Genomic DNA, 144,179 nt, shown 5'->3' on the forward strand with positions numbered 1-144,179 from the left:
ACAATACCCTGAACTTCAATAATCATATTAAAACAGTGTTTACTGTGAGTTTCTCAGCACTGTGTGAAATCCATTCTTCTTGATTTGACACGTTCACTAAAATGACACTCATTCCGTTCCTCCGGTTCAGGGATTTACCAGGTAAAAAGGTGTGTCTCTTCTTGAGTCATGACAGCTTCTCTATTCATTCCATCTCAATGACCCTAATTTAGTTTCTATAGGATCTACAGTAAAGATCATTTCATTTAAAAATGTGGCAAATGGCAACTTAAAATTAGGCTATCTATAAACTAATCAGGCAGTATGAACCAAATAGGATCTCACCAGGACATACATTAGTTGTTTATGCTCTCAAATTATATATAATTAATTATATACAATTATATAGAATAGGATGGAAGACAGAATTTGTTACACTCTTAATGAAACTTAAAATGTGTATTTTGCTTTAAAAAGTAGTCCAGTTCACAAAAGAAAAAGGCTCTCACTTGGGAAAAGCCATAACAGAAAAAAAACACATTAGCACATACTGTTTTATACCTACAGTCTAAACTAAATAATTTAATTAAAAGCAGTATTTACTGTGAATCTCTCAGCACTTAGTGTGAATTCCATTCTTCTGTAATTTAATCGAGTTTATTACAGGGATCTTTTGGACTTTCCTTAAATTCAAGTCAACATTATACACACACACACACACACACACACACACACACACACTTTTGTAAAACAGTGTAAAACCGTCCAAGATGCTGTTCAAACCTCTGAGCTGGACCTAAATCTGCCTCAAGGGGGTGCCAGGTCATGAGAACATTTTTCAGATGACAATTACCATCCTTATCCCTTCACTCATTGTGCTAACTTGCATTAAAATAATGGAATAAATAAATGTTAAATTAAACTACTTATTTTGCCAGAGACTCCCAACTTTGGTTGTAATCAAACTCTGTCAGGAGTCGTTTTGATGTAGTAGACGACCCGGTCTTGACCCAGAGTTGAGGTGTTGCTTTTTCTCAGATTGAAACCTGATTTTGATTCATTTCAGATTGTCAGTTGCTCTGCTGAGTACACCAGATAAATAAGGGGAATCCCTTATGGACTTCTAGTACATTGATCCACTGCTATACAACATCATTGTGGAATAACATAGTTAAAAGAAATGTACATGACAAAAAGTGTAAACACCATATTCAGTATCTAAGCTGTTTTTTCCTTATGTTTGTTTTTATGTCACCATGCCAAGAAAAATACAACATTAGTGAAACTGTTGGCTATTTATTGTCCACAGTGCTGTGTGTTTAGCCTACTTTCTAGGTAAAATCATCACAGGGCCAAGAGTCACAATGCCGCAAACCATGGTATCTGAAACATTATTCAAAACGTTAGTACCATAGCAGTCTAATCCAAGTACAAGCTATACAACATTACAAGTGATGAAACAAAACAGACCTTGCTTACATGCTGTGACCCTTTAGCTATATGATCTAGAGCATACCTTCAGGGCTCAGGCGTCTCAGGCTAGTCTTGCTGTTCCATCTGGGAGAACTTTTGTAACAGGCACGTTCACAACACCTGCACACATCATCATTCCCGTCCACATTTTGCCATCTGAAGAGAGAAGCACATTAAAATCAGGTAACAAAAGCCATCTTGCTTTGCTTTACTCAACTTTGTCTTACATGCAAGAAGCATGTGCTGTAGTTTTCCATTTGCCAATAGATTTGATTACCAGGCCTGTAATCCATGGTTTCTCTGGTTGGCCATTCTCTCATTTTAAGTATTGTGGAGAAACAATGGCAAATTTGGGAATAGCCAGTCAGTGATCAACCTGGTTTACTTTTGACCCTTTGCTTGATTTTGGGAACTCTTTCCCCTTTCACCACAGATTTACAGATCTGGTCAGCATAGTGACACCCTTTCATTTTACTTAAATTACTTTCCCCCCCCCCCCTCTCTCTTCTCCATTTCTTCAAAGATAAGTCTGGTCTTCCGGGTTGCAACCTTTCTTCTCAGCAATACACCTTAATACACTGTCTATAACTGTACTGTTAGCAGCAAATAAATACTGTATATGCATGACAGTGAAAAGGGATTAAAGGTAGCTTTCCTTTTCTCACCTGTAAGTTACTGAATAGTAAAAAGCTCAGCCAGGGTTTAAACTATTCAAATGTTCACCCTAGATCTAAACTTTCTTTAGCTGCAAATATTTAAACAAACTTAACATTCTTTGTAAGAACTGTTAAATCTCAGATCCTATTAAAAAAATAAATAAATAAAAATCAAATCACATTGATGGGAGAAGTTCTACACAGTTTGTCTTTGGCTGTCTCTTGCATGCACCTCAACAGATTTCCATGCCTTGAACTCATTTTACAACAGCACTATATTATACTATATTATACATATTATACTATATTATACACTATATTACAGTAAGCACAGATCCTGTGCAGGCCCACGGCGCGCCCTCTAGAGGGCATCTGATGAAGCGCAGGCTCTGTGCAAACTGGCCTCTTGCCATAGGACAATAAAAATATCTAATATAAAGTACTCTGCAGTAACTAACAACATACCTGACTATGGATTTCATTGTTCTGATGGCGTAAACCTCAGCCATCTGACACTCTCTGACACACACCCATTCTAAGGTCATTGCACTGGCTTCCTGTATGCCATAGGATTGAATTAAAAATTCTGCTTCTGGTATATAAACTAAATGACCTTGCTCCAAAACATATTTCTGAGTTACTTATTGGTTTTGAGCCATCTAGGCCTCTCTAACCCTAACCCTCAAAATCAAAGTCTGGTGAAGCTGCTTTTGGTCATTTTGCTCCCAGTTGCTGGAATCGACTCCCAGATGACCTGAGATGTGCCCCCATCATACACATTTTTAAAAGGTGACTCAAAACCTTCCTGTTCTCTAGCGTATGAGTAGTTGTTGTTGTCCTTCCTTCTTCCAATGTGTGACTGTATATATGTTATTTCTGTTTTCCATGTTCAATTTTTGCTTTTATGTGAAGCACATTGAGTTTCCCTGTGTATGAAATATGCTATATAAATACATTTTTGCTTACTTCCTTACTTAGCTGTTTGAAAATGCTAAGAATTATTTACTGCTACAATTTGAACCAGGTCTATTTTCAGAATTTTAAAATACATATTTAAAAAAAAAAAATTGGCTTGCTTGCCAGATCTGTACAAATGTTTCCTTCTAAAATGGTGGGAGCCGTGTGTTTGCATGGTCTCAGTCACCAAATTAGATATTCACCAAAAAACAAAAATTTAAGTAATGTCAATGTAAAATAAGACAACCTTGAATTTACATAATTGCAGGCCTTGCTGACGGGGCTGCTCCTCCACAATTCAGATGTAGCCTTCAGCTGGCATGTGATAAAAACCTAAAAAAGGAACCAGAGAAATGTAATTATACAGCCTAGGACTTTTTTCCAGCGTTTTCCTTGATAATGCTCATGGCTCATGAGTGGCTCACCGAGTCCCTTGGATCCTGGTGGAACAAGAACGCATCGAGCTGCAGTTGAAGCACGTCAAGCCTTGTTTGGGATCGGAACAGAGAATTTGATCCTTCCTCTTTTGCATCAGTGAGGCACCTGACGAAGAAGATCAAATTCTCACACACGGTGAAGGGAGGCATTTCAGCTACATGCATTTGAAATATGCATTTTTTGTTATATTAAACCGTCTCTGAAAATCATGCAGTTTCTAACAGTTATCCTTCTTTGAGTGTACTATGTGAGCATTCAAGCAGGGAATGGGGACATAATGCCTGTTTGCCAACATAGAGATATAAGAGTGCAGCTCTTACTGTATATGTGACCATTTAAAAGTAAAAACTGTTTACAGGTGTTCATCAGATAAACTTAACTGCGAGACGTATTTCCTCTCCATAGCCAGGACCATTTCAACATAATGCAAAAAACAAATGACATTTGTCAGGTCTTGGATAATTCAGAGTGGTGTATTGTAACTCTGAGTCAGACTCAACCTTGTTTGCCAAATAGCTTATGACCTATCACACATGGTTCAAGAGACATATAAACAAAATATATGCTGTTTGTCCCACATTTGTTTGCATAACTAATTTATGTTGACGCATTTCATTCAGATCTTAATATTAACGTTACATTTACATTACATTTTGTCATTCAGCAGACGCTTTTGTCCGTTTTCAAACTCAGAAATATATTTGTATTATTTGTGTGTGTGTGTATAGAGCTACTCATACCCATGGTTTTCAATGAAGCGGTATCTGGGGACTGATGTAGCGTCAGGCTTCAGAGTGGCAACACAGCTGTCGATGAAGAGTTGTCTGGGTGCAGCATCAGACCCACTGTAGGAAGCCTCAAGGTGCAGGACGTCTCCCAGGTAGAAGACACTGGAGTCCAGCTCACTTCTCCAGTCATCTTCATATAGATATGGACATTACTATACACTCTTATCAAGAGGATCCATCAAAGACAGCTGGTAGCAAATGTCCACACCTACTGGTCATCAGCTTTAGGGAGAAACCAGCATGCTCGGTCGAATACTTTGTAGATGTATAGATGGTCAAGGCTGGCTGTTGAGCATTAGTGCTCACAAAGTGGGTCCTGTGCCAGTAAGTAATTGAGTTAGTGTTTATGCAATAATCATAATAAAACATTCAGCAAGGTATTTGCTCCTTAAAAAAGGTAAATATTTAAATTTGCATACCTTTTGTAGTGGCAGGAAACAGGAACTGCAGCGTTGGTCCACCTTGTAATGCCGTGGTAACTGTCAGCTGGTGAGAACATCAGCTTGTTGGCGTAGACCACAGAGTCATCAGACACCTAAAGATTCAATACAAAAGATTAAAAAACAACAACAAATTTGATGACTTTCTGAAAAGCACTCAACTTAAATGGCCACAGCTAAATCCCTCAACGTGCCACTAACAAACATCAACAACTTACAGTTAGATTTGAGCCGCAGTCATGCAGTCCAGCTTCAATGACATATTCGGTGTCACTAACAGCAGCAGCTTGGCACTGACTTTTCTCTGAATGCATGGCTTGCCCCAAATACAGCTGTCCAGGAGACACATGGTGTCCATTATTATACAGGTCAGCCTTTATCACTATGATCATTGTTGTGTCAGTGCATTGCACACGGATGGTGGAGGCGTCACTGGACGGTGGTCCGCTGACATGTTCGGCAGTAACATCAGGTCTCAATGCAGCAGATTTATATTCCCTTCCTTCAGGCCCGATCATGGGTCCGTCTTTCAAAGTTCGAATGGTATTTGCAACACCAAAGACAGATGAAAACAGCAGTGCCAGAAAGGCTGAGTGGTCCACGCTCACCATTGTACTGTTGTTTTTTCATAAGCACATCAGGAAAAGGATTTTGGAAATGAGACTGGTTTTCATACACAACAAAGCCTCCTACACTTCCTTTCCATCCAGCCAGCCCCAAAAGTAAGAAGATTAAGGACAGATTAAGAAATCAAAATGATACTGAATTACAAATCAGATGCAAAAGACACAACATCTCTCTTAATATAAGGGGCCAACACCTAAACAAAGCAATCCCCCAATAGCTCAAATCTTTTCCATTTCAGACCTATCAAGTCACATGGAGAGGACAGCTGGTTGTAATTACTCATCAAGTCTGATGTGATGGAATTAGAAAAAGCTGTGGACGGACTGAGCTACATCAGCACGATTGGTCCAAGCTCTATAAACAACACTGAATGGGCGAATCCCCAAAATTTGCACAGGTGGTCCTTTCCTTCTCAACCTCCCTACCACTCATGTACCAGTGAGTCACTTGGATGAGACAAGAAATTGGGACAGCTTCTGCACCCAAGCATTACACATCAACTGATGATCACCTCATGGCATCTAGATGTCATGAGCTTTTTTTTTTTTTTTTTTTTTTTTTTAATTCCTTATGTACTAAGACTGAAGTTTTCACCAACTTCAGGAAATTCTTTAATCCTACAGGTTTATATTTCAATCACTAGATTATAAAAGTTGTCCTATTTTACCTTATTGATGCCAAAATCATGTCATATCTGAGAAGCATGGTTTGACTGACTGACAGGCAATTATGTAATTTACTTTTTAGACATTAAACAAATATGCGTTCTGTTTGTCTAGAACAGTTTCCCTGGAACAGGGATGCAATTTCAGTTTTTCTTGCAATATTACAATTGTTTGACATTTCTCCCTTTCACTCCTAATGGAAGATTATGGTTTTCCTGTTTTGTGTCCCTTGTAACAAACCTGCAAGAAAATGTATGTGGGTCTAGAAAAGTGTGGAAAATGGATTTCCAGGTCTTGGAAAGTTATGGAATTGCACAAAGTGTAGAAATGTGACATTTCATGTAGTTATGCATTGTCAAGAATAATCATGTAGAGTGATATGGCCTAACTGAGCATCTTGGTCAGACACCAACCAAAATCTTCAGCCAAGAAATCAAGGTAGCTTAAGGGTGTAGATGCCTTTTGAGAGACCAGTAGAAATACTACTGGTGCCAGAGTGTGCCAAAATGTCAGTTTTACAAACATGCAGGACTCTTGTAACAAAACCAAACCCTGGCACTATTGCTTGATCAAGGCCTTTTAATACCAAACTCACCTTGATGAAATGCTCAAGTTGTTATTCACCTAAAGACAGTTTTGTCTTTCACTCATAAATGACTCATCTTGTGCAGTTATTTCAAAATACACTTCAGTCTGGGTTTGCATCCCTTTTGCTAAATCTCGTACCAGCAAGGTGCCCTCTTCAAATTGAAAGTCAAGAGATTCTCCATACACTTTGCATTTTACAGAGCATCCTGCACACTTCAGTAAGTTGGTGTCCAATGTTTAGTTTCATCTATAAACACAGCAAGGAAGCAACAAGCATAAAGTTTTAGGTTTTATTTTTTGGGGTTCTCTTTATCTGAAAGAGAAGATTCTGCAGCCGTTGTATTAGACAGTGTAGTCACATCCTCCTCAGCATTGTCCTCCACCTGAACAGGGGTGGAGTGGCGGACTTCACTGGGGGCTGCTGTGGGGCGAATGTCTGCCTTGTGTGACAGCATGTCAGGTGCTGCCATCGAGTTTAATGTAATGCCAAGAGTTGCATTACCAAGAGGTGTCACATCTTTATCTTCTGTGGCCCCACCTTCAATTGGTAGAAAAAAAAAAAAAAAAAGTTGTACATCCAAAATATTTTGTCTTAAATCAGTATGGCACATGATCACTTTTTACCCTTTAAATCTGTTCCACTCTTGCCCAAATCCATGTGGGAACGGTCTCCTTTATCCTGTTGAGAGCCATTGGCCAGAAGCATCTTGGTGGTCAAGTCCCCCAGTCTCTGTTCTGGTGTAGGCAGCAGTCCCTTCTCCAGATCTGAGGAGATGCCATTTAGCAGTGAGATCTCACTTACCAAGCCATTTACTGCATTGATGAAAGTTATATACCTTTCACAGCAAAAAGTCCTCTCTGCCTGAAATCTCCATCTTCATGTACTGAGTCAAGGGGGCCTGAAAGGGGATTCCAGTTAACAAAGCCAATATGCACAATTTGTTAATGTGATATTAGAGTTGAACTTATACCGGTCTTGAAGTTTATTCCACTTCTCCACTGGCTGCCATATAGTGCTGGTCTGCTGATTTTAGAGAGGAGGGGAGGGAGCTCTTCCACAGGTAAAGGCCCGCTTTTCTGCCTGGCAGGTAAGACCAGCATGGGACCCACACTTGCCTCCTGTTCCCATACTAAGAAACAAAGGCCCCACATAATATCAATAAAAAGATGTCCATATCACACACTTAACAAAAAACACATTCAGTATACCTTTGTCGGCCTTCAGTCCGCTCCTCCAGAGGGCTTCGGGTACCCCAGGCTTGCCAAAACCACGAGGACCAAGTGTGCCATAGCTACCAGGCATACTGTGGGTTTGTCCAACTTCATTTTGGCTTTGACAATATCCACACAAGTAGTCATTACCGTCAGCTGACCGCCATCTAAAATTGATTGCCATTTTCAGAGCATGAATACCTGCCCATTTACTGTTATAATGGAAAACTCAGTGCATTTAAATTAAGGGCAGGGGAACTTGCCTTCCATTTATGAAGGTGCATGCCTTATCTTGCGACTCTGCATCGTTGAGCGGTACAGCGTTGAGGTGACATGTGATGTAGAGCTGTGAAGAGGAATTGGTGTGTTTAAATAAAAGGCATAAGTCTTATTTTGACTTAACCATGAGCCAATTAAAATGGACCCCGCACCTCTCCCCTGTCCTCCTGATGGAACCTAAAGGCGTCGATGACCAGTTGGAGCTTGTCGTCCTGCGTCCTCGGTAAGAACTTCGAGTTTGAGCCTTGAAGCTGGGAGTCAACCAAGCACCTACGGGACATTTCAGAGAAGTCGGGTCATGGAATAGTATCGTCTGGCATTTAACCTTTAGGTCGCAGCTGACTCGTGTTCCAATTGCTTACCCATTATTTTCAATGAAAATGTATCTGGGAACAGTGTCTCTGTCTGGGGAGAGTGTAGCCACACAGCTGCTGACAAAGACTCGGAGCCCCATGTGATGACCAACCCTAACAGAGGCTTCAATGTTGATGGGCTGACCAAGATAAAACACGTTCGAGCTCCTCTCATACAGCCAGTCACCTGTACAACAAACAAAACAAGTTCAATTGGAAATAAGCAAGTTGGAGTTACAAACATCAAGTCTGAGCAAAACCCACTCGTCATGATGCTCAAGCCAAAGTCCAAGGTTTCCACTGCAGCTTGGGTAGAGGTGAAGGGGATCCAGGTAGGCGTGAGTGAAGAACTGGACAAACTGTACTTCCTAGAAGCCATAAAAAAAAAAAGGCATTTTAGTTAACAAGCTAATGCACAGGCATCTCGATGGCCATGCGTTAGATGCAGACGGACCTTCCGTAGTGACACTCGATTGGAATTACAGCCTCGTCCATTCGGATCACCCCGTCTGGAGAGGCCATAGGAGAGTAAATGAGGAGATTTGTATAGATCAGCGAGTCCTCAGTCATCTGTGGATAGTAAGAAGGATATTTACACCTGGACTCCATCACATACACAAGGTGCCTGTATTACAAGGAATTTACTGTTACCCAGTGTTTGGTGCCACAGTCCAGCAGTCCAACAATGATTCTGTACTCATCATGTGAAGTTGCTGTAGCTCTGCAGAAGTCAACATGCTCTACTCCAAGGCGCAGCTCGTCCCCATCAATAGGAGCTCCGACGTCAAACATATCAGCTTTGACAACAATTTCCATGGAGTCTGGATGGCACATCACACTGACAGTATTTACCCGGTCTTGTTTCTCAGTTGCAGCATTTTGTTGCTCATGATGAGCATTTTTGGAGTCCTGGCTTCCTGTAATCTGACGTCCTTTAAATAAAGCATGTTGTGTGTCATGTTTAGGGGGAAAAGCAAAAGACGACGTAATGCAGATTCCTAACAAAGAGAGTCCAACAAGAAGGTTAACTGAGGTCTCCATAGATCTCACTCTAAAAGCAAACACTTTCAGAAGGCGAAAGCTCTTCTCTGACCCACTTCATAACAGAACTGTCAGCTCAGTGGAGGCTTTTAGACCTCATGCAGCCAATCACAGCCTCACTGCAGCAGCACTGCACACCTGAACTCAATTGTCTACAAATCAGCTTACAATTACATTGATCTCTCTCTCTCTCTCTCTCTCTCTCTCTCTCTCTCTCTCACACACACACACACACACACACACACACACACACAGGGCCTGTTTTCTCAATCTTGTGTAAAAACTGGAAATCTTTTGTTGACAAAATCTGTCTAATATGCAGTTTAATGTTTTTTTTCACAGGATATAAAAAAAGCTTTCCACACATACTCGTTTATATATTAAGATAAGATTGAACTTTATTGGCTGCTTACATGGAAATTTATATCCAGTGTTAAAAACAATTGCTAGGACCACGTGGTTAAAAACAATACAGATGTGCAATCATGCAGTGAAAACATAAAGAGAGCATGCAAAAGTAGGCAACTGCCACACAGTTAACATAAAAGAATATATAACCTAAATGCAGTCACTTTTCTTTTTTGTCATGAAACCCTTAAAGTCGAGATGAAACGGCATTTTGAGAGTATCTAACTTCCGTATCGTGACGTATTTCTGAGTGAAACAGGAAAGACAGGCGGGACATAACGTTGGGAGGAATTTGATTTGAACGTTGAAAAGTGGGTGTGTCATAACACCCGAAGACACACCGAAGTACAATGCTGTTGCTAGCTAGCTAACTAATGAATCTTAGCCTCTTAGCTCTGTGCGCTAAAAGTTGAAGATTGATTGATGGGTGGATGTCATGATATTATTGGTTGAAATTAGTTACGGGCATGCTTACGTAAGCACACGGCATATTTTGTTTTACAGGAAGAAAACATGATTGAATTTTGATATAAGAATACAATGAAATTGATTTTTGGTATTTTTTTTGGCATATATTGTTAAATAGGTGCACAGTATGACCGGGGATGTGATCTAAAAGGGTTAAAAAGGCATTTTTCATTTCATCTCGTCTTTAAAGGGGAATTTCCCTCTTGCTTGGAGGTCAGAGTGCACAGCGGCCCTGCAGCTGCTAGGTGTTGCTGTCATGGCAGCTTGAACCTTGGCCTCCCAGTTGAGAGACGTTCTTCCTGCTCACTAAGCCGTCCAGAAACGAAAAGATACTCTCGCTATGACAGCATAGTCTCACACACGAGGTCATTTGTGAACAATTGTGCCGTGAGCATAAAGCATGTAATCCTGGATTGATTCACTCTCGCTGGCCCCTCCCTCAGTGCAAAACACATGAAGCATTATTTAAATTTTCCAAAATGACTGTCAAGCCCCAGTCCGTACTTCCCTCAGTGTGCAGAGTTGTTAAGTGAGTGTCCTCTTGTCTCCCTCTCTGTGTGCTTTCAGGTAGATGTTGTACACACAAGGGTTATTCGACTAATATTAAATGAAAGTGACAATCTTGATTCTTATGTGTCACTTGAAAACACTTACAAGCGATACAAGTGCTGACAGAACGTGGCAACTAAACATAGATTTGAAGTATTTTGGTGCTGTGACACTTTTTTATTTATATTAGTTGTAAATACTGGTGCAAAATCTTTAAGCATTGTGCCTAAAAGGTGAGTTTTACACATATAGCATTTACCTGATGCTTTATCCTTATTCTGAGTTTCCAAAATCAGTTATACAATCTCAGTGTGCACAGGACCATCCACCCACCTTTCGGTGTCAGTTGTGGCTTTGAAGCCGTCTTCCTGCTGAGATGGAGAACAATACATATAGAGACTGTCCACAAACTACACAGTCTCATAAGAGCGTGAAGGAAATAGGAGGGGTGCATAATGATTTAGGCTTCGGTATATCTTGGTACTTGTATGAATAGCTGAAAAGGCCATGAAGACAAGCTCGGCATGCATACTCGTTTTCATTCAGCTCATTGTGGGTAAGAGGGGATTTTCTATTTAGTTTTCCACTGCATTATAAAACTGTTTATATACATATTTGTATTGTAAAGTGATGAAAGTAATAGTAGTAATGGTAAATAAGTGATGTTCATGATCATGAATATTTGGCTGATTTCATAACCTGAGGATCTTGACATTTATTGAACACAGCAGCTCTTATCTAAATCAAAAGAAATACATATTGGGATTTTTTTTTTTTCCTATATAGTGTATGCGTTGTTTGTATGTTTGTATTTACTGGGAGACAATTACAAGAGTTTGCTTGTTTGGTTTTGCCGAGTTAAAGAGAAAGTCATCGTGTGTATTTATCCAGTCTGATGTTGATTCTTTCCCTCCAGCCCATGCAGAAGTGGTCTTCATTCGGCGGACAGAGAGCCAGTCACTGGAGCTCTCCTGTTCCGCTCAGCAGGCCGGCGGCACCCTGACGGGCCTCCACCTGTACCACCGCGGCACCCACAGCCAGCTCACCCTGCTGTCCGTGGCAGAGGGCGGCGAGCTCCGGGTCGACCTCCAGCACCGGGGCCGTCTGGAGGTCTCCGGAGGACTGGGCTCTCAGCGGGTCAACCTGACCGTGTCCCACTTACAGTACGCAGACACGGGGCTCTACGTCTGGGAGCTCACCTACAGAGCGGACAACAGCACCCACCACAGCGTCCTGGCCGACCGACAAGTGTTTCTGCTGGTGGAGGGTGCAGGTAGGTGGTGAGACGCCTTACAGCCCCAAACCAGACCCCTTCATTTTATACCTGAAATGTCCTTCATTTACATAAACATCAATTATCCATTCAAAATAACAGCTTTAAAAAAGTATGGTTAGTATCATGGGTTTTTAAGGGATTTATTCATGGGTTGATTCGTGGAGACACTAGTAATTAAGGGACTTTTCATGCCTTTGGTTTACAGGGTTATTAATGAGTTATGAATGGAAACTGAATTTTACATTAAATTCCAAAGTAAGGGGTCAAAAATTAAGGGGTGTTTAAGGTGGTTTTGATGGGGTCTCCTGCATTAATAACTCCCTTAATTCATTTTAAGTGGATTTTGCATGAATTAAGGGGTGAATTAATTTAAATGTACGTCTATTTTAAGGGATTACTGGTTCGTAGAGACTTAGAAACTACTACAGTTCAAACCAAGTACCTCTGTTGACTGAAACGCTGTTAAAGTAGCCTACGAATGTGCATGAATGCTTCAGAGCGTGACAGTTTTTGCATGTGTGTGTTGGTGTGTGTGTGTGTGTGTGTGTGTGTGTGTGTGTGTGTGTTGCTGGTGCAGGGAGGCCGTGCCGCTGCTCTCCTACATACCGCCCTCTGCTCTGTGCCATCTTCACTGCAATGGGGCTTCTTCTGCTGATACTCAGCTGGCTGGGCATAGACATATGTGTGAGTATTAACACTTTAGCCAATATATCACCAACATATCAAACATGTATATTTAACTCTTATATACGCACATTATTCAATGGTGTTAACAGAGCCAGCAGTGCAAGTCTTTCCTTTATTATTAATTGTTTATGTTTAGTTTGTTTCTTGTCCATTATAGCTGTTTATCATTTAAAAGAGGTGCTGTGCAAATATTATACACAATCACCATGACATAAAAAGTTGAAATTGTGAGTCCTTCACATAAACATACTGCAACTAAGGCTTCTAGTGTAAACACATAAACAGTAAATGTCAAGTATAGTGGGATGTTAACAGTCTATCAAGCGAGAAATGCAGAACACAAAATCACTTCTAAAAATACCCATGATGCACATTTGAACCACGCATGCTGCAGGTGAAGACGAAGCATCGTCACACACCACAACCTCCTGTTCCCATCTATGAGGAAATGGACAGGAAGCAGCAGAGCACCGGAACCCCCCAAAATAACCACGAGGCCCCTTCACACCTGGAGGAAGCCAACTTCCCTGTGTACGCCAACCCCAACATCAGGCAAACACAGGACAACTACTACGCCTGTCCCAGGCAGATCGCCCCGAGGGTCTGACGGGACTTCTGGCATCAAACTTACGGCGGGGTCACAGCAGTGAGCACCTAGAGGAAGTGACATCAGCGATAATGAAACTTATTTCTGTGTGAGAGGCCAGATGCAGACTAACACACAGCTCTGTCAGCTTTGTATTGACTTTAACAGTCTACTCCTATCCACTTTGAATGGAAGCAACATTGAGCGTCACAGAGTATAAATATCTAGGCATTTGGCTTGATGAAGAATTTACATTTAAATATCATATTAAAAATCATTTTTTTGTACAGATACAGATCCAGCTTCCCTTTGATTAGTAGAAAGAGTATAGAGTCTCAGATTATGATGATATAATCTATAAACATGCTGCTGCCCCTAGACTCAGTTTATCATTCTGCCCTCAGATTCATTACTGGAGATTACTATGAGGCGTGATAACCACTTGTATTTATTCATCTATAAAGCCCTTATTGGACATTTACCACTCTATGCTGGATTGGACCACAGGAGCCTACCAAACTCGCTCTAATAACCGTTTTATGCTTCAAGCCCCGCAAGTTTATTCTGAACTTGGAAAATCTGCCTTTAGTTTTTGTGCGCCGAACACATGGAATTATCTTCAACACATCCTCAAGATCGACACTCTTGCTAACTTTGGACAATTGAAGAATATGATCACAAACCGCTTCACTACAGTGTGCAACTGTTTTAACTGATTATTGTTCTCTTTTGATTCGTTTCACTCTGCTTATCTTCTTTTTAACTTGTATCTCGACATCAGTGCAAATGAGGGAAACCTCAATGATTCTCAAGGCTTAAATAAAGGTTTTGAATTGAATTTGTCTCGGACCCATAGTCCAGGCCTCCGCATGAAAAAAACAACATTTCAGTTAGGTGGAACTAAGATGGAGAAAAAACAGCAATAACCAATCGGCACCTTTGTAACAGCCAAGAAAAAAAACTGCAATTTTATTAATATTTGAAAGAAGCTCCATAGTTCATGAAAACATTTTTTTTTCGGTGCATGTCATTTAACAATCACATTCTATGAGGAGAAAGAGATATACAGAGAGAGAAAAATAAAACATTACAAGCCACTGACTTTTCATTAAATCTCAGTACAGACATTTTTCCTTAATATTTCAAAAAACAAAAAAGGCAAAAAAAAACAAAACAAAAAAAAAAAAGCAGCCCTAATCCCATTTTTTCCCCCACCCCGGCCCTCCCACATCCCAACAAAAATCTTTAACAACTGAAAAAGAGAGAGAGAACAAAATAAAAACACAGATACCCTTGAGGGCGACAGGCTAGAATCCCACAGTGCTAAAGAGTGAGACGCTCATTGGTTTTAGGAATACACAGCATGGCGATGTAGCGCTAGGTCAATCTGAATCAGGGGAAGGAAGTGGGAGGTGGAGGGCTGTCGGTGTGGGAAGGCCTCGGACCTCTCCACCCCGCCTCCACCCCCTCAAAAAAAAAGGAAAAAAGAAAAAAAAAAAAGAAAAATAACATTGGATCCCAAAAACCCCTGCAATAAACGAGCCACATAGAAGTAGGCCATAAAATCCCCCTCTTCCGCCCCCCCCTCCCCCCCCCCCCCAACACTTGTGCATAGATTCATGATCCTTTACAACCAGCTCATGTTTTAAAAACATCCTCCAAGTGTGAAAAACTTTCCGCAAAAGTCTGATTTTTCTATTATTTAATACCCGCCGTAGGAGAATGAGAGAGGAAAGAAAGAGTAATGCACAATGTTCCTGATTCAGTCAGGACGGGACCTCATTAAGAAAATACAATAAAGATTCAAACATACAGCATTTTGCATGTTATTCACTGTCTTTTTTCTAACAATCAAAATCATTGACCACTTTTTGTTTTTAAATGTAAAGCAATTTTAATATATAGATTTATATATAAAGCACTCCATTTTCATTTAAAGTCCATTATTTGGTTATTATGTAACTGCTACGGATTTAGAAACAAAAGGTATTTTCTCTTCTTCTGAAATCCATAACTTTCAGTGCTTAGAATTGTTTTTTTTTTTTAGTTTTTTTTTTTTTAGATCATCCTTTTTTACTCATCATAAAAATGTACATTAAAATGGCGTGGAGTTGGTACTCTGGAACCCTGGCCTTCCTGAGACAAGATCCACTTTTTCGTGTGTGTGCAAGATAGTGAGCAATTATGTCTTCTTTTACAAAGGAAAAAATATATATATAATCAACATAAAACATACAGGCTTCAGATAGTCCATGAAATCAACATTGACATAGAACGAAGAAGTCAAAGGTCAAACAGAACATGACAACACTGTTCGATCCCAGAGTTCTGAAAGTAGCACAATGAATCTTCATTCTGCAAAGTGTTGTGGTTTACTTTTTAAATGGAAGCATTTGTCCTTTTTGTTTTTCCAACATTCCCACGGTTAAATTCCTTTTTTTTTTTTTTTTTTGAACTCCAGAAAAAAACAAAGTGTTTGTAAACTGTCGGTGGCCTTGCAGGAAACAAATGACAACATGAGAGAACCGAACATAAGTGAAACAGAGCGAAAGCTAACAAACCAAAAAGGTAGGCACCTCTGAAGTGAGCCCTAGAAACCAAGGCTCCATCTGATGTCTTGTCCTTCACTCTCTCCGTTGCTCAGATTTGGGAGAGCTATAAGTCCCTCTACCCCAATCTATGGCCACAGGTCTGCAAAATACTTTTTTTGTTGCATTTTTTGTATATATATGATTTTTTTTTTCGCTTTTCTGATTTTTTTTTCTGTTTATAATCTGAAAAATGGTGCAATACTCAATTATAATCCATATTTTCTTGGATTATTCCACAATGAAAGCCACTAAGGTAGATAAACATATTACAGATTAAAAACACACTTATTTTAGTCCTTGAGTAAACATTTACACGTGAACTGTCCCCATCTCCCCTCAGTACTTGTATCATGTTGTTCGATTAGCTGGATGAGGGGTGAGGCCGACACTCAGTGCAACGCTAGAGGCTAGTAACAATAAACATCAGAATATATTTTTGACAAGCAAAAAGAAAAAAAACCAAAAACAAATCAATAACAACATAAAACTAATATACTGAATTGAAAAGAAACACAAAGCGGAGACTCATCCGCTGTAATCACAAGCTCACAATTGTTTGAACCTCACATACATTTTCTCACCTGGCACACTAACCATTCATCCATACAACATACAGTACAAGCAACCTTGTGCAAACACTCAAATACAACAGATGTCAATTTGCCTTTATATCGATCTTTGTTTTCAACAACACTCGTATTTCAAATTTAATTCACTCTGAACCGATGCTATCAAAAATCTCTGAAGTGTATGAATGAGACAAAAATCACTACAAAAAGTGTTCACATTACATTATTGGCGCTTCTTTTGATTCAAGTATTTGTTTTCATTATTTTGTATTACTCTGATATGTTTATGATCTTTTCTTCTGGGAAATATAACGTTGAGGAGGATACACAGGGTAAGGGCTGAAGCCGGGGCAAAGGGGGGGAGGGGGGGGCTTAGGCTAAGTGGAAAGAGAGAGATCTAGCCATATACACATATACACCCATTATGTACTCTTGATTGTATACATGTATATGAACTAGCATGTGCATATTCAACCCAGGCCTTTTTTTTTTTTTTTTTTTTTAAGAAAGATTTGTTATTTCAACTCTTTTCGGGGTCCCTGCCCCAGACCCTTGCCTGATCCATGATTGAGAAGCATATTTTGCTAGAACTCCAGTTGCCTTTGAGTCCATGTGATTTTAAAAAGGGAGAGCATCCGATTTCCAACACTAGCCAGGTAGATAGGAGCGGGGCGGAGTGGAGGCGAGGGGTGGGGGTTGGGGTGGGTGGGTGGGGGGAGGGCCTCTCAGTGCTGGTGCTGCGCCGAGAAATCCAGGGCACATCTGAGACTCGGCTGCCGTCCCGCTCGTCCGTCCTCCCACTCTGTACGACTCCCCACTTAAATCGCCAGTTCCTTGATTCAAGTCCAGTGTGGAGTAAATGCAGGGTTTTTTCAGGAACAAACAAACAAACAAAACAGGCAATAGTGATTGTTTTGTTGAATGACACGTGAGTCTAGAGCGACTCTGGAAGAGGGTGAATCCCCTATTGGTTTTAAGACTTGGTACCGAACTTGAGGTGTGTCCCTGTTTCTGCTGATACGGTGGGTCCCTGCTCGGACCCTGACCCCAAAGCCAGATTTGAGGAAATGACCTGTAATGTCGGCTGGCGCGCCCTTCAGGTTGGAGGTCAGAAATGAACACCGTGGATACAGCTTCCCCACACGCGGCCCAGAGAACGAGCCCAAATGGGGTGAGAAGGCGGCGGCTTGCAGAGAGAGAGAAGACAGGCAATCTCAGCCTTGGAGTGCACAGCTGAAACATACATTAGGACTTGTTTTTTTTTTTTGTTGTTTTTTTTGTAGTTTCTAGTTTTTGTGAAAACCTTCACGATAAAGAAAAAGATCATGTTTTTGGTTTTTAAAAAGATGTACCCGATGTGACCCATCAACAGTGCACAGAGACACATTCTGGGACAACCCCCTCCTGTGACCTGGTTCTCCACTCTTCTTTTAGTCCTCCCATTGGTGACAAGACCAGCACCGTTTTATCTGTCCTGCCCCTCTGCATAACCTCCCTATTCCTCCTATCTCCTACGGCCGGAGCTTGTGATGTACGCCACTGCAGCAATTAAGGAACTAAAGTCTCATTCCACTAAAGATAAATTAGGATATGGCAAGGTGGAAGTAGATATTTGTAGTTCAGTTGGCACAAGACAAGAAGAACTGCCTCCGTTTCCCAACCACTCGTGCTTCCAGCAGGTCATTTAGTGTCATCTAGTGGGAGATCGAACCCTTGAAGCTGTGCCTAACCTAGTGTTTCTCCTAGTAAGGTTAGCATTACAAAAAGGATATACGAGCGAGGCTCTTTCAGAGGGTCTCCTACGGGTTTTCCAGGGAAGCTGCCCAGTACTGATGATGGGGAGATAGTGGTAGGGAAGATTGGCAGATGTGAGGGGGGGGGCTGTGATTTTCTAGATGGCTGTGAACGCGCACCTCCTTGTCTTTGCATAGAAATGGAAGGCTGCGATCAGTTGAGGTGGTTCTAAGTGTAACTGAGTGCTCCCAGAGTTAAACATAAAGCACCAGTGTGAGTGAGGCCCGTCAAGACTAAAGGATGCGTGTGTGTGTTGTGAGACAACATGGAGTGGAGGATGAGTGGCGCAAGAGGGGCAGAGGAGGTTGGCTCACCATCCTGGAGACTTTTCACCGTTGATTATACAACCTTTCCCACCGTATCAGACTCTTCACCCCGCGCCCCTACGTCTGATTCTAACGACTGCGCGAGCCCACCCCAAATACAGACCCGACCCCCGTCCGCTGAGATCTGCAGTATTAGTATGGCCTTGCCTTTCCCCCAGAGCATGCCGCGTGGCTGAGGCGCACCTCAGCACCACACACCGGTTGTGCCTAGGGGGCGGTGGGAAGGGCAGGAGAGCAGCTGAACACTGCATGGAGACCAATATCAAAAAGCCATAAAATCATTATCAGAAAACAAGCATTAACTATATCATCATCATTATCAATGATAACAGCAACGATAACAGCAAAGTTGATGACAACAATAATAAAAAAAAAAAACATCAATAACACACTGGCAATTCCAGAAGTGAAACCAAGAAATAAACACATCAAACGCCTCCATCTCTGGCTAAAGTGATCCTTGCATGAGAGAGAGACACAGAGAGAGAAATCGAGAGTGGAAGTGGAGGTTGCTGAGGACAGACTCTGGCGCAGTAGTAGTAGTTTTAATACAGGTGGGCCAGTTCTGAAAGAGCTGCTCTTGGCCTGGAGGCCCAGGGGGAGTGGGAGGGAAGCCAGTCTGTGGGAGAGGGCTAGGGTGGGGTGAGAGCTGCTGCAGAGCCCGACACTCTGCAGCAGGCAGGCACTCAGTGGCCACACTATCATACAGGTTGGCAGGGCCTCCGATAGAGAGAAGACAGACAGAAAGAAAGAAAGAAAGAAAGAAAGAAAGAAAGAAAGAAAGAAAGAAAGAAAGAAAGACAGAAAGAAAGACAGAAAGAGAGAGAGAGAGATGGCGATCCTCCCTGCTGGATCGTTAGAACATAAACGCTTTTAGCATTTCCAGACACCAAGGCTAAAGATTTCAAAGTAATGCAATGTAACAGTGATATTTACTTTGATATAGTAAGAGGACAAGGACGAGTGCTTCGGGGTCTTTTCCCTGCCACACCCGCCATCAGAATTTAGTCAGTTCTTTGTTTTTCCCTTCACTTTGCTACCATGTTTGACATCCTTCCTGGTCCCACCGACTTGAGGGAAGAAGGATAAAAGAAAAAAGAAAAAAAAAAAAGAGAGAAATCTTCTTCACATCCATGTAAAGTTCAAAAATAAGTGTACAGAGAAGCCACCAAGCAGATTGCTTTTTTTGTCTTTGCTTTTTCAGTTTTGTTTTTTTTTGCCAGTGTTGCTTCTCCCGTCTTCTAATTTGTTGGCATTGAAGGTATAATGAGCTGCGACGCTCTTGCTAAGTGCTATGATAAACCACCAGCTTCAGAAACCAGTATCTTTGTTCCATACTTTTGTACCAATACAAACGTGGGCAAAAGAAAAAGACTGCCATCTGGTCTTCTGGGTAAAAAGGAAACAGACTCCTCATTTTGGTATGACGCCCCCTCCCCCAGCACTCACACGCGCGCACACACACACACACACACACACACACACACACACACACACACACACTCACACACTCACACACTGACACACACCTGTCCCTCCCTCTCCCCCAAGTGTGGAGAGCGGGCTGGCTGGGGAAGTGCTCGGTGTGTACGTCCTTGTGTCTTGGACAGAAGATCGTTTGAGACCGGCGTGCTTCTCTCCTCAGCTCACACACTCTTGGGGGAAGATGAAGGGTAGTAGTGGCAGTTTTGGGGGAGGAGGTGGGGCAGATATGGAGTTCTTGCAGTTTAATCATTCCATATAGTCTCCTCTCCTTCTGAGAGAGGTGCAGGGTCGGGTGCTTGGACGGTAGAGTCTGTGGCTTATATTGCACGTCACTTGAAATGGTGCTTGGGGAGGAGGGGGGCGGGGGGGTTCAGTATGAACTATACACCGGTGGGACACATTTACGACTTGAGGTTTTCCACAGAAATCAGTGAGAGGGTCCAGGACTGAGACCAGACTGCAAGTTGCCCGCAGATGAGTTGAGGTGCATTAAAAGTGTTTGTTTAACAGTTCCATAATAATAGCAGTGGTTAGTTTTGTCGGCCATCACATACATATACGTACATGCGACGACCCCAACCCCCCACCAGGTAAGATTGACACATTTGAATAAAATCATCTCTCAGCTTCGTTTGCAATGGTTCAAGAAGAAAAAAAATTAAAACACTACAAAAATAAATGGCTTGAACAAGGCGAACAGAGTTGCATCATTCCCTTTGAGCGTTGTGTGGGGGAACTGAATCTGCTTGCGAAATGCACTGAAGTTGTGAGCTGTGGTTGCTTATGTTAAGCCGCAGCAGCATGTACTCTCCACTCAGGTTTTCGCTGGCTCAGAAATGAGGGTGTGCAAGTGTCAGTATGCTTCTTCACCAAGTACAGAGTGAGTGAGGATAGCGGGGCAGGAAAGAGGTTAAGGCTAGTAATAGTGCTGAGAGAAACAAACGTTGACTCTGGACCGGCTGAAAGTTCTACAACCATTCTGATTGGCGGTGGGGGGTTTGCTTTGGGAATGATGCGTTTTCATGGATCTCTGAGGTGCAGAATGATTGCCTCAAAGGGCAGAGAGGGATGACGCAAGTTTAAAGATGGCAGCTCGTCATCGTGTCAATTCGACTAAAATACATGTTTCACACAGAAAGTTCTCAAAAGTTCATTTCTGTAAAAAGTTCTCTTTCCTTTGTTGAGTCAAAGAGTTTTCCTCCTGTGTTTCCAAAAGTAAAAGCTGAACACTGTGACCAAAGCCTCTTACCGAGATTCACAAAAGAAATGCAACTGAAATGTCATTTTTTTTTTAAAAGTAGAAGAGGTCGAGGAGGGTGAGCAGCCAGGACGTAGCCTTGTCCTCCTCTCGTCTCCTCCTTCACCGTTCCACCCACACTGATTATCTCCACATTGATTTGCTAGGTTTTTGCTCCTGTTTGTGTTCGTTTAGCCTGGGCTCCGCAGTCCTACATGGACTCCCCACTCAGTAGGTCCCCAGGCAGCAGCGTATTGATTGGGGTGGGACTCCCCATGACCCGTCCCTCCTCACTGCTCGGGGGGCCCCACAGGCTGGAATACTGCTGCACGCCGCCCCATAGCAGGTCTCCGCCCGTCTTGGCTCCGGGCGCTCCCAGACCGCCGCTGCTGCTGTTGCCACTGCCGTTGTTGTTGTTCCAGTGGGGTGAGTGACCGATGGGGTGAGAGGCTCCGGGCCCGGTCCCACCCATCCGTGACTGATTGCTGCCTGGATTGGCCTGCCAGCTGGTTGTTCCCCCTAGCGACTGGCCCTGTGCAAAGAAGCGGTTCACTTCCTCCTCCCCGGCAAACTCTGCCAGGATGGTGGTGTTCCCCAGCACGCACCTGCACAGACACCGAACAAGAGAGACAAACTGTTAATTCCACTCAAATTTCAGTGCATCTTCAGCTAAACCAAACTGCTTCTCTGAGACGTACATGTGCAGGGACTTCTGGGCCTTGGCGGCCTCATCCTTGGAGCTGTAGCGCACCACAGCGTTGCCCTGCGTCAGGTTGAGGTGGAATGTGATGAGGGGGCCGTGCTGCATGCACAGTGTCCGCAGAGTTGAACCATCAATCTGGGACACACACAAGCACACAGAAACACAGTGAGGCCACCAATAGAAATTTACCGCATTTGTAAATCTACAAATAAATGTCTTCGAAGGGAATAGAGCCTAAATGGTTAAAAGGTTAAGGGAGGGGGGTTGACTGGAGACTGGTACCTGTGGAGTGAGGTTCCTCAGTACCAGCCAGCTACTGGTCCTGGTGGAGCTGTCTGTACTCCATGTGGTACCTGCTGTATTAGAGAGAGAGCAAAGGAAAAGAGAGATGTTAAGATGAAGTTCATGCTTACCAAATGAGTGTAATACCAATTTCAGCTACAATAACTGAATGGGTGGCGTCAATTTCTTCTATATGGGAAACCGCCTCATGTCAGTTGACAAAGGAGAGGATATGTTCAACCACAACAGTATCTTCTTGAGGCGTCGTCTGCCTGCCTACTCTACACCTACAGAGTGCCTATGGCTGTCAGCTATATCAAAGCCTCTTGCTTTAACCATATGCATAACCATAAACCATACACACCAACACACTGTGCCTCCACAATCTGACCTTTAGACGACATATTCACCCCAGCATAAGAAATGTCTTGAAATTTGGCAATCTAGCCACGCTACATGTGCAGCCAGTGGTTTCTGTGTATCTGAACCATTTTCACTTTTCATGTCCACTCTCCTCACATAGACATACAGTAAAACAAGGTTCACTTATTTTGAATGCAAGTACGTATTGTAAAGATGATGTAAAATATCTGGCATATCCCTTCAAGGTTACCTGAGGAGTAGGAGCTGCTCCAGCCTTGGGCCAGGCCCAGGGAGTTTCCCCCCCAGGTTGAGGAGGGCTTGGTGTTGGTGAGGCCAGGCGGGGGGCGGGAGGGGGCTGTGTTGCTGCTCCGGGAGCCTTGGGGGACCTTCCACAGCTCGTGGGACAGAGAGCCCTGGCTGTGGGAGATGGGCCCTGGAGACCAGGTAGATTTCATGTCTGACAGTTTACCTGGATGGAAAAGGAGGAGGGAGAGGTTGGCCTGTAGAAGCAAGTGGCCGAAAGACACCTGCTCCCACAGGAAAGAGTCCTACAGAGCAAGATGCATGCTGAAGTGCCTATATTTGAGATATGGTTTATGGGTTCTTTTATCTTTGGTTTCCAGTGGAGAGTAAACAGCAAGGTCAGATGGGAAGATTCAACATTCTAAGAGCAATAATAAGCTATTAACATAAGCGAAACCATCAAACTCCAAAACCAAACGCCATCCCACACCCCCTTTGCAGCATGGTATGCTAAGAAGAAAAGCTTGTTTTGAATATTACAGTACAAATCTGTCTGTTGTTCCTGTGTTTAACCTAAGTTAAACCCAGGCAAGTCTCACACAGGTGTGTATGTGAGAGAGAAGAGAGAGGGAGAGAGACAGACCACAACAGACATTTAGGGCTGCACTAAAGTGGATCAGTGGGTTAGAGCTCAGTCCATGCCCAACAGTCACAATATAGCAAGGAGAAACAAGAATCTACAAACCCCTCCGTTTCACACTTCCCATGCTACACACAAGGATGAAGGAGATGCACTCACACCACCAGGGAGATATGCATTGCATGAAAGGCACGGTTGAAAGGGAGACAGCTAAATGAGGATCATACTTAATTAGATGCAGTGACTTGGATGGACAGGAGGGATGTGGTTGCCTAGTGAATGGTCCATGTTCTGGGAGTTAGAGCAGTAAGGAGAGGAGAGGGGAGAATGTTGTTTTGCAGTGGATGACCCACTGCAGCGGGGGGAGACAAGGTTGTGGGCTGCAAGGGGATAAACTATGTACCTGCATCGTCCGTCTCCGGGGACGAAAGACTGAACGAGCTAGTGTAGGCACTGACTGGCCAATCAGTGGAGGGAGGCAGAGCCTCGTTCTGAGATGAAGTGGGGGAGGAGCCTAAGCCGATGCCAGCAACACAAACAAATAGACAGAAACAAACAAATAAGGAAAAAAAGCAGAGAGAGAGAAAATGGAGTAAAGGAAAAGAAGCTCTACGAATGATGACAGTGAGCTCATTTAAAAAAAAAAAAAAGAAAAAGAGTGTTGAGTATAAACTGGGTAAGTGATAGAGGCAGTTTAGAGTAGGAAAACAAAGAACAAAAGAATAAGAAGCAGGCTCTCTCTGGTGCTGACAAAAACTACCCTACAGATTTTTTTCAAAACTTTGAAAAAAAAATATCCCCTCAATTTCTGCAGGTAAAAATGAGATGCTGGATTGCTTTGATTTTCTGGGTTTGAATATAGTGAATTGAATATAGTTTATCTGTGACATGCAACTTGATTTGTAGGCAAGGAATTCTTGTTAAGAAGACCATCCATAACACTTTTTCTGCTAATGAAAAATGACCTACCTGCCTACCTACCTACTTCCTGCAGTAGTCAGTGTGGTTTACATTTTTTCACTCAAATTAATTGTGCAGCCTTACTGCAAATATTTATATCTGATGAAAACCACATCCAATATGCTTTGACCCTGTTCTCACCTCCACTCCTGTCCCGGAGCAGGTAGCGGTTGACATCCTGGATGTTGGTGTTGATGGTGGGCCCACTGGGGACACTGCCTGGGGTCATGTTGGGGTCAGTCTCAGGGTCAATGTTCTGGAGGCCCTTCCAGGGCACGCCAGGGCAGAACTCTGGAAGTCAGAATTAAAATGTTGTCAAATTTTTTACTATCAGAACCTATAAGAAATTGACTAATTACTGCTATCATGATTGCATGGCTTGATATTAACAAGACTAAGTGTCTAACAGCCCTGCGACGTTGAATTTTGTGGAAGCGTCTCTGCAGGGAATCGAACTCTGGTCTCCCACTTGAGAGTCTGCAGTCTAACTCGCTGCGGGACACGTGACCCATAAAGTGATGAACAGAGCAACCGACCGACAATACCATCCATAGAGCCCCTGCTGTCGTGGGGCTTAAAATTATTCACTGATAATTTAACATCTGTAACTAAATGTTCCTAACCTGGAGGCCAGTTGATATTGGTCCCATTGGCCATCTTGTCACTGCTACTCTTGCCCTGGCCCCAGCTGTCTGGGGGCACCAGGGGGCTGGTAGGGGACTCTGAGCTGGACATCAGGTTGTAGGGGCTATACGAGTCCTCCAGCTGGGGGGGCTTACCTGGGGGGCCCAGGTTGGCACCTAGGAGAGAAGACACAAAACCAAAAACATTTAGTAAGGTTCACAAGAACCTATCAATGCAACAGACAAAGAAATAGTTTAAATTTTTTCCCCACTCAAGTCAACAACAAAAGCCATATTCTATGATGTGTTAATCATGCTTTTGTTTACTCACACGACTAATTTTTAGGATTGTCTATGTGTTCATTCTCAGTCTAATGTAAGAACTGAGAATAAGGTGTAATTGAGAAAAAGAAGATTGGCTTATTGTCGTTTAATCAAGGCAATGAGTAGCCATCACAATCACACGGTTTGCATCACATATGAAACACAATATGTGTTTGTTTGAGTGACTGTTGTCATCCTCATTTCCCAGGATTCCTTTTCCTTCCTCACCATGCTTGCCCAGGTTGGGCTCCAGAGGAGAGGAGCCTCCAGAGAGGCTGTCCATGGAGTTGGGGTGTGTCCACTGCGACAGGCGCGACTGGGGCTGGGGGGGCTCCTTCATGGACAGACCTCCCACCTCCATGCAGTTTACATTCATGTTTGGATTCAGTCCAGCTGAAGAGGTTCACAAAACAGATAGATGTTAGTACACCAGCCAACAAGGATAAGAGCAGTGTTGATAATTATGTCTCGTGTACTTTTTTTTAGCTCATAGTGACTTAACCAATAACAAGCCAGCGCTGTGTGGTTATGTATTTGCCATGGGTTGTAATGTTAATGGCACTCACAGAGAGGATAGGAGCTGTAGGCGTTGGGAGAAGACTGCGGCTCTTTGGTCTGCAGGTCAGGGAGGCCTGGAGCCTGGGGGTGGCCTGGAAAAGAGTCCAGGGCTGATTTGGCCGGGCCAGGATGCAGGCCCGTGTGGGAGGGGGGAGGCTGCTGTTGCTGCTGCTTCATCAGCAGGGCCTGGGCCAGCTGACGCTGGTGCTGTTGGATCTGCTGCTGCATGTTATTGATTGTACGTGCAACCTGGGAGGACAGGATATCACAACAGAGACACGGTTAGGATGTACAATATACACATAGGCATTTAAATCTAACAAGTGAAATTAGCATTGGCCTGGTCCATTCTTGCATCCACTTTATTTTCCCTTTCAAGCAACAAGTAGAAATACTACACCTCAGTAAGATTACGTGTCTCTCTGTGATCAGTGACTAAGAAGAAAGCAGGGTGGAAGACAGAAACTCTGGAGGTTAAAAGGGAAACTCACTTGCTGCTCTTGTTGTCGAATGGGGCCAGAAACATTGCGCTGCGCCTGCAACATCTGCTGCTGAATTTGTAAACGCTGGTACGCCTGTGGAAAAACACAAACATAAGTAAACACACTTAAGTCTAGCGGGTAGCTATGTGTCAGATATGAGCATGGTTTCAATGTGCAGATAGTATATCTGCATGTCCCTCTTCGTGAAGTATCCACTCCATAAAATAGATTAGGTAAACGATGCTGTACAACTACTGAAGATAGCTAAGATACTATGCAAATTTACAATTAAATTACAAATTTATGTGAATGCTTCCGGGGCCCTTGGTGGTCTGGGGACCCAGGTATGTGCCCTGCATGCCCACTCATAATCCAGAAATGTAAATCTGATGTATCTGATATATCTAACGACAGAGAAGACCGAATGAGACTCACCAGTTGCAGCTGGTAGAGTTGGTTCAGAAGGGTCATATGTTGAGGGTTTATTGGTGAGGTTAAAAGTGCAGGATTCAGACCAATGTTTTTTGCTGCAAACTGTAAGAGCTGTGCTTGAACCTGTGGGCCGAGAACAGAACACAATCAACACATAAAAAAACAAAACAAGTTTCATGAAAATGCTATAAAGGGGAGTGTGTGTTTACATGTTTGTTTGGTGTTTGGTTTGTCTATGTGCAAATGAGGTCAAACAATCTATTTTTGAAGTTAAAGTTTGAACAGCAAAAATAATCTGCCTCCTTTATTGATGTATAAAAAGTTGAAAGAAGCCTAAACGCATAAATAATAAATGAAAAACACATACTGGAGTTTTTTTTAAAAATCTGCATCTGAAATATTTATCATTGCATACATAAAAAATGCTTTCCCTACAAATCTGTTAGTATAGTAAGTGAGAAATGAGGCCACTTGTGTGCGCGCTTGTGTGTGTGTGTGTGTGTGTGTGTGTGCGTGTGTCTGTGTTTACCTGAGGGGAGAGAAACTGAGGCACTTGAGCACGTAGACTAGGCTGGGAGGAGCTGAGAGGTGGCACTGGTGGCTGAGGAGGCGGCTGCGGCTGCGGCTGCTGCATGGCCCGGGCTTGTGCTGCTCCACCACTGCCAAACATTCCACTCTGCATCTGGTGGACAGAGGATGAGTCAAGGGAGAGTCAGAGGACTACAGTTTCAATCAAAAACAAACAGACTTTGTTTTATTATCCGCTTCCCCTGTCAGTTTCTTGTTTATTTATACATCAACACCATATTCCACCGCCATGAGTCTGGCAACGCCACAGGGTGCCTGCAGGTCCTTAAAAGGTCTTAGTGTTCCAAGTTGGATTATCTAAATGCAAGGCCTTGAAATATCTTATATATCGTTAAATGTTGCCTTTGAGTCTCAGTTTCTGTTTCAGATGTGTTAAAAATGTTCCTTTTTCCACTCAGTGCACTACCTCTCTTGGGTAGAAATCTTCCTAGTAGCTATATTCTGATACTGTTACTGCTTTTTACCTCAGGTTTACTTTTGGGGTGAAACAGGTCTGTAATGTTATTTAAAGCTGCATAAGGCAAATTCAGATGTTGGCAGCCCCAAATGGCAGCGTGAGGTAACTGTCAATATCCAGAATCATGTAACATGACATCAGTAACTTGTGCACTCCCCGGAGCCAAGTTTACTGGCTGGTGAGGGTGGAGGAATTTTTACATAAAAATCTTGGCAAGTGCAGCTTGCTTTAAATTGGCATTAAAAAGTTGTTAGGTCTTAAAAAATGTCTTACATTTAACTTATAGCCACCCTGTAGCAGCTAAGGTACTCCAGAGACCATTCAAACCTCCGAGCTACAACTTCTTACACCTTGTGGTGCTATCCTACATTAACAGCCGTTTCATTTCACGTATATTGCGTGTGGATGTATGAATGACTGGCTCACCTTATCCATGAAGGGCAAGCGGGGGTCTGCCGAGGGGTCTTTGGAAAGGAGCGGAGGCCGGGGGCAGCTCATGGGCTTGTTGATGAGGCCGTTGTTATAGTCATGACCGGCCATGCCCATCCCCCGCTTGTCCAGCTCCGTCTTCTTCTCCAGCAGAGCACTCATGGCCTGGTCCAGGTTCATGTTGTTGCTCTTCAGAGCCTCCTCTGCTGGATCCCTCTGCAGAACAATCCGCAAAACAGTCAACACTAGGGATGCAGTGATTAACCGATGTCACTATTAACTGCAATTTTAAACGCCACGGTTTCCTAACCAGAAGCACTTTAGAAGCTATGGTTTCCATGTCTACGGTTCTATGCTCTTTGAATGCAGCCTTGAGGTTGCATGAGATTGCACCTGTCAAAAACGACTGACGAGAGAGAATCACGTTGTTTGTGTGCAGGCTACATTAGCTAACAGAAAGCATCAAAATCCCAGTCTTATATCCACCAAAAAAGCCGGGGCTGTCTGTGTGAGGCGTGAGAAGTCGTGCACTGACCGACGAATCAAAAAGGCAGTTCATGTATTATTATTTTTGTTTCAAAAGGCAACTGTAAATTCTAAAAAAGCAGCTACATACTTTTGTCAACTGTATTTAAATGTTTTCAATATACGCTACAATACGCTACCAAAACAAATGTAATAAAACCTTTAATTATAAAATTGCCATTTGATTTCCCCCATCTTTAGTGTTGTAAAAATAAATTACTACATAATAAGCGTAAAGCGTGACGTTTCCTCAGACTATAATCCTACCATCAAAAACTCATACCATTGCATCCCTAGTTAACAGTTAGCGCTTAGCAATGGTATAAAGAATTAGTTCACACGAGTGACGAGCGGCCTTATGGGCTCCACAGCAGCTGCTTGAACTCACAGGGAAGCCCATGTCTGTCAGCTGTTTGATGAGACGGTTCATGATCCAGGCATCTTCCTGCTTCCCTGGGATCTTCCCCTGCGAGTGGAGGAGATGATGAAAGAAAATTATTACCACACTTTTTTTATTGTGAAAATTTTATATCAAATTGTTAGTGCATTTTTTTGTAAGCAAACACCATCTAAGGGGCCATTCAGTAAGTAATTGCTAGGCCCTCCTACCTTCTGTGGGCCCTTCTTGGATGCATTGCCCCAGGAGTTACAGGAGGAGTTGCTCTCCTGGGACGCAGCGTTGTTCCACATGTCTCCCTCATCAGCGTCCCACTGGCCCCCGGACAGGCTCAGCTCTTCACCTCCACCTCCCCACCCGTCTTGCATAGGTTTGGGGGCTGGACAGACAGAACAGAAGAGACGATGTGGACCAAGACATGTCTAAGGAGGAATCCCATGATGTCCTTTTTGGTTTTGACAGTAACCTTGTGATTCAGGTAAAGGGGGCAGTCTTGGAGGAAAAATTGTGTGTGTGAGGATGGCCACCAGGGGTCAGTGTGGATTTTTGCATAATATTCTCAGTGCTCTTGCCTCCCTCATGTCCTTGACTTGACTCATCAGGAGATGATTATTGATCTTTCTCAGCAGTGGAACACAGATGAGGCTTTTTTATTTCTCAAAGGTGAACACAAACTAGGTAAACACTATCTGTGAAAACCATACAAGGTCATGCTACTCACCAGGTTTGCAAGGTGCAGATGCCATAGCTGGGTTGCCCCTGCTGTAGCCATCGGGGCCGTTGTCTCCCCAGCCCCCACAGCTCCCAGTAGGCTTGCCCCAGGCAGACGTCCCATTGTCCATGCTGACCGGAGCGGGTGCAGGTTCCCCCCAGGTGCCCTCCGATTTTGCATGGGAGCTGGGTACTTCTCCCCAACCTGGAGGAGACACAAAGACAGAGGCCCATCAGTGAAAGAACTAATCATACTGTATTGAACATACACCAACACAAATCAACTACAGCAAACTAGAATGTTGCTCTGACGCCTCACGCAAAAGCATAAGTTAATATTAACTACATGGTCTCATTTGACTCATAGAACAACTGCTATAGGACGCAATATGGAGAGAAAATGTACAATTATTTTAGTTCATACTGAGATTTGAACTGCAACTGCAACATCTGAGTTAAGATCGCTTAATTCTTTGTAACAAGGCTAAAACACAGATGCATTTAGGCAATTTTCAAAAGTTAATTTATAATTTATTGTAACTGGCTGAAGCACTCAACAACCGCTGAAAAAAATAGCTGTCAAATAATAAAAAAGTTAGGTGCAGTTTCACAAGCCATTATCAGGTTTGAGGCGTTTGGTAAAGTTGGTTGTGTTGCTTCGCGTTGTTGCTACAACTGTGTGACATTTTGTGCTTAGTACTGGAGTTTGCGATGCGTCTGCTCTCCTGAATGCAAAATACTGCCAAATGACTGATAATGAATTCTCTTTTGGGACCAAATCATCCTCATTTACTGAGGAGGAGGACGGAGTCCTTTCTTTCAGTTGGCGTCGACTTCTCTCCGCTCTTTGCTTAATGGCCATCCACTCAATCTGACTTGTAGTTAACGACTGGTAAGGAGGCATCAACATCAACTGTGCATGTGCTTAGTGCATGGACACTGCAGAGTGGGAGGATCAGTCTAACAAGTATGTTTAATTGGTAATGTGTGAAAGAGAATGATAAAGAAATTGCAGCCTTAGATATTGCACATGTTCAAGTCGTGATTCCAATTTCAATTTGATTAATCACACATCTATTTACTAATGGATTTACAAAAAGGTACCATCTTACCTTGCATTCCTTGAAACCTAATTTTCTCCTGCCATTTGTTGATATAAAATGATGTGCTTATCTAACTGAGCCTCTAATCAACGCCAAGACCCGCTTTTATCCTTCTGTTTTGGAGTGTGAATTGCCAGTCATGCAGGAAGGCAGAAACCTGGGCTTGGCTCAGCAGGGTGGTGGACAGAGGGAGAAGATGCCCATTTAAGATTTGGCCCAGCCTGGTGCCTCTTGGCATGGAAGACACAGTTCCATCTCTGGGCCTGTGGCAGTGCCAGGCCCAGCTTAGCTCTCTCTCCAGGGAGAGGTCAAGTCCTAAAGACAGCTCCAAAATCATAGTTAACACTTTCTAGCCTGACCTTCTAGCCTGAGCGTGCAGAGCACCACACTGATCCAGGGACGACATAATTGACACAACTTTACTCTGTCCTATTTGTGATTTTTTCCATTTCCTGTCCTGTGGTATTAAGAAGTAAGTGTAAGTGGTATTAAGGGGTCATCAATATTTGTTTTTAACTGTTTTAACTGTTTTTTAACTATAACTGCTGCAAACCAGCAGTTATAGAAGAAGCCGCTGTCGAATTTAACTGGGAATCAGATGAATGCAATGTGGGGTCAGCATGCAGTGTCAGGTGATGAACAGCAGGGGGCATCTGACCCCTCTCAGCTCCCTGGAACCTCCTCCACCTCCTCCCTCCAACTACTGACAGATGGTGGCTCCCCTATAATCACACACTTCCGATCCGGCTCAAACGGTTTGTGGTGAATCGCTATTTTCACGAGGCGCTTTGTAAACAGCATTCTTGGGCTTCCTTCGGGTACCCACGTGAGGTTGCCAGGGTTACCCGCACAGACGGGCCCAGTGTTGTGAAATGTGAGGAGCCGTACGGAGGGATGGGGCTGGCACTGCTTGACTCATTTGGTTATTCAATTAGATGTAAATCCAAGGAGGGCAAACAAGGTCAAGATTTTACCTTTAAGTGGATCAACAGCTTGGAGCTTAGCACTGCACTGCACTAACTACCTAAACAGCTTTCATGTTACCAAGTCATACAACTAATGCTTGACACTTTTCTCTTTCATAATAAGGGGGCAGAGAAAAAGAAAACCAAGAAGAAAAGAACAATATGCAATAAATATTTCAAATTTCTTTACCAAATTATCTTTTGCCTATTTTAAGTCAAATCATTACAATCTGAATGTAGACAATGTAATCTAGCTGTACACTGTGAGCAGAAACAGACTGTTACGACCAAAATAGCTCCTCAGGTTCAGGTTTAGGCTATGTAGTGCAATTTAACATTGCAATATCATTACACAATGCAGTTGTCTTACCTTGAGCCATCAGAGGAGCTCTGCTGTGAGGTGGCCCAGACTGGTGTTGCGGGACGGGGTCCATGGACCCACTGGTGGGGCCTGGGTTCTGGGGGTTGTGGCCGTGGCTCTGGAGGGGTGGAGGTGGTCCGTGGTAGGGGTGAGAGTGGGAGTGGGGATGGTTGTTGCTGGGGCCTGGGGGGTTATTGCCTCCCCCAGGGGTCACTTTACCCGGGGGCATTCCTGGGTTGTTCCTGTCCCACAGGTTGACTGCCTTACTGTAGGTACCAGGGTCTCCCCAAGCTGAGGTTCCATCATCTATCTCCATCTTGCGCCGGATTGAAGGTGGGGAAGGTTCCTCCCAGCCGGTGGGCTCTCCTGAGGACTCCTGCTTACTGCCACTCCAGCCTCCACCCTGCTTCGCCATGCTCGAGCCACTCCAAGAGCCCATGCTCCCTCCTCCACTACTGCCATTGGGCCCATCCTGGGACTTTCCCCCCCAACCTTGGGCAGGGCCACTGGGGCGCTGGCTAACTGGCTCTCCCCAGTTCCCACCTCCTCCAGTTCCAGATATCCCAGGTCCTGGAGCAGGCTTTCCCCAGCCTCGGGGGCTCTCCTTCCAGCCTCCTGGCTCTCCCTCCCAGCCAGGGTTGGTGGGACTGCTCTTCTTGCTATCTTCTGGTTCTCTCCAGTCTCCTCCGCTATTGCCTCCTCCACCATTGCCCCAGCCATGGGATGCTTTGGGTTGCTCTCCCCAGCCCTGGGGCTTTGCTTTATTGTGAGGCTCGTCCCAGCCAGCTGATTTCTCCTCTCCCCAGGACTGACCACCATTCTTGGGTATATTGGTGGTGGGGCCTCCTGGTGGGGGGTTTCCCCAGCCACCAGAACCACCGGGGGGCTTCTTGTTGCTGGGTGGCTCTCCCCAACCAGAGCTGGGCTGGTTGGTAGCAGCCATGCTTCCACCCCAGCCTGGGGCTCCCTGAGAACCAGGCCCATCATTTTTGCTCCCAGAGTCGGTCCTCTGAGAGGGGCCCATGTTAGTGTTGGGGGGCCCCTGGGGGTCGCTGGGGGTGGCGGGGCCAGAGCCCCAGGAGTCAGTGCCTACATCATTCTTGCGGTTGGTGTCGTCCATGTCCCAGGAAGTGTGCTGGCGGACGGGGGTCTGTCCCCAGCCAGTGTTACACAGCACCCTGGGGTCCAGGTCCTGGGCAGGCAGCAGTGGGGCTGGATCATCCCTGGAGGAGTGGTCTCTGTGATGGGGGCGTCCTTCCATGCTGTCGCTGCTCCCCTCACTGGCGGCAGTTGTGCTCACAGCTCTGCTCCAAGGACTAGCCTGCGGATCCTGGGGAGGAGAGCTGGGGGTGTCCCAGCCTCCCTGAGCCTCTCCAGTGTGCTGCTTCCCCCAGTCTCCACTGGACTGGTCGCCCCAGCCTCCAGAGCTTCCTGCCCCACCTCCTCCATGGCCCCAGCCCGAGTCCCAGCCAGGTGCCTCCTTGGATGAAGCTGCCTTTGAGTCTCCACTGGTGCCCCAGACGGAACTACCGTCTTCTCCATTGACCTGTGGGGCCCCTGGTGGGGGCTGGCCCATGGAGCCCAAGCCCACAGGCGCACTACCCCAGCCAGGCAAGCTGCGGATGGGGCTGGGGGGCTCCTGCTTGTTAGTGTGATTTGGTCCGTCAGTTTTAAGGTTCTGAGGTTCTGAACTGAAAGACACATTCGTGGACGGGGAGGGGTGTGGCTCTGAGGGGTCAGAGGCCATCATGCTACCCCAGGCGCTGCCAATCCCCGAGGGGTTGTTGTTAGTGTTGGCTCCAGTACTGGTGCTGGCCTGGGTTGGCGGTGGGCCGGGCGGGTTGCAGAGGTTGGGTGCGGGTTGAGGAGGGGAGTTGGGGTTGGCTCCCCCTGAGCTGCCTCCCCCTGTGCCAGCCCCATCATGCCCCAACACGGGCCAGGCAGACGGGTTGGCGTTAGGGTTCAGGTTCAAGTTAAAGTTGGTGGTGGAGGACACGGAGGAGGAGCCCCAGCCCCTGCTGCCTCCTCCCACTGGGCTGTCACTCTTCCCGTCGCTCCCCACTGAGGACTGAGGGGGGCAGTGGGCGGGTCCGGGCCCAGATCCCCAGCTGCGATTGGCTGCGACCTGGTTAGAGAGCATGCCGGCTGCAGTATGATTGGCAGGGCTGGGCCCAGTGTTGGCCTTGCTGCTAGGGTGGTTGGCAGGGAAGTGGCCTGTCTGGCTGTTGGCCCCCGTGGCCATACTCATTGTACTACTACTGCTGCTGCTGGCCGGAGCACCAGGGTCAGTGTCCAAAGGGCATCCTCCTGGAGGGGCCTGGCTCTGGCTGTAGGTGATGGAGGGCCAAGCCTCTGTGTCCTTCTGGTCTATGATCAGTTGATCCCAGCCACTGGGATTGGTAGAAGTTGCGGCACTAGTGGCACTCCGGTTGGCTGGCAGGTGTCCCCAGAGGGGATTATCATACTGGGCTCGCTGGCCACTCTGTGGGGGCAGTTCTGGACCAGATGAAAGAAAGAGGAGAGGACAGGAGAAGGAGCAAAAGGAAGAGAGAAGAGAGGTATAAGTTAGGTACGTCATCACACCCACGCACACTTGGTAAGGATGAAATACCATGGCAACATTTAAGGTGTCTAAATATAGGTAAATTCACAAGATGCTTTATTAATGGAAATAAATACCACCCACACTGAAAAACACTAAATCACAAAGAGAGGAGCAGAGAGGGCTTTAATGAGAAATACAGCATTTATCCACTCAGGTGCAGATACTATACATTTTTAATTTCTTATACCGTTTTCATGATTTTATTTTCAAATACACTATGGCTCAGGATAGGAATAATGTTCTTCATGATGTTTTGCAAATGCTGCACCATTAAAAGTTAAATTGAATTTGTTGAATGAATCTGAAGACTAAATAATCACAGGCAGAACAGTCACAACATTTGACCCCAATTCTCTAATTCAAATGAGGTAAACCTGCTGAGTGGAGGCTTTCCGATGGGTGTGTCAATTCAAATGCTGCAAACTGGCCTGATTGCAAGGATTTCAGTAGTTCTTTATTGAGGGGAACCAATCAAGACCAAGATACTGGAATTAGTTTGAACATAGCTGTAAAACAGGGATTTTTGAAAATGCAACTTCAAATTTAACCACTCAAAATCTAAATTTCAAGAATGTCTTCATTCAACATTTCTGATCATGCATGTAAATAGAGGAAAATTACAATTCCTATAATATGGGACCTTTAAATTGCACTGCAATTGCATCCAACAAAGGACCATTCAAAAAATTCTGACTAAACAATATAAGAAAATACCATATTAAACAGTATATGAAAAATACTATATTATATACAAAAAATTGTACCACATACAAAAAACAAACAACTATCTCCCAAATCATTAAATAATGCCTGCTTTTCCTCTTTTGGGTCTCTTCCTAACAGGGCACCCCTTGCAGCAATCTCATATGAGGGAGCCACATTAGAGGAAGCATTCAATGACAGGGCCCAGACAGCCAAATCACCCTTGACCGCTGACCTCCAGAGCCCTGCAGTCTTGACCCCTGGTTGACATGCAGCACAACTATTCTGCACGAGCCCCAGGCAGCCTGTCCCCTCGCCACAAAGTCAGCCTCCATCTGCCTGTGCAACTGCTCCAACTACTCAAAGTAAATACTTGGACTTATTTTTCTCAAATAAAAAGCCCCACAGAGTGAGTTGAGTGAGCTCCCTGGAGTCCCAGTGTGCATATGGAGTGAGTTGGTATAAAAGAAGCCCGGCTCCAGAGCTTGCTTGCTGCACTAATCACCCTGGCGCCACCTCAATTCCGCTTCTCTGCTGTTCCTGTTGCTGCAGCCTCTGTTGTTGTTTATGTGTGCCATCACATGCATGCTTAGTCTGTACGCACTGATTGTGTCACAGCCACACAGGGGAGTGACAGCATTTGTGTACACCCCCCCCTTTCTGCCGAGCTTACTTACAATGCTTGCAAAAGAGTGAGGCAGAGAGAGGAGGCAGTGAGAAAGAGGGGGGAAAAAAAAGAGGGCACTGTGTTTCTGACACACACACAGCGCCGTCGTTCTGTAGCGTCACTGTACTGAGAAGTGCAGGACCGCCATTTTCTCAGACCTGAACCGGAGCCAAAAAGGCTCCGAGCTACCGTCTGTATCTCCACCATCGCTGCTTCAATAGCACGCATGCCTCACTTGCTCACAATAAACACAAGAAAAGAACTCAACATTACACTGGCTGCAATGCACTGCCGTCAGAGCTCTAATGTTTTCTAGTGCTTATCTACGCAGTGTGTAAAAACAACAAACCACCAAAATAATGCAGGAGACAAGAGGGAGAGAAGCCTGTTAAAAACAGGGGGAGGGGGAATAGAAGAGGGAAGGAGGGGTGCAGCAGAGGGGTGAAATACCTGTGGAGAGGTGCCTCCCAACCATCCTGAAGAGCGCTAGGTTTTGTGCGACGCGGCGGCCATCCTTGTCTCAATATGTCTGCTCGGCTCGCCAAGCTTCTGAGGCTCATTTTTGAAATGCTGCCAAGAAGTTGCACAGCTCTTGCGCGGCATGAGACACCCCCCCCTCCCTTCCTTCCTCACCCCTCTTGCTCTCTCCCTCCCACCAACACTGCTTTGGCTGGGTCCCTCCTCTTCTATCTATTGCCTCCCTCTGGCTTTATTTATATCATGCTCTATTCCTATCCTGACGGAGAATATTCTCTCTCTGGAAAAGCACTGAGAGAAAGCTGGGTGGGGGAGGGGGGGGGGGGGAGAGAGAGAGTGAGAGAGAGAGAGTGAGAGAGAGAGAGAGAGAGAGAGAGAGAGAGAGAGAGAGAGAGAGAGAGAGAGAGAAAGAGCGAGAGAGAGAGAGAGAGAGAGAGAGAGAAGCAGTCGCGGTGGTGGGGGGTCTGGGTTAACAGCTGAAGGTTAAAGCCTGGACACTTTCATTATGCGCTCACGAGGGATGAGGTAAAACAAAACAAAAGGGAGACTCTTCTAAACCCCCCCCTCCTCGTTCAGCCTTTCAAAACTGTCACTAAATATTTAGCCAAGACCACTCCATCTGCAATTAGCACTGCCGCCCACAATGGAAAGGCTCTTGAATAGCAGTGGCAGGCGGGAGAGAGCGAGATAAACACACAAAAGCCTGCTGCACCCCCTCCAATGCTCTGGAATGGCAATTTTCTCACACATGCACGTGTTTATGTACAAACAGGCATAACCTCACACCACATACATGATGATATTCTTCTGTTTTTTTCTACCAATTTGTGACTACCCACCACAGATTCTAAGCAGCAGCTCCAACCTTTGGACAAAAAACTGCCACTTCATAGGGGTGCTTGCTGGGCACGGGGTACGCTTATGAAATGAGGCAGCTCACATGGATGTGGTCACAGTGTCAGCAGAGCAAAATCTCTTCCCAAACACTAGACTGGAGCTACAGGGGGGAGGGGGGAAAGGAGGGGACATAGAGAGAGACAAGCTAGAGAGACAGAAAAAAAGAGAGGAAGAGGCGCAGGAGACCAAAAAGAAGGCAGGGAGGGAGGGAGGAGGGTAGAAGGGGCTGGAACCTTGGCAAAAAAAGCAGCAGTTCCTGGGATGAAGGCGGGTATTGTTTACAAATGATCCCAACGCCCATGCAACAACACAATAAGTCAATGTCTTGTAGAGAACAGAGCCCCATTATGGCCGAGGCTCAGCCTACTGTGCCTCTCCACCGACTGGACCCAACATGCGGTGAGGTCACTCCGTGCCACTGCATGGCCACTCGCTCCTTTGTGCATAACTTGTCTTAAAGCCCTCATGCACACCCTTGCCTGATATCTTGCACGTGCATGCACACACACAGGCAAATAGAAACACACGCAGACACTACTTCCTGGAAGCTCAGATGAAGTAGCAAACCTTCCTGTCCTGCTGTGATGTTTGACCTATCCTCCAGCTCCGTAGCATTCTTTTATTTTGCACATGCATTTACTTCAATAAGGGGAAGGGTCGGTGAAAGTGTGGGGGCAGAAAATTAGAAGGGCTGGGTAAAGAGGGATCAAGAGGAAGGAGGCTAGACAGATAGAGCAGATAGAGAATGATAGACAGAGATGGATATCGAGAGATGGAAGGAGGAAGTAATCTAGAGGGGTAGTGTGGGCCTCAGCTGGGCTGATCCTGGCTTAATGAAGTCCCCCAGGGGCAGACGGACTGGATGGTACGGAGCTGACAACGCCTGCTGCCAGCCAGACGAACAAGCTCTCCGACACACACACACACACACACACACACACACACACACACACACACACACACACACACACACACCTCCCTGGTATGTACTACGCCCATGTTCAATTATGATTATAATGCCCACACCCCAATGTCTTTTGATTTGCTGCATTAAAAACAAACCATAACTGTATATGAGCAGCACGCAAAAGCAAGGGTCTCATCCTGACAGCCAAATAAATGGATGCAGTTCTCTAATGTGTTGTAGCAGAGGTTGTTGGGGGTCGTTGTTATAAGCACTATATCTATACACCATACATGTACTTGTTTATATTTTCATTGAAACTGACACAAACTATTATTACTATTACTATTATATTTTTGGTAATTTAACATTTTCTATAGCAGTAGTGGTACTGTTTTTTTGCTGTGGTAGCAAATCAATACACTCAATGGACAGATGAGCAGCACAACAGGACAGGATCCAACAATGTGGCCTTGTATTGTTTTGACTGAGATGGGACAGCTATGTTATACAGAGACAGCTGGTAGTGCTTTCAAGCCACATCAACCCTGTTGCTCTTGGTGTAACCTGCTCATCCACACAAAGTATACCAAAGAGTAAGGATGTGTATATATGCATGTGTTTACTGTTCTCAGGGCTTGTGACCAAAAACTCACTGATTCAGATACCCACACCACCTGGGAAAATCTGAGCAGTTTTTTTTGCTGATCACTAGATGTACTGTATTACATATGTGGTTGTCCATCATATCAATTGGTCATATGAGTCAACTAGTAGAATAATTGTTGGTTTTAAGTTGTTGTGTAGAAGTTAGCCAATGTACAACATTAGTGTAAGGTAGCAGGTTATAATGTATTTGTAAGTATTACAGAAGTTTAGGCATGGCAATTGAAATTAACTAAGAAGTTAAAGCTGGTTAGTTTTACATGTTGACTTATGAATGATTATGAGGGACTGCGTCCACTGGTATGATGTCTATTTACAACGGCTTTTGCCATGCAGTGTTTTATCTTAAGAATGATCTTTCATGCGGGCCATCAGCTAGCCTATAAAAAGGTTACAACCACAGGCATTTTCAAATATGCGCAGTTCAACAAGGACCTAATAAAAATCCAACAGTCACTTAGCTAGAAGGATCTGGATGTAGAACGTGTGTGTGTGGGATATTCAACCTGTGTGTTACAGAGATTAGAGGATCGGAGTGTGAGGCAGGGTCAGGGAGGACATGCAGAGTGAGAAGAATAAGAAAGTTAGAGAGACTAATGCAACACTCGGCTGTGTTTGCTGTGTGCCTGCCTAGTATGATGCAAATAATATCATTAATATTAACACTGGGCTGCTTCTAGCAACTGTTATGTTAGGAATATGCTAGAATGGTACAGATATTTTGTTGGCTGCATCTGCCACTTGTAGATATACAGCAACAGCACCTATACAGTAAATAGTAGGCTACTCATGCTAACTTCATGAGAGTGGTTGTACTGCAATATTGCAAGCAATTCCATTGCTTATGGATGCATTCATTCTGGCTGCTTTACTGTTCGTGTGATGACGTTATCAAACGGTATTCCAAGGGCACGGGACTAACGGAGGGACAAAACACATCTTTAAAGTGCACACATCCAAGACATCCTCCCATTATGTTTGCCAGGGAAGATCCTCTTTCTCCTTCTCCTCTCTTAAGGATAAACCAGGTCAAGGGCTTTCTCCGGCATGCCAGTCTTAAAATAGCTTGCTCTCTCACGCCTCTTCTGCATGAAAGGGCCTTGGGATATGGACTGTTAGCCAAGCAAAAGGCAACATTGGGAGGAGGCTATAATAATGGGGGGGATTGACAGATAGACATACATGCAGCCTGACTAATCCTAGCTGTCCTGAGGGTAACAAAGGTGTGTGTGCATATGTAGTGGGGGTAGTGTGTGCGTGTGCATGTTTGTTTGTGTTTGTGTGTGTGTGTGTGTGTGTGTGTGTGGGGGGGGGGGGTGCATGAGAGAGCAACGAGATGGGGGGCATAGAGCAAGAGAAACAAGACAGAAGAGAAAGTGCGAGTGCTGAACATTTGTGGTTAACGCAGAGCTGATGTTTAATCACATCGCAAGACGTCCCAGTCCTCTTTGAGGGGATTCCCAAGGCTCTTTTATAGCATCATCAGCAGACTTAAAGAGCACATCAAGTCTAGCCTGCACACATTCACTCTGTTCACCACTAGACAAGCTGTTAGCACATTAGCTGCACTGCTCTCTCACTCGACAAGGCCAGTTTACATTAAGCTGCTTTTTGTTGGTGCGGGGCCAAGTTGTAATTAGCAAGTGCAATGCCTACTGGTACATAAAACCTTGATGTGAAGTTTATATGGGTTTTAACTAGGAGAGTGTTACACAAACGCAAAAGGGAGAAGCCCTGAACCCTAAGTGTTGTAATCAACAGATAAAAGGGCTACAAACGAATTCTTTGATGAATTAAATCCATTCCGTGAAACTATAAAAGAATCCAAACCAGTCAGGTCAAAGAATGCCTGGGGCTGCTGAGTGCAGCACTGCCGTACGAAGCCAAAGAGCAGTTACTGTGCAAGTAGTGAATCTAGGAAGAAAAAAACAAACTGTATTGTTATTGAAAAAGTGGATTTCCATCTGTCATATAATTTAACAGCATTTATGGGGATCATTTTTATTGATTTGCCATCTTAACCCTCATCATGAACCTTGACCTTTAAAACACACAAGTAGTTAGCGTTGTTTGCCTTTGTAAAGCAGAGTAGTTTTGTGCGTATGGAGTGGGGGCAGGGGCACACACACGACTGCAGCTGCAGAGGCAGTGAATGTTTGTTACACACATGCACACATGCAAACATAAGCTAAACCTACGGAGGGATTGTGTGGTCTTGCGGCTCCACTTTACATGAGAGCCAGCATGTGACTGGGTAATGAAAGATGGGGTGAGGGGAGGTAGAGGCGGAGGATAAAGAGAGGAGGGAAAAGGGGGGAAATGAATGCAGGCAGTGTGCTTCTGCTGTTAGCTGCAAGTGAGAGCTGAAGGCAGTTGCGGGTGGGGGGGTGGGGGGGGGTGGGGGCAGCCTCAGCAGACAAGACTGCTGCTGGGGCGGGCGGCATTCCAGAGGCCCTCTGTTGGAGGCAGAGCCGAGCTTAGGCAGGGATCTGGTTGCAGGGAGAGAGCGAGGGAGGTGGGAGTACGTGTGGCACTCCGTATGTGTGTTAAATAACATCCTACATGACCATAGCCTGCTGCACGTGCCCCATATTCTACACTGCAGAAACCAATGGAGGGGGGCAGAGACAGACAGGTCTGTGAGGTTTATCAACAGAGTGATAAGAGGGTTGAGGAGAGGTGTGGAGGGGGGTAAAAGGGGATGAAAGGGGGGTGGGAGGGGGGGTCTTTTTTGGTGCATATGTTAGCTTACGTGTTGCCTTGGATCTTAAGTTAATGCATGGTGCGTCTGCATGTCATTCACTCTGGAGGGTCCCCCTGTCTGTCTGTCTTAATGTAATCATGCAGTTCAAAGAGACACAGAGAGCAAAGCAAAGCAGAGCGGAGCAGGCCTGCCAGAGAGGGGCGGAGAGAAGCAGCAGCTTTTACCGTAAGCCATGAGTCACTTCAGCCCACAGTACTGGACCTCTGCCATGCTCGCTCTCTCCCTCTTTCTCCCCTTCCCTCTCTCTATCCGTCTTTCTCTATCGATGCCAGGTCAGGCCCACTCCGGCGCCCAGCCAACTAGCTAGCTCCGTATCGCTCCTCCTCCCAGAACAGGAAATAGGACTGGACAGCAGAGCTCGATGAAGAGGAGGAGGAGAATGAGGAGGAGGAGGAGGAGGAGGAAAGAAGGACAGGATAGGATAAACATCTCATCGCCATGGAGATGGAGCTGCACTCAAACAGCATCAGAGGGGTTGGATGATGATGAGACAGACACTTCAGGAAAAATCTGTTTTCCTTCCCAGACAATGAAAACTACCAAGTGACCTAAACTGACTTTTCATCATCACAATCAAACTACACACAATATTTTATTATCAGAGATTAGCACCTTGCCTGAATCACTTGGAAATAAATCAGAACTTGGTTTAGTGTGCCATGCTGAGCCTCAGTAAAGTAGGCTAACTAGAAGGCTTAAGGAAAACACACACACACACACACACACACACACTGTAAGAGCCAGCTGTGTTTACTCTCCATCCTCCACCCCTCCATTCCTCCCACTCTGTTTCTAATCCCCAGCCAGGTAGAGGCAGAGTGAAAACAAACAACAGTCAGCAGCACCTGTGAGGCAAGAGCCTTCACACCGCTCTACAGGTACACTACACTGTTACACTCACAGTGGCAGACAGAGAGCTAAACTAAGCTTACACCAGGGAGATACAGAGAGACAGCCACTGTCTCATGAGAATGCCAACGCTAACAATATGGCACTACCAAAACGTGCAAGACGCAATCACTCTTGGCCACAATAGACGCAAGTCAAACAGCTGGGAACTGAGTAGAAAGCCCAAATTGTGCATTAAGCATCGCAACGTCCTGGGTTCGAATGCCGGGATTTGGTTAGGGTTCAATATGACTTATGGTGACAGTGGGCTGGGCATATTTTTCTTCACAACACCACATCACAGTGAAATGATAGTGGGCCTACAACTACATACAATTGTAGTTTTATCTTCTGTAAAATATATTGACATACTTTTCCACATTTTGTGCAATTACCCAAAACTTTGAAAGACCTGAAAATTAGCCATCTTCCACTCTTTCTAGACCTGTGTAGGAAGCCTGCACAGAGGAAGCGAATGACAGAGACTGACTCACTGACACACTCACAGAGTGTCGAGGCTGACCTGTATGCAGGCTGGCTGTGGAGGAAGAGGAGCAGGAGGGAGAGGAGTGTGTGGCTGCTGCTGCTGCGGGTTCAGTAGCGTTGGGACGTCCCGTGGTGGTGAGAGGCAGGGTCCCGGGGGGCAGAGGCTGGCCCCTCTTCAGCAGCTGCTTGTGCTCCTGCTGGCGGAAGCGTGGGGGCACCTCTCTGGGCGGGTAGCGCTGCTGGAGCTGAGGCTGGGGCGGCTGTGCTGTCTGTGGCTGGCCTCCGGGAGGGGCGCGCTTGCCATTGCCACTGCTGGGGGGTACAGACGGGATGGCACTGGGGTTGACGGGGGGAAGAGGAGGGGTGGGGCCGAGCTTGGCAGAGTCTGGCACTGTGGAAGGGGAAGGGGAAGGGGAGGGGGGTGGAGGGTGGCAGGTGAGAGGAGAACAGAAATGGGGGGGTGGGAGGGGATAGGGGCATTAGGCCAAAGCAGTGACGTTGAATGCACACAAAAAGACAATCAACAGTTACAGCTGAAGTGTTTGCTGAGAAGCTGCAGTGGCTGAGCATTTCTTCCATTTTTCTCCTTTTCAAAGTCACAGTCACTTTTGTATGAGGACCATGATTGTTAAATTCAGAGAGGCAAATGAGGTGATGCCTATAAATGCACCAGAGCCTAAAGTCTCTCTTGGCTGCCTGAAGCGTGATTCTAGGCAGTGGTCAGTCTAAACACTGGACTACTCTTTGGAGAACCAGAGAACTGTAATAATCTCTGGGTGGTACTGTTATAAACTCCTGCCATTTAAGATGGCCAAGACACACAACTCTCACAGTTAGAGAGCTGCCATGGTGCCTGGCCTCAGAGTACAAGTGCAGAGGAGGTCAAGTAGGAGATAATGGGTTTAGATCTGCCTGCTGCATTATTGGGGCCTATAGTCTCCATCAGGACAGCATTGTTAAGAGTCCCCAACCCCACCAACATAATCAATGCATGGTCTGTAGAGGGTTACGACCCCTGAAATTATCACCTCTCAATGCTCCACCAAAGTTAGTCTGTTAGCCATTAGCTGCTGCTATAGGTGCTGAAGCTAAGTACTCATGTCCCGCTGGCTTTGGTTACCCCTAGCAACAGACTGTGAGAGTTATTCTCTCTCTCTCTCTCTCTCTCGCTCTCTCTCTCTCTCTCTCACACACACACACACACACACACACACACACCTTGGCTCTGACCAGCCATTTCCCACGGTCTCTGCAGGGCTTAGGGTCTGTGTCCACTGAACATCTTTTTTCTAAGACTGCAGCTCAGCAGAGGCTTGGGAGAAGCACTAGTCATGGCTCCTATTGTTGCAGTACGAATACAGAAACCCCATTTGAAGCACAGGTTTGTTTTCAAACTAAAACATCTTAAGTACAATGTTTAATACCCAGCACACTTAAAAACAAGCTGCATTCAAATGTGGCTGTTTTGTAAACAACGCTAAATAGAAGCCAGAGCAGTAAAGAGTAAAGTCCCTGCTGGCTAACTTGGCAGGCTAATATATTCAGGTTGAATATGGAAGTGCTAGGGGTCACAGGTCACCACTAAGTCCAACAGGATGACCAGCTTGAGGTCACAGAGCCGCTGCTAGGTGAGATGCATTATGGGAGAAAGCACACTGGATAATCGCCTCGGTACATTGCATTACATAATAGACTTAGCATGTGGTAAACTAGAATGTAAACAGGACGTAAAACAAAAGTGTCTCTAACATACACATACAGGGAACTAGAACCACAGACCCAAACATCAGCTGATCGGACAGGATGTACATCGAGCCAAAATAGCATTTGAGGTCTTACTAGTAATAAAATATAGGGGAGGAAAGGACAGAAAAAAAACTGTAAAACCAGTGACCAAAAAAAAAAAAATAAAAATCTTTGTGTGACCTAAATGAGTTATAAAGAGCGGTGCTTCGGCATTGGCGGCCATCCCAAGCATGTGCAGTGAAGCGTTGAACAACTCGCACACATGCGTGCAGCCCAACACACACACACACACACACACAAACACAGAGTTATGTAATGCTGAGGCCCACACTGAGGGGAGTGGACAGGATGGTGTCGTGGAACATACAGTCACACGGCCACGCACACACTGACGGACATGTTCATGCACATAATATCACAACGAGTTCTTTCTGCTTCTCTTCCTTTTTCTGTGTCTGTGTGTGTGTCTATGTCTGTGTGTCTGTGTGTGTGTGGTGTGTGTGTGTGTGTGTGTGTGTGGGGGGGTCCTGTGTAATCCTGGCCCCCAGCAGTGCAGCCCCTCTATGGGCTGAAACCATTGACTGCACGGTCTGCTCCAGTTTCACCCAAGCCTGTCTGTGTCTATCTTTCTGCCTGCAGCACAGGAATCAGGGGGAAAGCTCTTGAGCTGGAGCTCGCCTCTCATCGGATTTCTCTACATCTGCTCCATTTCCTCTCCTTTCTTGCCCTTCATCCCTCCCCGCCTTCCTTTGCTCTCCTCTCCCTTTCTCCTTCATCCATCGCAGTCTCCCTATCATCCCCTGGTCATTATTACTGTATTAGGGGCGGCAGATGGACACAATAATTCCTGGCCAATTCTCCCTGCTGATTCCAAGAGGTGATTTCCTCTTAAAAAAAAAGAGGAGAGGATTTCGTGGCCGGGGCTCTATGTGTAATAATAGTTATGGAAGCGATCGTTATACAGTCGGGACTCTCTGTGTGTGACGTCGATTCTTCTGGAAGCTTGGGGGAAGGGGAAGCTGCCCGGCAGCTCTCTCAGCCAATCACAGGGGAGAGGGAGGGAGCGTGAAAGGGAGGGAGGGGGAGAAGGAGAGAGAGAGAGAGAGAGAGCGAGAGAGAGAGGAAGAGCCGAGGTACAGGAGGAAGGAGCGGGGAGGGTGAGTGATGAAGAGAATGGTGTGCGTGTGTGTGTGTGCATGTGTAAGACAGAGTCTCCACCCCCTTGCGCGCTCCACTGTGAGCACGAGTCTCGCTGCCTGAAACCAGCTTGGGCCAAAATCCTCTTACAATTAGAACACTATTTGCCTATAGTACGCTACACTGCCTTGAATTTTTCTTTTCAAGAGAATGACAATTATCCTGCAGTTTCAGCAACATCATTTTACACTGTGATTGACGCATTCAAGTAAAAGGTTCCCATAACAACAATGATGATGTTGAAATAAGCTTAAGTGTGATTGAGAGCCGTAATTTAGATCTGGCCTGGGAAGGGGGTAATTTTGCTGTTAATCATTGGAATTTGCTACAATCGCTGTTGCTTCTGTATCTATAGTGAAACCATGCACCAGCGTAACTGTAGTGAGGTGAGGATATGCGAGTATAAGAGAGACTGAGATGCCACTCAGCCTTTAATACAATCTTGATCTAACAAAACAAAAACAAGCAAACAAAAAAGCCCCAAGAAAATGCCTCTGGCACCAGCAAGGTGTGGTTTATTAAGCAGGAGTCTCACAACGCAGTGCTCTGAAGATAAAAGGTGCAATAGACAGAGGGAAAAGAGATCAGACTCACTCTCTATGACAGCCTATTTGCAAAAACACAGTCCTCAGCTGTGTGAGCGCACTGGAGAATTCCCAGTTCATCAAAGATGCACATCAAACCGTGGCCTTGGGGCTGTGTGTGCTTCACGCTGAGGAAGATATCCCATTTTCCACTTTAAAGGAGCTCTTAATTTTCTGATGGAAAAGATGATAGCATGCTGGCCTGACTGTTAAAGAACTGGGGGGGCGGTGGGGAGGTGTGTGTGTCTGGGGAGAGATCAGAGAGTTGAAGGTAGGTGGAAGAGGAGAGGGTGGAGAGCGTTGACAGCCAACAGCGCTCTCCCTCACTCTCCCTCTCAGGTGAAAGCTGAAAAACAGGCCACATGCCTTTGAAGCTGAAGGATCCTACTGTCTGCGAGTTCTACAAGTAGAGGTGCACAGATACCGACTGTTCAGGACCGATATGAGTACTTAGTACTTTATTAAGGAGACTGGCCGATACAAGTACCGATCCAAGTAATACTCAATTTGCAGTCATTCATGCTGCCTAGTGTTGGTCTACTGTAAAACAATTACAGCAACAAGTGCATCAATTGTGTTATGAATTGACCATTGACAATCCTCAAATAAAACAATAAATAGAAAATAGGCTACAATACATAGGCTAGAGCAGTGATTCTCAACCCTTTTCACATCAAGGACCCCAAATGTAGTCCACATTAGGGCCACGGGCCCCCATTTGATGAGATTTTGTCTCTCGGACTCAAATCTGAGAATATTTTTATTGTTAGATATGATTTTGTCCAGAATTCCAAGACTATCTGTATTGTAGATAGAGAGATAACAGTGAAACTATGATCAAAATAGTAATTCTTCTACATTCTCTAATTGTGCTAACTTCTTGTAAATGAAATAATGCTGAAGTTTAACAATTCATCAATTTGCTGGGGAGCCCCTGGAATCCCCTCAAGGACCAGTTGTGGTCCCTGGACCCCACATTGAGAACCCCTGGGCTAGAGGATATACTGTAGCTTTCTCTCAAAAACCTTCAGAATAGGTTAACAGATGAGGAACAGCACGGTATTAAAACAGGTATTTAGCCTGTACTATGACCATGAACTTCACAGATAGCAGCATTTCAGCATTTACATGTCAGGAGACATTTTCCTCCTACTGGAAAAGTTTAATATTGCGGCAAAGCGCATGTCATTAAAGTAACGATATCGGGACAGCTTCATTTGCCGATCAGAGTACAAGCACTTGGGAGATGGATCAGCACCGATCCCAATACTATCAGTGCACCGCTACCTACAGCGTTAATAATAGCACCATGCTGACTGTGCTTTCCATTCATCAAAGTGGGTCGTCTTGCTCTCGGGTGGAGTGCGCACATAGATACGCATACACACTTTCAGTTTGTGAGTGATTATAGGCTTTCCATAGCTGAGCCTTTAATCGGCCCAGTTAAGGCCTGAATGGAGCGTTTACAAACTACCTCAAGAACATCTCGCTGCTCTCAACAGGGCTGCTGTTGCTCAGCGTTTCGTGGGAAACACGCCTGACGGACAGGCCAGCTGGCTTCAGCCGCTGCTGCTCGATCCAATAATGGCCATGCTCAGTAGGGCTGTAGGACTGTCCGCATCCCTTAATAAGAACTGACAGTATAGTGACAAGTGCTGTATAAACCCTGTGATAGGATGAAGTACAGCTGAGAACTAAAACAAAACCTAATCTGGAGGATGCAGATCTAACTACCTGCACTGAATCACAACTCCAAAACAGAGATGCATCCTTTAAGGAATACACCGCTTTTGTTTTGCAAATAAGCGCCTTGATTTGCATACCATTGTGTGACAAGAACACTGCAGCCATTTTATTCATGTGCATCCAATATTTAGGAGTTCTCTATGATGCACGGCATCGCTTTAGCACACTGTATGTTGAGCGTATGGTACAGCTGGGTTTGCATCGTTGCCAAAGCAACATAGCGCACCAAATACCGATCACACAGGTGAAAATGCTACCTACATTAATAAGTTGATCTAAAAGCTTATTTGCAAGTATAATCCTTTATTTTGTCCTCCAATCAGGAAAACATTGGAAATTACTGTAGATCCTTATCAGATAGCTATCAAAGACGAGGTGGTGGAAAGAGGACTGTACCAAACAGGAGTGAGGAAAGGGGGCATGTCTTTGGGTTATCCACCCCACACCCCCCTCCTCTGGGCCCTCAGTGTGAGCAGTGGGCCTCAGAAGAGACAGAAGAGATTACAGGGCTTAATTAGGAGTGAATAAATATGACGCTGTAGTTAAGAGGGAAAACTCTCCCTGGCCGCATCACATTCAACACGCACAAAAAATGCTCTGTAAACGCACTTCATGTCTGACGGCACAGTGCAAAGGACACAAGGCTGTATAGGTCAAAACATTTATCAAATGGCAACTCAGTGTCTGAATGGTGTCGGACAATTACACACCTGAGTGGTATACTCTAAGTCGATACCAATCGCTCTCACCTCCCAACAATCGATCTTGTCTTTTCATAAGCATTTCTGGCCAAAGCTATTCTTAGCCTACAGGGGTGTAGCCATCAAAGGTGGCTGACAGAGTGGAGGTAAGCCTATATGTTTGCTGCTCTCAGAGGACAGGTGGAGGATACAGACAGACAGCTTCCCTGGACTCTCTCCCTGGCCTTTTGTGCCAACAGCTGCAGGCAGACCAGATTCCACTGTCTGTTATGATTTAGAGGAAATGATGTGTGAGAGAGAGAGAGAGCAAGAGAGAGAGAGAGAGAGAGAGAGAGTGTGGAGTGTCCGGTCTTGCTGACCCAGGCAGCACCCGCTAGGGCTGCAAAAATTATTGAAACCGCAATATTGGCTTGATACTGAAACTGCAAGAGGCTGCACTTTCTTTAGGGAAAGGTGTCACAGACAGCTTACTATACAAGACACCAGGTGATTAAAATCTTTTATTTTATTCCAACTAAGCAAATTCTAAGGGAGAACATCTCGTAATCTCTTCCTGACCTTTTTTTTTTTTTTTACAATAAAAAGGCTCATGACAGACTAACTCCCTAACTCCCTCACTTTTATGTGGCTCTAAAAGCTGGTTCTTTAGGTCAGATACTAGGTCTATTCAAAACAATGACATACGCCGTAGCCTGAAAAGAACTTCTGTCAAGTCCAAGTGCATCTGACAATAGTGTTAATGATAATTGAAATGGTGAAAGTGACTAATTGTGCAACAATGTGACATGTTTAATGAGGACAGGCTCATATGTACCATTTATAATTCTCCACAAGAGCAGAATCCAGCCGTTACCTCCCTCCCACTTCAAAATGTGGTTCATCATCATCATGTTCTTTGGGATAAGATATGTAGAAGAGGCGGTGACGGTGACAAGAGGCGCGTTGATATAAATTCCCTCCTGATCGCACCGCAATTTATGACTCTCCAACACAAAGCGCTGGGCGTAATTAAACCAATGCGAAACGGCAAATTAATCTGTTATGAAATTACAGCAGCGACACCAATTTAGAGTAACAACATTATCTTTTATGGCACTATGTAAATGCGCGCCTTGATGTGTATATATATGTTGCCCCCTCCCCACCACACCTTTGAGAGGGATAAAAATGCATAGCATGAACAGTATAACAATAGCTCATTAACCCTGAGACATTAACCCTTGCACAGCTTGTTGATGGCAGAAGTACTATATGCTGTGATACACCGTGCCTGTGACGGGGATGATGCTCATGATCTTTATGTTCATTTATGTTCTCTCTGGTCCTTTCTTCAGCTTCTACCTCAAGGCATCTATCCGTGCATCCATGGTTTCAGTGGTCATGTTCCATCTTTGGGCCGAGGTTGGAGTTGGGGTTGAGAAGGGTCAGTTAGTGGCACTAGGTGTTAACGTGTGTATAAGCTACAGCTTGGAGTGAACGATGGCATCATTATGCGCTAGTGGCCCTTACGTGCGTGTGTACATGGTAAGTTTAAATGTGTATGTGTATGCTTTTAGGTGTGCATATTTAAATTGTGTTTGCTCATGAACTTCAGAACACTCCCAGTGGGAGTTAGTGAGTCAGAGGGCTATAGTACCCATAAATAGTGTTCACCAATGTAGAACTATAGGAGCTGAATTATGTGTGTGTATATGCCATGTGTGCATACATACACACTTATATATATATACTGTATATGTATGCTGACTAATATATATGCACATGCGTGTGTTTGCGTGTCACGTCAGGGGACTGGCAGTGTGTGTGTGCACGTGTGTCACAGAAGTGGGCCAGTAGAAATATCCTTCAAAGGGCCCCTCAGCTGTGTTGGCAAACAGGAAACTGGAGCGCATTCTCACACTTTCACATGCCTCTCTCTGTTTCACTTACTCTCTCTTGTCCTTTTCCAGCTCTCTCACATCAACCAAAGGCACCATGTTCAAGTAGCCCAATCGGGACACTTTGCACACATGTACCCACCACAGTTCATTCTGCCTCTTCCCTTACAGCCCACCTCCTTCTGCTCCTTTTCCCTCTACTCCTTCCAGCCACAGGAGGTGGTGTAGTGTTACAATGGTACTCTGGGTCTTCCTGGAGCTCTCCTGCGTATGGATGACTGTTTACTTCAGCCTCCGCACTAGCCCTGTTCTCCTAATCAGCTCCCAGTCTACCCTGCATTAGCATCACAGACAATCTATGAGAGCATCTCATGGTTAAATACTAACAAGACTATTAGGGACATGGGCACAGTCCAGTATACAAGTGTGTACTTTAAAAACAATGAACAAGGTACAAAATGTCAAATGTGACGTGAGAGAGCAAAAATCAGAGTAAAATTAGGTTATACATGGAAAAAATAACACGCTAGAATGTGGAACGCTGTCGTTTTGAGGCGCAGCCGAGAAAATAATTGTGCATATCACGGCCTAGTTTGAAGATAGGGAGAAAAGGATATATAGGTCAATTTACGAATGGAGTGAAACAACACAAAGTGGATGAGAGAGACGGAGAGCATGCTAACGAAGCTAACCCAGATCACATTCATTAGTGCGGCAAGCTGTGAGGGGCTGAGGGTGACTCAGACTGGTGGAATAAAGGGGGTGGGGGCATCTAGGTGGCATTACGCTATCTCATTAACTCAGCCTTCAGGGAGAGAGGGGGAGGTTGAGGCGCTGACCCTTGACGATAGAGAGTTCACAGTTGCATGCACCCACAACAAGACAACGCAGAAGTCGACTTACTCCTTTTGACTGAGATAAACAAAATGAGCCACAAACCTGACACAGACACGCTTGCCTGAACACAGCATTGGGCACAAGAACGCAAAGACAATCACTTGTAATGACCTGTCCATCTTCTTGCTGCCATTAAAACTGCAGTAAGGCCGTGCTACCAAGGTCTACCAGAAGTTCTAATCAGATTTTCCCTCTGCCTATCCCTTCCAAGACGTAAGTCCTGCTCCCATCTGCCTCCTCATCTCGACAAGGCTGTCTTTTCAGGAGACCTGCTGCTGGCCTGACTGACTGTCCATCACTCTCTATCCACCTCTTTCTGGTCATTACGAGCTTTGGCACAGGGGCACAAAGAGAAGGGGGGGGGGTCTGCAGCTGCCAAAGACCAGGAGCTCAAAACCTGCCAGCTAAGCACACCCTTCTCTGCAGATGTCTCCTTTTATTGCACTTTTTTCATCTCCCTTCCTCATGCCTGTCACTTTTCTGTTGCGCAAAAACTCTCTTTCTGCCTCAGTTCACCTCTCAGGTTTTTTTTGTGGCTCTGTCACTCCCTTTTCTTCTCTCCTGAGATTCTTCTTCACCGCCCTAGCCTCCTAGGCTCGCCTGAGGAGCCCATGGGGAAGCCTGACGAGCAGCTGCACTGTCCCCATGCTCCTTATTAGTCTTCTACTGGCACCTGGCCTCCATTTTGGCTCAGGTAGTAGGGGCCACCTGGCCTGCCGCTGAATGTTTTCAGTCACCGTAATAAAAGCTAAGAATGCTTGATATGCAGCTAACACAGCAGTGAATAGCAGGCAAATTGTGGCTCACAGGCAAAAAAGAAATCCTGCACGAGCTTGGGCTTATTCAGTTATCCATCTAATTAGGAGGATATACAATTCAAAAACCCCACAAAATCAGTCTCCTTGATCAAGAAACTCATAGCAAGGTTCACTGCAGACAAATCTGGCTAAGTACAATTTTGCCTGTAAGGAGAAACCTCTATTTGTGTTGTGCATGTGCAGTATATTATAGCACAAAGCAAAGGACGATTTACCCTTGCAGGCAAAAACATACTTTATGAAGAAATTAACTTTGAGGCACCAAGCTATGTCTAGGGTGGTATGGAGTGCACATCTCTTAAAAAAAAAAAGTTGACTACAACTCACCTTTGGTTTTCTGTTCTGTGGCCTGAAAAAAGGAGGAAAAATACATTAACAACAGACTGAAGACTCGAAATGAATTATGCATTAAGCATATTTCCTGCATGTAAGTGAAAAATGTAAATGCTAAGCCATTGGAAGGCACGATGAACATCTGAGTCGTATTGGCTGGCGCGCAGGCTGCATGGCAGCTCTGGAGCAAGTAGCCAGGGCCACTGGAACAGAATGTTCAGGCCTGCTCTTGTTAGTCTATTGTAATGCTAAATGGTTCATGTTCATCGCTCGATGGGGTGAAAGGGTTCATGGGGCTTGTAGTTAGAGTGGGAGTAAAATAAGTGGCAAGGCCATATGTCAGAGTTTTCTCAGGCACACACATACTCATACTTTCGCCAACAAACACATGGAGGGTAAAGGAGACATGTAATACTGAAAGCAGTAGGTTAGCCTGTTAAGCCGACTGGATGGAAACAGATGACCAACTGACTGACAAAGTACAGAGGTGGTGTAGAGGTGGGGGGTTGGAGGGCAGAGATGGGCACTAGTGCTGCGTAAGCTGGGGCTGATCTCACCATGTTGCTTTCTATAAACCACTAAGCAGTGGCAATTAAAGCAACTTGCCAAGGTAAAAAGATGAGTGCGTGTCTCAGAGACAGAGGGCCAGCCGCAAGGCATTGCCACAAGCTCACCTTTTTCTGAGCAGCTTCCTTCTTTTTCTTCTCTTCTTGCTTTTTCTTTTTCTTTTCTTCCATCAAATGGTTCTCTTCTCGTATTCCTTGCTTCTTCTCACGGCTGAAATAAAAAAGAATAAGGAAGGCATATTTTTATTATCACAAAGACATGCAGAGGAGGAAGGAGCTGGGCTTCAGCAGGTGAACACCTGCAACAGTGATTTCTTTACATTCATTTAGCTGCAAGAAAATCAATGGTCCTGCTCTTAAAGAAAATCAATGCTGTCAATGCCAATGACAGACTTGCAAAGTTATGTTACCACTGTAACACACAAGATCACTTGACCAATACCGATTAGTCACCCAGACAGAGGAATAAGGGTTTGTTTTGCTTTTTTGCACTGAAACCTTAGGAGGCAGTTACTTACTTGACATACTGTAACACAAGATGTTTTATGTGTACATATGTGTGTGTGTATGTGTGTGTTTTAGTTCAGTGGGTCTTTGGGACTGGTTCTGGAAGCTATTAGGGAGGCCTTGCAGGTCTGGTGTAGCTGGGGCCAATGAGACGAGGCCCCCATTCACTAGTCTCCACACCCAATCAGGTCATACCCCACAGCTCCCAGCACAAACAGTGTGTGTGCAGACCACAGTAAAACAATACCTGTCAGTTTCAGGAACATGGATCTAAACTCTGTGCCCACCGTTCAGCCTGAATCCCATTTGTCTCTCATCGCCCTCAAAAAAAGAGAAGGCTTTACTGGTAAAATGTTCTTTCCTCTCTCTCCGGACCCCCCCTAGACAAAGTCTCTAAACTTGCCTCATTATGCCCAATCCAGAGAGGAGAAGTGTCTGCCACGGACACACACACACAAACACACACACACACACACACTAGTAAAAAACTACCTGACACTGCCCCATTGTTTCATATGCAAGTGAATCCAGTGGAGAGTTAGTCTATATTTAGCCTAGTCTTGGCATGTCTCTACACTTACAAAAAAAAAAAAAGCTAGCGGGCGCGTTTTTTAAGGACAGAGAGAAGAGAAACTAGCCTGGAAAAATACATAAATTGGAATTGGGTTGCTTAAACCTTAAATGTGAAACTGCACATAAAACCATCAGCTATTCCACCAGCCAAGCCTACGCTGCTGCAGGCGACAGTGGTGTGTGCCATTGCCTGGCAACAAGCACTCCCCGAGGCCCTGGTGAGCAGCCAGGTGGAGATAGACAGTGCCCCGAAGCACTGCACTGAAATCGGTTTGGTTGCAGAGGTTCAATAGGCCTAATGGAGTGCTTGGACAGAGGAGAGAAAAGCTGAACTCAGACAAGCATCGTACATTAAAGTGCCAATTAGAGCTTCCAATTAAGCATTAGAGTCGGGGCACTCTGTCCAACTGGGGGCATGTCCTGAGAGCATGGGATCTAGGACCGACTGGCTAGACTCTGCCTAAGTAGATGAAGCACTGCTGTCTCATATGCATATGTCTCTCTCTCTCTCTCTCCCCCTACTGAACACAAGGGCTGCCACAGAAAATAGCAAGGCAGTGGTAACGCATGTGTTGTCTTCAGGTGTAGTTACTGAGGCGTGGAGAAAGCAACACTGAACTGGAAACAAACAACTGACAACAAAATAATCAATCATGCTCAGATCATTCTAATACCAAAACAGCTAGCTAGTGCAACAGCTAAGGCTGGGTATTGCTTGATATTTTTTGGCACCGGGACTGATAGCAGCACCTTGAATTTAAATTTTTTTTTTTTTTTTTTTTTTTTTTTTTTAAAATGGTACTTTTTTTGATACCAATGTCGAACCAAATGTGATACTGTTAGGTTTTCCATCTAAAAAAAAAATATAATTTTAGTGTGAAATTTTTATTTGCTTACTTTTCACTGGAACAGTATACAATAAGCCCTCATGAACATATTTGTTCAAAATGCAATTTTACTATAAAAGAAAATAACACTTTGGTTTAATCAAATCTTTTTAATCAGATTCGATATAAACAATACTTTAAATTTACAACTATTTCAAGAATATCAAGCGTTAGTAAATTGTCTATGCATTTATGTAAAAAGCAATTTCTGGTGCTGTTATTTTCTTACAATCAAACACAGTACAGCTCACTCACCTCAAGTTAACATTGTGCACTATCTAGTGCTTCATTAGAGTTCAACAGTTGCCAGACAAATTTTCTTGTCACAAGTATTGCACCACGCACTGTCACCATCAGTTTTAAAAAAAAATATATAGCCAGACCTTGGAACATTTCTGTGACATTGTGTACTTACTGCGCTACCAGAGGCATTCAAAATTCACAGCCTATGATCACAGATTAGATCCAGTTTAAATTATTAGACAGAAGGCAGAGCCTATGCTGCCGCAGTGAAAAACTTTTCATGCGCTACCAGTGGCAATAGATCAATAAGCACCTCAGTCATGATGAAGCACCACCTAACATGTAATTACTAGGTTTGGAAAAAACCTATGATTTATTTACACATGGAAAGGCCAGCTATACCATTGCAGCCATAAGAACAATCTGTTAAACACCGTGGCATAGCCTATATGAATTTTCCTATTTATGCTTGCTGTGCACTTTTATATGAAGTGCTGTTGTTAGTAGAAAGTCTGGGTAAAATGTACTATAATTTCAGTCGATGATTGGATCGGTGGTCAGCCGATCACGCTTTTTTAATTTTACTTCCTCATTAAGATGCCCACAAAATGCCATGTGTCATTATCGAGTATGACGCATGACCCTGTGCACAACCATGAGGACGCAGATTGCGTGGGTAAAGGATGTCAGCACAGCATCACGTTACATATCGCCACTTGCTGCATGGCTAAAACCCGGTCAACACAACAAGATGAGTGATGCCAGCCAACAAGAGGACATGACGGTGACCTTTGCTCCTGTGTGTGGACCTACTTCACTTGCTTGGAGACAGTTTGGTTTTGAACATATTGATACTAAACAAGAGAAGGTGCTCTTCAAATCGCACCCTAAGTCAATTGCAGTGAAAGAAAGTTAAACTTTGATGACTCACAGCTTTGTGAGTCATCACAAAGCTGTGACCCAGAAAAATGTTTTTGAAAAGTTAATTGAATAAATTTAGCTTAATATTTAATCCAGCCGTTACCTTATTGCTGTTTCTTTTCAATATTTTGATGATTTGTAGATGTAGTCCAATCTCCCACGTTCTACGTCAATTCTAGTACCTTCCAGATCAATGCTGTGTGATTCATAAATTACAAATAAATTCTGCAGTAGACATGTTCCAAAAACTGACGGCAATGATGCCCCCCTCAGTAATTTATGGGAGTAATGAAGTCATAGATATATGCCATCCAGATTATTGATTAAAATGACTAACGTACAACATACTAAATTACATTACCAACTTTGTCCTGCAATACGAATCCTGTCCAGACAGGGCTTTAAGTGGGATTTATTATTTATTACTTTTAAGTTGACTCTGTAAATAGTCTTTGATTTATTATTAAATTTTACTTATTTTTTGGTTCTTGTTGACATACAAGTCAACAAGATGTCAATAAAATGTCAGAATATTTTTGAACTTAAAAGTCTGCTGCTTTCATTTGTCAAAGACAAATAGTAAGCCTCACTTTGAAAGCTGGAAAATTCAATATTCTCCATTACATTTTTTAAATGTTAACAAATGTTGTCAAAATGCCTGAAAATATCAGCATATTACTTTTAGCCCACTCCTACACTGGGCCTCCTCACGTATGATCTTGGGTTACCACAGACCAGTTAGGATCAGGGAGCTGAGCACCTGTCTTCAATGTGTGGAAGAGGGAAAAACTGTTAGCCTAAGCCAATGCTGCAGCACTCTAAGCCAGTTGGTTCCAAAGAGCAGCACTGGAAAGGACAGCTAAGCTATAAATAGAGTGTCTTTGTAATTGGACTATAGTCCAGGTTGTGGGCCTGAGATTAGGCGGTTGGAATTTGCTTCAAAACGAAGACACACCACCATACTCATACCCACCGATTCACATCATAAATATTTATTTTTTGACGCCAAGAGGTTGGGTATGAAGCCTGCTGGTGCAGCTGCCTTGCTAAAAATAGCCGGTGCTGCTCCTTTCAAAGGCATCAGTGGGGCTTGTGTCATGTAGGATCAGAGGATAAGAGAGATGCTCCAGTTAATGTGAGCTGCTGTCGGCCTCCGACCCGGTTGGGGAGAGTGAGTACAGAGCAAAGCGTCAAAATGATTTCAGTTTAAGAAACATTTGGTCCCTGAGCAGGGCAGAGAGAGCCTCTCTCGGCGAGGGCAGCCTTTTCATTTTCAAACATCTGCATGGCTTGGGCAGATGTGGATCCCTTGGACTCAGGTTAGAGTGCTGACTGGTGGCGACAGATACAGGGGGAGGCAAACATAGGCGCTCCTGCCCACTCTGATGCTGCAGTACCTCTCGTAATATGATGGAGATAAGTGGATGGGCTTTAGAGCACTGCCATACTAATTTAGGATAAAATTTAATCAAACCACGATTGAAATACACTGTCCCCCCCCCCCCCCCAATACACTAATGAGGATGTTTTGAAAATAAAGCCCATTTCTAGAAGCCCTTTAATCAAAAGTGGATAACATTTTCTACAGCAATTATTGCATATTAATTTCCATTTTATAAATAAATATATAGACCTGAACAGGCTACATCAATGTTGAGTTCTGATCGACTTCCATTCGCAGTAGCAGGCTAAGCTACGACAGGAGCAGCAGTTTGGAGCAGGGAAGCACAGCTCGCGTCAACATGAAGGACGTAGGTCAATGAGCTCAGCACTGTTGTGGAATTACACCCTCCTGTCAAAACAACAGGATTAGAGCTTGGTGTCCCTTTTAAAACCAGACACTCGCTCTGCTGACAAAGGAAGTCAAAGAAAAAAAATAATAATGCAATCGGAATGGGAAGACACCGGGGAGAGACCAAGGACAACGCGATGAAAGCAGGTGTAAAATAGCATGGCAGAAATGGAGCGGAGATGGAGGAGAAGGAGAGCCAACGAGTGCAAGGTGACTTGTCACAGCCATCCATTCTGCCGTGGACGTGTACATGCCTTGCTGCCCCACATTGGAAGGGAGGGAGATGAGGGGACTCATGCACAGCGATTGATGAGGCTAGGGGGATGGTTTGTGTGTTTGTGTGTGAGAGGGGGGGGAAGGGGCGCTAGACGGCAGTCACTGGGCACAGAGCCAGGAATGCCAGCGCTGCAAGACAAACAAGAGCACGGTGAGCCTTTGGGAGAACGCTCGCTAGCAAACGCAGCATCAGCCACCGCGGCCACGGCAGAATGTGCAGCCCCCTCTACTCTTCTGCGCAATCGGACGCTAGGACGGCACAGCTTCCTAAACCTCCTAAACATCTGACATGCCACAGGGTCCAGCAGGTATTCAAACACGCAGCCTCTAAAAGAAAAGACAAAACACCACACACACACACACACCTAAAAGACCAAAACAGTGACATGACTTCATAATTTGTGTGAAGGTTTAAAAATTGCTGGGTAAGCACTGACAAAGTCCTTGTGCTCTGCAAAGAGGATTTCACTCTCTAAAGTACTTGAAGCTATTCACATTGTTGTCATGTTAATGCTTTCTGACCTGGGCTAATGACAAGGAAAAGAGAGATTTCATATGCTGCACTCCTGGCACTCTGAACAGGCCTTAAAATAACTTGTATGGACACACTCCAAAAGCAATGCCTCCAGTCCCAATGTCTGTCGTCTGCTCTGCCAGTAATGGGAACACTTTCACGAGCCTGGTCGACAATTCATTGGTCCAATAGATCAAAGAACGTCCCTAACAAATGTCTTATTAGACTCCAATCATGTAGCACTCTCACGGTTTCCACATCTGTCTTCATAAAACAAAACATCGAGCAGTTGCGTGGAGTAATAGCCTGTACGTAAGAGAAAGATCACATAACTCTGAGCTAAATTAAGACTGATCGTGTTCAGCAGATTTTTATTACTGGAAAGGACGATTAGGAAAGTTTTCACAGTAGCATTTATATAAAAATACTGCCATAAGTCTGACACTCCATTATTGAGAATAAGATTTTGTTCAATACTAAAAATGATGGGCCTACTGCTAATAGCCTTGGTTATAGAAGTAGACTGTAGAAGATCTGGCAACTACCTGTCCAGCATTCAGAATCTCAACACAGGACAAATGCAGCTAGCATTCCTGCTAACTAGCATTCTCAAGGCAACTTAAAGATGAAAACTAATTTCTCTAACAGCCATAAACTTTATTTCACATAACGCTAACTCGGCATTTCCACTGTGGACTCCAGCTAAGCATCTGATCACTGACACCAAACAACTCGCCAAACCAAATGACACAATCTGGCACAAAGCCCCACAGCCTTGCAGTCCAGCACTGTGCAAAAAGCCGTCAAGAGTCTAAACTGAATGCGAGGCTATGACCTAAGCCGTATAGTAATCAGAGCATTTAGTGGCCTCTTTTTGTTATCAAGCCCCCTTTGGCGCCTCTCTGTGAATACACTGCCCCTTTCACAGGCTTGGGTGCTGACAGGGGCCCCTGACCCAGTGAGGAGAGAGAGACCCCCCCTCCCTGCTGCTGCTGCTGCTGCCGCTGCCGCCACCACCACCACCACCACCACCTCTTCATCCACTGCCAGGCCCAAACCCAAATTAGGGACTCTTAACATATTAGAAAAATCAGCGGACCTCAAGGCTTGCATCAGCCTGTCCTCTTCATGCATCAGGGTGCTGGCATCCTCAAGCATATCTGCATGCCACTCCTGAAGAGTGTGTGCCACTGTAGGATGTCAAGTGGCAGCAGGGGCAGAGTGATGACAGTTGTCTTTGGTGAAGGGAATACAGGAAGAGATCATTCATGGCTCATGCATCATCCCATGGTTTACACAACACCCTGATGCCCCAGCAGCAGGCAAACCCCTACACTAGCTAGTCACATTTCCTATGGATATAGTTTATAATAGGTCTATGTTAGGCGGTCAGTCTATAATTAACAGCCATTCCAACGTTAGGTGTAAGCAGGGAAACGTTGGCTCCAAAAAGGATAGAGCAGTCTCTAATCTCAGCATTATTAAAACATTCTGTATTTCCTGCGTACAAAGCTAGCTACTTCCAAACATTTTTGACAATATGAAGGCCATTAGCTACCAAACTGTTCAGTAAGTGCTGAAGCGCTGAGCATTCATTCAGCGGCGAAAACATAAATATCTATATGAAAGGTCACCAACTTATAAAAAATGCAGCTGGGATTGCAATCATGTCGGCAAGCTCAACTAACTGGACATAAGTACAGAAGGTAAACTCGGCTTGCTAATGCGTTTAGTGCCAGTCAGGTGATGCAGGCTAGCTCGCTAACGTTAGATCCAAGCTTTCACTGCAGTTTGGGGTATCTGCAAATGAACAGCAACACAATCCATGTCAACTCTCATCAATGCCAATGCAATAACAACCGCTCAACCAATGACCGCCTAATAAACAAATAAGATAACTCAACAAGCAATAGCATAGGGTGCATTTGAATAATTGGAACCGTGCAGCCACTAAGCTAGGTAGCTAACTATTCCAAATTACCATCGACTGTCAAGAAAATGTGCAGTAAATTATCCGCGCGAACAGACCCATATGCTTAACATAAAAAACACCAAGCATTTCCAATCTGCCACCGACAGTGGCAATAAAACGCACTGGCAGCGAGAGAACACTGACAAAACACTGTCAAAGTGGGTTGAACAACTGAAAATATTTTCAGTACCAGACTCTCGATATACGTATAAAAAGCCCAACTGCGATATTATCCTTGTAAATTCGGAATATTTTCGTCAGTGGAAAGCAAACGGGTCCAACATTATCGCGCTATGCACCATAGGGATTAGTAATTCCTACCATGAAGTGTTCAGTGGATTCTCGTTGACGGTGGTGCCACTGCAGCCATTTTGTAGTAACTGACCGGAGCAGCAGCACTAGACGCTTGAATCGGTGGTAACGGGGGCGGAGCTTCGTCGAGCCACGTGACCTTCAATAACAAACAAACTGGTCCCACTTCCCAACACTCCGCCCCGCCGTTTCCATGACAACAGCAGTCCCTCCATCTCTCCCTTCTCTCCCTTCTCTCCCCTCTGCCTCAGAAACTGCCAGTGCTCTTACACGCTAAATCAGGAGCTGCGCAGACTTCTGCCTTCCCTATGGCTTCCACACTTTTCATAGGGAAAGAAGAAGAAAGCAAACAAGTGCAAGTCGACAATTTGCGAGCGAAATGTGAATCATCCAATGGGGATCAATAAAGTATCACATTCATTGTTTCTGCAGTATGGAACCCGTACAGCATTTTCACCAACAGAGGGCACACTTTCTACAAAACATTAAGCTCAGACCACAAAATGACAATCTTGGTGTTTTACTCTTCCACCTCCTGACAGACCTCATTGGGCTACTGTTACATTATGTTATATTTATACACTTGCGTCATCTTGCAGGTCGATATGTGCATATAAAATAAAATCCCCCCAAAAACCTACAAGCTTTCAGTGTTTCTTGGCAGGGTGTAAAAGCCTCTATTTATACTATTTAGACCATTCATTCTCTCTACCCACTTATTCCTTTTAGGGTCATGGATGGCTCATACTCATCATATTGGAGGTGGATTACACTGACTGGTCGATATCCAATTTTTTATAAAAGGCCAATATCGTCCTGATATATGGACAAACTGATATACCCCTCCACACTAATTCAAAATGGGCCGGTAACTGGAATTCACAAGTTTCTGCTGTGTTTCAGGTAGACAGTGGGCTTATTCACATGTACAAAACATGAGCTGATGCATGGGAAACTGGCTATAACAGATGAGCTTTGAGCCACTACAATTAGATAACTCTAGCTGCGCAATCAGTCAAAGAAAAACAACACAACAATTACTCCCACAAGTCAATATTGTAGTCACTTTGGAATGAGAAACCCCCTGCGCACTTGGCTTGGTGAAAACCTTATCTCCGCTGGCAAAATGAGGAGACACAAATACGACTGGAGTGCCTGTCGGGCCAATATGTCACCGCTCAGTGAGCCAGATCTGGGGCTGAATAAATACCCTTGTCTGTGTCTCATTAGCTGCCACTGATGTCCAGCCTAAACGAGACTCCAGTAGCATCTGATAGCGAGACGAATGCATCGGGCGACATCAAATGAACGCACACAAGAAACTATGAATCTGATTACAAAGCAGGGGGATCGCTGCCGTGTGCTCGCAATTAAAGGACCATCTGTACTTGGTGTGACACACATATGGATTATGGTGTCACCCACATCTGGATTATTGTACAGATATGCATTACGGTGACGGTGGCAAAACACAATTATTCAGTCTACGTGATGATGGAGTGCAAGGGGAGAAGTGTGTGGAGAGGAGGAGGGGAGACACTAATCAGGGACCGTGGCGATGAATCTTCTGTGTCACGGCTGTAGATATAAATAATCTCTTGCCTAGATCATTTTGAAACCGTGTGTGTGTGTGTGTGTGTGTTTGAGTATGCGTGATATTTCCACTATGTACCTTTGACCACATTCTAGCAGAGTGCTTCTTCACCAGCAACTGGAACAAGTCATATAGGCTGTAGATGCCAGCTACTGTTTTTTTTATAAGGGTTATTCTCATCAGCCATTAGTGATGGTTATAGGAGGATCTCTCTAACAACTTATTGGCCACCCTGCAGCTCATTTACATTTCAGCTGAGGCTCTTATCCAGAATGACTTACAATGAATGATCAGGAAGGGGTTCAGAGCCTTCATCCAGGATACTTTGGGAGATATGGCTGTTGACCTGTGACCTTTTTGGTCACAGGACGGGTCTGTGTGGTGCAGTGACATCTATCCTCTGCTTCATGTAACATGTGCTCCATGTAGCTGTATGTAACAGCTCCCATCCACAGCCATTTTGTGGCCCTCTTACAGAGCAAGCAGGTTTAATAAGTCAAATGTGAGAGAGAAAGCCTATTATTTGGAGCTACACAGTGTAGATGACATGCTGGTTTCTATATCTGTGATTATTATCCTTGTGCCTCTCATTTTATGTGTCTATAAATATGATTGAAATTCATGTGTGTGTGTGTGTGTGTGTGTGTGTGTGTGTGTGCGTGTGTCAGAGACAGAGGTGCAGTAGTGGGTCAGATATCACCCAAGGTAGGCAGTTGGGATCCAGACTGAAGAATATGAGCCTGCTGTCTCCAGTGTGGACGTTAGTATTGATCACACAGCCAGTCAATGTGCGTCTGAGGAATTAAATTATGACCCTGGTCGGCTGACCTGTCTGGCAGGGGGTAAAGTTCAATGGTCAGATTGTTACCATATCAACCTGACCCTGTGGGAAACGCAGGGGGTCAATCAAAGTGTCATTGGATACTAAGGAAGAAGGGGGATGGGAGGCGTTTGTATTGATCCAGTTAAAGGTATTACCTGAGTTGGAACACATGACTAATCATATATACACATACAGGCACACACACATGCAGCCTTAATGGCCTCATGTTTGATATGCATATGAATAAAAATATCAGCATATATGGAAAATATAACAATGGGAAAGGTATGGGAATATGAATAAGACAGTTGTTTGAATTTAAAGCAAGTATACATGATGTGCAAAATGTGCACCATATTCACATTAGCAATATAGAATGCCACACATATGGACCTTCGTCTTACTGAGGTTCTCCTTGCACCACCCAACGAAGCTCCCCACCAGACCCCTGTACTCCTCCTCAATCCCCTCACTGATGGAGGAGTCATCGGAGCACCTCTGGAGGTGGCATAATTCAGAGTTGAATGTGAAGTGTCCGACACACTGCTCCGGAGGCTGACAAACTGCAGCCTGAGTTAGTCCCAGTCTCATAATCCAGGAAACCATGGCGTCATCCACCTGCAGCACTCTGATCCTCCCCACGAGCATCCGAGGCTGGAGGGTGTTGAAATCACCGGAGGAATCAAAGAACATTTTTCTCGCCATGCTTCACGGGCCTCCGCAGGTGGGAATAAGCCCTGTAGAGCAGGTAAATGATGCCATCATCCACGCCTACGTGAGCCTAGTATGCAAATTGAAGAGGGTCCATGGGGTCCATCAGCAGGGGCCCATCAGCAGGGGTCCGAGGCGCTGCGGTACCAGGCTCTCGAAGGTCTTCATTATGCGTGATGTCGGTGCCACCGAATAGTCGTTGAGAACACCGGGGAGCTGAGCCAGCCTGCACAGCTGGGGGGTTTGGGGAGCCGGCATGGAGCCCCAGCGTCAAACTCATTCATTCATTCTGTCCTGATTCCCCTCCATCATTTGGCCTAGCTGCTTATAGCCAGTGATCTTCCTCACCCCTCCTCCTCATCCATACCTCTTTCACACGTTTGCCTTGCAGTTTGCTCTCAGTCCTCACCTGGTAAGTGTTCTCTCTGTCCATTATCTCCTTACACATTCATCTTACACATACTTCCCTCTACTACTTCTTACCCATACACTCACACAGCAGATTTAGCTCTCCACAATCAAGGGTGTGAGGGAGCAAGCAACAATTTGTAGAGGATGCTGGGAAATTGGAGGACCTAAGTGTAAGTAAGAGGAGCTGAATAAATGGAAAGCTGTGATATTCCATATTCTCAAGACGTTAAGCATTACAAATCTTTCTCAGTCACAGCCTAAACCCTTCAATTTGTTTCACAAATAAGCATGTGTGATAAGCAGATAAAACAAAAAATAACAGGATTGTTGACAATGTCATTTTCAGTAAGCGATGCCTCCGCCACAGCCCCTTTAAACAAGCACGACAAATTGGGTCACTGACTGACTAAATGTCTCCCTTCCAGCACGGCTGTCATTTTAAAGCATTTCTCATTGATGTTTGTGCTTCGAATAAGAAAAGGCCGTGCGATTAGTTTGAGTGATACATCATCATACTTCACTTCATAGATTGCATGGTAATAGAAAGAGAGATAAGTGATGGTGCTTTGTGGCTAATCAGACATGCTAGCCATGTGGGCATTAGCCCCCATACAGACTCTATTGTGTTTGCAAAGCAGCACTCAGCGCTAATCAGATTTATGGCACGCATAAACATAATTGTGTGCCTTTATGGATTCAAATGAACAATTAAGCTCCGGCAAACATTAATTTGCTGTCTCGCTCCTTCTCTCTTTCCCTCTCTCTCTCTCTCTCTATTTCTCTGTTCTCTGATCCTTTTTCTCTCTCTGCCAGTTTGTTGTTTTTACCTCCATCCTTTCTGTCATCACGTCTGACCCAGAAGATGTGAAGAGAGTCCATGTAAGGGGAGCGTCAAAACCACCTTGAAAGCGCCGCCGCCTTCAAGCCATGCAAAAATGAAACCTGAATATATACTCAGGTAAACACACACACACACACACACACACACACACACACACACACACAAGCAAAGCACAACATATCTCCCAGAGAGACCAGACAGAGGTAGGAAGAGAAGGCATAGTGACATGCCATCAAAGCCTTGTCTGTTTGCCATTCTTCAAAGACAGGGCATCCCATCGCTGACCGCACCTGCCAAGGTCACTCTGTTGTTTGGGGTGGGGGTGGGGGGGGTGGAGGGGGTGGAGTGGGACAAGCGGCGCTAAGTGCTAAAATGTGGCCCCGCCAGCAGCCATGATTGTTTCTTTTTTCATTTGAGATGCAATTGCAATCCTTGGGGGCAGAGATATCAATCTGCTGTAACATAATGAGCCTTTTCTACTGAGCAAATAGACACTTGGGCCACAATGGCCGGGGTCGATATTTGTCTGTCATTCGTGATTATATGCACAGAAAGCAGGAGAGAAACAGAGAGACAAAGAGGGAGAGAGAGAGAGAGGGGGAGCGATCCCTCTTTCATGAGGAAAGAAAGAATGCCTGTGTATGTAAAACCATCATGCCATGGGCGCAATCACATTAACAAGGGATTTAAAAACATCACAGATCACAAATTCAGGGTTGGGTAGGTTACCTTAAAACGTATTCCATTACAGTTACCTCATCAAAATTGTAATCAGTGACTCAGTAATGTATGTTAGTTTCAGATTACTTTGCCATATTTGAGGTATAAATGTAGGCCTACAGATAAGAAAAAGTGGAAAAATTACAAAGTTCAGGAAATTAAATTCAGGTTTGCATGCAAACTTTTTTCTGTGCCACATTTTATGAAGACATAGAACGGCTGCTACTATTTAAACGGCCGCCTGAGTTTCTCCTTTCACTAAAAAGTATTCCCAGAGGTAATCCTCTCATTTTTCACAAGTATCTGGAATCACAATACATTATTTTTTTTAGGTAATTTAACAGAATATATATTATATATTTAGAATAATGTTGATACAAGTATTCCAGTACAACCCAACCCTGTCAACAGGCTGAATGGCTATAGGTTAACTAGTTCAATGCAATAAGGGAACAATGAGGTATGCATTGCACATCTTGGGCTACAGTACAGCCAGTGCTTTAGCCCTACTGGGAGAACAGAAGTGTTGGAGGGAATAATAGTGTAGTATGGGGGTTACTGGTTGCTACACACACACACACACACACACACACCCTCTCCTCTCCTCTCCTCCCCACAGCATCCGTGTGTCAGAGTGATGAATGTCTCCTTCCTGTGAGTGACCTCCAAGGTCAGCGGCAGTGGGGTGAACGCAGCCTAGCTGCCTCATTCCCCCAGCAGCTACAGCAAGGTAACAGCTCAGGCATAATTCACCACCGCTTGGCCACAACTCTAATCGGAAATGTAATCAAACTGGCTGGAGCGCTACAGGCTCTGCTGCGCTGGGCTGGGATGGGATGGGATGGGAAGGGGTGGGGTGGGCTAAAAGGGCGAGGACAGTGGTGGAGAAGAGGATTTGTTTCATGGTTTTTGAGGCTAAAGCACACAGTCCTCATACGCATGCACAGGTGTCACACAACACATGCATGTTCATCCACACAAACCTACACACAGGGTCTAAAACCTCCTTCATCGCAGTGCATAGCGATATAGTGTCTGCTGGTCTCACATGCTTCTCTGTGCAGACAAACTTAAAGCCTGCTGCCGCTACTGTCTAGTCCACCAATCACCAGCAGTCTATCTGACAGAACACACACTGACACCTCATTTATTACAGCAGGCCGCTGGGATAAATGTACGCACACATACCGCTACATGCTCAAGTACACACACACACTCACTTGCACTTTAGCGCACACAAACACATAGGATCAATGTGTGCACATGTGAGCGCGAGTGAAAGAGAGAGAGTTAGAGAGATCAATAGAGAGAGAGAGAGAGAGAGAGAGAGAGAGAGAGAGAGAGAGAGGAATAAAAATGCAGTAAAAATGCATTGAGTGAGAAATCGATCAGTCACAACCTATGTGAACGCAGCATCATAAAGCAAAACCCCTTATGGCTCGTGCCAAGAAGCCCATTCGTTCCGTTCCCACACGTATGCCACCTCTGCCTTGGGACACGCCTGTAAATTATACATAAGTATGTCATTACACACAAAAGCCAATGACAGTGGCCTAATGAATATGGGCAGCATGGCAGTCGGCAGCATCCCCTCACTGGAGAGATCCTATCTAGGCCACGGCATCAATCTTCCTGCCAACGCCGCAGCAACCGCTATCTATGCCCCGCCATCATAAACATATATATTATTCATGAATTAGCATTATTGTCCACTTAATTATTCAGCAGGTCTTAATTATCTGGCAGATAATCTACGCCAGGTCGTGGGAAATTAGATGAGGAAAGATAACGTTGTTTCAAGGGCCGGACGATCTTCGGGGGGAATATGGAGTGTTTTCTGCGCGGGAATGAGTGGTTATGAATTTATGAGTGGTTATGAGTGCATGAGAGGGGTTTTTCAGGGGAATTATTTCCGTTCCTGGTAGAGAAGGAATGGGAGGAGGGATGAGGAGTGGATGAGAGAAAGAAGAAAACAAGTTGGAGATGTATTCAGATTAATGGGAGGATGTGAGGTGATTTTGCAAGGGTGACTAATTACAATTGAGGATTGTGCTCCACTAAAGAGTAATGCGAATATTCATTTCAGAAATCTTTTGACATTGAAAGGGCAGATTGTCATCAAGGCAAGGAAACAAGGTAAAAAATATTTTTCTGAAATAATGTGTTAGTCACAAAAGACATCCTCTTGTTGTTTTACTCAAAACCTCACGTCATTTCTCTCTGTCTCTCCTTCACAGTCCCTGCTGCTGTCCTCCACCTCTAGCTATGTTCTCTCTCTCTCTCTCTCTCTTCTGTCACCTCATCTCCTCTTCCTCCCCCCATCCACCTCGCTCTCTCTGTCTCTCTCTCCTTGTTTTCTAGTCCGAGCACATACACTACAGAGGGCGATGAATCATTCATAGCAGCACATAATGCCCTAGGCCTGCTCCCCAGAGAGAGAGAGAGAGAGAGAGAGAGAGAGACAGAGAGGGAGAGAGAGAGAGAGAGAGAGACAGAGAGGGAGAGAGAGAGAGAGAGAGAGAGAGAGAGCAAGAGAGACTCAGAGAGAGAGACAGAGAGGGAGAGAGAGAGACAGAGAGAGAGAGAGCAAGAGAGACTGAGAGAGAGAGGGGGGGGAGAGAGAGAGACTCAGAGAGAGAGAGAGAGAGAGAGAGATAGAGAGAGAGAGAGAGTGAGACTCAGAGAGAGGGAGAGAGAGAGAGAGAGAGACAGAGAGAGAGAGTGAGAGAGAGAAGCAGACAGTGAGAGAAGAGGGGCGTGATAGAGGAGCCAGAAATGCAATGAGTTAAGATGAGAGACAATAAAGTGATAGATACGACTAACAGATTAAGATCATGTTATGGGGAGGAATTTAATTAGGTCTGATCAGATTTAGCATTTGCCGATATAGACATTTGATTTTCATACAGTACATAGACACAGGTTTATGGATTAAATAATGCCCTAACTGGAAATGCCCTTTGCCTTTTTGCTAAATGAGGTGTTTGTGTGTGTGATGGGCTGCAGCTGAAAGCACCTTAGCCTAGTCTGAGTGGACACCAGGCCAAATGAGGTCAAGGCCAAGATAAGAGGGAGTCAAGTGTTTTTCAAGACCATGGCACTTAATTGGAGGGAAGTACTAGATCATACTATTAGCCAGATACATTATTTACTTTTGAAGTAAACCCGTTGGTTTTGTAATGAAAGAGAAATTGAATGAAATGAGAATAAATAGATAACTATCTAAATGACAAAATGTACTGAGAATAGGACAATATTGAGTCTGAGACCACAGATATCTGGACAGGAGGTATGTGTGTACAGTAGCATCTGCAAAGTGCAGCTTAATGACATCTATTCCTCTAACTCTGGTCAACAGGCCTCTAAATCACACAGCTAGCAATACACTTACCCTCCCCCGACACTGCCTATGTGTGGGGGTGGAGGGATGGACACACACACACACACACACACACACACACAAACTAACAAGTAAGAGTCTTGATTTCCATCGGGAGTGCATACTGCCCTTGTATCGATGATATTATGATATTCTCCATTCTTCTCCATTCTTTCCATGATAAAGAATATCTCCCCCCCTAGCCTCAGCCTCAGCCTCAGTATCTATCTTTCAAACCTGCGTCCCATCCCCATCCTCCCTCTCCTCTCTCCCTCCATCCTTCCCTCTCTTATCCTCACTCCTCTCCCCACCACCCTCCGGCCTACATCCTCCCAGCTCCATCCACCCTACTCCCCATTCCCATTCTCTATCCTGACACTCTCAACAAAAAGGGTTCTATCTAGTCAAAGAAAGGGGTTATTTTCTTTAGCTTCACACCATTTTTTGGTGCTATAAAGAACATTCATCATTGCACCATGCTCAAATGGTTCTACATAGAAAGTTTTATGGTGCTAAGAAGGAGTGGTTTTCAGCCATGTGCCATCGTGACCCAAGAGTATGCAGGTCTTCATTCTACTTCAAACAGTACACCAGCTCATTTCACTGATTTGCAACTCCGACCAGAGAGGAGGAACTAATCAGTGAAATCAGCTGCTGTAGTGTTTGGTTGGAATGAAACCTGCAGACTCTTGGGTCATGATGGCACACAATTAAAAACCATCAAAGAACCCCTTAGGAATACACAAAATGTTCCAAATCTGCAATATTAAAATTGCTTTTTATGAACTGCAGCACAGTTTTTTCCATTTCTGATTGGCCAGTTTTTTATTTGAACAAATCAGAGTTATTACAGGTCTATATAGCACTACTGCCCTAACCAAAGAACCCTCCTTTTCCTGTGTGTTCGTCCCGCTTCATCAGCCTCCGCTACCTCGCCTCACACCTGTCTTACCTCCCAGGCCCTTCCCTCCCTCCTGCCAGCCCAGCAGACTTCTGTCTGCGGCTCTTTAAGGCCCCCCTCCTTAAGAAGATATTAGGGTGAGTTATGGCCGTGCCAGAGCGGGGCAAACACAAATATTCACTACACACACATGCTGCATTTGATGTATGAATGCACAAACAACAAACACACACACACACACACACACACACACACACACACACTATGTTCAGTGAGACAAGGAGCAGTAAAGCTGTTTGTGAGGCTGTCAAATTCTGTACAATATCTATCCCCTTTTTATATCAGATGAGGTTGAGAAGGGCCACTGCTGCTTGTTTTGTACGCAGCACAAGGCTGGCCATTTAATCAGGAGATAAACCCAGCACAACAGGCAGGGCTGGATAAACACTGGAAAGTACCAGACAGTTACGAGGAAAAAGCAAAATATTTTCCTTATTATAGGTATTTGTGTATGAGTTAGAAGGATGTGGTTGGTATGTGTGTGCGTGCTTGTGTGTCTATTATTCTGTACAGGCAATGAAGAGCATAGTGCTTGTGTGTTTGTCAGTGTAATACAGAATATCCTAACATATAAGATTCTGTGATGAAAATCATATGCACATACGCACATTTATCATCAGTGTTCTCATGGTCCTTTACATGTCAAGTACCTCCTGTCATGTTTCTACAGTTCCAACAACGCAACAGTTTGATTCTGTGCTGTTCCTCACAAACACACACACGTACACACACACACACACACTGAGAGAGAGAGAGGGAGAGAGAGAGAGAGAGAGAGATCCTGCTGTTGGTATCCTGCTGTGAGAAAGACAGCAGAAAAGTGAAACCCACAGTGACAGATGCAGTCATTATCCACACACAGGCACCAACACCAGCAGCCTCGCACACATGAGAAAAGGAACAACGGCTGCTGAAAAGTGCTGTTAAATCTTAGTCCATTTGCACTATTATCCACCGCCCTCAGCAACCTACAAAAGCTGCTTTTTCCCATCTCAAGCACCCAGACTGTTTTCTTGTTAATGCATTCACTCACCAAGACCTCGCCCCTTCCTCTCCTCTCTTCCCCTCTTTCACATACAAATACCTTTGATGTCTTCATTGGGAGTGGGAGGGCACTGTGTGTGTGGTGTGTGTGTGTGTGTGTGTGTGTGTTCCACTGTTTCCCTGACAAGCTCTCAAGCCCCTAATTGCTGCACTACAGCCCGAGCTGCAGGGACAGCCCCTTTAGTCTCACCCCGTCTTCACTCTTTTCAATAATGGGAAGAAAAATGAGAGAGAGAGGCAGAGACAAGGTGAGTGTGAGCGACAGAGAGAGAAAGTGAAGTGAAGGGAAATAGAGAGAGAGAGTGAGAAACAAGGAGAGAGAGAGAGAGAGAGAGAGTAATGAGTATTAGGTACACAGGAGTATCTGGGACGATCCAGGAGAAGAACAAACGAAAATGTGAGAGGAGAAGAAAAGGTATTGAGAGCGAGGAAAAGAGTATGAGTGTGTGTGGGAGTGGGGACACAAAAAAAATGGAAATCTCTCTTTATCTCTTTAAAGTTAAATACTTGAGACAACATCCGTATTACCATATTCATTTCCATATCGGCCTGAAAGCACATCCACAGCGTATTTGAAGAGTTTCATTCTAACATCAGATATCCACCGTTTGAAAAATGTGTCACCTACTCAAACAAAATCACTGCTCAGGGGAAAGTAAACGTATTTTCTTGTAATATAGTTACATTTCAAATCATCTGTACTTTGCAAATATTGAGCGAAGATGAGATAATCATGTTTTATCCAGAATAGATATTGCTTCATTTCCTTTCGGAGTGTACAATGTGCCATTCCCCCATCAACAGTTTCAAGGAGAGAAGAAGAATCTTCTGCAGACCTTAACCACGTGGAGGGAGGACTGAAGTGGTAAATCACTCAGACCATCTTCATGCGAACAAATCCATTACTTGTTCAAGTCATGTAGTTCTTTGCAATGAAAGCCTAATACTTTGTCTACAGTACGAGATATTTTTTAGATTAGTGCTCGTATTGAACAGGGAAAGGAAATTAAAAAGAAATCATTTCATTAACCCTCTGTTAGTCAAAATAAATCTATCTAGGTGTGTCAGCTTTTGTTGAAATATGCATTTTTTGTCCACCAAGTAGCTTGCAGGGTGATAATTAGTAGCCTTAATAGAATTAGGCGTTATTAGGGGCTATTTATTTGGGGCTGTCTGACTATTTACCTTATTAAATGGGCAGTAAAACCCCCTGTGCTCTTGTCAGCTTTTTGGAGCAGGCAGCCGGCTAGACGCCTTGGCCCAAGGGGCACAGCTAACTCACTCAGCTGAGGCCCCTGCCGCTGGTTGCCATAGAAATGGCGGGCAGGAGATACAGAACCTGCCAAATGGAAAATGTCAATTACTGTAGATATGTAGATATAGGCAGAGAGTGTGGGGTATTGGGGGGTGGAGGGGGGTGGGCAGTGCCAGTATCTGTGTTGGGGGAGGGAGTCGTGAGACGAGAGGCTGAGCAGACGCTGGTGAGGCTGCATGGCAGACTGCCTGCCTTCATTTGAATACGATTCGTTTGGATGCAGAGTGCATCCATCTCATCCTCTCCCTCTGTCTCTCTCCCCGCTGTCACACACAGACATACATGCTCCGGGATGTGGATTCATGCATCTCCTCACTCTCTCTATCTCTCTCTCTCTGACTCACACACACACACGCACGCACACACACACACACACACACACAGTGGTGATCAGGTGCTGAGTGTGAATGAAGTGGGGGGTTTAGGTAGCAGTAAGAGATACTCCCTCCTATAATCCACATATTGATCCCTCTACACAGCCAGAACCACGATCAATACAGGCAATAAAACCAAGCCCAGGAGCCTCTCTGGGGAGCTGTGACAGACCCACAGGCGAGATGTGTGTGTGTGTGTGTGTGTGTGTGTGTGTGTCTGTGTGGGTACACATATATTTGTCTGTGTGTCAACAGCGTAGTGTGTGGGGTGATAGTGTGTGTCCCAACACAAATCAGTCAATTGGACAGCCCTTGGTGGCTGTCATGTGCTGCTCCCTCCTGGGACGCTCTGAACGCTCAACATGACAAAACGTCAGTATGCTGCAGAAATGATCAGACAGCCGCGCGGCTCCGACCGGGCCGCAGCGGCAGCTCGGCGTACGCTATCAGCACTCATGCACATGCACACACTACTGTGCATGAATGCACAATTGCACACGCGCAGATGCATTCACACTCCAAGACACGCAGGCACACACACACACACACACACACACACAGTAAGATACACTGCCACCTACAGGTGACTGACATTATCCATCATCTATCTGTTATTACTGTATTGATATTGGGTCACATCCATTTATTCTAAAACACTTTCTCTATTTATTCTCAAACACACACAAATGCATTCCCAAACCCGGAATATTATACTCCCAAATTCCCAAAAATGTTATTCACAGTCAACTCACTAAGAATATTGGACAGAGATATAGGCAGACATACAGTACACATGCAGACACACACACACGCATACACACACAAGCACATACACACGTGAAGTCATGCATGCAGCATTATACAAAATCTGATAAACATAAAATCTCCACATGGAAGCTCCAGTCCTCAATATAGGTTACATTAGGCTTATCTGCATCACACACACACACACACACACACACACACACACACGGTTTCACATAGCATCAAAACACAGCGAGCCAATTTTCCTAACCCTGAATAAAAATGTGAATTAACTATGCAATTATGACAGGGAGGGTTGTTATAATTTACTATACATCACAGGGTTTGTTATTGTTACTACCCCCATCGCCACGGTAATCATCATTACTTTTATTGTGGCTGTTAGTGTAGCATCATTAGCATACTGTATTGTGGTGGGTGAGGGGAGACCTGAGGTGGATTGAGCTGCTCATAATATTATCACCGTGAGCCAAAACTATTGTTATACAGGCAACACAATTACGCAATTTTGCATCTTTTAATATCTATCTGAAATTACATTGTTCCAGATTCAATCCAATTCATGGGGTGTGTGTGAGGTGCAATAGCAGAGTAGATTATATTCATGGAAATAAGTCCATGAAAATCACATTTCTGTGATTATACATCCGCCAGGCTATAGTTAATACCATTAGCAGCAAATATTATGCAGTATTTGCGTGTGGAATCCAATACAGTGAATTTTTCAGACAGATCAGCTTGTGATAAACACGCTCTGCAAAAAAACATTGTAAGCAGTATTCTAGGTGATACTTGCAGACAGAATGAAATGTGACCTGATGGTCGGCTCCACTCCATCCACTCTGATCCTCACCAGTAACAACTGCAGCAGAGACAGAGAGACAGAGAGAGAGAGAGAGAGAGAGAGAGAGAGAGAGAGAGAGAGAGAGAGAGAGAGAGAGAGAGAGGATCAAAAAGAGGGTCACAGGATGAAAGTCAAACAGGAGAGTGAGAGTTACAAGATAAAGAGAGAGTGAGAAAGAGCGCAAAAGAGGACACTCATAATATGAAGTAATGTGAACTTAAAATGCAGACAGACAGTCCAACAGAAAACACAGGAGTGGTAAAATAAAAGAACAGGAGAGAGCTGAGCCTGTGATAACTTGACAAATCCCGGCGCTTGTGCTCTTGAGAGGATTGCGCTTCATTAACAGATAAAGGGTGGAGGAGACAGAGGAGAAGAAAGAGAGGGGTGAGGGGAGAAGGGCTGTGCTCTTTGTTCCCCAGCCTTTACTCGTTTCACTGTTATCTGCTTTTGGGGGGGGGGGGGGCTTTATTTGATGACATGACCTTTAAGTCGCAGGAACATGAATTGACAATGAACACCAGTTTCCAACAGTACGCCGCTCCGCACTTCATCTGCTACGAGGATGATGCTCTCTTATCACATCCTCTCCTGCAGCGGCAAGGATAAATAAAGGTGTGTGTGTGTGTGTGTGTGTGTGTGTGTGTGTGCGTGAGAGAGAGAGGGGGAGAGAGAGAGAAACAGAGAGTGAGAGGAAGAGAGAAAGAGAGTATGTCAAAGAAATGAAATGAATACAGTTCACAAATGCCTGTATCTAAACTAAACACATGGTCTGACAACACACATACACACACACACACATCACTTTCATCACTTTGAAGGAGATAATAAAATCCCATCGACTGACACGTTTCAGAAAGACATTTTCGTTCAGTCTTTCCAAAGGATTAAAACAGTAGGCGCACATCAGTCAGTAGTACGTTCTTTTCATCGACACCCATTTCACCTCTTCCATCCCAGACTCCCCTGGGAGGCCGCGGAGAGGTCAGAGGTCAGAGGACAGAGGTCAGGGCCTCAGACAGACCAGCCCAGACACGACCCCTGACCTTGTAACCTGACAGCAGCTGATCAATAACCAATAAGGCTGCCACCCAAGCCTTGCACACTTCTAGAAGGAAAGGCTTTTCTTTGAGCCGATTCCTAAAATGTATTACCAATACCATTATAATCATGGTGATGGGAAGTGAAAATAGTCAATAGAGTCTGGTTCAGGGCTCCTTTCTGTTTTTTATTTTCAGCCCTGAACCCAAATATTAGTCTCTTGAACTGAAGCCAGATTTAGGAATACATAGCACTGATTTTGTCACGTGGGGAGCCAGCAGAGGTGAACCTGCGACCCACTTTGGGCCCCAACCCACAGGCGAAGAAACCAAGCTCTAGTTGTGAAACAAACCACAAAGAGTTTCTAGTCTAAAATCAGACAATTTACTTTGAAACGCCTTTTGAATTCTATGAAAAGAGTTGTTCTCTTTTCAGCGCCCTGTTACCTTTGTGTCTGCAGCTTCCTTTGGATGAAGCTCAGCCTCTTTGTTGTCAGCTCTCTACTGACAAATATGATTTGATTACATCATTGCCTATTGTCAATGAAAGCCTGCGGTGGCTTTTGTAGCAAAGAAATAAAATACAAGCTCAATTCCTAGCCTGGGGTGTCGCTGATTGTGTGTGTGTGTGTGGAAAGACGGAGAGAGAGAGAGAGAGCGAGAGAGAGAGGGTGAAAAAGTAGGGAGGGTGTTAAAAGGATGATGAACAAGGGGGTTATTTATAAACCACAGATCAATAACCATTATAATTTTAATTTCGGAGCAGCAGGAGTTGGTGTGTGTTTGTGTGTGTGAGAGAGGGAGAGAGAGAGAGAGAGGGGATATTTAGACCATCATTCCCTTTAGACAATATTTGCAAGTTCTCTCTCTCACACACACACACCTACGATATGCTTGTGTTAATTTTCAGCACTGCACAGGCCTTTCATTCGGGCGATGAATGGAAGGCTGAGACCTTGCCATTAAATCAGCTCTCTCTCAGCTTGAATGAGAGTTCCTAAGAGACATTCAGATTGATAACACACCTCTCCTGTTAGAAGGGCAGGAACAAAACACCACTTCAAACTCCTGTTCCCTCTATTCTGCATCTCTCTCCACCTTTCCATGTCCTGCATTCCTCTCAGATTGCACACCTGCATACCTCGCCACCTTCTCCGAATGAGCCCATGAATAATGTATTATGAGTGTGTTCATCGACGTGCTGCTTACAAAACTATAGATATGGGATCATGGCGTCAACTAACATTCAGACACAGTGTTTCAGTTTGCATAGGACCACACTCGCCACCCCATACCCCCCAACACACACCCTCTACATTCACAACAAATCCACATATTTCCTGACTTGGGTAGTCTAATTCCATTAGTCATTCCTCCCACTGAGCAATTTATGTCGATTAGCCATTTAAAAGACATATAAATGGTTATAGATGTCTAGGCTAAACTGAGGCTACATAGGGTTTAAAAGTGAAAGTTCAGTAGAGGTCTACTTCTTAGACTTCTTTTGATATTTGCAGCTGTTTGTGCATTGTTTAAATATGTAATAACGTGCTTACTGCTTGGTGTAAAGCTTGGCTATACATAGCCAAAAAAGACCCTGGGCTATATAGGAGCTAAAGCAGAGACGTTGAAATGACGTCTAGTGCTCAGTGGGCTTATTTCCGTGGGGATCTAAGGACTTTGCGTAAGCCCTCCTTCTCTGTGTGTCTATCTCCATCAGTAAAACCCATTTACCCGGACTATGCTGTGTCACACAAAGGTAACACCCCCCCCCCAATCAGTCCAGCCATGATCTTCTGAGCTCTACCTAACCCCTCACCAGGTTTAATTGTACCAAGACCCGGGCCGGCAGTGAGTTAATTGCCCTTTTGTTTGGTCCCACGATGGGGAGCGTATGCTAACTAGAGCCGTTTCCCTGGTAACCTAGGTTACACACGAGCAAGCCTATTTTAAGACTCTCTTCCAAGTTCTCTCTGACAGGTGACGCAGGCTTTCGTTGGCGCACGTTGTGCGGTTGATGGTGTTAGTTGGGTGAAATGCCATGTGTGGGACGCTCACTTCCCCCACATGATCAATGGATTTAAAAAGGCTGGAAAACACCTAGCAGTCCCAGCCTCGAGATCTGATGTTGACTAAGGAAGTTGTGGCTTGGTGGAGCTTTGCCTGGAGACAGAAGTAATAATCTCTGTCTCTCTCTCTCTCTCATACACTCTCTCATTCTCTCTATCATTCTCTCTTTGATCAAACATGTACTCCGTGGGGAGCGCTGGGCACACACTGAGCCCACCTGTTTTCCTCCTCACACATTCTCACAGCAGTGTGTGTGTGTGTGTGTGTGTGCGTGCATGCAAGGATGCTGAGTGCCAGCTTGCCTCTGCAATCACATTTAGATAAATAGTCACTATGAGGAAGAGAGAGAGACAGACAGTGACAGAGCACAAGAATAAAAGGAAAACACAAAAGAAGAGTCCTTCGAACCAATCAAAAAAAAGACAAACACACCATCCAGTGATGTCTGTGTGGGACTGAATCTCGGCCCGGCTGAGCCCGGGCGCAGATTGGGGATGGAGAGGGGATTAGCCGAACGGCCCATTCTTCTCGCCGCAGCAGCCAGACAGCCAGCCAGCTCTCTGAGATGAGCCCTATTCACCATTCCTATCTCGTAGCCGCAGCCCCACAGGCTCATCCATCTCCATTTCCCACTCCCTGTCTTCGCGTCCCCAGCGCCAGCTCAGCCTTAATCAATCTAATTACCGACCACAGAGCAGACCCCAGACCCCTCTACCTGCCCACCGCTGCCTGCCTAACCCTCTGTGCCTATGTGCCCCTATGTCCGATCATTTGATGGTTTACAGTGAAAAAGATAGAAAAGGTGGAAGAGAGAGAAAGAGGGGAAGATAAACTCAGACAAACAGTTGTGCAGTCGTGTTTTCTACAAGTCAGGAGACTTTCCAAAATTAGAGCTTTTTTGTCTTCTAATCACCTGGAAACTATCATCCATGCTTTTTTTTGTTCCCTTGATTATTATAATTCCCTGTACACCGGTTTTACCCAGCAGAGAATCCAGATTACAGTCTACAGAAAGAAAAGCTCCTGATCCACCTTTTTGATCACCTTTAAGGCACATTTTGAACGAGTGCCTAGCTATATCTGAGCTTTTAACCCCTTATGAGCCTGTGATCCTCAGGCAGCGCTCTCTTGGCCGCTCCGCAGTCTAGACTGAAGACTTAAGGGTGATTGAGCTTTCTCCATCAGGGCTCCTGAACCAGCCAACCACACACTTTTGACTGAATGTACTATGTTTTTCATAATATTAAAGCCATTTTGATGTAAAGGCTTATGCTTAAATGCTTGAAATTTGTTTCTTAGACAAATGTAAATAGTGAAGTTGATGCCTATGTGTGAATTTCTTTCCAAAGCCTTTGTCTTTCCATCAAGGCAAAGGGCGGCTACTTTAAAGAATCTAAAATATAAGATAGTTTTGTGTTAACACTTTTTTTGGTCACAATTGCATTTGTTATTTCATAGTTTTGATGTTTTTACTATTATTCTAAAATGTGAAAAATTTTAAAAAATAAAGAAAAAATGTGTGTGTCCAAACTTTTGACTGGTAGTGTATGTTATCTTATGTATTGTAGTGTTTGCATGTTTGGTGGAAGTATGTTTGCTGATATATTAGTTTTATTAGTATGTTGGGATATTTGGTTGGTAGCATGATCTTATTCCTAACCCTCCCTAAACCCTAACCATTGTCCAAATCCTAACCGGGGTCAACCCCAACCCACCCTTCACCCCTCACCCACATGCACACCCACACTTCTCTCTTTTCCAGTTATCACAGTTGTATTGGGTAGGTAGGGGTGAGGCAGGTCTTGGCAGCAGTGGTGAAGCTGTGCTGAGTCTGCTGAGAGCGGATATGGAGGCTGGAGACTATGAAACACTGGTGAACGGTGGAAGATGCCCAGTCGATAACCCCAGTGACTCCACACTCACACACTCAACCCCGTAACATTTAGATTAGCTGATTAGTGAGCGCTGCAGCTCGTCTGTTGGACCTGTACATTCACGATGGGGCAGCCTGAAGTGAAGCAGCAGCCTCAGTGTTACAGCACAGGGAATTGTTACACCACATCCTGTGTGTTGGTAAATGTTTTATTCTAGTTTGTTCTTTATTTATTCATTCATGTTTTTGTTCACATTCTTATTTATTGCTTACATTTTTATTCATCCTGTAAAACACTTTGTAACAGTATTCAGGAGTGCTCAGTGCTCTATAAATAAACGTTATAATATTATGGCTGGTATGCGCCTGGTGCTGACTGTTGCCAGGTTCTTTAAATTATATTGTGTGAAAAGCTAATATTCACATTTCACACCAAATGTAAGAAATGTATTTCTAACTGAACTAGAATTTAAATTAAATATTAAATAAAGCCATTAAACAAATATCAGCAATTTTATTCACAAAATCCTTGTAAAATTCACCGCACACGATGAGAATAAACGTAAAGCTGCACGTACTCTCCTACAACTTACTGATTGTTACAAAGGAATCAAATCACATTCCTACAAGGTCTTTATAATATAAAGTGTGGCCAAGCGAGAAAGGAAAATTGGTGTGTGATTTCTCTCCCTCTCTTTCGCTCTCTTTCTCTGACAATGGCAACCTAATTAAAACCCTGGCATTTCATATTCATGACTAATTAACTAAACGAGATGGCAGCTCCAAAGTGGGCTGTTCTTAATTAAGCTGGAGAAATTGAGTTACACCTTGGTGAGGAGATGTGTGTGTCTATGCATGTGTGCGTTTGTGTGCATGTGAGTGAGTGTGTGTGTGTGCGAGTGTGTGTGTGTGCGTGTGTGTGTGTGTGCTGGCAACTAAGCAGTGTTCATCTTGTCTAGCGCCCTGGCATTTTCCAAGAAGTTGACTCCTGCCTCAGCGGAGGCAGAGGGTAAAGGTCATTTAGTGCGGCCTGTACACACTCTACAGTACAACACAGTACACACACACCTTCCATGTTGTTCCGCAGTATCTGCTGTCCTATTTCATGCCTGGATACTATGCCTGGTTTTTATCATACATGTGGTATTTTACTTTCCAGTAGTTTCAGATAGTTTCAGTGATGTAATGGAAAACTCTGATGACAGTCTCTACTAGTAGTTGTTATTGTTGTTAATATAGGCCCACAACAAAAATATGAATGACCTTTTCAGAACAAAATACAATGACGACATTTGTTAAAAAAAAAAAAAAGAAGGTATTAGGAGGTTATTTTCTCTCTCTGCAGAGTAAAAAAAACCCCACAAAAATATATTAATTTTAGGATGAGAATGTTTCTCTGTTTCTCATCTGTCTGAATTCCCTCATCCTGCATATCAGCTTCACCAATGTCTTTAAAGATGAAAATGTAGTAATCAACTTTGTCTCTTATTGATAGATTATCCTTTGTGAACATATCATACTTTACATTCGACCCTAGAATCGTAGTGTTCAATCATATAGGCTGTGCTCTTTTCACAAAACATTATTGATTTAAAACTACATAAGTGTATTATGTTGAAAATGACACTTCATACTAGAATGAAATGAAAAAATATGGTTAAGACTTTGTTTATGCTGTCATTGCTTTATGATTACACTGCCACTGTGTGTATTCTAGAAAGATAGAAAGCAATAGAAAGCAAATGATGAAAAATACATAAATAAACAATGCACAATATGGATGTATAGGAATAAATGACAAAAAACGCAGAACGCAAAAAATGCAGGATATGATGCATAGCAATCCGACATGAATCCCCCTAAAAATATAATACTTTGTGCAGAGAAAATAAACTGTCATGTTATTTAGAAAAAAATAGTGTGTGTTCCATTTGTTATCAGATTTATTAATTCACCAATCAACTCTCCCACTACAGATCATTATGGCAACTTGTGAGTTGCTGTAATGGTGAATGCCATAATCTCCCCAATATCTTGAAATGCAGACAGAGAATCCAAGAAGCCTCCACCACGGCAAACCTAGAAAAAGAACCAAAAACAAGAGACAACGCTGGATTCCTCCATCGTTTTTACACACCCGCCTTTAAATAAGAAAACATCAAGATACGTTCTGGAAAACAACTATATATTTTGACAATCTTAAACAGTCTTAGTTTCCAATTTTGGACTTACTGGTTTACTAATGTGTTTGAAAACACCAATAATCAACTAGCCATTTCAATTTTTTTCAATCTAAATTATGTCCATGACTATTAAAAGCATTAGCAAGATGGAAAAACTTCAAGCAGAAAAGAAAAGCATTAAGTGTTTTCGGAAGTGGAGCTTCCGTCTCTGCTGTGTCTAAGAGTCTAAGTGAAGCTGAAAGAGTCTCTGGCTCTCTGGCTCCGACTCATTTTAGTGCAGAACTACATCTGCACACTTCCTGATCTGGCATATTGACACTTGGCACTGTGAGGCAAGAGCAAGGTTGGAGGCTAATGTTTTAACATTTGGTACACAGACATCACAGTGTTAGCCAAGTCCTGCTCTCCGGACCTCAAGACACTGACTATTAATTGCTGTCCCTTCCACTCTCCGGGGCGTCGTCATCCATTATCCTGGCAGGTGTCGCCCCCCCCCCCCATAACAAGCCGAAGAAACTAAAAGGCTCTTAGAAAAACAGATTCTCATTTGGAAAGAAAATACCCCAACTCAGCTATCTTCATCCGTCGCAACTTCAGCCGCTGCAATTTAGACAATGAACTCCCAAGTACAAGCGACCAGTCAGCTGCCAAACATGGGAGGAGAGAACACTGCATCACCTCTCTGCCACCTAATGCGCTAACAAGCAATTCCCAGCATCCCCCTTGGCTGCTCCGGCCGTGATTCCACACCATAATTTATGATATCAGACTGTAAAGGGGGCCAAACCTGTTCAGTCAAAGGAAGGACCCAGGAGGAGGCAGTGGGGGAGCGACAGGCCGGCCTCAACTCCACTGAGACACTTTTGGATGTGTGAACAATTGTTTTGACGGCTACACTGATGCTGTCTGCTCCTTCATTTCCTTCTGTGAGGAGATCTGCATACAAACAGCAAACACTGTGAGGTACAACAGCGACAAGCTGCAATTTAGCCAAGAGCTCATGTGACTGCACATAAAGGCACATGAAGGAGCAAGAGCACAAAGCAGGAAAAGTGGTTACAGAACAGCAAGGAAGCAGCTCAACAAGGCAACAGGACTCAGCAAAGACAAAACAAGGACAGGCTGGAGGAAGACTTCTCCACTTGTGATACACAGTCTGTGTGAAGTGCCATCAACATATTTACTAACCACAGGTTCACAGTGCAAACCCTACCAGCTCTGTCACTCAACAGATTCAACTGCATAGGATGCACTTACATGCAAATATATGAATTAAAGAAAGCATGATGCTTAAACACAAAAACACTACGTATAAATCAATGATTCTGCAAAGTCAGTGCATTGTTGTATAGCCTATTGTACACAAACCTGCACCTACTGTACTCTCTGCACCTATCTCTTATTAAAGTTTTACACATATTGTGAGAGAAGTAAAATGAAATCATTCTGAAAGTGAAGAGAGGAGGAGAGAGGAGAAGAAACAGAAATTATGATGGCTTCTGCAATTCGGAGACATCAAGTGATATGTCCTCTGAATTGAGCTTTTCTTTTATTTCCATTTCATTTTCATTAAGATGAGTTGCCGTCAAGGTGTTCATAGTTGCCTAAAGTAAATAAACAAAAATAAACAAAATAAACTAAACTAAAATAAAGATAAAAATTAAGCTTAATGGCAGAGGCAAAAACCCTGCCTGCTGCAGCTGACTGCATGTTCTATTGGCCAATTGTATGTGCAGTTGTTTAGTTTCATAAGGTTTATATCTTTTGCCTGTACAAGGGAATATTTAGCCTCCCTTCATTTCCATTTTCTGTGTAGAGGATCTGTTTTGTGGAATGATAACAATTTGTGAGATATATGTGCAGAGACATTTAGCTGTATTTTGTATTTTTTATTCTTCTATTCTTCTATTATATTTTTCTTGATACTTATTTTTTCCTAAGTGTTATATTTATGCTGTGGATTGTGTATTCCTGGTAGTAATCCGTACTGAGTGGAGGAAGCTGGTACGTTGATTTATCTTTGACAGTGACTTTTTGATCATGTATTTTTCATATTGATTGAATAGTTAATTGAACTGTATGCATGTATGTATTTAAGTGTCACTTCCGCTTTGAGCAACATAACGCTGATGATGGCTTATTGCTGAAACGCGTCCGTCGTTTGTGCTCTATAGCTGCCCATTCAATTATATGACAAAAGGACATTATGAGTGCTGGCTTTTCTTTCTTCATTTATTAATCTTTGGCCGTGCACCTAAGGAGGATTTTTTGATCGAGTTGTGCTCGCACTTGGCGGAGTTTGGACAGAGGCAAAAACCCTACCTGATTCTGAAAAACAAACTTGGCTCCCTATTGTATCTGAGTCACCACTTCCGTGGGACTTTGCTTAAGAGTGAACCGGAGTGCCAGAGGAATGCCTGGCACAGGAAGGGCACTGTGTGTGAATTATTAACAAACAAACTAAGCCAGGACGACTTTGTTTGGAGAATGCATCTGCCGAGAGCTGGATTTAATTAACACTATAATGGCCAAGACTAGAATCCCTTACACCGACGGGTGTAAAGGATACTTTAGCCCTCAGCAACTTTGTGCACTGATTTTAAAACAATCTGCATAATGAAGTATTAAACAAAAAAGCAGTAGTGGTCTAGAGGTTCAAAAAAATTCAACAAAGTTATACTAAAATAGGTAAAAATAACCTTTTGGCAGCATAGTATTAAATCGGAAATATTAAAATGTTTACAGCACCAAACCTGCTCAATAGTAAGTTAAAAGCTTAAAAACCTGGTATCCAGACGCCCTTAGCATATTAATCTTTTGTTGTGAAATGTATTTTACATTGCAAATGGAGGCATTTTCTTAAGAGCTGAGCCCGGTCAACAGAAGCAAGGAGAGTACGCATGATTTAATGGGTCTTAAAAGGTACAGTACGGTAGAGGCAGAGGCACAGAGAGCTTAGGGGAGATCCATCGAGAAAAACAGGCGCCCCTGTGCCCAATTAACCCCTGTCTGAGTTCCAGCAGACACTGAGAGATAAAGCCACTGAACTGACTGTGCGGTGAAATTTCCAAAACAGCAGCGTGCAGACTGTTGGATTTAAGGGAAAGTGGAGTTTAGCACCAGTGGGGTGTAATTTGTGTTGCTTTCTGTTGAATTCTTGGTACTGTAATGAAATATGGCGAAAAACAGAAGTCCATCTGCAGTGTCCTTCTTTCCACGGGTCGGATATCACGCACATTTTGTTACACACATTTACATTTAGCTTACACTCTTATCCAAGACGACTCACAGTGAGTGCAACATTACAATAAGCTCCAATTCTCAGATCATCAAAATTACAAGTAAGCAACAATAAGGAGTGTAAGGCTCAGGAGCAGAGTGCCCAGACAGGATTCCTGTGACCGTAGAAAGATTACGTGAAGGAGAAGTGCTGGAAAAACATAAAGTAAGAGCTAAGGGGAGATACAGAAGCATTTTTTTTAGAGCAGTTAGAGTAGAGGACAGGGGAAAGACTCAGTGAAGAGGAGACTCTTCACTGCTTCTTGAAAAATGAGCTTTCAATCCACGATGATAGATCAGGAGTGACACTGCTACTCAGACTGGAGAGGGAAGTGGGAAGGTTACTCCATACACACATCACCACACTTCACTGTGTTGCAGCAATCCATGCAGACAAATCAAGGAGGAACCCAGTCCTCACAAGGTGTCATCATGCGAATTTGAATATGAAGAGGACTGTGGGTGTTTTGATCAAATTTGTAGCTAAGGTGTTACATACAGATGATAGTTATAGTTAGATTTTCACAATAACACAACTTATACTTACATTCATTAATTAGATACTGCTCAGAAGAAACCACATGATTAGTAGGAAATGATTTTCCACAGGTGCTGTAAATCATGATGACATTTCATCGCACACAGATATAGAGTCGTCTCCTTCCTGACCTGCTTGACTTTGCCTCTTGATGCCCAACAGAGCAGTGAAGTAAACCTCAACAGACTGGGGCAACTACTATCATCAAAAATACATTTTACATATTCACACAACACACACACACACACACACACAAGGCAAACCAGCCTCCTCAGCAATTCCAGTCTGTTGTCTTGTGTGCCTGTGTGGTTTTATTTGTGTGTGTGTGTGTTTGTGGATAGCCCTACGGCAAGGTCCAGCATGGCCATTAAACATGAAAGGGAAGCCTCCATTTTGTCAGCTCCTCAACAGGCTAAACAGACTATTTCCCACACAGCAAATAAACAGCCACACTATATGTATCACTATCTATATACACCCATTTATTAATATTATCTCTTTTGGGTTGACTGTCCCTGTCATGAGCACACACACACACACACACACACACACACACACATTCCCTCATCATCCTCATTAAATTCCATACAATATGTATAATGAATGTTTAATGAATATAAATCACCGCAGCCTGAATAAAACCCATTTCATGAAAGTGGAAGTTGTTTTATTACCTAGAATTCCCCAACAAGCATGTGACAATAGCACTTCTGCGTTTTGTAAAAGTATGTGTTGAAATGTGCTTGCGTGTGATCTGATCTCCAATCTGTGATATAAGAAGTAGAGATCTAGAGAACAGAGGAAAGAAGAGGAGAAAAGCGAAGACGGGATAAGAGGAGAAAAGAAAGGTATAACTCTGTCTCTTGTCTAACAAGAGGCAGCTTCTTCCCAGTCCCACTGTCTCCCCCCGTCTGATTCTAGTAATCCCAGCCAGAAAATCCTCCTTCTTTCCTTACAGGATTCCCAAATCCCGGGTAAATCCTCGGCTGAACTCTGAAGAGAACTTTAGTGCGCTGCGAACCCCTCTCTGTCTTTATAGAGATTTGTATCCTTCAAAGCTCTCAGAGTCTGCCTACTCTCATGTGGTCCTTTTGGCCGGATGCCGAATTACACGCTGCGAAAGTGCTACCAAACTATTTTCTATCTGCGCATTGTAGCGTCAGTGAATTGACTCGGTTATAAAACATCTGGAGGAACCCATTGAACTATACGACACGGACCCCCAGATTTTGTCTCTCGGACCCAAATCTGAGCATATTTTTATTGTTAAATATGATTTTGGCCTATCTGTATTGTAGGCAGAGAGATGAAATATGACCAAAAAAGTAATTCTTCTAGATTCTCTAATTGCGTTAACTTCTTGTAAATGAAATAATGGGGAAGTTTAACAATTCATCGATTTGCTGGGGACCCCCTGGATGCCCCTCAAGGACCCCTGGTGGTTCCTGGACCCCACGTTGAGAACCACTGCATGTAGACCATTGTTATAAAACCATTATCTTAAGACATTCGTTCTTTTGGTTGTTCAAAAACTTTTAAGTCTTTTGTGCATATGAGTGTTATTAGTGGTAAATGCATAGTAGAGGACTTGCTAACCAACTAAACTCCAACACAGTTTCTTTTATATGTGATTAGAATAAATAATTGAACACATGGAAGGTTTCTGTCCTGCGACCTTCGTCAGGCCCTCGTAATCCTGAAACACTGTTCAATACAGCGATTTAATTGCAGCGAGAGAGGCAGCATGTGGGTGTTGAGTTCTCAGAAAAGCGTCTAAGTAAGTAGGATGTTTTCAGCAGTGGGGGAATAGGATGCAGATTTCCTTCCACAGAATGAGGCACGCTAAGCCCTCTACGCTTTCAGTCTTTGTAACGCGGTATCTCTGCATCAATTTCAACAATGTTTAAAGGACAATACAGCCTCCTGTTGTCTCTCTTTGAACCCGGGCGTCCTCCTTAATGAATGGAACCTGGGCAGGAGCACTGTAAATAACCCAAATTACAAAACCACATACTTCCCCATTAAAGCAGTCTCATTAGGAGGTTTACAAGAATTAAAGGATCCATGTTGCCCCTTCTTCCTGTCTTATGTCATTAGCATGGCTCTAAAAGCCTCGTTGAATAAAAAAAAAAAAGAAAAGAGCGCGCTATTTTCCACTGTGATGTCATGACACAAAGGAGTGGGGTCTTGCCAGTCCTCCATACTGTGGAAATAGTAAAAAAAACAAACTGAAAAATAAGTATCTGTGTTAATATTGCTAGGCATATCTTAAATATTCACAACCCACACAAGCATGCGCACACACACAAACACACACACACACACACACACACACACACACAGCCCCGAGTCATAATAGACAAATCTAATTTCACGTGGGGGAAAATAATATTATTACAGTGAAACTAGTCAGTTGTGTGTTGGTGTGGATGCATGTTTGTGTTTGTGTGTGAGTGTGTGTGTGTGTGCGTGAGAGTGTGTGTGTGTGTGTGTGTGTGTGTGTGTGAGTGAAGGGCACTATCCGTCAAAGGGTATTGGCTGTTGAGGCTGGCAAACTCTAATCCACTTGTTTCTGCAGTATATAGATTAGCACCAGGCTAATGGATAGGCTGCCAAGCTGGCGCACACACACACACACACACACACACACACACACACACACACACACACTGACTGACTGACATTCACTGATAGACACACACACACACACACTGACTGACTGACATTCACTGATAGACAGACACACACACACACACACACAGAGGCAGAGATGAGGACAGCCAGCTAGACAGCCAGCCACAAAGATGGACACACGCATGCGAACACCCACCCACAAACACTAACACACACACACACACACACACAATCACTGTATTAAACATTTTGGACTTTTCGGCAATACCAGAAATACAATAAAGGATGACGTTTTATAGGAAAGGGTCACCTTGAAATTCCCTGAGGGAGAAAAACAACAACACACAAACAGAGTTAAACCAAAGACAGACACTGGCCCTATCTCTAGGAGAGAGGGAGAGAGAGAGAGAGAGAGAGAGAGAGAGAGAGAGAGAGAGAGAGAGAGAGAGAGAGAGAGAGAGAGAGAGAGAGAGAGAGAAAGAGAGTGAGAGAGAGAGAAAGATACTCTGAAGCAGCAAAAATAAAAACCCTGTACCCATAAACACTCACACTCCCAAAGCACCTACACACATGCTCCCCCCCCCACACACACACACTTGCTCACCCCCCCTCACCAGACATAACAGATAGTGCAAAGATGCAACAAGCCGTAATGCAACAATCCACACAGCAGTACACATTGTAAACATAAACATAAATCAGCAGCCCAAACAGCCACTACAGAAGTCTTTGACAGTTAAAAACATAGAGGACCCCCCCCCCCCCTTCTCCCACAGCGCACACCGCCCCGTCCAGACACCATACATCCTGACACGCAGCAACATCATTAATAATACGAACATTCTGCATTAACAGCGGGTCAGTAGGCCCACTCCCCTACACCAGATGGCCAGTGTTTGGCCGGGCCAAACAGGAAGGGAAGCACAACGCATTTAGCTTTCTTCCTAACTGAACACACGGAGAGTCCATCCAGCAAGTTCAGACCAGGTACAACACAGTTAACACTGTACAAACACATGAGCAGGCTCAGGTGAAACACAAAAAGGACAACCCCATCCCCCCAGTCTCAGCTGAGAGAGAGAGAGAGAGAGAGAGAGAGAGAGAGAGAGAGAGAGAGAGAGAGAGAGAGAGAGAGAGAGAGAGAGAGAGAGAGAGAGAGAGAGAGAGAGAGAGAGAGAGAGAGCTGAAATCACCTTGTGCAGAGGACCTTGTCATTTGCATGGTGCATAATCTCCAAGGCTCCATGCAGATGAGGTGCACAGCAAGGGGGACGGACGTGTGTGTGTGTGGCGTGTGTGTATGAGAGAGAGATGTGTGTGTGTGGATGGCTGTCAGTAAAGGATTTATCCACGGACAGCCAGGCGAAGCATACCCCCTAAATCACGACAGACCACAGATAAACACACACATTTTCACCCACACACACTCGCATCCGGAGCAGATTTGCATACAGAATTTTTTTTCCCCATGGTTTCAGCGCCACAGATATATAGCCTAGCATCTGATTACACCTTTTTTTGCCCTCTCTCTCCTTTCCTGCTCTCTTTTACTCCCCATCAGATGTTGAATCAGAGGAGGAGGAGGAAGAGAGCAGAGAGAATAGAGGCTTTCATGTCTTTAAAGCCGCGTGGCACTCAAAGTCACATTCTGACACGTAAGGTCAATGGCATTCCTCATCCCCGTATTCTGGCGGCACATGATTTTTTTTTTCGGCTCGAGTCAAGAGGAGCGACGAGTGCTTTGCGTTCTCAAGTGAAAATCAGCCCTTTTCAACTTCACTGCCAAGCGCGAATCCCGGTCCACGCTGCGCTGTCGAATTTCTAGAAATGCATTTTTGCTCTTATTTGATAGTTTATAGTAGAGAGATGGGACAGAGAGAGAGAGAGAGTGGAAAGACAAGGGACAAAGGTCACAGGCCAGATTCCAACCCAGGAAGTCACAGATACATCATTTATTTAACCAGGAAAAGCCTCATTGAGATTAAAAATCCCACAAGAGAGCCACTTCACTCTTTTAACTGAAATACATCAATTAAACCACAGAATACTGTGACCATCAACTCGGCAGCAAAATGAGCAGTGTGGAGTCTCTTAACTGAGGAGGACTGAGGAATACACAGCTGAAATATTTTAATTAAAACGCTCAGGGTCTCTCTGTCTCTTTGTCTCTCTCTCACACACACACACACACATGCTCAGTCTCTCTCCTTTATTCCTCTGTCTGCAGCACACATCTAATTCTATCCTTCATGAAGTGCCAGTCATCGATCAGTAGCGAGGCTCTCCACCTTCCTCTCAGAGCGGAACGCAGCCAACGCTAAAGTGCTTTTGTTGGAAACCTCACAGCTGCGTATGGAAACTGAACAGAACAAAAAAAAGCGTTTCCACGTAGCGCACCGGGCCTTACGATACTGAATGTATCTGGGAAAGCGCACACACACACACACACACACACACAGAGCTACAGAGACAGGAGCGCAATCAAAGCAGAGACGGAGGTAGAGAGGAAGAGGAGGCAGAGGATCAGTGGAGCAGAGCAGAGAGCGAGTTTACCCAGGGACTCTGAGCCAACATTTCCCCTTTAATAAAGAGCACGTTCTCCCTCTGTCTCTCTCCGCAGGCTACGAGAGGCTGACTTTATTGGTTCATATCTGACTGACTGCTGCAGGCACGGGGGAGCTTGTACGTGTGTGTGTGTGTGTGTGTGTGGTGGGTGGTCAGCATTCACCCAGCAATATTAGGCCTTCATCCTTTCATACACAGAGGCGGGAAAACGGAAGAGAAAGAGGGCAACAGAGAGGGAGCAAAAGCACAAATGAAAGCACATGACAATATGGGAATTTACTTTTATAGTTAATATCATTGGGGGCCTTGGCATAATGAGGGAGAGGGAGGGGCTCTGGCTTAGTTTTAAGGTTTGGGCTTATGGAATACCTCCTATAACGTCCCAAGCGACTTACCGGTGTGAGATCCATTTAATTAAGGTTTGTATCTAAGGGTTTGTGTAGGGTTTATCCTGGCTTCTGCACTGTCAGTCAGATTATATGACTGACAGCCAATGGGGAAATTAGGATTGTACTGCAGAAAAGACCAGAAGCATTATATTAGCACACACACAGACGCCAACACACACACACACACCTGCACTTACCTGTGCTGTGCTGTGTGGTGTGTGTGTGTCTTTAGTGTCTCTGTAGACGCCTGATGGCAGTTCCATAACCTGGGGAACAAACAGATGGTCAGACAGACAGGCAGCGGAGAGACCCAGGCGGCCATCGTGAGCTTTATTAACCGTTTCCATGTCTAGGGTGATTCTGAGGCAACACTCTAGGTTGTAGTCAGTTTTGAAGTGTATTTCTCTCGCTCTCTCTCCTTACCGCTTACTGTATCTTTTCCCCCACTGTAGGCAGCATTTTCAGTCTAGTTTGCTATCAAAAGTTCCTGTCACACCATTCCCTACCTGCATTCTTCTCTTTTACACGCCAAGCTACTTTTTCCAATTATCAGCACGGGAGTGGGGGAGGGGCCGTGCCGATGTAGTTGAGGTATTTGTGCATTTGCGTCTGTGTATGTATGTGTGTGTGTGTGTGTGTGTGTGTGTGTGTGTCTCCATCCAAGCAGCTGCACCTCTCCTCCTCTCTGTATCGCCGCCGAAGCCCGATGTGCAACCAGGGGGAAAATTAATTTCTTATTACGTGACCCCCCCCCCCCCTTCTCTCCAACTTGGCCTCTCCCTCCCTACCTGCCTCCATCCTGTTTGTCCCATTACAGCTGGATCCATCTTCGCTGGATCTACATACACAACACACAGCACCCCCCCACCCCCCCCCCCCACCCCTCCCAATTCACTCCACTTCTCAACAACCAGCCTTTTTTTTCCCTGCTCTGTCTTGTATCCTTCCTATCCTTAACCTCTATTACTATTCACCTGCAGTCCCACCTGGCTGCAAACATCAAACCGGCTTTAAAAACCCCCTTTCCAGAGAGCCGGCTGGCTTTATTCGCTGAATCTCTGATGGAATTTGCAGGCTGTCAGGAGACTTGAGCAGGAAAGTCAAACACCAATCTGGCAACCGTGTCCTTTTCTAAAGCAGCACATTTAGATTTTCCCCAGGCACATGCACACAGATTGGATCTTTGGGTGTGCATTAAGACCTGCATGCAGATGACACACATGCACACGCGCACAGACGTACGTTTGTGTGTGCACGTACACACACACACACACACACATTGCAGATAAGCCCATCACACATAAATCAGGCCTCTCTTGGCTACTTTGCCATCAGTCCTCCTAACTCCTCAACCTGCAGTACTTTATTTTAAGCTTGAGAACTGCAGCATCTTCATAATCACTTCTACCATTCAAAGCCAATGGGGCAATTATTCTTTCTCAAAGTTGCGGTTGGAGTAGAAGTGTGCACATATGTAGCTCATGAAGAAAAACAACAAATCGATTGCTCAGTTTCAACATCATGCTCCTAGTGGTTAATTCAGTTTCTCCTAGTCATTCAGTCAGGGTCCTGGCATGGTTTTGTTATAATTAGCCCCTAGAGGACTAGACATATTCTAATCAAATGCTAATATAATGATTCCAAGTTGTCAACTTCATCACCATACATATTTCTTTCAACGTCTTTTTTTGACTTTTGCTACATCTCCTATGCACAACACATAGTTCATCCAAATGGTTTCAGCAGTGGTGTGCATGTCTTCTAGATAAGATGAACTGAGCATTTATTGAAGATTTGGCATGGCACCTGAGATCGCATTTTCCACCACCCTCATAAACTCAGAGCACTCAGTCGATCAATAAAAATCTATAAACTAGCAGTGATAAACAGTGACCATGCCCTCCAGAAGGTGACTGGATGAAAACCATTCTTATGAACACTGACCAGTATAAAGCCACTGATTATCCTCTCATTTTCCCCCTCTCTCCTCAGGTACACATCAGTAGTTGATTAAAAATGCGTGGTACTGAAGGCAAAAGCTGTGCACGGCTGTCAGAAAATCACCTCTGTGTCCAGGACTGATTAGACCTAAGAAGCGGGTGCACACATTTGCTATGGTCGTACACTGGCTCTAATTTCACAGATCAATGTGGTCACATACATGATAGATACACAGAAAACGGATGAACCACCCCACCAACTAGAGTTGTTTTTAAGCATTCTGAAAACTAGAAACCCACTGGGACGCATTACATCAAAGAGCAACCGTTTTAAAATTGTACGCAAATCATTCTGTGGTTCCAATGAAATGTTTTCGTTTAACCTTTCACCTGGATTACTGAAAAATGTTCCCCGAAGTACACCCAGCATCTAGGGAAGTGGAAAAAAAACATGTGTGGCTGAAATAAAACGTGTGAATGAATCAGTGTGAAAATGGACATTGCAATAAACAGAGCAGAAGGAGTTCAGTAGTATATCGATCGGGAGCCCTCTGGAGGACAAGCCAGCGCAGCAACTATCCACCGACACAATTATATGAAATATTGAGCTTCTCCCCACTCTCTCTGCTACTGGGACCTCTTCCAGCTCTTCTTCTGTTAACAAAGGGGCCTTCCCATCGACAGCACCTCCACATCCATTAATGCCCCAGTAAGACACAGACACACACACATACTGTACATGCTCTCCATCTCTCTCTAGCCCCCATCCAAATGCTCATTCCCCTTCTCTTCCCTCATCCGTCTCCATCTCGCCATCACCTCCACCTTCTCCTTCCTTCTCTCTGTCCCACTCCTTCCCTTTCTCCATCTCTTCCTCACCTCTCCCTCCTTTGCTATCTTACTACCTCCGTTTTTCTTCCTCTCTCCCCATTTCTCCCTCCAACCCCTCTTCCTCCGTCCCCTCTTACCCTCCATCCATTTTCTCTCTCTCCCTCCGTTCATCCCAACATTCCTCCCATCCATCAACTCTATCAGCAGGCTCTGGAGTTCTTGGCAATGTGCCATGACACTCCCCTTAGGGAGTCGAACCCACCCATCCTCCACCCTCACCCAGCCATCTTCCACCCTCACCCACCCCAGCCATCCTCCACCCTCACCCACCCATCCTCCCATATTTCACAGTAGAAAGTGTACTGCCTTCTTGTGACTACTCTCAGTCCCCCCCTACACACACACACACACACCCCTCTCTGGGGAGTGGATGGGGCCCCACCACGACACCAACCAAACCTCAGAAGGGCACTGAGGCACTCAGCAGCCAATTAGGATCCGCTGTGTGTTGCCATGTGAAGGCTTGAAAGCTGTGTATCCACTATGTATCCATTTATAAAGGCTGTAAATACGTGATCGCCCCGACTGTCCCGCGCGTAAACAGCTGGCAATTAAACAATCAGGTTATCTCCTGGTCCTAGACTAGTCGAGTGCAGTGGAAATGGAAGTGGCACTGACCAAAACTCACAAAGCTCACTCCCAGACCCTGGCAGAAAAACATGCACATTATACACATAAGCATGCACAGTTGCAAGAACGCACGCACGCACGTACGTACACACACGCGCACACACACCCTCGCATTCATTCCCATAACGACGGCGTTCACTCACGTCTCCGACTGGTTTAATTACTCACAGTAATTAGCCACAGGCAGGAGCTACCAACGATGCTCTTCTCTCTCTCTCTCTGTCTCACCCTTCTCCCTTATTCTGTCTAGATATTTCTCTCTCTCTCTACCTCAAGTGCTTTCTAGCAGTGTGTATGACAACCAGCGTGCCAGCGTTGTATAAAAAGCAGCACACCCCTGCCTTCTTATATCGTGACCAGTGACTGGCATGACTTGGACGGCTTACGGTTTTACGGTTTACCCCCGATAAAGTGACCCCTGGAACCCCTTATCAACCCCATATTACATACCCTCGCCCCCCACCCAAACCCCCACCCGTCATTTCTTTGTTTTTCGATTCCTCACCCGTGCACGTTTCAGGATTTTTTTCTTTCGAACCCGACCCCATCTATCCCAGCAAACCCATTTCCTCTCTCTCAGTTCAGTCAGCTAATTGAATTTGCAGCTGACTTTTAATTAACGGCGGGGCTGATTTGCATATAGTCGGATGATTTGCATACGGCGGGCGGCCCCTCCCCCCTGCATGTCTGAGCGCCTGGCACAGAGCCAAGAGCAGGGGCGGAAACTGACATCGGAGAAAGAAATAGGGAGGGAGGGGAGGTGGGATGGATGGAGGGGGAGAGAGGAGAAGAGGGTAAGGTGTCTGCAAACAAAGGAGAAAAGAAAGAGCAGATGGAGGAAGGAGAAGGAGACAAATGGGGGACAAACAACTCACATGCCATGGGATGAGATGGGGGCGTAGTGGGGGGGTGGGGTGGGGGGGGGGGGGTAGAGGGGTGGCGCAAGGTAGACATGCATACACAGTCACACACACATATGCATGTACACACAAAGAAAACACAAATAAACATGCATGCACAACATGATCACCTACTTTACAGACACGCACACACACCTACACACACACACACACACGAGAGGCGTCCAACTGGCACAAAATACCTCCACAGATTTTGCAATCAAGAGCGCTAATTAACAAATCAAAAGGAAAAAAAAAAAATCACGCGATGCATGCTAAATAGTTATACTCATCTTACAAACAGGTGTTAATTGGTGGCACATTGGCTCTATGCAGATGAGCTGGGCGGGCTCGCTAACGAGATGCGGTAACGAGGTGCACTGCAACGCGTTTGCCGACCGCTACCTAGGCTGCTTCATAAGGAGGGATGCTGCAAGAGAGCGCGCAACTCACGGGGAGCGTCTGCACTGACAGTAGTGTGTCTGTGTTAAGATGGAGGAAGTTTGGATCACTTTGGAACAATTTCAAAGGCTTTTTCCTTGCAGAGACAAAGTCACATGTAAAAGACATATAAAAGTCACTTCTAGCTCAGCGTCCGATTTATGACGATTCCATTCCAAGCCCTCCCCTCCCCCAAACATATTGATACAATACTGTAGCCATCTCTTGCATATTCATGCGGTCATACATCAGCCAGGGTGAGGATTCGTCAAACAGCTTCCTGTCCTGAGGGCTCGCTCTGCTCTGATAGGTGCCCTCCATCACAATGTGCCAGCCTGACCGATGACCACGCCCCTCTCTATTAATGCCCATCCCATAATGTCTGATAGAGCGGTCTCTCCGTCTGGTGGTGACATGCTAATGTGCGAGGGCTATTGACTGGGCTGTGCATCTGCACTACAATCTGGCAGCAGTATGGCAAAGCTGTTAAGGTGTCGCTAAGCATTAAAACAGCTGGCATTGGACAACAACTGCAATCTGGAGCATGTATGTGTGTTGATATACTACGCATTGCAACTGAAAAATACCAAAACGCATATCTCGGGGCCATATAAGGCTCAGTCCTTCCTGCAGCGACCCGGGTTCGAATCCAGCCCGCGGTCGTTTGCTGCATGTCCTCCCCTCTCTCTCTCCCATACTTTCCTGTCTCTCTCTCACACTATCTCTGTCAATAAAGCATAAAATGCCTAAAATAAATATTAAAAAAAACGCATATTTCCATAACAAACACATAGTCATTCTGAAACAATCACACGCACACACCAGCCAACCCATAACCCTACATGTGCTCATACACAAACACACTGTGTGCAAACCAACCCAGGATCTCTCTCTCCCAGTCCCCCTACTTCATTAGTATCCAGAAAGAATGCAGCTCATTAATGAATGTCATTAAGGCAGGCGGCGGAGTGCTGGGTGGCTGCCAACAGGACTACTGGTGGGTGGCGGGTAGGGAGGGGACGCGCTACGGTCAGTGTGAGAAGAAATGCAGCTGCTTCTCTCCCTCTCCCTGTTTGTTCCCATGGGAGACGGAGGGAGTTGTAGAAAAGGAGTATGAGAATGCGGGGGTCTCAACTTATGAGTTAAGAGTATGGGTGCGCTAGGGGGCAGGGGCGTGGGCGTCGCAGACGTGTGCCATCTGAAGACTGCGGGAGACGGGAGACGGCAGACGCCATTTTGAGAAGCGACGCAGCGAGTCGCCATTTTGAAATGATCAGCATGGGGGAAAATGGGAAATAAGAAAAGTATAACCACAGCCTCTCATGTAACACACAGACATCTAAGCCAGTATGAAATTTTGAGTTTGGGAGACCTGATTGATGACTGGTCAGGTCACACGGCCATATAAACCTCACTATGACAATCTGATCTCAGACCAGCATTTTCCATTCCTCCTTTTATGCATTACTGTTCACTTTCTCTCACACACATGCAAAGTGTTGTCAAATTATCCATTTAGCTTTAGCTTTTTGGTTGAGAATGAGATGAGATGGGACCTTTGTCACTTTGTTTCCCTCTCAATATTGACACCACTCAGTGCGTTATGATTCAAGAACATACTCACTGGATTTAATAAAAATACTTGATCACAAAAATATCTTTATACTTTTTGTGTTTCGAGTCTAAATAATAAGTCTGAAATAATGAGGACATTTAACTTTAAGCTAACAGAATGAAGCTTTCCTCTAGTTCCTATGCACAAGTCCTGCAAACCCTCAACGACTTGCCCTGCCCTTCTTAAGCTTCAAATATCAAATCCCATAACATCAGTTGGTTCACTTTTGTTGACCATTGACAGACAAGCGTGATATGTGGCAGGGAGAGTATCCGTTAGCTCAGTCTCAGTTCTGCCAATCCCATTAGCCTGCTCTGCCCCGGTACCTCGGTACGCTGATGTCTGCACCTCCTCACATCGATCCAAGGCCTCGTCTGGAGCTCAGGACTCCTCTTCCCCTTTCTCTCGCACTGTGGGGAAAACACGCACTCTCATGCATTCGGGTGATTAGTGCTAATCAGCCATGCACCAGCCTAGCAGGCGGCCATATTGATTTCAGAGGCTAATCAAGAAAAAGCTTAATGACATGGCAATTAAAGTGCTCCAGTGTGTGAATTACACCTGCGATTAAATGCTATTGGGAGCCAGTGTGGTGGAAAATTATCTTAAGCGTGGTCTTCTAGGCAGTGTGTACCGTCACAGGATATGAGCTGATGTATTCACAGTCGACTCCCTCTACTACAGTCTGGCTGTTCATCTTACTTCCTCTGCAGCCCGTCTCTGTGAAATTCACTAGCAGGAAAAACACAGCATGCATTTTTGAAAGCAAAAATGTTCATTATTGCAAAATAATAAAAAAATAAATCAAAGAAAGTAAATATTTACAACTTTAATCTTTATTTCTTTAAAATAAGATATCAAAGGAAAAAAATTGTTATTATTAATAATACCAGTACAAAAATGTTTCAGAACACAGAAGAATATACAGGACAGAGCATGACAGTGGCAGCTTTGGAAGTTATATATGGTTCAAACAGACAAAAACCATCGGTACACTACGGAAAAGAGGGGAAAAAATTAAAATAATGGATACGTCACTGGATGGCTGGATGTTTTTGTTTCCAGATAAAAAAGTGGGGGAAAGGATTGAAAAATATCTAAATGTAGCCTCATTGGCACCAACAGATCTGTTCTCCTTCCAGTTTCAACCAACATGCTAGCAAACATTCTCCAATAAATAAGGCACTATGATGGGCCCAAGAATGGGGAGAGTATGTGTGTGTGTGTGTGTGTGTGTATTTGTTTGTGAACATTCTGCATAAGTGGATCATAATTGATGACAAATGTTCACATCTTATATTGTGCATAAATACTATTCATCTTAAATCACTCTTAAGGTATTACTATTAAAAAGCAATGACATTTATTACTGGGAATCAAAAAGGCATCAAGGACATATGATATCCATATTTGACATTATCAAACATAAACAGTAAAAGCAAAACATTGCTTGTGAGGAAAAAGGATAAAATCAAACATATCATGTGCTGCTTTGGTAGCCAGTTTTTTTTGTTAATTATGGGAGGAGAATTGAATTACAAGGCATCACACAGACAGACAGACAGACTGGTATGACTGTATGTGTGTAACATGTTGCCAAAGCGCTGACCAGCCCCTACCAACATGCTTTGTCACTGAATGACCATGTACTGCTCAAGAGCAATGATGAGCATTATTTTCCATGTTGCCACAGCTGTGCCTATGACCACATTAAACTGGTGTGCGATTCCTATGGCACAAATTCTTCGATGTATGGCTAAAAAATCTATTTGAAAAAGGTGAAAGCGGAACATATTAACAAGTTACTGATTAAGGCGCTTCTGACTTTGGAACATATGACAATGTCGCTGTCAATCTGTCCCATTTGGCAGATACAAAGCTATTGGCAGAGTAAGTAAAACCACAACGGTTAACTGTAAGACCGGGATGCAGGAAAAAAAACAAGTTGCAGCGCACTGAGGAATATGTAACCTCTCCCCACTCTGTCAACGATAGTGAGAGGGCATTGTTTGTTAATGAGGCAATGAACTGACATGAACGGTCCATTCAGCCACTGAAAGTCACTTAAACAAAATCCCTCTGGCAGGCTTTCAGTTTGTCTGTCCCACCTGTGTGCTGGGGGCTTGGCACTTAAGGCTGGAGTGGAGGGTTGGAGGGGGCAGAAGGCTGGCAACAATGGTCAAAGGCTCATAGGACAAGGAGTGATGGAGGGCTGAAGTGAGGAGGGGGAGCGGGTGGCGTCTACATCTCGTGGGCAGCGAGGTGGTGTTCTGGGATACCGTTGGCATGGGCCACCACCGTGTTGTTCTCGTTGAGGCGCCGCACACGGTACATTTCATAATGGATGCTGCTGGTGATGTCCTTGATGTTCTGCATATGGGTCCTGAAAGACACACACACACACACACACATCAATGAGAAGCAGTACATGAAAGGAACCCACCTCGCCTGGTTCCAGACTCCTGAATCATGTCCCGTCCACTCTTCAGATTTTGTCAAGCAATTCAGAGTCTGGTGTTGCTCTAGTCAACGGCTTGTTCTAGCTCAGAGAAACAATCGAGCCAATCAGTGCCTTTGTGGGCGGGACTAAAGTTGGAACTGTTCGTGCAACGATTTTTCATTGGCAATTCGGCAGAATAGATTTGTTTAAATCACTCCCTTAACCAGCATATTGTCTTTGCAAAGACGGGATTTTTGTCAAAAATTGCTGACATTCTTGGTAAAGTTGGCAAATATGCTGCCGGCCGCATACGTCAGTCACTATGTCAGTCACAAGTGACTGGTAGGGGAAAATCAACCCCCCACACACAGAAAACGGCTAACTAGGAGGCAATGTCAGGCTGAATAATGGAGTGATAATGAAATGACCATTCAGTCTGAATAACAAGCTACAACACACCTTCACACTTGACAAATATGTGAACAGACTGACACTGACACAGCTACACAGGGCAGCATAACAACAGTCAGAACTGAAGACAGACACACACACTGATGAAGAGACAAAATCACTCACCTGATGAGGAGATCCCGCAAATAGGCAAACTCACAGTGGGCTATGTTCTCAACTGTAGATGGAGAGAAGGCAGAAAGAATCAAAAGTCAATTAAAACAGACAAAATAGGATATGGTAAGTGCAAGTGGACCCAAAAAGAGGCAGCAATAATGACAATTGTATGTTTTGTGACGAGTTCCCCCCCGGTCCACTAGATGGAGTCAGTAATCTCACTGTGACAGCCCCAAACACTGAGACTCCTCTACTCCACACTAAGCAGCCCCCGCCAAGATCTCTGCTGCTAATTTAATCTACTCAAAGCCCTTCTGAAGAGATGAGACTAATTGCTCGACAAATTCTGCCTGATGGGGAATGTGTATGTGTGTGTGTAAGAACGATGCCAGTGATGCCAGTGCACAGCACACTCCGCAGGAAATGAAACTTCCTTTATGAGACATTTGATAGAGAGGTGGTGCCTCCTGTCTGGAGCAGATAACGTAATTAATATTGAAATAAAGTCTACAATAGGGACGGCTGTTACAATGGGAAGGGAAAAGATACAATGCTGACAATGTGTTGGTACACTATTAGCTGGGTTGTAAAACGGTGACAAAAAGTTGTGTGCTTAAGTTGAACTTTGCAAGAAAAAAAAAATTATGAACTATTTTTTTACTCTGTCCAAGTTGTCATTCTCTCAGATCTGGAACAACAGACCACCTTAAACAGACTACCATAAAGTTGTTCCCTCCCCAAAACCTTTATTACTCCCTATGTCACCATTCACAGTGTGGTCTTTGTGTTAGAGAGGGGGGGGGGGGGGGGGGCATGTAGAAAACAAATCAGGCCTCTTCAGACACACTGTGGCAGCTGGAGGCCTGAGCCAGCTGTATGGCACACGACACCAGTCTGGAAACTCAATGGAGGCATTGTTTCATTGACTAACTGATTGACTGACTGTCTGACTGCAATGACTGAAGTCATCTGAGGGGCCTTTACCCATCTCCCCTTTGTCTTTTCCCCTCAATCTAACCACTTTCTGGTTTGTTACAGTGCATGCCACCAGCTGCCAAGGCGATAGTGTTTAAAAACATGAAATGAAATGAAAACAGAAGAACAAAAAGGGGAGAGAGAGCATGAGAAAGAGGGAAGAAGAAAAAATGAAGTGAGAGTAAAGAGGTGAGGGGTGGAAGAGAGAGAAGAGAGAAGGGGCGGAGGAGTTGTACCTTCAATGGTTCCCCACTTGGTCTTCCTCCCCAGCAGCCTCCTGCCGTTGACCTGGTACTCCTGGTCGCTGCCCACCACGGCAAACGGGATCATCTCCTGCGCACAGGTCAAAGGTCGAGAGATGATGGTACTTTTAAGGTTAGAAGTCAAGGATCAGTCAAAAAAAGGGTGCTGAATTTGACACTACAGGTGTTTAGGGTCTCTCTGCATAAGTGACTAAGTGAATGAATGAGTCAGAACACCTGCCAGAGATGTTAAAGGTCACAGGCAAGGCCAGATTACTGTCAAAGGTTAGCAAGTCACAGCCTCCACACAGGGAATAGAGAGGAACCTGACATGCCAACGAAAAGCTCAATATAACCAGGTTTGTGTGTGTGTGAGATCCCCTCACCCTGATCTTCTCGTTAATCATCCTATCCTCCGCGTCCTCATCAAATTCCTTCTGGGGGTAGACGTCAATCCCGTTGGCTCGCAGCTCTTCCCTGATCTGGTGAGCGCGCACACAGAGAGAGAGAGAGAGAGAGAGAGAGAGAGAGAGAGAGAGAGAGAGAGAGAGAGAGAGAGAGAGAGAGAGAGAGAGAGAGAGAGAGAGAGAGAGAGAGAGAGAGAGAGAGAGAGAGAGAGAGAGAGAGAGAGAGAGAGAGAGAGAGAGAGAGAAACACACAAAACCTTTAACCCACTACAATTCTGAATGGATACAAACCGATGCCTTTAATTGCAAGAGAATTAGGCAGACTTGGTTGTCTTGTCTTTAGAGACATCAAACAAATGTATCATTGAGACCATCTGCACAGTGTTCTTTTACCGGATTAAAGTGTGTTAACACTAATCTAGCTACTAATCTACTCAAAAGTTTTAGGCTTAGTAGATAATCGCTGTCTGTATACAAACAAAACACAATCCTGCCACATGCCGTATGCATAAACCTGTGTGTATACCATTTATGCCGTGTACGCACATGCACAACCACGAGCGTGCGTACACACACACACACACACACACACACACACACACACACACACACACACACACACACACACACACACACACACCAAGGGGGAGTTTTCCCTCCTCATTCCTAATGAGAGGAGGCCTGGTGGGCTCCTGGAGCACGCTGCCAATGCAAACATACAAATGAATGGCTGCAGATACATCAGCTGCATGGAGATGGAGTGGGGGAAGGAGGGAGAGGGAGAGAGAAACAGAGAGAGAGCGAGAAGGACAGAGAGAAACTAGAGAGCTCTTGACCTAGTAAGGCCTCTCAGCATAATGTGGCCACAGTGTTTTGACACTGCCCAGTGACCGAGGGGAGGATACAACTAACTAAAGAGAACAGCAGATACTTTTCCTGTCTGCACCACACACACAGAAAAGAATGCAAGCGAAGAGGGAGGGAGACAAAGAGAAGATGGTTGTAGATGACCGATGCTGATTTAATGGAAAAACAGGAGTAGGTTGAGAGGGAAAAACGAAGAGGGTGCACAGGACACAGAAACAGCAGGAATGAAAGAGAGAAGAGCAGGCCTTACCTTCTTTTTGAAGAAGTCCCTCTCCTCCAGGGTAAGTGTATCCGCCTTGGCGATGACTGGGACAATGTTGACCACCTTGCTGAGACGCCTCATAAATTCTACATCAAGAGGCCGCAGACTGAGAGGGAAAGAGAGAGTACGAGAGGTCGAGAGAGACAAGAGAGATTGGGGAAGCAGACAATAGATGTAAAAAAAGATGAATGTGAAATGAATGACAGAAAATGACATCAGCATTTTTGACAGTGCAACACATAACCCTTCCACCAGAGGGCAGAGGTTCCCAACAATTCTTCCAGATCTAGGAGCTACTGTGCCTAGTAAGATATTTACAGTACTAACTGTTCACATGTATCCATGACCTCAACATACTCTACATCTGCGGGCAAGTTTTAGTCACTGGGTATATAGTGTGTGTCACCATCAATCACTCTGTGTGTGAACAGCTCCTTGATGAGGTAGCAAAGTTGAAAGGACTTGTGGTTGGTTTGAGGAGCTCAGGCCTTCCTGCAGTGTTAGAAAAGCATCTGTGTGTGGTTAAGGCAGCTGATTCTGGCCTGGCCAATATCACTCCTGCAGAAACTGCCATTGTCGACAGCGGGCTCCTCTTGTGCACACACACACACGAGAACACACACAAAAAACACACATACATGCACGCAGACATACAGAGACACAGCCTCTCCGTCTCTCTCATCCTTCCTGCCTCTCTCCCGTTAGGCTTTTAAGGCAAGCCCCGAGCAGCTGTTGGCCAGGCCATGTGACATCTGCACTGTTGGATCAACATGAAACGTTGCTGGATGGGGCACAGAGATAGGGGGCCATTACCGCACCAGGCCCCCTGCCTTAGTAAAGACAGGCCATGACACAAGAGGGAAATTAACAGAGGTACAGCACTTGAATGGTCTTTTATGATCAATTATGTGTGCGTGGGTGTGCTCAAACAAGGCTGACAGACTACAGCTGTTTCCATCATTTTCCCAAGCCCCTCTAGTGCTCTCAACTAGATTTACACAAATGCAAAAGCTATAAAATGCACGGTGAATCTATCAATTGGTGGACACATGAGACTGTGTCCACCCCCCCCCAAAGTCTTCTGCTAGTGTACCCCAACCCCCTACGCTCCGCAGAGAGTGGGGTTGAACCAACAGACTGTGGAGAGGGGTGAGAGCAGTTTATGCAGTTCGATCAGACCCAGATGTGTGTGGCTGTAACAGATCCAGGGAGTGAAGCTTGGGACGCTGCGCTGTTTCAGGGCCTGGCGAGAGCAACCTCTCTTTCCAGTGGGGGGAGCGGACTGGTGTTCTGGGATATGTTGCAACGTGCTGAGCGGAAATGTGTGGGGACGTGTCTGTGTGTGTGTGTGTATAAATATATGCGGGGCAAGAAAGGAGAGAGCTGTTCTACACTGATTCCCATGAACAAAGAAAGGAAATCTGTATCAATACACGATCTGTGTGCACATGTGTAACACACAGTATGTTGGCAACACAAGTGAGTGTTGGAGTTTCAGTTGATGTCTTTGTATTGTATTGCCTGCTAAGTGAATCTCAGGCCAAAGTCAAGCACTCCTGTTCCACTGACAATGCACTTTTTGGCCATGACTCATCTGGATGACTCACAGTGGTAATACATCAATGTTTCCCTATTTAACTCTCCTCTACTAGGTACGGGCTTTCTCATACAAGAGCAACAGGGGGCAGCACTGATATTATTTCAGTGGTGGTGGTGGCATGTATGTCTGTGTGTGTGTGTGTGTGTGTGGGTGTGCGTGTGCATGTGTGTGTGCATATGTGTGTGTGTGTGTGTACTTGGGTGCATCTTCTCACCAGTGTCCAGTGGGAGGGATGAAGTATATGCAGCAGTGGACTCTGGAGTCTGGGATCCTCTTCTTCCTGTTGATGTTGATCTCTTCCTGCAGGTAGGCCTCGTACTGGTCGTTAATGAACTTCATGATGGGCCGCCAGCTACACCAAGACAGGGATGGATGGAGTGAATAATTGAGAGCAGAAGGGAAGGATGGAAGGAGGGAGGAAGGTAGGAAAGAGGCAGATGGAGATGGAGAAGAGGGATGAGGAGGAGATGCGGAAAGGACGGGGGCAAAGAGTGAGACAAAGGGATAGGGAGGAAGACAAGGATATAGGATAATTCACCGAAAGGATGAACAAAGGAGAAGTGAGGCAAGGAGGTGTGAGAGGGAGAAGTTAGGATGAAAGAGAGAGACTTGACATTGATAAAGCGATGGTGGCTGAACTGTAGCCTACCAGTTCTCATTGTTGATCTGGTCTCCAAAGCCTGGGGTGTCAATGACCGTCAGCTTCATCCTCACTCCCTTCTCTTCGATGTCTGCACACACAGAAATACACACAAGGTCAGCTAGTAACAGCACACTAGAATAAGATAGCACAAGTACTTCATAGAGTTTTGCCCTGCCTAAATGTAAGGATTAAGGAGAGATGAGAACTCATAGGTCACTGAAGAAAAACATCGGACAGAGTGAAATATGAGTGAGGATAATGAGTGATAAAGAGAAAAGATAATTTGGTAGAAACACATTTCAGCACTAATGTGGTAAGTGTGTGTGTGTGTGCATAGAGATAGAAGAAAGGGAATCAGAGGGGAGAGAGATGACACACATTAGAGCCGAGAAACAGAATCAAATGAGAAGAAGAAGAGAAGAGAAAGACAGTAGAGAGAGAGAAGGGATGACAGATGTTAGAGCAACTTGAGAAGCAGTGTGTGAGAAAGACTTCACTGTGGCAGATAGACCAGACTGTCTCTGTCTGTGACAGAGGGAAAAAGATAAAGACAGATGGGAAAAGGTACAGAGATATGAGGGGATGTCAGAGTGTGGGAGAGGGGTGTATTGTGGCTGACGGACCCACAGACACAAAGATAGAAAGAAAAGAAGGATTAAGCCAGACAGAAGGGGTACAGAGAGAGAGAGGGGTGCAGGAAAGGGGGCGGGAGCGGGCCGTACCGTGGCTGATGGACTTAATCTCTATGGTTTTGGGGATCTTCTCCTGGGCCGTGGCCAGCACCGACTTACGGCTCACTTTAGATTTGAACAGCGTGTTCATCAGGGTAGACTTCCCCAGGCCGCTCTGTCCTGTAAGCAACAAGCCAGACAGACAGGCAGACAGTCAGTGAGATGCATACACACCTTAGAAACATCAACACAAAATTCACATTCCCATGAGAAAACTAATCTCCAATGACTGATTGTAGTTACTGAAGTGCAGAAATTTTACACACAAAAACAGCCCATATGGTGAAGTAATAAATCCAGACAAGATCCAGTGATTATCTCTTCTATGGCAGTTTGAAGCTTGGGACAGGCTTTCAGCAGACAGTTTGGCTGCAGCAGTGACAAGCTGCAGGTGTCTGTGTCTGCACAAACACTGCCAGCAAAGCCATCAGCACTTACGACTAAAACCCAAACAGGCCATCAAAGAGATGGATTAGATCCAAGCACACCACTTTTTTCAAAACAAGTCAAGAAACTTGGATAATGTATTATACTGATATGTAATAGGGTTGTACAATTAATCATAGATAATTGTATGTTGACATTTTATGTTTCCACGCTTAATAATCATGTAATTGTGCATGTGACTAATCACAACCTTTGAATGTGCAACGTGCAGCCATGTGACCAACAAACAAAAGTTAAGATGGAGAAGCAGGTAGCTTTTGTGGGGAAGAAAGAGAGAAACCTGAATGTAAAAACATTGTTTTAGTTTCTAAAAGTGGATCACCGTCTGTCATTTGGAGATAAACCAGATGACGACAACTGACAATACATTACTATAATGCGTGCTTGTTTTTTTTCTTGGAGGGCTGTTGCACCAGTGACCCCTGGAAGTTCATATTGCAGTGAGCTAATACAGTATAATGCTCTCCATCTGGACTAGATAGATTGAGTCTGATTATAGAAGCTGATGAACCAGCGACCATCCCCATCTGTGGGCCATAATAATTGTCTGTCTGGATGGGACCATCTGTGGCCCTTGGACACGATGTGAACATCACCACGGGTTAATGAATAGGAGTGTGGAGGGGCCCACTGGGCAGTTAACATCAACAGTTCAACCTCGAGTTAAGTCAACATCGAGAACCTCACTGGTTTATGCACACACACACACACACACACTCACTCAAGCACACAGTCGCACGCACACAAAATCAGCAGCGCGTGTTACATGCAAACATGGATCTATAGATACAGATCCCAACAGCTGTGGATTTTTATGCAAGACATTCATGCTGGTGTCCAGAGCTTTGAGAACTGACTGGGACCATCACTACATGCCACATTTACGTTTTATCTACTATAAAACTTTGAGCCTCCACCCTCTCCCTGACAGTTAATGGTCTCAGCTATATTTCTCAAAGTGTCTCTGTGGTTGACTAAGAAATGTGTGATTCATCCTCTTAAAAAACATCACTATGGATCATTTGGATGGCAGTTATTATAGATATCAGAAACATACATGTTCCCCATCCCACTTCCCCTTGGGTTATGACCCGCTGTGTCAGTGAACTGATAGGGAGCGTGGATGACAGGACATGAGGGATATCACAAGCTATGTGTATGAGAGAGTGTGTGTGTTTCTTTGGTGTGTGTGTGTGTGTGTGTGTGTGTGTGTGTGTGTGTGTGTGTGTGTGTGTGGCCATTCAGTGTGCGCAGTGCCAATAAATGCCAAACATTTCACAGTAGCTGGATTTAATGTGCTGGATAAACAGCACAGTGTCAACAATTCAACTCTCCAATCCATTATAAAACATGGGGATTGGATGTGTGTTGCGCACAGATATATATATACACACACACACACACACACACACACACACACACACACACAAGTGAATTATTGCTTCTATCCATGAATCTGCCATAACATTTGAACCAGCTACTGGGTTGAAAAAAAAAAAGGTTATTTGAGGACACCAAGTTAACTTATTGATTCATACGGTCATACGCTCTCATACTAGTAATGATATCACTAACTGGGGAGACTCACACAAAACAGATTCTAACCCCCCTTAGATAAAGACAAAGATTCCTCAAAAATAACCTGTGTCTGACACTGCTTTTGTACATTTTTGGGATATTTTGTCCTCCTACAGTAACATGCTGCTCTGAATATACTGGTTTAACAGAATGCCATGGTACTAGAAAGCAGTCTTCTGTCAACAACCTGGTCAAAATAATTTGTAATAAATATCCCAGGAAAGTGCTAAATTGGTGCTTGACATTGGGCATTGACATTCTGTACACAACATTTCTCTATAGGCTATATCTCACCTTTTTAACTAGTCTCCTTTAGAGAATCTGTAAATAAATTATCCTCGAGAAACATCAAATATCTAAAGTACTCTCTTGGCCATAGAGAAACAACGACACTAACCCAGTCTCTCCCTCCTGCTCTGCTCTTTTTTTCAGAGGTGGAGTCTAATTTCACCTTGAATGCAAAACCCCGTACATGGAGACTGAGTGTGTTTAACTTTGTTTAGCATTGTCTCCACTACTTTACACAAGTCTGTCTCAGCCCCGGGGCTGCATCTTAAACCAAGCTTTTTTATTTGAGGATGAAACACAGACCAACCGGCGCGAAATCATCCAAAGGAGACACAAGGAGGCGCATGGGTTTTATGGTGGCCTGTCTCCTGTGGAGGTGTGTGTGTGTGTAATTAGCCCCCGTTTTAAAGGTGTCTGATCACAGTGATGAGGGTGCAGTGGGAAAGAGGGAGTTTGAAGGCCTACTGTGTGTGGCTGCTTATTAAAATGAGTTTGAAGCCTTCATTTTCCATAAAGGCTTGATTAGAGAGATACAGTACAAGACATGAATAACAGGAGATGCATAACAGTTGACTGAAGTCGTTCTCAGATGAACACAAGTTTAAGTGTTGTGGTAATGATGGTACTGCTTGAAATATGACTTCCGAGTCTGATTGTACACTTGTATGATTCTTTACAGGAGGGCTGACAAGACTCATATTGTGTGTGTGAGTGAGAAAGAGAGAGACAGAGAGATAGAGAGAGAGAGAACTCACTAATTTCCATGATTACAAGTGCAACACTCACAGTATGTCACTACGTATGTGTGGATACATATGTGTGGCCTAGCAGTTAGACTGTCCCATAACCAGAGGGTCTCAAGTTCAATCCCCGAAAACAGCCAACATGTCCATCAACAGCCATGTGTCCTGTCGAAGTGTCCTTGAGCAAGACAGTGAACCCCTACCAGCTCACCTATCCAAAATCACTCTGGAAAAGATACCTGAAAAGTAAACTGTAACAATAATGTGTGTACATGTGTCCATTCTCTACTCACCCACGACCATGATGTTGAGCTCAAAACCCTGCTTCATGGCCTTCCTCCTCATCTGCTCCAGGATGGCGTCGATGCCCACGTAACTGAAGTCCACCGCCGGGCTGCCGGCCTTCTCCCCGTACAGGCTGCCTGCTGCTGGGGGCATCATGGCATCGGGCACCGCCGCCTCAGACATGGCACTGCTGCTGTAGCTGGGAATCACCTCCGGCCCTGGTTGGACAGAGAGGGAGAGGAGGGTGTCGGTTGGGGTGTGATATGGAGGGATTGAGACGGTGCATGAGAGGCGGGAGAGATGATGGACAGATAGAGGAGAGTTAGGGTTAGGGTTAGTAGGATGAGGAAGTGGTAGAGAGAGGGTGAAATCTATCAGCATCAAGAGTTGAAAAAACTCCCATTTCCTCCTTGCATGGCACAGTATGGTATCGGAATACACACACACACACATTACAAGAAAAACACTTAAAGAATCTGAACTCATTTCCACACTGTCAACCTGCACCAGAACTACGACATCAGCTATCTCCTCACCAATGAAAATCCCAATACACATGAAACGACCTGGTAAATTGCTGTCTCATTAATTCTTCCCACATGTTGAGTAATTGGAATGGAAGCTGCTTGGAAATCTGTTTAGTTACTTTAGCCTGCTTCTTAAACCAACAACACACACACCTAAAAAAATACACCTCTGGACTGTCAAACATGGATTACAGCTGGTCTTATGCCAACACAGGCTCTTGACTGAAAAGAAAACCATTAGAAGCTAACATTCTCAAAGTATTAGGCACTTGGCAGGGGGTTAGCCATACAGTTTCTATTCATATGATCAGCATAATGTCTTTCTGTGGAGTGTGATAGGTCTACAAGATGTATGAGGTATAAGTCCAGTCAGATAAAAGTCACAAAAGTCAGTTTTAACGTGCTTACTGTGGTCTGTGAACAGTGGTGGTCACCAGTATGCATGCGGAAAGCGGCTGTAACTCTGTATGTTAACACCGAACCTACACTGACTGTGCACATTGTTAAGCAGACACAACCACACACACACTCTTTACAGTGGAGTACGTGTAGCTGCTACCCCTCACAAGGCCTCCCTTTCCCTCGCTCTCCACCCCCAACCCCCCATCCAGTGTTAGTGTCCTGTTGATGAGAGAGTGGAAAAGAGAGAGATCACTAGGGATGAAACCCGATCCACTCACACAGCTAGCCTGGCCCAACACTGCTGTTCGCTGCTGCTGACGCACACATACACACACTATCACACTGTACATGTTTGATTTTGTGCATGGAGCAGGACGGTCACCATGACCACATACACACTTCACCCTTTCCTTCTTTTGATCACATACATACCTGACCTGTGCACACACACAAGTACAAGCACACAAAAATACAAGCACGCACAAACACACACACACACACACAAGGACCGTCAGCTCCCCTTGGTGCGGTCAGGGCTAGCAGCCAAGAATTTAACAGCTATTGGATTCCAGCACAGGCACAAATTCTACTCCAAAACACTTGGCCTGCTATGCATCAAGACAAACAGCAAAACACAAAAACACATAAAGAAGAAATCCAGGGAAAAAAAATCCAGGAGAAAAAACACAGAAGAAATCCAGACAACTCGCCAATTCCATTCAATTCTCCATCAGTTAGGGAATGAAATTAACGGGGAATAGTGTTACTGTGGGTAGAAACTCTAAAGTCAACATAACTAACACTGACACTGTGCTGATTAATGGAAGAAATTCAGTGAGGAATAACACTGCAGTGGATAGAAACTTAACACTAGTTCATATTCAACAAGTCCTAGTTTTATAAAGTGTTTCATTATGTGCCATTATGAAACTGCTTGTTGTGTGTGTGTGTGTGTGTGTGTGTCAAAGAGACCCACCTATGGAAGCAGCTCTCCTGGCCTCCTTCACCACTTCCCCATCCTGTTCCAGCAATCATTCAGCAACTTACTGCGTGCCCTCCACCTCTCCTCTCCCATACATCCACTCACGTCTTTTCTCCTAACCTCACCCTTTTCCTCTCTCCACTCAGACTCTGTCCTCTCTATCTGTCTCTCTCTCTCTTCTGTCCCTCTCCACCGTTGCCGTTTCTCATCCTCGCCTCTTGACTCCTGTTCAACTCCACTCTGTTTTCCTCTCACATCACTCCTTCTCCCCTTTCCTCTCCTGCATTGCTCCTCTGGCTTTTATCTTTAACCTTATAATTGTTCTCCAGTTTGTCTTCCTCTCTGCTCTTCCACTCCCCTCCTCTCACCTACTTTTACATCCACCTCACACCCTTCATTCCTTTTCTCCCTCTGCTAGCCACTGCTGATCTTCTGATCCATTCCTCCCATTTCTCCTCTCTTCCACCCACTCCACTATGTCAGCTATGTGCTGTAAGCTGAGATGCTGCCTAGCAGCTAGCACACCTTGGCATGCAGGGCCACTACAACAGGGCTTGGCCTGAGGCAGGACACCAACACAGCATCACAGGGACTTGACATAGAATGAATGTGGTGAAGAGATACTATTGAGATATTGGCCTCAGTGTAGTCAAATATCTTCCAACAGCAACTACAACAGCAAAACAGTAAAATAAATGACCCACGGCCAGGTTCTATTGTAAGACAATAGAGGATCTTTTCAGTATAAACTCTGATGCTGATGTCACGGCCAAGTTTACATGGCCATGTGATCTGGCGGACGATCCCTTTCAATTCTTAAAAGCCTTATGTGTACAGACCATTATCTTTATTTGATACGGGATCTAGCCCTGAAATAAATCCCTGATTTCCTTGTTCAAGTACCCTTATAGGGTATTGAGAATAACGCTGCCTTAGACTAATGCTAACAATTACTCTGGTTTGTTTAACAAATAGTAAACGCGTTAATCTTCTTGTGTGGGTGGAGAAACTCTGTCACTTGCATTTCAATCAGTGTGTGTGTGTTTGTGTGTGTTTGTGTGTGCGCGCAAGAGAGAGAGCATACAAGCAAGTGAGAGCAAGCAAGCTAATGAGCAAGAAAGACAGAGAAATAGAGAGAGAGAGTTTTTGTGTGCCTGTGTGTCCTGCATCTTAATCGGCTGGTTTCCAAGACAGGAGAAGCAAGGCTCTTCAAAGCATCGTTAACTGTCCTTGTTGAATGCACACTGCCCATCTGTGGAGGTCAGAGTAGTGTCAAACACTATAAACTACTTGGCAAACACACGACACACAAAGGCACACAGGTCTCACTATGCCAAGTCCTGGACCTCTACTGTGGGAAACCCAGCTCAACCCAACAGTGAATCACTTTCCTTACTGGTAGTAAACAACTGGAGTCTTGTGTTGCCATATCCAATAAACTAAAAGACCCACAATGTGGCGACGCCGATATGAGAATGTCAGGCTTCAGGTAAAACGTACCGTGTCAACATGTTTTATCTTTATACAATCCAGTGGTGTTGTTTTGTAAGTGAATAAAGTCAGAAAGATGTCTCTTGAACTCACTGACCCCATGAACCAATATGACACCCTGATCCATTCAACGCCTAAATCCTAACCAACCTATACTATTAATCTAGATATCCCATTGGTGTAATGGTGGAAGACTGAGAAGCAGCCTATTGTATGACAACTGGATTCGTGGACCATTTATCAGAGCTGTTGCTCAACACTAAGCAATCATCACCTTAACCTCTTCCACTATGTCCTGCCAAGGTGCTGGGAAACTGTAATGGTTCTTATCCAGTAAACACAGGTGTCTGGAGACAGCCGGTTGGAGCATGACCCTATAAATGTTAAGTGACCTTTAACCTCCACATGAGAAATGTCTGGCTGTGGAGGCGTACCAGCTGGTGGACATAACCTCAACCTTATCAAACACAGGGGAGAGAAAGTCAAAATACTGGCCCGGCCGGACCAAATATAGACTCATCCCAGGCCAAATAGGGATACGGACAGACCAAATAGGAACATCAGGGAGCTAATGTGTTTGGTGGAGGGTGTGTGTGTGTGTTTGGATGTGAATGTTCTCACGTCTAAACTGTTAGATCTGGTTTCAGTCAGCCTCTGTCACATTTTGCTGACAGTGAAAGCAATGTGAGTAAAACAACAAAGCTAACTGTCATCCTGCCCATCAGATGAAACTGCAGTCAACAAAGATGTTAAGTTTCAATGGGAAACCTGTAGCAACTTTCTAAACCATTCGGTTGCCCTAGGAAAGTGAAAGATGAGTAGTAATTGAGCAGGTACATCGTATCCATATGCCATATCAGTGCCAATCAGTGTTGAGCAATATGGAGCAATAGCACTGCCGCTTTCTAATTAGTTTCCGGGAAATTACTGTGCTCCATACATCATATCAATCCTCATGTCATGCTCCTCTGTATGAAGTTTTCCCATGTGTCAGGTCCAGTTATGGGATGGAATTGGCATGAATAATGTGTTTCCTTTGAGTCCGCAAGACAGCAAAATTAATTTTAGAAATTGGAAAGCAGAGAATGAGTCACTGGACTTCGCTGTGATCCTGTTTTCAATTAGAGGCACTAAAGAATATTTTTTTTCAGTGTTCAGTGCAGTATCGGATTGCTTTGCTTTTTGTAAATACGGCCAGCAGTCTCCTACACCACAAAGCATGTGGGAGGAGGGGAGAAAAGAGCAGAAACAAGAAGAGGGAGGAGACAGGAGGATGGATTTGAAGCAGGCAGAAAAGATGGAGTCAAGAAGACGAGGACAAAGGCAGGAGTGTAGAGATGGAGGTGGCAGGGAGAAAAGAGGGGAACCAAAAAGGAGGGGGAGCACCGAGGAGGAGGAGGCAGAAAAGATAAGGTCAAGAAGAAGAGGACAGTGGAAGGAGCGTGGAGGAGGAGGGGAGGAAAGAGAAGAAAACCAGTGTGACGAGAGCAGTTTGTGATTTATTCCACTTCTGGGCCTGGGGCATTCCTCTCTAACTACACACAGGCCTCCAAATAGGGCTGTAAATACAGTTGAAACCAGCTAGACATGTCTCTGTTCACTGCATGTACCTCGTCTTAGAGCACTATTCAAAGTCACTGAAACTAGGAAGAACTATGAAGAACACTGTTTGTGTCATCTATGTTTAGTGTAGATGTGGTCAAAACCACGGGGCCACGCTCCAACTGTCCAGGGTGTTGATCTTGACAGCGTGGCGAGCAGGTCAGAGGCCATGTTCCCAGTTTAGGTCTAGGAAAGGAGTTAGAATGAGGTTGGTCAACTCATGACAAACCAGTGGTTTGACCCTCTGTGTGAACTCACTTGGATGGCAAGAGAGGAATCCAGGGTGAAGAAAGGGTTGGAAACTTGGATCAAGACTAGTTCATATTTAGAAGGAGGCGGCCTCCTGTATCCTTAACGCCCTCTGAATCTAGAAACTGCTTCCCTTTAATGTGACACTTTTAGGGGTGGCTGATATGGACAAAATATCATATCACAGTATTTTCATATATTTTCACGATTCATGAAATGCATTCACAATATTTTTCAATATTCTTTTCTAAGGCCAAGTTGCAATTCATTGAAAACTGATAACAATATAATACTCCACTTATAGTATTAAAGTATTCCAACAACAACCAAAAAACATAAAACTTGAGCTTATTAAACTCAAAACTTTAAATAATAACTTAAAGACTTTCAGCATCGGTCAATGTAAGTTTTCAGACCTATTTTTTAACGAATTCTAGTTTCAAAAAGTAAACCAGCACTGCACAGTTTCTAGTTACGAATGAAAAGAACAGTAATACTCAGAGGTCTGAAGTATGACTAGGCCATAAATCAGTCATTGTGCCAAAACATTGTACATCTTGGACTGCCACAAGAAAATAGCAGGCCAGCTCAAAGTACAGTCGTGGAATAGCGGTTTCAGAAAAATGTATTTCGTACCGAGGGTCAACCACTGTGAGCAATCTATTGAGGCCTTCATTTTAAACTGTTTTGATAGCAACCATCTTTTGCTAGGTTGACCATTACAGCAGCCATTGCCTCTTGCCAGTGTTTGCTTTTCTTTTCATATGGAATTCTCTTCTCATAACAATGACTGGCTAACAGTGTCTGATGCTGCCTTCAAGTGTCGCTTGTAAGCTCCAAGTTTGGAAGTCATGAGCAAAACTTGTCGTGCCTTCGGGTCAGAAATATAAGAACATGGACTCTGTAACAAAAGTAGTTTTTTGGTGGCTGTTGTGTTAAATCAAGCAGCACAGACTTACATTGTGCTGCAGCAGCAGAATAAAGAGGAGAAAATGCAATCATGTTGTTTAAATTAATTAAAACCAAAAATGTGTGACAACTAAAAGTTAATCAGAGTGAAAAAAACAAACAATGCTAATTATTTAAATAGAATGCAAACCAATAACATGGTTCCCTTTCTATCCGCCCTTTAAATGTCACATCTGGGTAATTCAGGTATCATAAAAACTCTGACTTGCCCTGTCATATTTACCACTTTGTCAGGTTGTTCACATGCACTCAACTCTCAACTAAATACAATATTTCTGACAGCCTGTCAAGGCAACATAGGTCAGTCCTTTGGCTGTTTGTCTGTTCCCAACATGCACTTGAGTAAGATGTTAAGCAACAAAGCTTTCTGCATGTTCTTGTTTTGGAGATGACAGAGCAAATAACAGTGCTTTGAGCAGTGTCTGATGTAGCAAAAGAAAACCAGTTCCACATAATGGAGGTGGAGCCTCTTTTGTAATAAATTTGTTTACAAAAGTAGCACGCTACACTAATCTCAGGCCCCTCTGCTTGTAAAGTGAGGTTTCTAAGAGCGGAAAAAGATGAGCGTCAATCATAGTAAATGACAACCAGGCATGACATGATTGAATGCATTCGTGAGGGAGAGGGCTGGTAGGACAGTTAAACACTCAATAGATTGGTGAAAGCAGTCACTATAAACGGCTATGGCAAAAATTGTATGGAAATTCCCCATGGATTGTAAACTACTGTAATATATCACGATGCCCATGATCTCCGTATGAATGCAGATCAAATCAACCTCTCAGAGATGCTTTATTGATCTCTGTAAGTAAGCTTTCTTTCTGCTTGCCCCCCTCCACATGGAGGCCAGTCTACCAGCTCAGCTACAGAACAGCATCATTGGTACAGATAGGGATTCGGTGTCTTGCTCAAGAATAGTTAGCAGAGTGGATGACTGATGACAGCCCCTACTTTATTACACATCTGTAATATATGTGTCAATATTATGTGTCAAGTGACTGCACTTAATTGAGCTGTAAATAAGTTGACATGGGTTGGCCAGATATTTGCCAGGAACTCCATGTCAAACACACGTCAATGGACTAATCCACTAAATGGGACGTATGCATCTTTACTCTGGTCCAAAATCTTTTTATGGGCCCACTTTAAAAACATCTGCTCCTTGTCCTCTATTTACATTCCCAGACAGGAGAGCAAGTAGAAAGAGAAAGAGGAGGAAGAAAAGAAGGAAGCAGATTGGCAGTCAAGTTTTATGTTAACATGGCCACATTTTACTTGTATGTCTGATGGTGACCCAAATGCTTCTTCAGAAGTGTGTGGGAAGTGAAGAAGTGCAAAGCTTATTCTCTGTGATAAAAATCAAAAGGCTTCTTGGAGGCCTTTCCAGAATCACTTAGAGCGATTCTCCAGCTTGGTTTTTATGGCTGACTTACCCTAAGAGGAACTGATGGATGGCACTAACAAAATGAAGCAGTTAAAGTAGAATTAAGCAGTAAGAACCTCATGTAGCATCAGCTAGGTAGAATAGGCTGCATGTTCAAGTTCAAGTTCGTTTATTTATATAGCCCTTTATCACAAGCATGTCTCAGAGGACTTTACAGAGAAAGTGTCTAGCTAGATCTAACTAAACACAATCAATGGTGAACAAAATTATATAGGACAAGCATAGCGAAAAACACAAGGTAGGCAAGAGCAGATTTTAGCAAGACAAACAATCTACCTATTCTACATAGCCTAACCTACCCGGCACCCCCAGCCTTAGACCCTAATGCACACAAGGAAAAACTCCCAAGAGAAACCTTAGTAGGAAAACTTGGAAGAAACCTTGGGCGGTCTGAGGCAAATAGGGATCCCCCCCCCCCAGGACGGCTTAGCGTGCAATAGATGCCGGGCAAAACATTGACAGAGTCATGGGCAACAATAATGACAGGAGCAAACAGAGAGATACAAAAAGGAAGAGAGGCAGCATGCATGTGCCCATTTATTCACGCATGAACACAAACACATGAAAGACGCCATTAATTACACTGTATCAGGGTTCCAAACAGCCCTCCAGCACAGAATCAATTAGATATCCCATCTGAGACCATCTGAGTTTAGGACAGACCCTGGGGGGCGCACACACACACACAATTTTTCCCACCCTCCAACAGTGAATCCCTCAATAAAAGGGGGAAATTGGGGTGCTGGCAGTGCAAACACAGTCTGTTGTGTTATTAAAGTCAGAGTGTTTGTGTAGCAAGGCCCTGTTCCCATACTCCTCTTCATTCAGCTCTCTGGAGAAATGTGGCCTCTGACCCCTGCAGGGCCCAACTAGCACACGGTGTCACCTGGCACTGGACACGCTGTGTGTGTGTCTATGTCAGATGTGTGTTGCATGCTTTCTCCTATACGATGCATGTGCGTTGTATGCTCAAACTCTTGTACATACAGTATGTTGTAATGCATGTATGATAAACTACAAGTCACCTCCCCACAGGTAAAAACAAAGGCATATCAATCTGCAACAATCCTGATTGTACTTTCAATCTTCACTCTTCTTGTCTCCAAGTCACTACAAGTAGCATCGTCAAATAGTGTTTCTTGCAGACACTTGGGGAATGTTTGTAAATTGCAGTAATGACAGTAGAAGCCCACAGGTCTGTCTAGACTGCCGGTGGAATGTGTTCTTTCTCCACACTGTGGTGGTGCACAAGAGAGCTGTTGTCTTTCTAGGCTTTTTCTGCCTCCGACACCACACAGCCTACAAAAAAGGACCTTCAAAGTTTCATCTATATATTATGGATAAGATGCAGGCATAAATGTACAAACAAACATACAAGTGCATACATTCACACAAGCACATCTAAATTCAAGATGAACAATTCCACCACAATACTACATTCCTCACACAAGTGTCTCTGCAATTCGTTTAAAGCCCAAGACAGTTCCAGAATATTCTAAGCCTAAAGCAATTGCTAAACATTAACTTCCATGCGAGTTGACACAAAGGCTAAATGAATTAGGAAGTTGCCCATTTTCTGGGACTCTTTGCAAAGAGACTAAATAATAAGCTGGCTAGCTATTATCTGATAGCGGCTCGTTGACAGGAGTGGTTACGGTCATTAGCCAGACTGCGGTAGCTAGCTAGTGTAGTGCTTTATCTTAGTGCTCGGGTCAAAGTGTATCAGTGAAATGGTTGGCTGACAGCTAGCATGGGTCCACAGGGCCAGGGGGGCTCAGGAATCTGACCCCTGTCCTCACACATACACATACCTCACCTCAGGGACACTGGTCAAGAGAGCTGCAGTCAACCTCATGTAAACATACAGTTGTCATGTGTAATTGTGTTTGTCTACATAGTATCTAGGCTAGCTGGAGTCACAGTAAACTAAAAATCAAATGAATTTTCATTAGGATGGACCTCAATAGTCTTTATACACTATGACACTTTACCCTCAGGAACTATGCCTGTGCGCCATAAGACTCAGAACATACTCCATGCACTTCCATCCTACTCACTACAACTACCTCATGGTATGTTAAGTCACTGCACTACTGGTCTCTCATTTATGGCTGCAACCTAATGCACGCCAAGCTGCATGACATGTATACAGTGATGGAATGCTTTTTGTAGAGTGATATGTATAGTCAACTGTCTATCGTATGTCCCGCACTGTCCTCTTGCTCAATGCGAGGTTCTGCTGTCCCTGCACCATGTGTGTCGGTATGTACTGCTGCTATGTCAGCTGTCAATATATCTCTGCACCGATATCACCAAGAAAAATTCCTGAACAGCAGTTTTACTTGGCAAATAAAGTGATTGTGAATCCAGAGACATCTGCAACTGATAACTAACAAAACATTCCAATATGGCTAGATATATGGACAGCTAGCAGTGTTCTCTACTTATACCTGCGTCATGGTAGGCCATCAGTCACAAGGGTGAAGTAAGCTGTCATTAAGACTTGTGACAGGTGTGTAGTTAGAAGTTGTAGCACAAGATAGATCAGTGTTCTGTGACTATTGACCCACAGTAAGGTGATCCTGTCTGTCGGTGTGGAATGGATGGGGACTGTCATCATTACTAGAGTCCATGTGACACTTGTGCCGTACATGCACCTATCCATATCTAACAAACAGGCTGTGGTTACTTAAAGCTTAGATGACTGAGAGAAAAGGTGTATGCAGTCTCTTCAGATCTGGATGTTAGCTCACTCTCTGGCTGCTCATCTCTCTTTCAGCGTTGGGATCAGGAGGCTTAAGCTAAATGTAGAGGGCCTCTTTGACAGTCACTAACAAGCGCTGTATACTGTATGTGCATGTGCACACACAGATGCACACACACGTTCATCATTCTATCAACAAAATGACCAGCGGGAGGCCTCAGGCCCTTTGACAAACTCCACAATCTGTGTGTGTGTGCGTGTGTGTGTGATATAAAGCCCCTCTCTCTGGTCCCCTCCAGGCCTCAGTGCAGTATTTATGGACTGTGACTCACCCACATACACAGGGCAAGTGTTTAATAATTGTAACACTACCATGGTGGCAATTGCCAAGAACCAAACCATTCAATGTTAATTTGCAACTAACTGTGATCTTCTATTATTTCTATTATATTTGCCTGCATTAAAAGCAGGTGAACACTTATTATAAGTCATGATTAGTACAGCTTCCTCCCCACTAACAGGACACTGTTCTATGTTTAATGCCTGTACTTCATTTTTGATGCCATTTACATTACCGGCTTGTCTTGCATTATGTGCTGTTCTGCATGACAGTGTGTTTGTTCAGTATATACCCATTATGTGTTGATTGTTGTTACTACTTACTGTTATGTGTCCATGTATGTAGCTGATCTATTCCATGCCATACCATCATGCTTTACAGAAAGCGATTTCCACTAGCCCATGATGTGTGGCGATAAAGGTCTATTTTTTTTTTCTATTCCTCTGACAGGTGCTCCAAGTCTTGAAAAAAGTGAGAAAACATCATCGTGGATATTACGGTCTGCCAATAACTCCCTAAATTGTTGGAACCTGTTTATAATATACATTACCTGATGATACCACAATGTTTTGGACCCATCTCACAGTATCAGCATTTCCAGTGAGTCACCTTCATCAGATTTCCTGATTGTGAAGTGTGTAAGAAAGTTCAAATCAAATATTTTTTTCTTTTGACTGATCCCTCATGTACAATATGTGCTCATGTAATCAATTCTAGGACTTGAAAAGTCACTTCAAAATTGGGATATATACAGTAAAAAAAATTTAAATCTTTTTTTTTAAGTTTTATCTCCAAACTCTATATGACACAAGTCTAATAATAAAGTGAAAGTGAAAAACAAAACACTCAGTCTACACTTCTAGCTACATACAAACACAAACCTACCTTATGATAAACACAAACACATGTGTATCCACACACACTAAAAAACAAAAACTAGCTATTCCAAGAATGCAGTGCTCAAACTATGAGCTGATACCTTATCAATCTCATATTTCAGAGCTCAGATCACATTCAGGAAATATTTAGCATTTCAAAGTTATGATGCTGAATGCTACAACAGATACATTATCTTACCCCACTGACTGACTGGCTGACTCTCTCTCTCTCTCACACACACACACGATACAGAAGGTAATGACGACCTTTCCAGCGTCCCATCAAACACTGGTGAAAGGCCACTGTCTGTTCTCGCCTGGCAATGCACAAGGGCCACAACAGAGCTCCTTTCAACTCTGACTGTGTGTATGTGTGTGTGCATGTGCATGTGTGTGTGCGCTCATGTATACTTGTGAGGCAAACCAGAGGCGGCTGACTCTCTAAAAAGGTGAGGAATGGTTGCTGTTTTCCATCAATTTGGGACTGGCTGATATGGTCAGGGAGCTCTGCCTCGTATGCCACAGGTCAACCCTGGACTACAAAACCTAGATAATACGAGGCTGGGGCTGAGGTCTGTCTGAACTACTGCCACATAGTCAGTTTTACTATGGCTCACACCACCACTCTCTGAACCTAAACACAGAGAGAGAGAGAGTCAGAGTTTAGAAAGATGAGAAAAGTGCAGATGAAAAAGAAACTTGAAAATGAAACTCGAGCTGTACAAGGTCAATAGAAACGGCTCAAAAACAGGAACAAAAAAAGAACATCCATTGATTTCGGTCAAAATTCGACACCTTGCATTTCCCACTGGAAAAGAATAAGGACTACTTTCCACCGATTACCATAAACTAAAAAGATCCCTTCATTGTACTTTCCACTGTAGAAATTAAACTAAAAGACTCCCTTGCATGCACAGTAAAGCCCACTGACCACATGTGTGGAGCTAATCTTACACTTTGCTACACACACACACACACACTTCTGAGTGCTCTGTGTATGTTCTGGTAATGGATCACTCCCAGAAAGAGCAGAACAAGCAGAACAAGTCCCATGTGTGGACAACGTCAGGAGGGGGAAAACATGGAAAAACACAAAAAAGTGAATTCAAACAGAGTGGGGGCTGAAACATGATGGAACGTCCCTCTGCGTGTGTGTGTGTGTGCGTGTGCGTGTGTGTGTGTGTGTGTGTGTGTGTGTGTGTTATGCAAGGACGGATTGATTACAAGGCTTGCAACAGAGCAGACACACACAACATTTAGGGGATCAAAGACAGGGGGAATACAAAACCTGAACAATGGTAATTACACATCCACAATCACATGCACGCACATACACACACACACAGAGACACACGTAAATGGGAAACATGCACAACCTGAGTGCATGTCCAGAACAATGATTGACTACCTTCTCTCCTAAATTCAAACCCACTGCTCAACTCAAAGCCACTTTTCACTGCAGCCAAAACATTAACACAACTGACATGCATATCAAACATGACACTCTCTCCAGCTAAAACAGCTAACAAACATATTCAGACAAACACAAACAGCTGGGCTCCTGAGCCAAGAGTGGAAGGAGTACAGAGATATATCAACCAAAGTATGTGAAAACCACAGAAAACTAAACAGTGTACAGGGAAAATGAGTAACATACAAAAAAAAGAACAATAGAACAAGCAAACAAAAAAAACCCTGCGAGAGCATGACTTACTCCCTCTCCTTCAACCTCCCTTCTTTCTAACACACACACGCACCCATGCACACACCCACCCACACGTACTCTCCCGGTATGCAGAACACTCACCGTGTGTGTGTGTGTGTATGTGTCGTCCCCTGCCGAAGTGCAGCGCTCCAGTGAGAGGCCAGACTCTGCTGGCTCTGGAAGCTCCCTGCCTGCCCCTCCCACCCACCCCCGTCATGTGACACAGGACGCAAGGGAGCAGGACACGCCCACTTCCTTCACTGATCACCCCCCCCACACACACACACGCCTCCTCCTCTCCCAACCCCCGACCCGTATGCACACAAAAGTGATCTTTCGCAGAGATAGAGCGGGACTGAGGGAGAGAAAAGAAACTAAAAGGAAAACAAAGTAGAGAGACATGAAACAATGAAATGAAAGAGAAGCTGTCGAGTTGCAGGACAGGGTTAACAAAACGAGATTAGGTTGAAGAGAGAGAAAGATTGTGTGTGCGTGTCTGTACCGAGGTTGACTACAGCCTTTGGACCTGCTGAATGTCTATCTCCAAAACACCAGGGCTAATTTATGACCACCAATTACCTGGCCTGACCCTCTCCTCTCCTCCTCAGGCTCTGCATTCACCGCATCCCACTCATTCCACTCACACACACCCTTAGAGACACCAGACTACCAGGATTCCCTTCACCAAAACACCTCTTAGTGATCTGACCATCTTTTCCTGTGAGTTCAGAGGCAGAAGGCCATTTTGGTGCTCAATTCTTTAGGGATATAACAGCCCTCCATGAACCAGGGCTGCACAGTTTTAGAGAATACTGCAGTACACAGTATGACAATTTTAAAAGACAAATCACAACGGGAAATGTTTTTGAGCTGCAGAATCTGCATAGAAGTAATGGAAATTTGTTCTTTTGCACTTGGGCACTAAAACAAAGCTGGGTCTAGAAGTATTGCAAAATTCAACAACAACAAATGAACTGAAATATGATTTGGCAATATTGTTCAGCCCAAGGATAAACATCCTCACACACAGCTTCAGTTAACTCTTCACTTTCCCACCAATCAAAAACATTGCTGGCATGAAGTAAAGGTCATTCTGTTGCAATTACAAGATCAATATAGCATTTGAAGATGTAGGCCTAGTCATTTTTAATTTTAGAAATATTGAACAATAAATGAAGGAACATTTTTCCCCCCCCCAACATGGTTTATACTGTATGTTGCTTTTGAGGGGAATCCTGAGAGAAGAATGTAATTTTAAGGCTGAAAATTAACAATTAATGAATGCAAAGTTAAAAGTAGGCTACTTCAACAGTAGCTGAATGTTTGTAGAATAGTTCGAAATTCAACTACGCCTTCACTTTTTTTTAAACCTGAGGGAGCTGAGGGAGCCAATTACTTTGGTAGAGTAGTATTCTTATGGTGCATGTATATTTGTGTGATTAAAGAGCAGAGGAAACAGCTGTCTCTAGCCTCACAGGAAGGGTAATTACATACCATAAGGGCAGGGGCTTGAGTGCACCCTTACAGCCACACACACACACACACACACACACACACAGAGCAGCACCTGCATTCCTCGAGATGAAGAGTCGCGTTTCAGCAAATACACCCAAAACAGGCTGGAAAGGTGGATTTATTTCATTCCATTACACAGACTTAGCTGCCAAGATAAACCGTTCTCTCAGCACAGCCTGTATGGCACATGAGTGCTGCATACCCACTCCACCCAGTTCATAATTTATACCATGTCCATCTACCTAATCTGAAGAACGATTATGGGCATTCAAAAAACGCCTCCATCCCAACATATCCCACTGACCCCTTCCCCAACAGACACACGCACACAAACACAACCTCCTGCCCACCTCTCACATATTAAGATAAAAACATATAAACCTCACACACACATACATACACATGGCCACATCAGGTCTTACCAAACATGGAGCTCAAATAAACCCTGGGTGTACTTAGTTTTACAATGCAGGAAACCTCACATTTTCCCTAAACTAAAGGCCCCCAGTCTTAAAACCTTTCGTTCTCTGCCCTCCCTCCCTTTTCATCTCCTTCTCTCTGAAACTCCACTTTAGCGCCCCAGTAAAAGCCCTGTGTTTAAAGAGGAGAGACCGATAAGTAGATAAACTGACGGGGGTTTTTAGTGGTATTAGAAGCTAGAAGGCCTTTGCTGGACTCTGCATGTTGGGTTTTTGATTGCTTTGGCGCCGTTTCCGAGAGCATTTCCCAATGGAGTTGCTGATGTCCAGATTGGACCTGTCCCTGGGTTCTTTACTGAGCATTACTGCATCCAGAAACCCCTGGGTGATGCAGACATTACTGTGGGAGGATATTTCACAAGCACAGTCTTAGTCCTACCATACATCTTTACAGTGCCAGAGGTAGAGCGAGTTGTACTGAATTGAAAGAGGAAAAAGACGAGACACATGATCTATCAATCTATCTTGAGTAAACAGAGGTAAACAATGGCAACATGCCCTTTGCCTTTTCCCTCCAGTGTTAAACAAAAATTAATGCAAATCAGTGCTTCAGCGGCCTAATCTAGAATTGCACACAGTGCTGTGTGAGTACTTAAAGTGATTGTAAGAGAAATAGTGTAATGGTACAGTTACTCTGTTGTTTCAAAAGACAGATGTTGCAGGGAATGGGCTAACAGCCTTGTGCAAATACTCACTCAGTAACTGTGAGCTCAGAACAGAGAAACTTTCTCGCCTCTTTCTCATGTCACAGCCTCTCGGGGGCCTCTCTCTCTTTCTGTCTTGCTAACAATTCAGGCTTCTTTTTCTCTTTATTACCCCAAACCCCCGAGTTGAGCTTTTCTGTCAGAGGTCCCCAGGGTTCAGCGTGTAAAACTTCTTTGCCCTTCACTGCTACGCCCTCTTCATTGATACCCAACACACACACACACACACACACACACACATAATTCAGCACAGGTTGTAGCTTTGTCCTTGTCAACCCTAAAGCACTGTAAGCTGATACTAGACTTTACAGATGTTATTAATGGGTAAAAAAAAAAAGACATCTTGTACGATAAAAAAAGATCGCCTTTTCCATTCCCTCCCCTCCGAAATACTGCTTCTCCTAAAAGCGGTTGACTCCCAAATGAACCCTGCATGCATGCAGAGCGATCCAACCATCATTTGTTTGATCAAACACAACTTGGCATGCTCCTTCAGTATTGAGTAGCTGCCCTGCTGAGGACGCGGCCTTCTCAGATAAAAGATCTTCATTTTGAGGAGAGGGGGGACGCAGTGCCAGAAAGCCAATAGCGGGGGCTCCAAGGCTGATGTTTCTGGGCCAGATAGAGCCAAGATGGTGTCATGTGTTGGCAGGCGGAGCATGGGGCTGCCTGGCTGACCCCTGACAGCGTTCCTCGCAGCTGTCCAAGGCCTTTCATAACACAGAAACATGATGGATAGAACTAGCATGACTCACTGGGTGCTTTATAGTAAATGGATCACTGGTTGGTCTTTTTCCTCTATGGTATGTGCAGAGCAAGGACAGAGTGAGGTGTATGCTGTGTGCGAGCATTTGTGTGTATAACTGTATTAAATAGGGAAAGGCCTTTTTGTGCACTACAGGTTTCCCCAAGTCAGTATACAGTGGGCTGCAATGCCCCCGGCAGAGGGAGAGAAGGAAGGACAAAAAAAAGAGGAAGAAAAAAAAAATCAACAGGGCTACCTTTGCTCCAAAAAACATGGATGGGAAAACCCCCAAAAAGACTGTGTGAGCACTGTAAACGGTAAATTTATGCAAAGAAAATCAGGTCAGTCAAGTCCTGTCTTCACTTCTGCCGTACAACACCCTCACAACATGATCACTTCCTCTTTGAGAAAAGTGAAATTCCACTGAAAATGTCAGCATGTAAAGCTGCATTGTTGTAGCGTAGATGCAAAAGAAGAAAAAACAGGAAAGAGAGCGCTACAAGGATGTACAGTTTGTATGATGCCCTCGTGCTGCCCATGTGAAAGATGTGGGAGTTGACCACAAGGAACTAAATGTTTCCTTTGTGTGTTTTTTTGACTCCCCTATTATTGCCTGACTTTCTGACTTGTCCAAAGGGAATACCAAAGCCTCCATACAGGATATCAAGTGAAACTCGAGTTTGTGTATGTGCATGCATGTGTGTGTCTGCGTGGATGCGTGTGCTTGTGTGTTTACAGAGGTGTCACATGAATCCAGTTCTCTGGGAAAGGAGGAAGTGCTTCCTTGGTTTGGAGGATTTATGGTAAACAGGCAAAGAGGGCACTGTCCGTGATCTCAAACATACACCACAGAGCTCACTGTGCGCAGCTTGAGACATCAAAACATGTCATCTATCCATGCAGACAACTGATTTACAGTATAATCACTTTATAACTATAACCTATAATGGGCTTTAAATGTCTCCACTGACATAAAGCTGTTATGAGCTCCAAGCTTGCCATCTTCCAGGTGTGTGAGGACAACCACCTGTGTGACAGCATCTCCTGCTGGTTACTGGTAGAGTTGCAGCAGTGGGAGGGGAGCAGCTGTACAGAGCTGCTAAAAAAAAAAAAAAACAATGTTACAGAACTACAGACGACAATGGTTCACTATACAGTGAGTTCAGCATGCTTTGGTAGGCTAGAAGATTTGTATACTTTCCTATAAGGAATCCTATAACTAGATGGCTCCTGCTACATAATCCTAATCACCCTGACCCTCTCACCTGAGACCACAGGACATGCTATCAAAGATAGTACGTTTCTAGTTCTCCAGAAACAAACCCTCCTGAGCCTTCCTTTTAATTGCTATTATACCTTAAAAAAAGACTAACAATAAATAAACGTAAGACAACGACAAATCAGTCACCATTTTTTTCATCTTAAATGTTATTTCCACCATTTACTAATAAAGTTCCCAGATTATTCACAGGCTGACTTTAAAACAAAATAAACCATTGAGGTTTAGTAACCTTTCTATGGTAATTCTCTCTTATTAGATATAGGCCTACACTGTAGCATGACTGGAAAAGAGAGAATGAATGAAATAAAGTTAAAGTTAGCTGGATCTACCAAGCCACCAGTACATTAGTGAGTGTGACGTCACCCATTGGCTTCTGAAAGGCCGTTTTGAAACCTGGAGGTTGTGTTTACGGTTGCCGTCTGTTTTGGAGCCGGATGAGCCAAAGCACGGGAAAGGGTGGAGCCGTGGTGGAGGGAGTGGAGTTTGGGTTGTCTGCAGAGACGCAGCACCGCCTACTATTGGCCCATAATTGGCAACCCGAAACAACCCCGTGTTATATCCGTTTTATCCTGTTAATGACACAATTATTTTGAAAATCGCCACAAGGAGACACATAAAAAGAAGCGAAATTAGCTGCTGAGACCATAACCTCTTATGGAAAAAATAGGACTTTATATTTTTAGCGAGAAGTTGGGTTGTGGTCCCATTGACTTGCATGGAGTTGGGCTGGGTTTGGAGTGTTTTTAGAGGCAGCCCCTAGCGGACGTTAGAAGAACTGCTGCTGCTGCCACTTCCATATTGGCTTCAAAGTTCACCCGTGGTTTTGGTCGCTTGGTTTCAGCACAACAACTGTACATGCTACTTCCTGTAAACACCAGCAGACAGTCGCTTCTAGTAGTTTCACTAGTTTCATTTCTGGTGAAACAGTAAGCTAAGACGAGCCTAAGGTAAGCCTACTGTCAGACAGACACAACACACACACATCCGACAGCAGCAATCTAAAGCAGGTCAGTTCTTTTATCCTGTGATCCTTTTTCATTCAGTTTAGCACCCATTTAATATAAATGAGTGGAGCATGCTATTCCCATGTTCTTGATGAGGTTCGTTCTACTGTAAAATGAATGTGAATGGGAAATGTTTATTTATGGAATATGGATTATTTATGGATATTTAACCTATTTCAGTTTCAGGTTTGTTTTACCTTGTACTTTGACAACAACCTCTCTAATATATATATCGGTTAGGAATAAATGTATGGATCAAGGACTTAAAAGAGAGCGCATAAGGAATGCAAGCAATAACTTTATAAACCTCCACATAGGCTGAACATGTCTGAACATGACCCGATTTGCTCTACAGCTCTGTTCCTTGAGGAACATAAAACAATTGACAATAAAGAAACTTCTTTCCTCAAAAGATAAATGAGTCAAGAAGCCATTAACCTTTTTTTCCATCTTATTTCCATCATTTGCTAATAAAATTTACAGATGATTCACAGACCGACTTTATAAGCCATTGAGCTTTAGTGATCGGTTATCTTTTCTATGGTAATTCTCGGTTATTAGATGGTACATGCACTGTAGAGTGACCGGAAAACTAAGAGAGAGGGAATTAAATAAAGTTAAAGTTATAAGGTGGATTCAAACACTCCACATTATGAGTACATGGGAGGTGACCTAATTTACCAAGCCAATTATTTCTTTCGAGCTTTTGAAAGATATTCTCCTGTCACACACCTAGAAAACTTTGCATATAGGCTAACTTATTACTGCTAAACCCAAACTAAACAAACATCACCACTGCTTTTCTTTACAGGAATAATAAAATTAGGTTTCAGCAAAACAGAAACATTATGATACTTCCTGTAAACAGCAGCAGCCAGTTGCTTCACTAGTTTCATTTCTGGTGAAACAATAAGCCAAGATGAGGTAAGCCTGCTCCCAGACAGACACAGCACACAGACATCCGACAGCAGCAGTCCAAAGCAGGTGAGTTCTTATTTAGAGATCACTTTTTCATTCAGCTTAACATGAATGAGTGGAACAAGCTATTCCCATGTTCTTTATGAGGTTTGTTCTGCTGTAAACTGAATGTGAAGTTAAGTCAGTATCTATTTGAAAGAGTTTGTTTTGTTTTAGCTTTATGTTTTGATCTAAAAACCTGTCCTATATGTATTAGGGCTGAAAGATATTGACAAAACATCGAATTGCCATTATTTGACAGAATATTGCAATTGTGTTTTTTCTTGTCATAAATTGTTTAGAACTTTAAAATCGTGATTCAAAAAGTGATTTTGATAAAAAAAAAATAAAAAAAAAAGATATATAGATTTATAAAATAGGTGTTCACCAATATGTACTTGATTCATGGACCAAAAATTATGCGGAGCACTAAAACACCTAGTTTAGAAATCCATTTTGGATCCACACCCCTCTCTCTTAAACAAATGAATTGCAGCCTCTGCAATTTGTTCATATTGCGCTTGCAATATTTTTTTTATTAATTGTTCAGCTCTAATATGTATCAGTTAGGAATAAATGTATGGATCAAGGATTTAAGACTGAATACATGAGGAATGGAAGCAATAACTTTTTTAATCTCCACAGGAAAATGAACATGCCAGGAAGAGCCCCGCTTTGCTCTTTAATTCTGCTCCTTGCCCTGACCGCTGCGTCAGCTGTTCAAAAGCTCAATACAATCAATGATTTGAAGAAAATCAACTTTGGCCATTCTGTCCCCAAGCACAGCCTTGTGCTGCTCCACTGGTTTGCAAACACCGTTGACATTGACAATAACGATGCCATGCTGTTGACCTTTGAACCAAACAGTGGAGATTATGGCTCTCATCATTATGGCAACTATGAGAGGCTGCTGGACCCACTGCCTCAGGGACATCCCAGGTACAGGTACCGGTACTACACTCTTGGCAATCTCAATCAAGCAACCTCCATGGCACTTCCCTCCTATGTCACTGAGCGCCTCCACAACTTGATGGAATATGAGGAAAGAAATAGGGACCGGATCATATTCAGAGTCAGGGAGCGGAACACAGATAATACTGCAGCTTGGCCGACGATAGACCAGGTGTATATCACACAGCATTATGAGTCTTCCCAACGCCAGGGGACACGGTACGATCCAGCAAACACCTACCGCATCACTACCAACCTCATAAGACAGATCAGAGAGTTCTCTGTGGGGGAAAACGAAAGGAACTCACTGTACGAGCTCAGAGAGGACTTTGGAAGTAACATTGACGATTCCCAATTAAGGCACCTCAGAAACACATTGGGGGACCTTGCTTGTCTAGGATTGCTGTTGTTTATTGTGATCGAAGAAAGGCTTTCCTCAAACCAATCCAGATCTCCAGCTTATAGAGGTCAACATGTGGCCAGAAAAAACACACAAAATCATCTTGTCGTCAACATTCCAGAAACCACACAAAATCATCTTTTCGTCAACATTCCAGAAACCACACCAAATCACTGGGTCGTTGACATTCCTGAAACCAGGCAAAATCTCTTACTTCAAGATTCGTCAAGACTTCAGGTGATTACCGGCAACAATGGAAACGCCAGGATTCATTGGAGTAATGTTCCTGAACACTTTCTAAACCAAGGTGTGATGGTAGTGCTTTTCAAGAACAATGAGGACCAGGAGACCAGCAGCATTTTCACGTCAATTGGAGACAGAGCATCAGGGAGTTACGACACCTCAGTACCCCTGAACTCCGGCCTTCAGGTCCGGCTGCATAAGACCAGAAGGTGGTTCTGCTTCTGGACAGCGGTGGGACAGGAGATGTGCAGGGGCAGAGAGTTCCGCAATCCCGCAGCAGAGAAGCCAGTCCATATCAGGGGCTACGATGCAAGCCTACAACTCTTTGTAAAGGATGGTAAGGCTTGCGCTCGCTTGAATGTGAAAAAGACTTTCAGTCACTGGAGGTCAGAATTTAAGAAGTCTTGGGTGGGGTTCTACTCCTCTGCAACTAAAGCAACAGATGAGTATGAAACCTGGAAGTGGCAGTGGGCAACTAAATTCAAAAGATGCACTGATTTGGATGACTTTTATGATAATGTCTATGAGTATCACTCAGGTCTGACAATTGCTCCAGGAGTCCAAGCACGATTCATACTCAGGGATGGAGAAGATATTGCACGCACTCCAACCTGGACGTGATGAAGACTAGTAGAGATACAGACCTTTAACACAAAATGGATCTTACAGGCTTCAATTTATTATTTCTCCTATCAAGGTTTTAATTTCATGTTTTGATGAGAATTTCTCACAAATAAGAGGAAGCACGGGAGCACAAGCCAGTGTTCAAACCAGTGCTGTCAGCTTGTGGTACTGCAAGCCAGGTAATCTTGGTGGAATATTGCCCAGAACACACTCAAAATAGCTGGGGATTCAAAAGAATTTAAATGAATCATCTCTGTGCTTTGTTTTGCCTGCCTGGTCTGATTTTAGCAAAGCTGCCTCATGCATTATTGAATTTTACATTTTCTTTAAGATTTTGATTTATTTGTTGTCATTCATTTGTCTTTTTATCTCTTTGCTATGTTTTTTTTTTTTTACAGTACCTTCAGTTTTATTTTGCACTAGATGTTTTATTCCTTGCACTTTTTCCTTGTGACGCACTTTGTAACTTTGGTTTTGAAAAAAGCTCTATAAATACAGTTTTTTATTATTATTATAATAAAGCTAGAAAAACATTCCAGGACTGTAAAAACAGGATGACAATTTGTAGGTCTATAAAATACCAAGAAAAGTTTTTGGCAAGTTCAATCATGACAATAACATTAAAAATATTTTCAAAATGTTTTGTGACAGGAAACTTGGTATGCTTTGGAATGAGTCATAAGTTCATTGGATGGTCATGAACACCTAACTTGTGGCCTTGTTTTTTTTTTTTTAATAATCAATCAATCATTCAATCAATCAATTTTTCAGCAACTGGTCTGACAGTTTGTCACTTGTAGTATCATCCACTTTTCTGACTGTTGAAGCTTTCGGTGAAAACTACAGACAAAGGCAAAGCCACAATGGTAGATGACTGTGTGATCAGAGACTCCTCTATTGGAGAGAAAAAACACAGGGTATCTTTGATTAGCTAACTATCTTGGTTTAGCATCCACAAGGTACAGAAATCCAAGATGAGCACTAAGACAGAGATTAGGGAGGTCTCAGGGGTTACACTTCACAAAAAAATAGAAAGATTTCAGAGGATGTGTACAGCAAAGCCAAGATGGAGTTCTTCATCAAGAATAGCACAAGCTCTTCTTGAAAAACAAATACTGTATTTATGAAATGATCTACTGTGTCTGTGATCTCTGAGTGCAAGACAGCCTTGCTCTATGATGTATTAACAATAAAAAACTGGACTGCATTTTCTGGTTGCTTTTGTAATTAATTCTTCAAATATTTTCAGAATGTTGAAATTTTTGTTCATTAAACTGAATTTGTAAAATTCCTTCAATCAGATCCACTGTCTTTTAATATATGTGCCAGGAAACTGCAAAATTTGCAAAAGCTGGATATGCAAAATCTATGAATATAGCCTACTTAAGTAAAACAGCTGGGTGTGTGTGTGTGTAAGACACACACACAAACACACACACACACACAGGATAAACTATTTATCAGTGAAAACATTTCCATCCCTTGTGACATGCACAAGTCCTTGGTTCTAGCCAACTCCTCTGCAGGCTTATCAATAGGCCTTTATGTGTGTGTGAAGGAGATGAATACTGTCCTAATATGGTGAATCCCGGGGAACGCTCAGCAGGCCAGCACAAGACTCTATTGATCATAAGATAATGAATCATCAACCAAAACTATTGCTAACTCAGCTTCAAGATAATCCTCATCAAAGGCCCTTCTCAAAAGCACTAGACTCCAGGGCCAATTCAAATGGCAAACAGCCATTGCATTAATTACCCTGGAGGCTAACTTTGATCTGTTAAAAGCAAGGCTAATTCTAATTCTCAAAATTGAGATGTGGATCAATGTTTTATATATTTTTGACCTTTGAGCTTTCATAGATCCTGGATCTGGTATGTGAGGGGAGAAAGGAGTGAAATTACATGAACTAGCCTAAATTCTTCTTTTCCCATCACCACCTCTCCTTTTCCCTACAGGCATGTTCTCCTACTTAAAACTGACTTTACACACAGGACACCACATAACACTACACTCAAAGCCCTTTCTTTGCAAAGTAAAATAATAGGCAAATAATAGAAAGACAAACTGTCCAGAAGTGTTTTCTGCACTTTTGGCTAGCCAAATCACAATGCATGACCACACAGCTCAGCAGAAGGACTGTGTACAAAAAGGTGCTCAGTCCAACAGCTAGCTCCACGCTAAACAGAGCACATCACATAAAGTGGCCATGCTCTAGTTCCCCATTAAGCCTTGATGGCTCCCTCGGTTCAACTCTGCTCTTCCCTTTAATAGCATGGCAGTTGCTTAATTTCATTTACAAGTTCCCTTCTCAACCACTCGAAAGCTGCCTCTGGACTAATAAAACACAAGGAATTGCTCAAATTGCTTCCTGAGGTCAGAGGGAGGTCAGTGTCAGTAATGAGAGGGAGTGGGTGGCTGGTATGGGAACAGGTTATGTTGAAATCCTGGTGTTGCAACTATTGTGTGTGGCCCTTACTGTAAATAAAACCACCATCTTTAGTGTGACGGTGGTCCAGTTTCATCCAACACATCACTTATCAATGGCGAGTTATAACATTAAAGACGAGATGAAATGAAAAATGCCTTTTTAACCCTTTTAGATCACATCCCCGGTCATACTGTGCACCTATTTAACAATATATGCCAAAAAAAATACCAAAAATCAATTTCATTGTATTCTTATATCAAAATTCAATCATGTTTTCTTCCTGTAAAACAAAATATGCCGTGTGCTTACGTAAGCATGCCCGTAACTAATTTCAACCAATAATATCATGACATCCACCCATCAATCAATCTTCAACTTTTAGCGCACAGAGCTAAGAGGCTAAGATTCATTAGTTAGCTAGCTAGCCATAGCATTGTACTTCGGTGTGTCTTCGGGTGTTATGACACACCCACTTTTCAACGTTCAAATCAAATTCCTCCCAACGTTATGTCCCGCCTGTCTTTCCTGTTTCACTCAGAAATACGTCACGATACGGAAGTTAGATACTCTCGAAATGCCGTTTCATCTCGACTTTAACTACTACTTTAAGAGGTGAGCACAGTCCGTCATGAATACATGCTCTGACCTTAACCCAAACCACCTTACCTAAAGCTAGTCTGTCACATCTGTAGGCTTATGCATCTCAAAGTAAGGTATCTGTCTGTCTTTTCTTGAACACTGGCTTGATTCTATAACATGCATTATTGCAGCCAAGAGAAACTAAATCAAGGTCAAGGCATGGGACAGGAAACCGAGATGAACTGTGCACAGAATGAATGAGTGGGTGGGTGTGTGTCTGTGTGTGTCTGTGTGTGTAAACACATGAGATCATATCCTGTTGAAGCACCAGAAGACTGAATACAGCTGCTCATCATTATCGCGGACACAGGAATACAAATCAACAGAAACAGAGCATGTCATTACAGCACCTTGTACTTTACAACCGCCATAAAAACCGCCACCTTATCGCTTATCACCGTGTTCATCAGTCACTCTCCCTTGGGTGAGACATTCTTAACCTTGTCATCTGTGCAAGGGCGTATATAAAGACTCATAACTGTGAATGAACACACGCATGCACACACACACACACACACACACACACACACCCTGAGGCAGGTGGGTCACAATTAAAGATCCTATGGGCCCTCAAGTAATAAACTAATAGGTCAAACACCCCTATAAACACATACATTGAAACACACACACAGCCAACGTCCCACCGGATACAGTGCTGACACCTGGGGTAACAGAAGTTTTCCCATCTAAAAACAAGAGAAAACATATCTCAACAGAAATAAATCTAAATCTAAAAACAAATATTACGGGCTAAAAAATAATTAGGCTGAATCATTGTAGTGTGAACTCGTGCGGCCAAACAGAAACTAGGTTGTAGTTTTGGGCTCGTCGTCAAAGCAGAGGGGTCAGTTTAGTTTTCTCCCAACTGATTGGAGGTCAAAGTTGACTTTCCTCATTTGGCTTTCTCCCTCCTGATAGAGTTTACAGGAAATCTGACTCTCTTTCTCGCATGCTCCTTCTCTCCCCATTTTTCTCCCTCTTCCCTTCTCCCCACTAACCCTCCCCATTCTCTCTCCCTCCTATCTCCTCCTCGCTTCCACCGTGATCTTCTTTCTCGCAGGCCCTTCCCTCCCTGCACATGCAGGGCTAAGCAGGGGGAGTGGTAATCCGAGCCAAATGTGGCAGAAGACGAGACTTAATCCTCTCACTTTCCCCTGCCTCTTTTCCTCTTATTGACGCTACGCCACATTTTGGATAATTAGCATGCATCCTTCCTTCCTTCCTTTAAAGAACTGACTGATTCAACAGTACTGTAGCGGTGGGACCGAAAAAGCTGTAGAATAACTCTTCTGCATGAGGCAAAAGCTAAATTAAAACCCAAACTGCCTGCCAAGGAAGTGCAGCGAGAGAGAGAGAGAGACACCGAGAAAGGCAACATGCAGCATAAAAACTGGAAATTGGAGGCTTTCTATTTTTATGTAGAGCATTTTATGGCCTCCAGATTTGGAATGTAACACCTCCCAGCCGCCTACGCCTGGATAGTACTCAACTAGCTAGAGAGCAACGCATGAACACAGCTGTCTCCAGATAACACTGCTCCACACACACACACACACACACACACACACACTAGTACAAAGATGAGCCTCTCTGAAAGGATAAACAATGATAGAGGGGAAACCAAACAGCGCAAGGAACTCGCAAGAGAGTGGAGAGATTCAGAAGCCACTGCATGCATGCGCGCGCATACACACACACAAACTTTTCCAACATACCAGAAACCAGTCTGGAGTTCAGACTCTATTGAAGCCTAATAGAAAGAGAAATCTCACCATACCACCCAAACTGCAACGTCACCTGTGCTCCCTAACTCATAGCCTTGCTCGTGAATTTCTGCTAACCCCAAAATGAAAAACAGTCCTTAGTCACATCCTACAAGGCTTTCCTGTGGTATGACGGGATTAAGTAAACAACATTAGAGAGACTTGCTCTTCTAATCTTGAACTGGACTGCCTAAGAGCTTAGCCCATATGAACCGTGACTCACCATCCTTGATATGCAGCGTCTTACCACAGTTAAGGGGCATTTCTGGAAGTTACGCCTCAGTAAAACCAATACTTATGGCACAAGTTACTATGAAAACATCTGGTTAAAGCAAGATGCTCAGTTTGAGTTTTAGCGTCATCACCGCACCACATGTTTGGAAGGTGAGTCAGTCGTGGGTGAGACTAAAAACAACCTCAACGTTGTCCAGGTAAGGAGAGGTTTTGCACTGGTTTGCCTCATCTAACAAAAACACATACAAAAAAACTTTAGTATTGTAGTGAGGCCAGACCTCTTATGTCATGGAAAAGTCCACCAAACAGTTTACAGAGAAGCAGTGCATGAAACACACACACACACACACACACACACACACTAAGGCCAAGAACTTCACTGGCTACCTTACTTTCTGTATAACTAGTATCTAATTAAACTTTCCTTTTTAAAAGCAGCAAATACACCTATATTCAACACCTCTGGTAATCTGATTTTACAGTTTTTTCATCCTGTATGCCTAAGTCCAGCAGCTGATTCCAGTAAGCTAATGGTGGGCTATAGCCAAATAGCTTGACTGTACGAGTCCCATCTTTACTGCTGTCCTGGGAGCAGCCCTGGGATTCTCATCATCACCCTCCCTGACCTACATTCACAGATAGTCTAGACCGTTGAGCTCACAAGGACTGGTGCTGGTGCTCTTTTTTTAAATGGTACTGCACAGCTGTCTTGTAACATTAGTTAGAATAAACAGAGTAGAAATCTAAAATAAACATAAAAAAATTCATTAAGATTCATGTTACACTGCAAATTTCACAGGGCCCTTTGTTTGCTGCTGTGTTTGTGGGATCCAGTGTGGTAATTGTGTGTGTGTGCATTGCATGCATGTCTGTGCCTCAGAAAGACTATGTGAGTTTGTTGTGAGATGAAGCTAACCTGAAACAACAGCTGTCAACAGACAAAATCAAAAAGCTATAGTAAGAATTTCAGAAGGAACATAGTACAGCTATCCTCAACTGATTTCACCACAGTTAAGTCAGCGCCAAATCAAGCCTAAACTGAGAATGACTGTTGCTATCATTTAGTTATTGGATTAAGAAAGACAGGCCTTGCTGAAACCAGTTGCCTCCAAATCTGACATCAAAAACAAAGAAAGTCAAGTGGCACTTTTACAAAAACAAAACAAAACAAAACACTGATTTTATGGGTAAAAAAGGCTTAATTGCCTCCTCAAGTAGCTCACTCCAGTAAAAACAATTAGCCTAACCCTGGGTAATTTCTTGATAAATGTGAGTTAGCTTGGAAATGAAAACCAGACAGCATGTTGAAAGGAGCAGAGCAGGTACTCACTCTCTGTGGGTCTGGCTGTTGGGGTCTCTGTGACAGGGGACTGCATCCTCTCCACCCTGGGCTCCGCCAGGGTGGGCAGGGGAGCGCTGGGTGCTGGAGGTGGGTGGCTGTTGTTCTCCACCACCCTGCCTGGCACCGACCCATCTGGCTGTCTGAAGACAGGCATCTCTGGCCTCCTGTTGGCCACCTCCACGGGGCTAAGGCTGGGGGATGGGGGCTCTGCTCTTCTCTGAGGGGGCTCTGGGATCCTAGAGGCCAGGCCCGAAGCCGGCTGGGCGTCCATCCTCCTGGGAGGCGCAGGGGGTTCGTGGGGCCGTGACATGCTGAGCTCTGCCCGTCTGTTTGTGGAGCTTGAGAGGGGGGTGGACGAGCTGTCTAGGGGGGCACTCCGACTACTCAGGCTGACCTCAGGCCGCTTGAGGCCAAAGCGGGCAATACCGGCGCTGGGCGAGTTGTCAATTTGCTTGGAGGAGACCTCAATGGAGATTTCTGTGCGGCGGGAAGAGGCAGTGTCTGGGTTGCGACTCCCTGACAGCTCAATGCGCCTCATGCCGGTCTTGGGGGAGCGGGGATTGGAGGACTCGGAGGGGGAGGTTCTAGACGAGGAGTAGTCAGAGTTGCGGGAGCTCAGGTCGTAGCTCCGCTGGCTGGATGTGGAGGAAGTGGATGAGCGGAGAGGGTTGGTAGTCCGGCGGGTCAGGGGTGAGGGGTGTGTGGACGAATCTGCCTCCTCCACCTCAAACGACCGTTTCAGCGCTGGAAAACACAAGGCAGTTGTTGTTAGTCAAAAAAACAGCAGATTTTCTAGGTCTCTTCTGAGGTTTCATAGATTTTTCTCCCCAATATAATTAATTGTCATAAACAATGCTCATTGTCAGGGACAGTCACTTACATAGGAAAGGGTGGAGAGTGAGCATTAACACCTGTTTGATACAAAAAAACGTTTTTTGCTAACCAAGATGGTTGTGTAGCAGCAAAATCAAATACTACCATTAGACACTGAAGTTGCAAGGTAACGTTAGTTGTATGAAGAAATGGGTGTCAGGGGAAAAACAGTCACCCCGGCACCTGGTAGAAAGTCAGTATTATCAGGTTACAAATAAAGGTGACATCTTAAGAGTAGTACTACATATCAACAACTCTCACAAAACTGACTGACAGGGCAGACTCAAATGCCTACATACTACAAACATTTTTTTCCCGCATCTCTTCCTGAAGAAACCTCACAGGGGTTTCATTCATTTATATTCTTAGCACAATGAGCATCATTCACAAACCTTGTCAAGCAGTTTGAAGGTAGCTAGCGTTAGTAGTAAAAGTTGTAACATCACTTTCCCATCACTGTCAGCATTCAAAAAAGACCGTCGTTCAATCTAATAACCTTACCCGACTTAACTCGCTTCACATAGCTTGACAGCATAGCGTTTCCAATTCAAAGTTCCTTCGATGAAAAAACACCAAGCAGGTTACAAAATCTAGGTTACCACACCTAGCTAGCGACCTTTTCAGTCAACCGAAATACAGCCAGGCTGGTTCGCACTCCTGAACCGTTGGTGACAAAGTAGCTGTAACATAACAGTTACCGTCGGCAGTGCCACTGTAAAATGTAAAAAGTAGCTGGGAAGAGTTGGAGAGGAAAATATCTATATTTAATCCGTTGTCTACCAGCATAAAAGGTGAAGCGGGCATCTGGAGTCACCTTCCACCGGACCATTAACCTAGCCTGCTCGAGCGCTTCTAATTGGTCACGTGACCCTGTAGTTACTAAACGTAAGCTTTTGATCTTGACTAAAATAGGTAAATAAATAGGTTTGGCCCCTAACCCTGCTGGTTTGATATTTGAATACTGCTTTCTGTGGGGCTTAAATATATATACGTATACATATATAGACTGTAGCTATTTTTATATTACTTTGCTGTTTCTTTTATATGGCTTTGACTACACTGTTGCAGGCAATGGTCTGCAGCAAAAGTTATGTTTGTCGTGATGCTGCTTTCAATGGGACTAACCCTATTAAAAAAGTTAAAATAATTTGATTAAAAATAGCTTTAGAATTATAGCTATGTAAACATAAAGTGATAAGTACAAATTCCTTCAAATAAATCTGACAAATAATCCCAGATCAACAGCATTCCCACACTATCCGAACTTCTCCCTCCAGATGCCAGGAAGCCTGCCAGGTCATTCCATATCACTCCATTTAGAGCACAAAGATTTCACCAGCCTGCCTTTGGGCTCATTGTTTCCAGTTGTTATTGTTGTGAGATAAACGCCTTTACTCTGGCCGTGGTTAGCTCCGTGTCAGATGTGAGGGTGACACCTGGCTCACCTCAGCTTGGCCCAGATCAGAGGAGCTCCAGGCCCTGGAGCAACAATGCCGCTGTCCCAAATAAACAGCCCAGCCAGAGCAGGCGTCTGGCCTGCTTCAAGGGTGACGAGCCAGGCACCAGCATGGGGGAAGACCCTCTTCCTGGAACTCACTGTTTTCACACACTTGGTATGTTTCAGCAGGTTTTTGTGCCTGATACCAGAGGGGTTGTCGAGGTGTTAGCGGCTGCATGATAGCTCACAGTACTCTTTGGGTGTGATGTGTAAGATTTCACTTTTTAAAAAAAATGGGAGGGGGGGAGATCCAAATCAGTGAGATTCACCTCTCCTCCCTTTGTAAAGGTTTGATTGTAGGTGGAGAAACCATCAGTTCAAGCCAGATTAGCTTCACTTGGTCTGAACTTTTTCTAACCTTCCATATGATTATGGCAGTTCTGCTTGGACAGTGGTTACTGACAAGTCTGAATTCCAGGTCTGTCAGCGGTCCCAGGCCTCAGGTCCCCTAGACCTTCGTTCCTAGACAATGGAGGGTTTTATCCTGGTGTTCGCTGGATGGGCAGCTGGCACTGGGCCAGAGAGGTGAGGGAGGAAGGTGATAGCTAACTGGTACAAAAAGAGGCCGGGTTTCCTCACAGGAGGTGAAAGGGTAATTGTAATTGCCAGAGGCCGCTAATGGTGAACATGATCAATAGTCCGCAACATTGATTACTGTTGAAATGCAACCTGACTGTGAATACACATAGCTTAATATGCATCATCCATTAAAATGATGTTTATTATCACCAGGAGAGTAGTGCAATCAGTTGGGATAGAGTTGCACAAAAGAGAGAGGCGCAATCAATCAAACAATGTACTTAAAGTTACACAACCTAAAGAATTTGATAAGGGAAGATAAACCAGGTGCAAATCCTTATGAATATGTCTGACATTGCAACTCTGTTATATGTCGTTCCTCCCAGCTTTAAGGATTACCTTGCTACACAGGCTCTCCTCCTGTAGCCTCTTGCCTGTATCACACTACCAGAGTTAGGGCTTCCATTCCCACTGGGGCAACAAAAACACATCATGCACTCATGGTACTGTAAGGCGCTTTAGATAAAAGTATCCACCAGATGGCATATGCTATGAAGATGGCTGACTTCTTTGTCACAGGGAGAATGCAACAGTGATGTCTATGGAAGTGATTTAGGGAGGTCTGTCCACACTCTCCTTTTGCACTTTGCATGTAAAGTCCTGTTGTGCCAGCATGTACTGTGGAACTCTGGACCTATGTCAGCAAGACAAAATCCTGTCCATTTATTGTATGTGGCAATTAAAGTGACTCTGATTCTTAGATCCCTTTTTCGGCACTTCTTCAATGTATAATGGAGAATGACAGGAAAGATGGGAAAGAGAAAGATGGTGACATGCAGAAAAGGCTGTGAGTCAGACTCGAACTCAGATTGTCAAAAGTATGTCGTAGACCCACAGAGCCACCAAGGAAACTCATCACAGATCTTTTCTACATCTGACAATGAGCTCTTTGTGTTGCTCACATGGCATAATGTAATTTGAGCACAACTGGCCATGAAATTATCTTTGACTGGAAGACAGGGCTGGCAGGGTATTCCACTGTTATTTGAATACAGGAAATAAGTACAGGAATGAGATACCAGTCACAATGAGGTCATATGCAAAATTCATTGCATGTGGTGGTAAAGGCTGGAAAAGGTATGAGCAATGCTTTGGAACGCCCACTACCAGCGGGACGTTCAATGACAGTAAAGGAAGGCAATGTGCCACAAATGAACCGGCTAATTTACTTAGAGTATTTTCCTTATCTAAGAATGGAGCGATTGCTTTATCCTGCCTCCCATGCACATTACTTGCACTATTCATGGAGCTTTTCATGGCAAAACCTTGAGTGGTGAAAGCAAGCAGCAAAAGCATATTCAAAGTGTCGTGGCCCCCTTGAAACAGATAGTGTGTGATTGTGATTTTGATATAATGATCTGTTTGGCTAGGATTATGTTAACTGTGTGGTGTGTGTCTGTTCTGTGGTGACGGAAACCCCAACACAGTGAAGGCCTCACAGACACACTGGAGACAGAGGCCCTGTCAGCTGCGTGTCTCTCTCTCTCTCTGAATGTGTGTGTGTGTGTGTGTGTGTGTGTGTGTGCGTGTGTGTGTCTGAACAGTACAGTAAGGCAAACATAGTCTGCTCTCCCCTGGTTGGAGCCAAACAAACACAGTCTCTAACACAGTTCTCTGCCACTGACCCCTTAAATCGGCACTCTG

General features: G+C 44.3%; 6 protein-coding genes across 11 annotated transcripts in view; 2 read left to right on the forward strand and 4 right to left on the reverse strand.

Moving 5' to 3' along the window:
- Positions 1-1,484: 1,484 nt before the first annotated feature.
- Positions 1,485-5,342, reverse strand: LOC139921939 (zona pellucida sperm-binding protein 3-like). Its single transcript, XM_071912348.2, has 7 exons — positions 4,950-5,342; positions 4,711-4,826; positions 4,504-4,607; positions 4,244-4,421; positions 3,491-3,608; positions 3,313-3,398; positions 1,485-1,608 (listed from the first exon to the last, which is right to left on the reverse strand). The coding sequence occupies exons 1-7, from the start codon at positions 5,340-5,342 to the stop codon at positions 1,485-1,487; spliced, it is 1,119 nt and encodes a 372-aa protein (XP_071768449.2).
- A 1,882-nt stretch (positions 5,343-7,224) lies between these two features.
- Positions 7,225-9,496, reverse strand: LOC139921938 (zona pellucida sperm-binding protein 3-like). The gene is made up of 9 exons (XM_071912347.2): positions 9,107-9,496; positions 8,910-9,025; positions 8,720-8,823; positions 8,465-8,642; positions 8,255-8,372; positions 8,087-8,169; positions 7,821-7,990; positions 7,583-7,741; positions 7,225-7,376 (listed from the first exon to the last, which is right to left on the reverse strand). The coding sequence occupies exons 1-9, from the start codon at positions 9,494-9,496 to the stop codon at positions 7,225-7,227; spliced, it is 1,470 nt and encodes a 489-aa protein (XP_071768448.2).
- Positions 9,497-11,367: 1,871 nt separating this feature from the next.
- LOC139921945 (uncharacterized) lies at positions 11,368-13,806 on the forward strand. The gene is made up of 4 exons (XM_071912357.2): positions 11,368-11,477; positions 11,838-12,194; positions 12,775-12,881; positions 13,279-13,806. The coding sequence occupies exons 1-4, from the start codon at positions 11,429-11,431 to the stop codon at positions 13,489-13,491; spliced, it is 726 nt and encodes a 241-aa protein (XP_071768458.1). The 5' UTR covers positions 11,368-11,428; the 3' UTR covers positions 13,492-13,806.
- Positions 13,807-15,157: 1,351 nt separating this feature from the next.
- tnrc6c1 (trinucleotide repeat containing adaptor 6C1) lies at positions 15,158-60,989 on the reverse strand. Its single transcript, XM_078284480.1, has 20 exons — positions 60,952-60,989; positions 54,248-54,350; positions 53,568-53,589; positions 43,712-44,065; positions 32,628-35,114; positions 30,200-30,394; positions 29,691-29,857; positions 29,470-29,547; positions 28,554-28,772; positions 27,612-27,764; positions 27,086-27,205; positions 26,660-26,743; positions 26,177-26,417; positions 25,839-26,003; positions 25,287-25,463; positions 24,805-24,954; positions 23,071-23,289; positions 22,458-22,531; positions 22,171-22,310; positions 15,158-22,077 (listed from the first exon to the last, which is right to left on the reverse strand). The coding sequence occupies exons 1-20, from the start codon at positions 60,984-60,986 to the stop codon at positions 21,684-21,686; spliced, it is 5,577 nt and encodes a 1,858-aa protein (XP_078140606.1). The 5' UTR covers positions 60,987-60,989; the 3' UTR covers positions 15,158-21,683.
- Positions 60,990-99,722: 38,733 nt separating this feature from the next.
- The window catches only part of septin9a (septin 9a), a 74,495-nt gene continuing 30,038 nt past the window's right edge, over positions 99,723-144,179 (reverse strand). For 3 of the 6 annotated variants that reach the window (XM_071912295.2, XM_071912296.2, XM_071912298.2), the window contains 10 exons: positions 139,574-140,329; positions 110,988-111,197; positions 107,630-107,758; positions 106,914-106,995; positions 106,479-106,616; positions 104,653-104,770; positions 103,515-103,610; positions 103,123-103,219; positions 101,921-101,972; positions 99,723-101,287 (listed from right to left, as the gene is read on the reverse strand). In XM_071912295.2, the coding sequence (XP_071768396.1) occupies positions 101,146-101,287; positions 101,921-101,972; positions 103,123-103,219; positions 103,515-103,610; positions 104,653-104,770; positions 106,479-106,616; positions 106,914-106,995; positions 107,630-107,758; positions 110,988-111,197; positions 139,574-140,329 (1,820 nt within the window). In that variant the 3' untranslated portion in view covers positions 99,723-101,145. Of the gene's footprint in view, positions 101,288-101,920; positions 101,973-103,122; positions 103,220-103,514; positions 103,611-104,652; positions 104,771-106,478; positions 106,617-106,913; positions 106,996-107,629; positions 107,759-110,987; positions 111,198-112,884; positions 113,095-124,374; positions 124,394-139,573; positions 140,330-142,874; positions 142,921-144,179 lie in introns of those variants that run through there. The other 3 variants (XM_071912297.2, XM_078284447.1, XM_071912299.2) reach the window with 3 other exon arrangements.
- LOC139921912 (uncharacterized) lies at positions 129,773-134,461 on the forward strand. The gene is made up of 3 exons (XM_071912300.2): positions 129,773-130,004; positions 130,813-130,985; positions 131,604-134,461. The coding sequence occupies exon 3, from the start codon at positions 131,608-131,610 to the stop codon at positions 133,171-133,173; it is 1,566 nt and encodes a 521-aa protein (XP_071768401.1). The 5' UTR covers positions 129,773-130,004; positions 130,813-130,985; positions 131,604-131,607; the 3' UTR covers positions 133,174-134,461.

Source organism: Centroberyx gerrardi, chromosome 7, assembly GCF_048128805.1.
Source record: "Centroberyx gerrardi isolate f3 chromosome 7, fCenGer3.hap1.cur.20231027, whole genome shotgun sequence".
Lineage (NCBI taxonomy): Eukaryota > Metazoa > Chordata > Actinopteri > Beryciformes > Berycidae > Centroberyx > Centroberyx gerrardi.

Coding starts and splice junctions, on each gene's coding strand:
- LOC139921938 (XM_071912347.2), bottom strand. CDS start 9,496: ATGGAGACCTCAGTTAACCTTCTTGTTGGACTCTCTTTGTTAGGAATC. Junction 8,373..8,464: donor ATTTTCATTGAAAATAATGG/GTAAGCAATTGG, acceptor AATGTCCCGTAG/GTGCTTGGTTGACTCCCAGC. Junction 8,170..8,254: donor ATCAGGAGGACAGGGGAGAG/GTGCGGGGTCCA, acceptor TCCTCTTCACAG/CTCTACATCACATGTCACCT.
- tnrc6c1 (XM_078284480.1), bottom strand. CDS start 60,986: ATGCATGAAGAGGACAGGCTGATGCAAGCCTTGAG. Junction 35,115..43,711: donor CACAGCCAGCCTGCATACAG/GTCAGCCTCGAC, acceptor CATCTGGTCCAG/AACTGCCCCCACAGAGTGGC. Junction 27,206..27,611: donor CTCAGTTTCTCTCCCCTCAG/GTAAACACAGAC, acceptor CTCGGCCCACAG/GTTCAAGCACAGCTCTTACA.
- LOC139921912 (XM_071912300.2), top strand. CDS start 131,608: ATGAACATGCCAGGAAGAGCCCCGCTTTGCTCTTTAATTCTGCTCCTT.
- LOC139921939 (XM_071912348.2), bottom strand. CDS start 5,342: ATGGTGAGCGTGGACCACTCAGCCTTTCTGGCACTGCTGTTTTCATCT. Junction 4,422..4,503: donor CTCCCTAAAGCTGATGACCA/GTAGGTGTGGAC, acceptor ATCTATATGAAG/ATGACTGGAGAAGTGAGCTG. Junction 3,399..3,490: donor ACCAGGATCCAAGGGACTCG/GTGAGCCACTCA, acceptor TTCCTTTTTTAG/GTTTTTATCACATGCCAGCT.
- LOC139921945 (XM_071912357.2), top strand. CDS start 11,429: ATGAAGACAAGCTCGGCATGCATACTCGTTTTCATTCAGCTCATTGTG. Junction 11,478..11,837: donor TTTCATTCAGCTCATTGTGG/GTAAGAGGGGAT, acceptor CTTTCCCTCCAG/CCCATGCAGAAGTGGTCTTC. Junction 12,882..13,278: donor GGCTGGGCATAGACATATGT/GTGAGTATTAAC, acceptor CGCATGCTGCAG/GTGAAGACGAAGCATCGTCA.